Consider the following 121896-nt stretch of genomic DNA (forward strand, 5'->3'; position numbering starts at 1 on the left):
GCCAGGGTCCTCTCTGTGTGGAGTTTGCATGTTCTCCCCGTGTCTGCGTGGGTTTCCTCCGGGTTCTCCGGTTTCCTCCCACAGTCCAAAGACATGCAGTCAGGTTGATTGGACATGCTAAATTACCCCTGGGTGTGAGTGTGTGAGTGACTGTCTGTGTCTGTCTGTCTGTCTGCCCTGCGATGGACTGGCGACCTGTCCAGGGTGTATCCTGCCTTCCGCCCAAAGACTGCTGGGATAGGCTCCAGCATCCCCCCACGACTCTGACGGAGAAGTGGCTTAGAAAATGGATGGATGGATGGATGGATGGATGGATGGATGGATGGGTTCTACCACAGACATTAACAGCTAGGGGAACCGGCTGATTCACCTGTAACATCTAAGTAACTGGCATTATTGAACGTCTTGAGAATCAGACGCTAACAGTCATCATTAATGATGAAGATGCAAACTCTTTTAAAGGCACACGTCACTCTTATCATAGTGCACTCTATGACGAACACACCACATAGACCTATATCTTATGCTACCTCTAATTAATGTGCAATATCTGCTGCTGATTGGTACAAGTGCAATACATACACAAGTTCTGTGCAATATCTACAGTTTCTGTGCGATATCCAGTCATTACCTGCTCAGAAATGTGCAATATCCATACAGCTGCATGTGTAAACTGTAAATTTGTAGTTTCTTAATTCTATTTTTATTTTTTATATTTTTCTGCTAACAGATGCCTTGTTTATTTATTTCTATAGTATATCTTATATTTTGTATTTTGTATGATGCACATCTTTGTCTACTTACTGCTCTTTATCTGCTTACTGTGTATTCTGCTGTAACAATGGAAATTTCCCCCAGTGGGATAACAAAAGTCTTATCTTATTATAAGACTTTAGAAGTTTTAGAAGAAGAACTTATAAAACTGTGAGAGCAAAGCCAATTGCCACTTCTCTGGCAATAATCACATCTACATGAGCTGAACCAACAGCCACCATGGTCCTGCATAGGACATGCAGTCATAAAACCACAAAACCATTAAAGGCACCCCCAGGTTACACAGAACCCAGTGCAGAGACAAATGTCAGAGCAGATTTAAGTCCTTTAAATGCAGCCTTTTAAACTTTTATCCTTTTACCACAGCTAAAGTTCTATCTATCTATCTATCTATCTATCTATCTATCTATCTATCTATCTATCTATCTATCTATCTATCTATCTATCTATCTATCTATCTATCTATCTAAAGTTATCACTTGGCTGGTTTATACAGTCTATTGTCCTGCTCATGTGTAACTGGCTATACATATGTTCCCACAGCAGCTGTCGTTATTTTAATCGCACCACCTCTGTGGGAATGGCAGAAGACTGAGTCGCTTCCTGGATGAGCTTTAATAGTTTACCTGCCACCTTGGGGATGACAGCTCCACCCACTGACTTGGGCTGAGTTTTCTCTAAACTCACTTTACTCGTTGCCACCCATTTTACCACAGTAGAGGTCTGCATTCTCGCATGTTCCTTGGCTTTGCTTACTCCCTGTTTAATGGGATACATGCTGTAACACAGCAGTCATGTGCAGCTGAGACACTTCAGCTTGTGAAGTCTCACCATCAGCTCTTTGAGCAAGACTTTTACTGCTCATCACATCCTCAGTAGCTACACAATCAGAATAGTTGTCATTCAGTAAAACTTTTTTTTTTTAATTAAGTAAAAAGCTGCCAGGCAATCTGTGTGCTCTCAGCTCACAGTCTTATTCTTAGTGGTCACTGTTACTCCTCCATGTGTCTTTGAACTTTCTCCTTTGACCACTACTGGAGCTGTTTCTATAACAGTTGGATCAAGACCAGCTCGATCAGAACTGCCTTCACTGTCCCTTGAAAGAGACTGCTCCTCCTCAAGGAAGGGGTTCACTTGCTTTTCCTTTGTCTTAACATGGTTAAGAATCTCATCTCCCTCTTTTTCAAGCAATTCATCTTTTGCTTGTAGGACACTGCCAAAGTGTTGAAGTTTTTCTGTTCTTACAGAAGCATGCCACTGTCTACACATCTGAACACACCCCTCAAAGTCCCTTTTCTTTACACATTTGCCAGGAACCTTAAAATATTGTTTTCAACTCCATTCTGATTCTGCTGGAATCCCATCATTCTTACACAGTTTCTGCTTTTTCTTTGAACAAACTAAATTTGACTGAACATGCTCCGTGCCCTCGGGATTCGAAACCCTTTGAGTCGAGAAACACTCGACCGCATGGGCCAAAAAGCCTGTAGACACCAGGATGACGTCCCATCCCGCTTGGGTCGGAAAACACTGTCCGCCCGCATCCTAGACTAATATTCTAGGGAAATCTTAACGCAAACAAGAAACAAACAAACAAAAACGGCCTGTCTTATGTTTAGCATTTAAGTTCTTTTTTCTCAGGTCTTCCATTTGATGTAAATCTTTGATCTTGCCATAGACAGAGTCAGGAGACCAGGGTTTGCAGAAACATTGGTTTTATTTGAAGAGCTCTGTCCAGTCTGCCACCAACCCTGGTCTGAAAAACCAGGTTGGACCCAGGGCTTTTAACTCTGAATCTTCCCACCAGCAAGAGAGTCATACAGAGCAGAGTGGGAGATTTGAATCCTGCGGTGAATACCTTACTGTCGTAAAATGACCATAGTTGTCGTAAACCGAGCGTTCGTCATAAAATGCCGTTATTGTTCAAACCATGAGAACAGGGTATACATTCTGTTTAACAATGAGCAAGATAAAACTACAAAATAAATAAAAATAAAACAATTTCCAACATCACATACACCACTGTCTACAACACCGGCAGTTTCGCTTCTTAGCGTTCACCTCTTGTCTAATTTCTGTTCATTTTGGCATCCTAAATTGACCTCTTGGAGACGTAGATACCTCGGAAACTATATGAGCTTGACTGGAAATCATTTAACAGGCTCCTCTAAAGTGAAGCGATGGCTGTTGGTTATTACCTGCATCTCTCTCTGGTGTACTTTGGTATCGCAAAACGACAAGGAACTGACGATTCCTGACAGATTATGTGCACATTATATTTGTTTAGACAGAAGAATACATACTGGCCACTTCACTTTCAGGTCTGCCTGACAGCACAGTTCTCAAACCAGACAGTCAGGATTTTTCATTCTATGAAGTACTCAGGCCAAATTAAGCAGCCGACTCATCCGTGCATCGCCACTGAAAAGGTACTGCAGATAATCAGGTTAAAACACTGACCTAATAAAATTACAGTCAAAGCAGGCAACTACTGTTTTTTTTTTTTCTTTTTATTGATGCACTTTTTATCTAGGACGTACAGTTACAGAGAAACTCCAAACGAATGGAGGCTGTGTTCCAATTGCTGTATTGTACACTGATGCACTGGCTCGTTGAAAGAACAACAGCTTATGTAAACCTACTGGTCTGTCAGTAATCAGCACAATTAAAAACCACTGCAGTTGGAAAGTCATCGCTGTTTTCTCTTCACTTAACTAAACAAACAGGGTTAGTGAGTTAGCCAGCTTGTTGGCCATTAGCTAGCTGATGTAAACAAGATGTAAACTTTAGGACACTAAAAACTATTAACTTAACTTTTAAACTGTTAACAGACAGCCCAAATTTCTGAGTGGCAGTATGTGTTTATGTATTTAAAGCTAGCATTAGAGCAGTTTACTCAGTGTCTGTAGAACACCACAGCTTATGCCACATATGTGAAATGCAACGTTAGTGACTAAAACTAGCATTTAATACATTATTTGATATGTTTTATGATATCCTGGAGAGCAGCACTACATCCTTTAGGACATAATTCATATGTTTGTATCCTTTGTGTTTTTGTCTATCAGTGCTCTCCTTGCAATGCCCAACATTCTGCGAATACCTTATCCAACTATTGGGAACACCCTCAAACACTCTCAGAAAACCAGATGTTAAACTGTCACTGGGGCAGTACATGAACAATCATTTGTTCAGTTCTATTTTTAAGTGGGATCAACTCCACATGCCATCTGGACTCCAGCCTTTTTATTTGATGGTTCTGTTTTAGTGAGCTTGCGGAAATGTACAAATACCTTTTCCCTGGGAAAAAACTATTTAAGGTACACAACTGGACCTTAAAACCACTGTTGTACCTGTGAGGGAACATTTACATTGTTATATGTCAGTGTACTGATGAAGACATTTTGAGTGCTAGCGTAGCTGAAGCTGATAAATGCATTTGTGAAATTTGGCTTAGCAGTAACTTTGACTTTTGGCCTTCTTTTGCATTAGACAGCTAACCGGATGTATCACACTATTTATCCATCCTAAAGTGCTTTTCTTTTTTACCTATAACATACATAATAGATAGATAGATAGATAGATAGATAGATAGATAGATAGATAGATAGATAGATAGATAGATAGGTGGCTGGGTGGATGGATGGATCGGTGGATGGGTGGGTGGGATTCTGGGTGGATAGATGGGTGGGTGGGTGGGTGGCTGGGTGGATAGATAGATAGATAGATAGATAGATAGATAGATAGATAGATAGATAGATAGATAGATAGATAGATGGCTGGGTGGATGGATGGATGGGTGGGTCGGTGGATGGGTGGGTGGGATTCTGGGTGGATAGATGGGTGGGTGGGTGGCTGGGTGGATAGATAGATAGATAGATAGATAGATAGATAGATAGATAGATAGATAGATAGATAGATAGATAGATAGATAGATAGATAGATGGCTGGGTGGATAGATGGGTGGGTGGGTGGCTGGGTGGATAGATAGATAGATAGATAGATAGATAGATAGATAGATAGATAGATAGATAGATAGATAGATAGATAGGTGGCTGGGTGGATGGATGGATGGGTGGGTCGGTGGATGGGTGGGTGGGATTCTGGGTGTATAGATGGGTGGGTGGGTGGCTGGGTGGATAGATAGATAGATAGATAGATAGATAGATAGATAGATAGATAGATAGATAGATAGATAGATAGGTGGCTGGGTGAATGGATGGGTGGGTGGGTAGGTAGATAGATAGATAGATAGATAGATAGATAGATAGATAGATAGATAGATAGATAGATAGATAGATAGATAGATAGATAGGTGGCTGGGTAGATGGATGGGTGGGTGGGTGGGTGGCTGGGTGGATAGATAGATAGATAGATAGATAGATAGATAGATAGATAGATAGATAGATAGATAGATAGATAGATAGATAGATAGATAGATAGATAGATAGATAGGTGGCTGGGTGGATGGATGGGTGGGTGGCTGGATGGGTGGGTGGCTGGGTGGATAGATGGGTGGGTGGGTGGCTGGGTGGATAGATAGATAGATAGATAGATAGATAGATAGATAGATAGATAGATAGATAGATAGATAGATAGATAGATAGGTGGCTGGGTGGATGGATGGGTGGGTGGGTAGGTAGATAGATAGATAGATAGATAGATAGATAGATAGATAGATAGATAGATAGATAGATAGATAGATAGATAGATAGATAGATAGGTGGCTGGGTGGATGGATGGGTGGGTGGGTGGGTGGCTGGGTGGATAGATAGATAGATAGATAGATAGATAGATAGATAGATAGATAGATAGATAGATAGATAGATAGATAGGTGGCTGGGTGGATGGATGGGTGGGTGGGTAGGTAGATAGATAGATAGATAGATAGATAGATAGATAGATAGATAGATAGATAGATAGATAGATAGATAGATAGATAGGTGGCTGGGTGGATGGATGGGTGGGTGGGTGGGTGGCTGGGTGGATAGATAGATAGATAGATAGATAGATAGATAGATAGATAGATAGATAGATAGATAGATAGATAGATAGATAGATAGATAGATAGGTGGCTGGGTGGATGGATGGGTGGGTGGGTGGCTGGGTGGATAGATAGATAGATAGATAGATAGATAGATAGATAGATAGATAGATAGATAGATAGATAGATAGATAGATAGGTGGCTGGGTGGATGGATGGGTGGGTGGGTAGGTAGATAGATAGATAGATAGATAGATAGATAGATAGATAGATAGATAGATAGATAGATAGATAGATAGATAGATAGGTGGCTGGGTGGATGGATGGGTGGGTGGGTGGGTGGCTGGGTGGGTGGGTAGGTAGATAGATAGATAGATAGATAGATAGATAGATAGATAGATAGATAGATAGATAGATAGATAGATAGATAGATCGGTGGCTGGGTGGATGGATGGGTGGGTGGCTGGGTCGATAGATGGGTGGGTGGGTGGGTGGCTGGGTGGATAGATAGATAGATAGATAGATAGATAGATAGATAGATAGATAGATAGATAGATAGATAGATAGATAGATAGATAGATAGATAGATGGGTGGGTGGCTGGGTGGATAGATGGGTGGGTGGGTGGCTGGGTGGATAGATAGATAGATAGATAGATAGATAGATAGATAGATAGATAGATAGATAGATAGATAGATAGATAGATAGATAGGTGGCTGGGTGGATGGATGGGTGGGTGGCTGGGTGGATGGGTGGGTGGCTGGGTGGATAGATGGGTGGGTGGCTGGGTGGATAGATAGATAGATAGGTGGCTGGGTGGATGGATGGGTGGGTGGCTGGGTGGATAGATGGGTGGGTGGGTGGCTGGGTGGCTGGGTAGATAGATAGATAGATAGATAGATAGATAGATAGATAGATAGATAGATAGATAGATAGATAGATAGATAGGTGGCTGGGTGGATGGATGGGTGGGTGGCTGGATGGGTGGGTGGCTGGGTGGATAGATGGGTGGGTGGGTGGCTGGGTGGATAGATAGATAGATAGATAGATAGATAGATAGATAGATAGATAGATAGATAGATAGATAGATAGATAGATAGATAGATAGGTGGCTGGGTGGATGGATGGGTGGGTGGCTGGATGGGTGGGTGGCTGGGTGGATAGATGGGTGGGTGGGTGGCTGGGTGGATAGATAGATAGATAGATAGATAGATAGATAGATAGATAGATAGATAGATAGATAGATAGATAGATAGATAGATAGATAGATAGGTGGCTGGGTGGATGGATGGATGGGTGGGTGGGTAGGTAGATAGATAGATAGATAGATAGATAGATAGATAGATAGATAGATAGATAGATAGATAGATAGATAGATAGATAGATAGATAGGTGGCTGGGTGGATGGATGGGTGGGTGGGTGGGTGGCTGGGTGGATAGATAGATAGATAGATAGATAGATAGATAGATAGATAGATAGATAGATAGATAGATAGATAGATAGGTGGCTGGGTGGATGGATGGGTGGGTGGGTAGGTAGATAGATAGATAGATAGATAGATAGATAGATAGATAGATAGATAGATAGATAGATAGATAGATAGATAGGTGGCTGGGTGGATGGATGGGTGGGTGGGTGGGTGGCTGGGTGGATAGATAGATAGATAGATAGATAGATAGATAGATAGATAGATAGATAGATAGATAGATAGATAGATAGATAGATAGATAGATAGATAGGTGGCTGGGTGGATGGATGGGTGGGTGGCTGGGTGGATAGATGGGTGGGTGGGTGGCTGGGTGGATAGATAGATAGATAGATAGATAGATAGATAGATAGATAGATAGATAGATAGATAGATAGATAGATAGATAGATAGATAGATAGATAGGTGGCTGGGTGGATGGATGGGTGGGTGGGTAGGTAGATAGATAGATAGATAGATAGATAGATAGATAGATAGATAGATAGATAGATAGATAGATAGGTGGCTGGGTGGATGGATGGGTGGGTGGGTGGGTGGCTGGGTGGGTGGGTAGGTAGATAGATAGATAGATAGATAGATAGATAGATAGATAGATAGATAGATAGATAGATAGATAGATAGATAGATAGATAGGTGGCTGGGTGGATGGATGGGTGGGTGGGTGGGTGGCTGGGTGGATAGATAGATAGATAGATAGATAGATAGATAGATAGATAGATAGATAGATAGATAGATAGATAGATAGATAGATAGATAGGTGGCTGGGTGGATGGATGGGTGGGTGGCTGGATGGGTGGGTGGCTGGGTGGATAGATGGGTGGGTGGGTGGCTGGGTGGATAGATAGATAGATAGATAGATAGATAGATAGATAGATAGATAGATAGATAGATAGATAGATAGATAGATAGATAGATAGATAGATAGGTGGCTGGGTGGATGGATGGGTGGGTGGGTAGGTAGATAGATAGATAGATAGATAGATAGATAGATAGATAGATAGATAGATAGATAGATAGATAGATAGATAGGTGGCTGGGTGGATGGATGGGTGGGTGGGTGGCTGGGTGGATAGATAGATAGATAGATAGATAGATAGATAGATAGATAGATAGATAGATAGATAGATAGATAGATAGGTGGCTGGGTGGATGGATGGGTGGGTGGGTAGGTAGATAGATAGATAGATAGATAGATAGATAGATAGATAGATAGATAGATAGATAGATAGATAGATAGATAGATAGATAGATAGATAGATAGATAGATAGATAGGTGGCTGGGTGGATGGATGGGTGGGTGGGTGGGTGGCTGGGTGGGTGGGTAGGTAGATAGATAGATAGATAGATAGATAGATAGATAGATAGATAGATAGATAGATAGATAGATAGATAGATAGATAGATAGATAGATAGATAGATAGATAGATAGATAGATAGATAGATAGATCGGTGGCTGGGTGGATGGATGGGTGGGTGGCTGGGTGGATAGATGGGTGGGTGGGTGGCTGGGTGGATAGATAGATAGATAGATAGATAGATAGATAGATAGATAGATAGATAGATAGATAGATAGATAGATGGGTGGGTGGCTGGGTGGATAGATGGGTGGGTGGGTGGCTGGGTGGATAGATAGATAGATAGATAGATAGATAGATAGATAGATAGATAGATAGATAGATAGATAGATAGATAGATAGATAGATAGATAGATAGATAGATGGATGGATGGGTGGGTGGATGGATGAGTGGGTGGCTGGGTGGATAGATGGGTGGGTGGCTGGGTGGATAGATGGGTGGGTGGGTGGCTGGGTGGATAGATAGATAGATAGGTGGCTGGGTGGATGGATGGGTGGGTGGGTGGATGGATGGGTGGGTGGCTGGGTGGGTGGGTGGGTGGATGGATGGGTGCGTGGGTGGCTGGGTAGATAGATAGATATATAGATAGATAGATAGATAGATAGATAGATAGATAGATAGATAGATAGATAGATAGGTGGCTGGGTGGATGGGTGGGTGGGTGGCTGGGTGGATGGATGGGTGGGTGGATGGATGAGTGGGTGGCTGGGTGGATAGATGGGTGGGTGGCTGGGTGGATAGATGGGTGGGTGGGTGGCTGGGTGGATAGATAGATAGATAGGTGGCTGGGTGGATGGATGGGTGGATGGGTGGATGGATGGGTGGATGGGTGGGTGGATGGATGGGTGGGTGGCTGGGTGGATAGATGGGTGGGTGGGTGGCTGGTAGAGAATGCAGACCTCTACTGTGGTAAAATGGGTGGCAACGAGTAAAGTGAGTTTAGAGAAAACTCAGCCCAAGTCAGTGGGTGGAGCTGTCATCCCCAAGGTGGCAGGTAAACTATTAAAGCTCATCCAGGAAGCGACTCAGATAGATAGATAGATAGATAGATAGATAGATAGATAGATAGATAGATAGATAGATAGATAGATAGATAGATAGATAGATAGGTGGCTGGGTGGATGGATGGGTGGGTGGCTGGATGGGTGGGTGGCTGGGTGGATGGATGGGTGGGTTGCTGGGTGGATAGATAGATGGATGGATAGATAGATAAACTTTATTGATCCCAGAGTGAAAGTCGTCTATTACAGCAGCCCAAATTACATGAAAGAACAAAACAAGCGCAAGAGTGTTGCTACATGCTATTATACAGAAGTATAAACAGAAGAAATAAAGAGCTATAATGAAAGGATCATTCTACAGAAACGGCCACTTTTGTTTTATCTATCCATTGGAGTCACCGATTGTCATTGGTGTTACAGAATTAAAGTAATACCAGAAACATTTTAATAAAAAATGTATTTTGCAAAATGACTGCTACAGAGTATCAAACCACATGCTGTCAATCACAGAATATTCACCACATTTTTTTCATAATTTCCTAAGAATAAAGTTCTCCTAGCAGTGACTTCAACTAAAAGCTTCATATGAAATCACGAGCTAAATGAGAAAATACCTGATAGCTGAGTAGATACAGTAGATGTACCATGTGCTTTTTTTCACAGCGCTTCAGAAAATATTTATTTTAACATATAAGATCTTACACAGTAACACCAGTGACACGACTTCTGGGGACCACAGCTTTCATTATATATTATATATTACATATTCATTTGCCATTTGTTTTATTTAGGTCATTTAAATCTGATATTTTATTCTCTTGTTTAGATTATTGCAGTTAAAACTGCAGAAAACCATGTTTTTTACCTCAAAATATGACCGCCACCCTTTACACAACACTGTGGGGACGAGCACCTCTGTGGTGCTCGGAATTCTATGCAATTGACTTAAAAACAAAAATTGCTAAATTGATGGCTTGAAAAGGTGTAATTGTTAAAATAACTGTGTTTCACTTTAAAATAAAAATGTATTGTAACCCTAAAATGTTTTTCAAGTGTCATATATCTGTAACTGCTAGGGACACAAACTAGATGTTTCCATAGACTCAAAATATACTAAAGCAGTCATAAAATATAGTGTGAGAAGGTGGTTTTCCTGGTCTTCAAACCGGAAAGACTCGAGACACTACTGGATGTGTGTAGGCATGTTTAAAAACACGCCTAGCACTGGTTACATTTTTCATTTTGGCCAGACTGACCCTTAATGGGGAATTCCACAGTTTTTCAAACTTTCTTGCACAGTTCAATCACTGTGATGTAAACAAACTCAGATCCCTGCTGAAAAAACATGATATATCAGCACGAATTCCATGCTGATCTAAGATGGATTATGCTGGTCTAGTGCTGGTTTAGGTGTCCATCCTTCATGATCATACAAGGTGACCACCAGCCCAGGCTGGCTTTGCTGGTGACAGGCTGTGCTGACCTATGCTGGTTTTTCTATCACTTTTCTTTACAGTCATGCTGATTGAAAGCCAGGGTCACAATGCCTACAGCACAAACATAGACATTTTATATCCTATCCCAAACCATCAGTGAACCTACTGTAGTCTCAGTTTTTATGCAGTGATGATGATAGTAAAATAGTGATAAAAGCCATTTTACTTTTTACTCACAACACCCTGCATACACCCTTCAGCCATCAAGGTATTTTAAAAATACAGTGGGGTGCCAGCGGGTCCGGCGAGTCTGCGTGAAGCTGTGCACCACACTTTCAGATAAGAAGGATGCATTGTTGCTGTTATTAGTTAGTGTAGTTGTGTTGCTTACAGTAAACTGTGTCTGATGAGGGTGGGCTTTGTAGTTAACTAGAAGTTAGATATGTGTACACTACCCTACCCCGCCCCTCACACTTACCCTTCCCTGTGTTTTGTGCTGGAAAACGCTGGGTTGGGCATTTCTTGCCTTCTGTAAAAGTCCCTGTTGAAAATAAAAGAACATTCACCTATACGAGCTACGTTTTCAACAGATTTTAGTCCAAAGCCTTATATGTAGACTATTGCAAAGCAATGTTTGACAGGCTACAAATCTGCACCTCTTATAAGTGGACGTCTGGTTCCTATCACCACCACTGTTTACCATTCTAAAGCTTCTCTCAGAACAAAGCATTTCACACTAAACCACTCTGAGCTGCTTTGTTTACATCTTAATTTTTTAATTAGGCAGAAACTTCGATGGAATTAACGTTCACTGGAGGTTTGGATCACTGCAGCTAGGCTGAAGACTTTCTGATGCCCTAATTAAGGCACCTGAGTAGCGGATTGGAGCGCGTCCGGAGCGAGTCGTCTGGCTCGAGCGACTCTCTCCCGATGTCCTTTACCGTCGAAGCTTCAAAGCAGCGCAGTTCATTGTGAATTAAAGAGATGCTTCCTTTAGCTTTAATCTTCAGTCTGGACCGCTTCCGTTCAGAGATGCTACGCTAAACCGAAAAATACACAGCGAACGACACGGGAGCGAACTGTCTACCTTAAAGGGCAACTCCACTGATTTTCCAGAATTCTCCATAATTGAAAGGTTGAAACGTAAACAAGGTCACTCGGCGATTTGGCGTGAAGTGCTCTGTTCTACAGAAACCACAGGAACCAGACGTCTGAACAGCTTAATGCCTCTAAAAGCTCCTTTACATAAAGCGATTACATGAAATGGTTATGAATATGCTGCTTGATGTCTGACACATTTTAATAACATTTTTAAAGTTTTTATATCAATCTGTTCATGGCGGAGGCGTACATGAAGGGGACTGTAAGGCAAAATAGTCCCCATATATATTTTTTTTCCCAGATTTATCACCATTTTGCCATTTGTCACTCGACAAATTAAACCTCAGAAGATACATGCAGGTTCACTGGTGATTCTGATCGTCAATAAAATGGCTGTGTTGTTATCATTCAGCCAATTATTCAGATTTGTTGTACACATTGTGACCTCTGGTTCCTCTCACCACCAATGTAAAGAAATCTCTCTCCGAGTCTCTCCGATCGCTTCATACCGAGCCACTCCGGCTCTTTTCTCATCTCAGGGACTGCGTTATTCAGAATTTGAAATATTTGGTGGAGTTCCCCTTTAAGAGCACCCGGAAGCGGTAGCTGGATGCTAGTTTCTCTCTTGTTTGTGTTTTTGTGAGTTTGAGGCGAGACTTGGACAAAATGGGAACCGCACTCGCTCGCCGGAGGAGGACGACCAGCTCTCCCCTGTGAATGTGGCCTCGGGAGGAGAAAACATGCCCGTTTTTCTCGGTCACGGCGGACAGTCCGTCAGCAGTTTGCCGGAGGAGTCTGCTGGAGAAGAAGTTGGGACGCGGAGCAGAGATTTGGAGGAGACAAAAAGGAAAGCTGACGCTTCCGCGGAAACTTTGGACTCCCAAAGACACGAAAACGACAGGAGCGATGGAAAAGAAAGCGAGGAGAAAGGGATTATCCGGAAGACCTCAGTAGTGGATATTTTAAGGAGAAATGTAGGATCGTCCAAAGCGCCTTTCGCCAGTGACAACAACGCCGACTTGGAGTTGGAGTTTGAGAAAGTGGACTCGGCGTCTCCGGAGCCGGACCGCGGATCATCGGTCGGGAATGCAGGGGAGGAGAGTGACTCAAAGTCTTCTGATTTCTCCTCATCGCTGAAACTGGAAGACTTCGAGCTGTCCGACTCGGAGGGAGACGCTGAGAGTGACTCTAAGGCAGGAGGAGGAGGCTGGCAGTCTAAAGAGCACGTTTACTGCACTGTGTACTGCATTGCCAATGATGACTATAGGAAACCTCCTGGATCTCCAGGGGATCTGGGTGATGGAGCCCCGTCTGTTTTACCTGATTTACCTCCTACAGACTCACCTGACCCGGAGCCCTACACACTGTCTGACCTCGTAGACTCCACAGAGCTCAGCAGCCTTCACAGCACCGTGTCCGCGCTGCTGACCTGCCGCATCTGTCTGGATGATGGACGCATCAGGCCTCTGCACTGCTGCCAGATGGCCGTGTGTGAACAGTGTCTAAAAACCTACATCAGTTCACAGGTAACGCCAACTGTTCACTTTAATAACCGCTGTGATTATGATACTAATAATCAGAATAATATTAAATACACAAACATGAAATTAAACATCGCTGCTGATTGGAGCAACACCAGATTTCCCCTCTGCGCGCCCATATAGTGTATATTTGTTAAATGCCATTACCTGGTTTGAAGGGGAACCACACCTAATTTCTAAAATTTCAACATAATTACATGGTTATGATGTAAGCAAGTGATTCCAAGTGTTTTGGTGTGAAATGCTCCATTCTGCAAAAACTTAAATTGTTCTCCGTAGTGGTGATGTAAAGTTTAATGCCTCTAAAAGCTGCCTCCCAGCTGTGACATAAAATGGTTACAAATACACTGTTTGAAGTCTAGACATCTTTTCATGATAGCCTAAGTTCATTCATGGCAGGTCCAAGTCCTTATTTTTCCAGATTCCACACTATTTAAAATAAATATATGAATAATATACAGCCCACCCAGTGTCTCCAAGTTCTTCTGCAGTGCCTTACTTTAGCCCCTCTCTGAATGATGATCTCAGTCACTGAATTGTGCACATATTTAAAAAATTTGGTGGAACGCCCCTTTAATTTAATGATGGATTGATTAGCCGAACTAGGGTTTGGGTGGTAACCGCAAATATCACTGAGCTGCCTTGAGGAGAAGTTTGTAAGTGGTTAAACAAACATAGAATCACTAACCTGCTGAAGAAACCCACAACTGCTGCGTGCTCCTGCAGGCGGCTACTGGGAGTTTTGTAATGTGTTTTGGCTTTTTAATGGGTTGTCATCACAATGTAAAGGATCCTAATGGTTTAACAGGTGACCAGTGGCTGATTAGAAATTTGATGGTTTTCTAATGGGATCTAAAGGTGGTCACCGGGAAACTAGTGGTCTCTATTGGAAACCATGCCAATTCCTATTAGAAAGCAAAAAAAGTTAAATAGCATCTAATAATGATAAGAAAGATGATAAGGAAGACCCAGGACACGCTGGCGTGACTATATCGCCCAGCTGGCCTGGGAGCGCCTCGGAATCCCCCTTGGAGAGCTAGTGGAAGTGGCTGGGGAAAGGGAGGTCTGGGCCTCATTGCTTAGGATGCTGCCCCCCGCGACCCGAACCCCGGAGAAGCGGAAGATGATGGATGGGTGGATGGATGGGTGGATGGATGGGTGGATGGATGGGTGGATGGATGATAAGATGCTTTACTTTGAGGTTAAAACAAGTGAAATGCAAGGTTACAATAGGAAAAAGGAAGTGGCTAAATTTGGGTGTATTGAAGCGTACGGTCATACGGGTCTACCAGCAGTAGCAAAAATCCCTATGGGATCCAAAAATCTATGGGAAATTCTCATCAGAATTTGTCATCATATTCCCGAGGAACACAATATTCCTATCCCTCTATTCAGAAATGACAGTAAAATAGCTGACGAAGTGTAACTCCAGGAATTATATTAACACGATGATTATCAGTCGCTCTGGTAGGAAATTCCAGTGATTGGGACCAGAGTAACTGAAATCAATAACTCAGTGCTCATTTCATAACCCAAGTAATCCAGCAGGAACATGTCATCTAACGGTCATGATGCTAAGTACATTAAAAATATCATATATCAGCACCGGCCCGCTGTTCCCATATCAGCACGTCCCTAGAAACTAGTGACATGTTGACAAATTAGGAATTCATTTTGGGAGGTTTATCCTGTTACATTCATTCAGATGAATTAGTGATGGCATCTGTGCTGCTTTGTGATTGGTTACATCTGAGCTTTTTCAGTTTATTGTAGACCAAAAGAATCCCAGACAGAGAAGAATAGGGGCCTGACAATCTTCAGTTCCTCTTCTGATCAGTGCTGGATTTCACTGAACTTCTCAGTACCCAAGTTTTTTTTTTGACCCTCTGCTTTTGTATGTCTAATCAAGTTGTTTTTGAAAGAGATCTTTTATTTCTATTTGAGTCATTATTTCACTAAATTAACAGTAGTATTGTTTCTGAATGGGTTTAGGTTACTGTGTCCACCTCTGTGTAGAAGTTTCTTGCTGTCATTCTCACATGTTTTTTTTGAACATATATGAGAAGTGTCGGGAGGGGGGGTCTTTTGCATAGATCTGATGCTGTTGCTGAATGCCCCATTAGCCACATGCTCACCATGTGCTTTGATTCCTCCATGTTAAATCCATGAACAAGTCATTTTGCACATTTCTCATGTGGAAAGTGTGCGAGTTCCCTTTATGACAAATTTGCTTCAGAAGTATTACGAGCCAAGATAGTGACCTCAAGTCCTTTCTCTCTCTTGCATACTCACTCCCGCACAGTCTTATTGTGTTTTAAGGGAGCCCTGTCCTCCGTCGTTCACTGTTTAGGGAAGTAATGTGTTTCCTGGCTGCTGTACTGACTGGCCTGCTTTACCATCAAAGAGAGAGTTGTAGGTTTTGCCAGTTTGCATACTTCTGCAAGTGTTTGTGCAGTAAATATGAAGGTTAAAACCCTAGATTTGAATAGCTGATTATATATAAAGGTGAAGGTTACGTGACCTAACTAAATCAGACATGGCAATTATTGTAAACATTTCTGATGATAAAGTCCTCTGTGGGCCGTTGCCTAGTGTGTCTGGGCAGTGTTGGGGGAGGAGGCTGGAAGTTGTGTTGTACTGTAATTGATTGTTTAATCACTGTGCTCGGCCTCTCCAGGCCGTAATTACATTAGACTGCTGTTCAGTGGATGGCCTGCATGCGGTCTGCAGGCCACATACAAACCAATTGTCCTTCTAGAGGGATCTTGTCATCGTAATCGAGTAACGCTGGCTCGCCTGTTGCTGCTTGCCTCTCAAATGTGATTTTCACTCATATGTATGATCTTTCAGAGGTCAGGGAGAGGCCGATTAGATAATGATATTCTTGTCCTTTTTGATCCTGAAGTCTGTCTGTAGAGCTTATACCTGTGAGATTTGGTCAAAAATCGAAATGTGTTCCATGTTTTTTGTCTGGTTTTGCATCACAAGGTCATTTCTACGTGTCTAACCTGTTATAACAGGATGCATGTTATTATTCTTGTCATAGAGAATCTGCAGTGATCCTGGACTGCCTATTCATAATATGTATGAAAGTGATAATCTCCATCTTAACCCAAAAGTAGTCGATCTACCATGACGTGTTTGGTATCTGAAGTTTGCTTGCTTAATTTAATTACCGTCTTGCTAACAGCATGCCTAAATCATCACACTCATACTATCAAATAGACTGAAACTGATCAAAAGGTATTAGACACACCTACGTCATTGGTTCACTTTGATGTAAGGTTAAAGACAATAGCTCATCTGTTGCTCAACAGCAGCTTCTAGTCCTTCAGTTTCTGACCACAGAGCCGCTTCTTGGCTGAATATTTTTGGGTGGTGGGCTCAGCAGTGACTCTGAGTGGTTTGGCCAAAAAATTTTGCTTATTTGACAACAAGGTTAACCCTACGTTCACATCGGCAGTGACTTTCTGCCTATCGTAGCCCAAATCACTGATCGTTCATTGCCTGTGGGCGTTTCTGATCTTGAGCCGACAGTTGATTACCATGATTTAATGACGTCAAGCACAAATCAGATGCATTCCCACTAGAAATAAAAACCCTAGTGAGAAATCACTTGTGCGCTTATTTTTATTTAATCCCCAAAAAGTGCAGTGAGTCTGTGAGGAAAATGCCTTTTTGTCTTTGTGATTACTGTCTATTTGTGGTGAAAGCCCTGACACAATTATTCCACCTGTAGTAGCAAGAATTATCTAGGAACCTGTCTAGGAGATAAAGTGTGTACTACATTGCTCAATGCTCAATTCCTATTGGTATTTGTCACATTGCTTCCTCCTTGTTTGCATAAAGTTAAACTCTGCTCAACCCACTTTACACCATCAACGTTCAGGCCACCTACCATCCCCGGAAATCACCAGCTCTGTTTGAAAATCATTGACCTCCGGTTGCTTCATCGCATTGCGTCACTGCCGGTGTGAATGTAGGGCAATATTGCAAAGAATTGCTAAGTATAGAAACTAGAATTCAGTAGTCACCCCAATCTTTTCTATATATAAATCCCCAAAATTTATTTCAACCTGCTCAAACCACATCCAGTTCTTCATTATGGTTGCACAAACTTGTTGATGTAGTTTAGTACACAGAATTTTCAACCAGTAGCTGAATGCAGTAATTTTATATTTTGCTCTTATAGATTTCTGTTTACACATACAAAAAAAGTCTGTACTTGTATCACATACAGAGGCACACTTTATCAGACGTTTTTACATTGTATTGTATTGTACAGCTGTTTTAAACAACAACAATAAATCACAGAAGAATATGCACACCACAGATTATGTTTGTGGTTAATTTTGAATTTTTAAACCGAAGATATGCAGACATCGAAATACACTCACTGGCCACTTTATTAGGTACTCAATTCAATTGCTTGTTAACACAAATAGCTAATCAGCCAATCACATGGCCGCAACTCAATGCATTTAGGCATGTAGAGGTGGTCAAGGCAACTTGCTGAAGTGCAGATCGAGCATCAGAATGGGGAAGAAAGGGAATTTAAGTGACTTTGAACGTGGCGTGGTTGTTGGTGCCAGACGGGCTGGTCTGAGTATTTCAGAAACTGCTGACCTACTGGGATTTTCACGCACAGCCATCTCTAGGGTTTACAGAGAACGGTCTGAAAAAGAGAAAATTTCCAGTGAGTGGTCAGTTGTGTGGACAAAAATGCCTCGTTCATGTGAGAGGTCAGAGGAGAATGGACAGACTGGTTCCAGATGATAGAAAGGCAACAGTAACTCAAATAACCACTTGTTACAACCAAGGAATGTTTTCAGCACCTTGTTGAAAGTCTGCCACAAAGAATTAAGGCAGTTCTGAAGGCAAAAGGGGGTCCAACCTTTTACTAATACCTAATAAAGTGGCCAGTGTGACTGTGTCTGTGTGACTAGGTCAGTGTGACTAGGGCTGTCATGATTACTCATGAGTATTTGTTCTTGATGAATCAGCTTAGTGATTTGGCACAACACCTGCTGTCTAAAAGGATGGCCCACATCGTTTTGTTGATGTTTTAAAGTACACAGTCCTATAGTCCTACCACAACAAGCCTGTGTGACCTTAATGGACAGCTGAATGTATGTATGTATAGCCAAAAGTATTCACTCACCCATCCAAATCATTGAATTCTCGAGTTCCAATCACATCCATGGCCACAGGTGTATAAAACCAAGCACATAGGCCTGCAGACTGCTTCTACAAACATATATGAAATAATGGGTCGCTCTCAGGAGCTCAGTGAATTCCAGCGTAGTACGATCATAGGATGCCATCTGTGCAACAAGTCCAGTCGTGAAATTTCCTCGCTACAGTCAACTGTCAGTGGTATTACAACAAAGTGGAAGTGATTGGGAACGACAGCAACTCAGCCACAAAGTGTTAGGACACGTAAAATAGCGCGGGGTCAGCGGATGCTGAGGGGCATAGGGCGCAGAGGTCGCCAACTTTCTGTAGAGTCAGTTGCTACAGACCTACAAACTTCATGTGGCCTTCAGATTAGCTCAAGAACAGCGTAGAGAGCTTCATGGAATGGGTTTCCATGGCTGAGCAGCTGCATCCAAGCCTTACATCACCAAGTGCAATGCAAAGCTTTGAATGCAGTGGTGTAAATCGTGGTTGTTTTTCAGGAGTTGGGCTCGGCCCCTTAGTTCCAGTGAAAGGAACTCTTATTGCTTGAGCACCAAGAGATTTTGGACAATTTCATGCTCCCAACTTTGTGGGAACGGTTTGGGGACAGCCCCTTCCTTTTCCAACATGACTGCACACCATTGCACAAAGCAGGTCCATAAAGACATGGATGAGCGAGTTTGGTGTGGAAGAACTTGTCTACCCTGCACAGAGTCCTGATCTCAGCCTGGTAGAACACCTTTGAGATGAATTAGAGCGGAGACTGCGAGCCAGGTCTTCTCGTCCAACATCAGTGTCTGACCTCACAAAATCGCTTCTGGAAGAACGGTCCAAAATTCCCATAAACACACTCCTAAACCTTGTGGAAAGCCTTCCCAGAAGAGTTGAAGCTGTTATAGCTGCAAAGGGTGGGCCGACATCATATTAAACCCTGTGGATTAAGAATCGGATGTCATTCAAGTTCATATACGAGTGAAGGCAGAAGAGTGAATACTTTTTGCAATATAGTGTATATATAAAGTATGCAGAGAAACAGATGTACTACAGTCTGTAATTGTAGAACTACAAAGTGCTTCTATATGGTAAGTGGAGCTGGTAAAATGAACAATAAATGTAGATCCAAGCCAGATACCTAATAAAGTGGCTAGTGGGTGTATGTACAGTAACTGAAGGAGTCTTATGTAATAAGTACTTAGTGAATTGAGGGCTTCGTCTTTTATGTAAGCTAAAAGTGGTTTGATCAGTTAATTATATTTTTCTTACCCTTTTGAAGTCCTTTGGAAGGCCGTGGCTAGGACATGATGACTTTAATGTCTTTATTCCTTATTTCTCTGAAAGCTCCCTGCAATCTGACTGGTCTCAAAAACATCCATTGTACGAGTATGTAGAGTGGCGTCTGGCTTGATTGAAGAGAAAAGAGAGGAAGAAGTAATGCGATAACATTTGCTCTGGCTGAAGGAGGCGGGGAAGGGACATCTGCATCACAAAAGACCCAATTAAATACCTCATTTATAACTTAACCATACTCTGTTCTTTCTGCTCTGCATGGCAAATGGGCTGAACATTGTAAATGTCAGGCATTTAGAATGAGGACATTTTCATTCATTGCAAGGACAGAATCACATCTCTTCATTGTAGCTCCAGGCCTTTCAAAGAATATAACTAGGGTTTGTCACAAATGCTCAGTAAGAAGGTTTATCTTCTTAATGCAGTCACACTGATTGACTGAACATTTGCATGGTTTGCTATTGTTCGGTCTTGTTTTTCCATTTTTAAACTGTTATTACTGGATTAATCATCCGAAAGATCATCAGATTTCTGGACTAGTAATATAATCAGTACTAACAGCTCTAGATTATGCAAATTAAGACTAAATGCCTTTAATATAGTGGTAATATTGCTTTAGTCTGTCATGGTGTGGAATGAGTTTTGTTGACTTTCTGAAATTCTCTACAGAAAACACACCTAAATAGGCATTTTTCTGCAAATGTTAGTGCACAATTTCTTTTTTTTTTGTTTAACATATTGTTAAAAATAATAAAATTTAAAATGTGCCATAACTTTTCTATTACACTGGTTTTATTATTTTTTTTTACCAGTATGTTAAATTAAGCAAATTGCTGCTGTCGGAACAGAACCTCCAAAAACATACCTTTACAGAAGAAGCAAAAAACATTTATTTTTAATGTAAGCCAGTGGAACCAGAATTTTTCATTTTAGGCTGTTTCCTTTGGTCCATCCATTGCAGAATTTACATATAGTGTAAAGGGCAACAGGCATTTTCAAATTATGTAAAAAAAACATACATATTGTGGCTGTCATAATGATTTGTGGGCCTCCCTACGTTGGATCAAAATTCCATGACTTTACTTGGCACTCTTTACATTGACTTAAATTAAAACAAAAAATCTTATTTTTTTTACTTTTCCTGTACTAAATACCATTTTGGAGAGAAATACATCAACGACAATATAAAAAAAGTTAAGAAAGTTTCTTTTTTTTCTGTAAAGAAACTTATTTAGAGATCCATGTAGGGCTGGATATCACAATTCAGGATCTGCATTACTACAAAATATACATTTTAGTACTTTAGTACTAAAGTAGTTGGTCTTCAGCATTCATGAGCCAACAAGCATGCTTGTGCCAAAATCTAGACTGCTGATTGGCTGTCTGCATTACATTATGCATGCAGGTTATTACCGTCACCACTTCTTGATTAGTCTGCATTTTGCTGTAGTCTGTAAATATACCCTCTCCCAGCATCCCTGTCATTTCTGGTTTAAGCCACTCCCACTCTGAGTTTGGATTTAAGAAAAAGGGGTTGAAGAAAATTATAAAATTATTGTTGAAATTAATGATGTTGAAATTAAGTATCTGTATTGGTATAGAAAAAAAATTCTTATATATATTATATAAAAGATATTAAAAAAAAAAAATATATATGTATATATATATATATATATATATATATATATATATATATATATATGATTTGATTTGAGCTTGTGTTTATGAAAGACTGCCCTTTTTAACACTTTTTTAAATATTTTCTCATATTTTGGGCATGTTAAATTATTTGTGTGAAAGGCTGTTTCTTAAATCGTGTCCTTTGGGTGTTGGTACATTTGTTTTATTGCTAGTTTACCAAGACCTCATACTGGATCAAGTGTCTGTGGCCATCAGAACTGGTTCTTCTGGTTCCTTATGCAGCTACACAGTGTGTATGTGGGAGTGTGAGAGAGACAGAGAGAGTACTGGCTAGAAGTGGAGCTGGAAGTGTAGATGTTGGCAGTGTGCCGGGGGCCTGCCCGAGGATAGGAGTGCGCTGCTTGATAAAGTTAATCTGTACCCATAGTCATTAGCTGAACTGAGCTAATATTAGAATAAACATTATGGAACAGCTGTGAACTGTGAAATCACTGATTAATTTCTGGTCCTCTGCATTAACCGGTCCAGCATGTATGGGGTTATAATGAAATGGAAAAGGTAGTGCTGAAAGTCAATTAGACCTTTGACACACTTGATGCAGCAGAACAATAGATAACATAACTGTTACTGTCGTGTTGTGGCATCAGTACATGCTTAAGTACATACAGCTACATGTGTGCGGAAATGTATTTCACAGTATAATTGAAACTTCTGATTGTTTCCGTATGTATCCCTGTACATACTCTATATGGACAAAAGTGTTGGGACACTTACACATCATACCTACAGCAGCTTTTATGCCCTCCCATTCTAAATCCATAGACATTTATATGGAGTTGGCCCCCCGTTTACAGCTAAAACAGCTTCCACTCTTCTGGGACGCTGTCTACAAGAGTGTGTCTGTGGGAATTTTTGCCCTTTCATCCAGAAGAGCATTTGTGAGGTCAGACACTGATCTTGGACGAGAGGGCCTGGCTCATAATCGCCGTTCTAGTTCATCCCAAAGGTATTTGATGGGCCTGAGGTCAGGGTCCTGTGTGGTCGAAACTCACTATTCCTTTATAGACCTTGCTTTGTGCATTGGGTCAGTCACAGTCATACTGGAACAGAAAAGGACCTTCCCCAAACTATTCCCACAAAGCTGGAAGCATACAGTTTTCCAAAATGTCTTAGTGTGCTGAAGCACTAAGGTTTACCTTCACTGGAACTAAGGGGCCGAGGCCAACTCCTGGAAAACATCATAGCATTACCCCCTCCATCAAACCTTACAGTTGCAACAGTGCAGTCAGGCAGGTAATATTCTCCTGATATTCATTAAACTTAACCTCAACAGTGCCATGTTTAAGGTCACTGAGCTCATCACTGTGATCTATTGTACTGTCAGGGTTTGTCTGTTAAGACTGCAAGGCCATGTGCTTAAGTTGATCCACCTGTTAGCAATGGGTGTGGCTGAAACACCTGAAGTGAATAATTAGGAGGGGTGTCCCAATTCATTTGTCCATATAGTGTATATATTTTCTAATAAAACAATTTTAGATACTTAAGTAGACTTATTTTTGTAGGATAATAGTGTTGTATTATTCTGGGATGCCTCTTCACTTTTAATTAGAAGCAACCAAAGTGAATCTGAAATAAATATTTCAGATTTATTGTTATTTATTGGGCAAAATGGCAGAAAATAAAACTAAACAATACATAGATACATCTTTGTCAATATTGCTATCTAACACCAACCCTGCAGACCTGGTAAAACCGCTGCTACGTGCTGTTTTATGTCTTAATTTAGCTTCTTATCTGTCAGCTTAGTTCAAATTTTTTGTTCCACCTTAAATGTAGCAGCAGTTACATTCTGACACCTATACAGACGCTTCAGTGTAACTGTTGCACCATTTAAGGTGGAACATTCAAATAAGAAGCCAACTTTAGCTTTGGTGAATTTCAGCCTTGTCAAATGTGTTTGCCTTGTTTATCTCATGCATGCATGCCTCGAAACATCAAACACTGCTGGACATTTCTTTATGTTTGCTGCCTCAAAAACAAAGTGGAATACTTCAGTTCAGCAGAAAAGACAGTGGGAGGTGAGTGAGGGTCTGCTGCGTTTTCACAAAACTCATACTTGAGGAAGAATTTCAACCAGATGAGCTGGTATATCACCCTTTACTATGCCACAGTGTATTTTTCTGACTATATTTCTAGCTTCACCTATAAGCTCTGGTTCAGTATGCTTGGTACCCCAGAAATAAGGATAACCAAACACAGCACAGGCACTCGGGCACAGTTTGGGTCACTGCACTCATTGTCCAGTGGAGAGTTTTGAGATCTTTTGTGATCTAACCTAAGTCCTTAATCAGCTAACATCATTGTGTCTGAAAAGGGGGGTAAAAAACCAAAACTAAGCCATTCTTTCTTACTGATAGAAGGCTGTGAGGTCCAGCAGCCCTTTGGTCCCAGCAGTCTCATCTTTTCTTTAATAAAAACTTTGCTACAGCCAGTTGTTCTGCTTGGGCGCCTCATGAAGTTTAATCATTGTCTGTAAAAATGTTATGTGTAAGGCGGATTTGTTTAACTGATTGGAATTGTTCTCGTAATCATAAAACTGTTCTTTTTAATCAGTTAATCATTGTTTACTGTTCATGCGTCATCTTTCTGCTCTGCTGGCATTAATTAGACGGAGTGGTTGTGATTTCTGGCAGGGAAATGCTATTTGTTTTGCTTGATAAATCAGCTCCGTGCTCTAGTTTGGCATGAAAGAAATTCTTAAAAAAAAAAAAAAAAAAGTTTAAAAGCTGATGATGCTTGTTTGTCTCAGATTTATTGTTGTCTAGGCACACTCACAGTGGAAATAACAATATAAAAATGCATCAGTGCAGTGTTGAATCACAGACATTGATTTTGAAATGTCAAACCAGTTTTTGTGGTACACAAAAAGTTTTTAAACCGGTTTGTCCTGCGTACATTTTTTCACTGAATGTCACTGGATCCTCTGAATTAAGATATTATAAAGGGCCAAAATATGAGCAATGCAACATCCATGCCAACGAGCAGATAGTGAGCTACCACTCCTGCTTACTGAAATAATATTGAATGAAAACAAGTCTCCTCTTATCTGTTAAACACCTTACACCCAGCTACTCCTAACGTCCTCTAATACTGCCACGCTGGACAAGGCTTGCTGCTTTGTGTGTGGTATTTTGGGGGAGTTGCCAGTGTTATTGTGCCAATTCAGTGCACAGTATTTTGCAAGTAGCACTAGGAAGGTGAAGGCTAGCAGGGCTACTTCCAAGACCTGTGAAGTGAGCCACTGCATCTTTTCGAACTGCTGCTAACCCAACATCATTGGACAGCTGAACGTGCTCGGAGGAAAGCGCCAACCACCAGTTCTGTTATGTCAGTTAACAGACGCCTGCGCTGGCTAGCTTTGCGCTGGGGGGAGACAGGATGGCCATCCTACCCACCCAAAGAGAGCGAGGCCAATTGTCCACTCTTGGACTCCTGACCACGGATGGCTGTAGTGTCAACAAGGATTGACCTCACAGTGTCTTGATGATGGAGCCATTGATTAGATGGTTGTGCCACTGGGGAGCCCCTTTTATGAAGTATAATTCAGCTCCTTAATTACGTCATAATTCAGAGGATTCATGGACATTTGGTAAGAAAATGTTTGTTGGATAAAACATCAAGTTTAAAATCATTTTAACCACAGTGCGGCACTGTGGCATTTTTTAAAGTTTCTAATATGAATGTCAGCTACCGAATTATGACGATTTCTGTGGTCTATTCATGAATGGATATTCAACTGCAGGGAAGCACCAGAGAAGAGAAGATCTGGGAAGAGATAATGTAGGTCTGTTGTTTTACCTTTTTAGCTGATCGCACTGGTGTTGCACAAAAATACAGCCGCAAGCAGAAGAAGATATTTTATTATTCAACAGCTGAGGGAAATTGGAAGGGTTTTGTATGGATGAATAACAGAGGCTGCCTCTTCAGATGAGCTAATGAGCTAACAGACTTGCAGACACAGACACAAGGGTCATCTTCTACACAAGGTATTGTCTACTCAGTGGATGTTATTTGTCAGATAAATATATTTTTAATGTTTCAGGATGTAACATCAGCTACCTTATCTTCCCAGCCATGTCCTTAACAACGAACCCGTGTTCATGTACTCGTGTTCTGGAGTAGCAAAGTATAACATAACATACTTAAGTTAAGTTAAATGATACTTTTTTGATCCCACAACCGGGGAAATTCCACCTCCGCATTTAACCCGTCCGTGAAGTGAAACACCACATAAACACTAGTGAACACACACACTAGGGGGCAGTGAACACACACTTGCTCGGAGCGGTGGGCAGCCCAATCCACAGCGCCCAGGGAGTAGTTGGGGGTTAGGTGTCTTGCTCAAGGACACCTCAGTCATGGACTGTCAGCCCTGGGGATCGAACCGGCAACCTTCCGGTCACAGGGCCAGATCCCTAACCTCCAGCCCACGACTTGCCAGCAGAATGGCCATGTTGCAAGGAATTTTTAAGCCTGTTTATTTTCCTCTGTCTTCCAGTGATGAAATGTATTGGATGCACAGTGATTTGAGTGTTTGAATACTACTCTGAAAGAGTTAACTGGGTACTTGAGTACTTGACCCATGCACATCCCTAATTTTGTCCACTCAGAGGTTAGGCTGGTGGACCCAAATGTGGTCTCGTAATGAGTCTACATGTTTGGGAACAACTTGTTCAACTTAAGATGCTGGATTCAATAGTACATTCAATAACACAAGCAAAACAAGCAAGCTAGCAAAACGTCACTGTATTCTCCGCTCATGTGACATGTTTACTAACTCGTTGTCTGACAGTGTTGATGACTGCACCTCCGCCTCTTACTTTGAGCTCTGCCTCAAAAAATGTTATCCTCAGTTTATTACAGCTCTTCCATTCCCAACCACATTTAGCATATAAATCGGTGAAATCATGAATATATTAATGAAGAATCTTTCGTGCCTACTAGCTTTGCTTCTCAGAAAGGATTATTACCATTTGGCTAATTCTTTTCCAGCTCTTCTGTGGTCGTTCTCAGTGTCGGGGTAGCTCTGAGACTGTGACCTGTCTGTGACTCAAATGTTTAATGGCTGTTCTTGTTGTTCTCTTAACCCTAGATTGCTCTAGGAGGAGGGAGGTCTGTCCTTTCCAGCTGCTTCATATTACTCAGGTTAAAAATAAAATCCGAATGTGACGGTATCTGTAATGACTTAATGATGAAATGGCAACACTAGTCCAGAGCTGCCACTGAGACATAATGATGGTGTTTCACTCCTGCTCTCTCTGATTTACATTCAGATAGTTTAGCTGTAACGTGCCAGAATGATTCAGACGCTCGCAGATGAAAAAAGAGAAAAAGGCTTTACTTGCGAAATCCAGAATGGTAGTCAAAGAACCGGCATAGGTCAAAGTCAGAATAGACAGAAAGTGCAAATAAACATTACCAGGCAAACAGAGTCCAAAGGGCAGAGGCAAAGAGGGCAAAGTCCAAAACACAAAGTTAGTCCGAATCCAGAAATAGCAATACCCAAAGTGAACGCTCAGGAGCTTTCGAAAGATGCAATACCTCGCAATGACCTGAACTAAAAGCCCAGGCTTTTTACTCCACTCTAACTAGGTGAACAAAGACAAGAACAGGTGAAACAGTTTAGTATTCAGGGGAAGCTGAACGGTGATTGGTGCATGGAGTCCATGGCAGGGCTGGAGGGAGTCTTGACAGTAGCTATTTTATTCTGAATTGTAGTTAAAGCAATGAAAAGAACGCTTGATATTAAGGGTAGGGTGATGAGATTAAAAATGAATCTTTTTTTGACATTCATGAAATTACTTTAGTGATTTCTTCTTTTTTTTTTTTTTTTTTAAATCAGCCAGTTTGAGAGACCAAAAAATGGCTTTTTTTTAATAAAAGGCAGGACTTTCACTGTAAATGGGCACCTAGTTGAGCATTACAAGCTATCCTATTGATTTATCAGCCTGTGATCTGTCTCCTCTTTTATGCTGTAAGACATTTGGCAGAACCTAGTGAACCTGCAGGTTCGAAATGACTGACACTATTTATGAAATAGGTTTATTGAAACATGATATGTTTGACTAATTTGTTAGTCAGTCACCTGTGATTCCACTTGTTTCAAATAAATAAATAAATTAATCTGCCACAATTTTAGAGTTGTTGTGCCACCCATGGTTGTTGCAAAGTAGATCTTTTTTTTTTTTCTCTCTCTGAAAAATTCAGTGTTTCAACATTTGTAAAATCCAGTGAAAGAATGCACATTTGAAAGTTTACTATTCTCACAAACAGCAACTACCAAATGGGGCAGAAAAACAGACTTAACATGACATAAATGAAACAATAATAATGGGTTTTTTGGCTTTGAAATAACCTACATTTTTCTCATATTTTATTCCTTGACATGTGATCCAAAAACAGCCAGAGCTCTCTTACTGGACAGTTCTCAGCATCTTTTTACAATTAACAGGCTCTGATGTCTGATGCATGTAAATGAGTTCTGTTCTGATTGATTGCCCTGCATTGTGTCTTGCTCAAAAAGCTTTATGGGTTGAAACACTTTATAGGGCTAAACTGCTGTAGGCTGTCTACGTGGATATATGCATAGATTTTTGTGACATCACAAAAACTATTAATTCATGGCACAAAATGAATATGTACCCCTTAGCTTTAGTGGTGCCTTGACAGATGTGCAAGTTAACACACACACACCACTAACACCAACTCATACCAGTGGCAGTAACAACTGAGATCCTTTTTCTCTTTGGTGTGGAGAACATGGCATCCATTATTTCCATTAACAATCAGAGAGGTGGTCTTGTCAAACCACACTCTGTGCGTCTTAGATGAGCTTTAGCCCAGAGAAATAGGCAGCGTTTCTGGATGTTGTTATATGGCTTCCACTTTGTATTGTAGAGTCTTACCTTGCATTTGTAGATACATCAATGAACTGTGTTTAAAGGCAAGGGTTTTCTAAACAACTCCTGAGCTCAACTGATTATATTCTTTACAGAAAGGTGTCTGCCTTTAGTGCAGTGCCATCTGAGGGACCAGACGTCTTGGGCATTCAGTATTAGTTTTCAGCCTTGCCATTTACGCACAAAGATTTCTCTGGATTCTCTGACTTTGGATGATATTCTGCACTGTAGATGATGAAATACCTAAAATCGTTGCAGTTGCTTACTGAGGAATGCTGTTCATAAATTGTTGATGTCTTTTGGGTGAGTTGACCCATAAAGGACAGGGCCTTTCCTGGTTGCCCCTTTTATTCATAGAGTTGTTACATTATTAAAAACACCCCGCTGCTGTGATGGCAGGCAAGCTGTAACTGACTGTACTCTGTACTTTCGTAGGGCTCACCCTGTAACCATTGCTGCAGGTATAACCTTGCCGTTGGATAAAAACCATCTAAAATAGACCAGAATGACCACAAAATACATGAAAAGACGTGGACACTTTGGCTGCAGTCTCCAGGAAATGCTACGAGTAGAAGATTAGGTTGATTGGTGCACTGGATCCACATAGCTTGCATATCTCCAGATTTCAGAAAATTCCAATGCATGAGATTTTACAAACGTTAATGAAAGTAGCTACCAAAACTTCAAAAAATCATAAAAATATATATATATATATATATATATATATATATATATATATATATATTATATATATTATATATATTATATATATATATATATATATATATATATATATATATATATATATATATATATAAACTGAAGTTAACTTGATTTACGTCAGCTGTCTATTTGAATTTACTGGTGGTGCTGCAGTTACATTGAGGTGCTTTCGAACAAGAGGCTGGCGAATAAGAAGCCATAAATGCATTAATTTTACCTCAATAAAAGCATGTTTAATCAAGAAATACATTTGATTGGAAAAGCTTAATGAACAGCTAAGGAGCCAAACAGCATAGCTATAATCTGCAGCTGGAGCTGCTAAAATGTTGAACGCATCTCACTGAGACTACACTAGAGAGTGCACTTCTAGTGGTATATGTGCTAGTTTTTGCAGGCTTTTTAGTTTGCTAGTTTGTGGTTTGGGATGTGACAATAATGCAGTGAGAAATCTTAGCTGTTTATCAGCTTTCATTTGGTATCACTACAACGACAAATCAAATAAAGTATATCACTTAAACGTAAAACACTCAAATGTTTTTGTAACTATGATTTAAAAATTTGTTTTAAAATAAGTTTTAAAAAAAGTTTTACTACCTTTGCTTGGGTCAGTTATGGCTTTGAAGCTGCCTGAGAAAAAGGTGGCAGAGTGATTGCGTGACATCATATCATATCATATTTTACTGTGTAAAAAAGTCTTAAACAGATGTTGTTACCCTGCTTGCGTTTTCAATGTTCACATCTTAAATTGCTTCTGTCACAACTTTTTTGGAAGATGTTGTAGGCATCAGTTTCAGAATGAGCACATATTTCCAAAAAAACAGCAGCTCTGTCACAGCATTTTTCTCTCGCTCTCTCGCTCTCTTGCTCGCTCAATCTCGCTTTCTACCTCTGCTGTTGTGCTGGCTTGGCACATCAGTAGCAGGCTGACGAGTGCGAAGAGAAAGGGTGCATGACCCTGTCCAGTATCTCTGCCCTGCCACCAAACAGGCTCAAATGAGTGAGAGATCTCTTAACTGCACTGTCAGATCTCATCAGGGTTCCTCAGTACACGCCTTACACCTCATACAGACTTGCAGTCTTTGAGGATCACACTTTGCTCTCAGCTGTGTCAGGCACATTTGCTTGCACACACTTGTCTCTTGAGGGATTGTGGAGACAGTGCAGATTAGTTTAGTTGTGCTGGGCATCTAACAAAGAAGCCTTGAAATCGCAGCCTCTAGTGTTTATAAGGGACCGTTGAGCATGGGTAGCATGAGCCCTGCCCCCTCTGCAGGTGCCTAGTTTTGCTTGGTGATTGGGGTTTTCATTAAAGACCTTCTGGAAAGACAGAGGGGCGTATAAGAAGAACGTGTGTGTGTGTGTGTGTGTGTGTGTGTGTGTGTGTCTATATATATATATATATATATATATATATATATATATATATATATATATATATATATATATATATATATAACATAAACAGGAGTAGGAAAAAACATATTTTACTTTTAGTGTACTTTTAAGTCTTTTTCAAATTTTGTTAAAAACTGAAAACAGCCATCAGCATCAGTCCAAGAGAGCATAATTGGCCTCGCTCTCTGGGTGGGTAGGATGGGCCCGCCCAATTCCCCCCACCTCCCTCTCCCGCCCTCTCTGAGTGCAGTGCTGGTCAGCGCAGGCATCTGTTAGCTGACATAACAGATCTGGTGCTTGGCAGTTTCCTCAGAGCGTGTTCAGCTGTCCAGTGACGTTGCATGAGCGGCAGTTTGAAAAGATGTGGTGGCGCTTCACAGGTCTCAGTGGAAGCCTGTGATAGCGTTCACTGTCCTAGCACTGACGGTATTGTGTAATTGGAGGGTTACTAACTAGTGGTGGGTGGAATTGGACATGACTAAATTGGCTGGAGAGAATTGGGGAAAAATCACAAAAAAAACTTTGTTTCAAAGAAAACTTTGTTTCAACAGCAGCTGTGTGTGTGTGTGTGTGTGTGTGTGTGTGTGTGTATTCCACAAGATGTTTGAAACATTTTCTTTGAGATTCTGGTCTGGGTTTGGTGCCGATTTTTCAGGTGCACTTTCATGCTGCATATCTCCTGCTCTGCCACATCCCAAAGGTGTATTGGAAGTGGAACCCGTGGTCTTCTGCTGTAGTAGCACATCCACCTTAAGATTTGATGTGTATTCTGAGATGCTTTTCTGCTCACCCCAACTGTATTAGAGGGGTTATCTGTGCTACTGTTGTCTTTCTGTCAGCTTGAACCAGTCTGGCCATTCTCTGCTGACCTCTCTAATCAACATGGAGGTTCATTCCTCAGAAATGACACTAACTGGATGCTTTTTCTTTGTTGTACTATTCTGAGTAAACTCCAGAAACTGTTACATGTGAAAATCCCAGGAGATCAGCAGTTACAGAAATATTCAAATCAGCCTTTCTAGCACCAACAATTAGGCTACAGTCAAAATCACTGAGATCACGTTATGCCCCTGTTCTGACGGTTTATGTGAATGTTACCTGCAGCTGCCCATAGCTGTAATTCTGCACCACACTGCTGCCACAGGATTGGCTGATTAGCTAATGACATGATTGAGTAAGTATTCAGGTGTTCCTAATAAAGTGCTGAAGTGCTTTTTGAGTGTTTTGTGTATAAATAAAACATTCTGCGTCTGTCAACATGGGTGCTTTTGTGGGATCCTTTTGATCAAGTGCTAAAGCAACAATGGAACCAGGTAAAAGTAGATTGCTTTATTTGAAGTACTATCTTTTAAAAGCACTTGGAGAAGTACACAGTCATCAAGTAAATGGACCTGTGTCAAGGTTACTAGTTACTGCTACCTACCAGTACCTGTCAGTACAGTGGTCGTCACAGGACTTTCTGACTTTTATAGGAAGTGTGTTCTGCTGGAATGCGAGCAGTCGAGATGGAATGCATCCCTGGAGTATTGTACCGTAGGTTTGGAAAGGTCATTGTGCACTGAGCCGTGCATCTTCATCTTATACTTTATTCAGCTATAAAATTTAGTCAGAACAAGCCCACCGGGTGCGTTCCTGCATACCGTGCCCACTGCAGCCGAAGATTACGTCAGTCCCAGATGTGCTTTTAAAGGAAAACGTTGAGCCTTGACTTTGTGCTGCCTCAGGCTCTCTACTGTACAATGGGGTATTTGAACTGGTAATCTACACAAAGTGCTTTCTGCCTGTGCTTGCCCTTTAGTTTCTTTGATAATCATTGGTAAAGCCAATCTTGTCTAAGAACTGCCTAAAATAGAGTCTCTGGATAATCTAATGTTTGGATTTGTTTTCCCTCAATGAGGTTTTAAGATTGCCAAGATTAGATGCATTTAGCCATGGCATATTACCAGATGTTTGAAGACTTAGCAATGCTTTGGCATTACAGATGTTACAGATTTGAACTTAATTTAGTAGCTGGATCTTTCTCTCTTATGACTCAGCTATATGGCTGCACAAAGTATTGTTTGTTAATCATTATTATAATGCCGATTTTCAACTTTGATATAGAAAAAGGCTGTAATATTCAAATCTAAGCTGCTCCTGTCTTGTGAAACACTTTCAACTTGGGGTTCCTGACTAAGTTTCAGCTTCACAAAGTAAAGCATTTGTAACTCTTTGCTGTCTTCACTGCCGACGTGGTCTTGGAGTAATGAGTGCTTTCTATTCTTTACATCTATGTGGTAGGAATTATTTCATGTCATTGATGCCAAAGAAGAATAAGTTACCCGGAAAAGGACCACAGTTGTCCAACTATATCAGAAAGCTGTCCTTGATCCATAACTGGCTAAGCAAGAAACTGGCTAAGCTGTCTCCTGCTTTGTGAGACAGAATCAGAACTCATTCACATTTTGTCAAGAATGCTACACATATAAGAAATTTGTCTTGATGAATGCACCAATGTTATCAGACATGTACTCACATTCTAACAAATATTAAGAAGCAAATAAGACATTATATTAAAAATAATACAATAAAGAATAAGAGAGTTGGTTAAAAGATCCACAAGAGATGAATATGTGAATATGTACAGGGTCTGTGATTTAAACTATTTTTACATTAGTAAAATATTTTTACATTTTTGCATAGTGCGCAGAGGTCGCCAACTTTCTGTAGTCAATCGCTACAGACCTCTAAACTTCATTTGGCCTTCAGATTAGCTCAAGAACAGCGTAAAGAGCTTCATGGAATGGGTTTCCATGGCCAAGCAGCTGCATCCAAGACTTACATCACCAAGGACTAGAGCAGTGGAGACGTGTTCTCTGGAGTGATAAATCACGCTTCTCTGTCTGCCAATCTGATGGACAAGTCTGGGTTTGGCAGTTGCCAGGAGAACGGTACTTGTCTGACTGAATTGTGCCAAGTGTAAAGTTTGGTGGAGGGGGGATTATGGTGTGGGCTTGTTTGTCAAGAGTTGTGCTCGGTCCCTTAGTTCCAGTGAAAGGAACTCTTAATGCTTCAGCAGACCAGAAGATTTTGGACAATATCAACCTCAACCCAATAGAACACCTTTGGGATGCATTAGAGCAGAGACTGTGAGTCTGACCTCACAAATGTGCTTCTGGAAAAATGTTCAAAAATTTCCATAAACACACTCCTAAATTTTGTAGAAAGCCTTTTCAGAAGAGTTGAAGCTGTTATTGCTGCAAAGGATGGGCCAACATCATATTAATCCCTGTGAATTAAGAAAGGGATGTCACTCAAGTTCATTTGCATGTGAGGGCAGATGAGTGAATACTTTTTTTCCCCCCAGGCCAGTAGTGCTGGTGTTTTAGGTCAGTGGGCCTTGCACTACTCTTCTGCATCATCATCATCAGACCATTTACCACCTGTGTTGGTCACCACACACATGCTATCTATGCAGCTTATCCTCCTGGGTTGCTGGGAGCAAAGGAGCCCATTGTGGGAACAGTTTGGGGACGGCCCCTTAAAGCAAGGTCCTTAAAGACATGGATGAGCGAGTTTGGTGTGGAAGAACTTGACTGGCCTGCACAGAGTCCTGACCTCAACCCAACAGAACACCTTTAGGATGAATTAGAGTGGAGACTGTGAGCCAGGCCTTCTCGTCCAACATCAGTGTCTGACCTCACATATGCGCTTCTGGAAGAATGGTCAGAAATTCCCATAAACACACTCCTGATCCTTGTGGAAAGCCATTTTGGTCTAAAATAATGCCAGTTTCCTGTTACATCAAGGTGTTTTATACATAAATAGCAAGGTATATTACAATGACTATATGTAGCAGTATAATCACAATATAGTATTTTTTGTCTTAATGTCCATTTTGTCCATGGGGTCCATGTCCCGCTCAGCTGTTGCTTCATTGTACTTGACTGTGTCTGTCCAGGTTCTTATGGGCCGGACAGACGTTATCTGTCCCATCACTGAGTGCAGTGGTTTCCTGGAGGAGAGTGTGGTGGTGGCCCACCTGGCCACTGAGGAATTGGCCAAATATAAGTACTTCCTGGAGCTGAGCAGACTGGACTCCAGCACTAAGCCGTGTCCGCAGTGCAGCCTGTTCACTTCTCTGAAGGGACGTGGCCTGCAGGGACCTGGCAAGGCGGAGCACAAATATAAGGTAGACTGAAGCTTCTTATCCATCTGTTAAACTGTTATGATCCGTATGTGAACTATTTTAATGTATGGCTATTCGGCCATTCCTCCTGTCGTAAACTAATCTACCTGCTGTGATGATGAAAATCTGGAAAAATTTCAACAGTTGCAAATTATTTTGTTTGATTTTGAGTTTGTTAGTTGTCTGAAAAAATGACAACTTCACGGGGGAATTAAGCTATTGCAAGTATTGGTAGCAATTCACTTTAGTGACACATATAAGGCTTTAATTATTCAAAAAAGAGAGGGTAAGTCTCTGTGAACCCTCTGAACGTGCCCTTGGCAATTATGACACTTTTATATTAATATACACACACACATATATATGTATGTAAGGGCGGCACGGTGGCATGGTGGGTAGCGCTGTCGCCTCACAGTAAGGAGGGCCTGGGTTCGATTCCCCGGCCGGGCGGTCCTCTCTGTGTGGAGTTTGCATGTTCTCCCCGTGTCTGCGTGGGTTTCCTCCGGGTTCTCCGATTTCCTCCCGCAGTCCAAAGACATGTCCAAAGACATGCAGCCAATTGGACATGCTAAATTGCCCCTAGGTGTGAATGTGTGAGTGACTGTCTGTGTCTGTCTGTCTGCCCTGCGATGGACTGGCGACCTGTCCAGGGTGTATCCTGCCTTCCGCCCGAAGACTGCTGGGATAGGCTCCAGCACCCCCCCGCGACCCTGACGGAGAAGCGGCTTAGATAATGGATGGATGGATGGATGGATATGTATGTATGTATGTATGTATGTGTGTATATATATATATATATATATATATATATATATATACACACATATATATATATATATATATATATATATATATATATATATACACACATATATATATATACACACATATATATATATATATATATATATATATATATATATATATATATATACAGTGCATCCGGAAAGTATTCACAGCGCTTCACTTTTTCCACATTTTGTTTTGTTACAGCCTTATTCCAAATTGAATTAAATTAATCTTTTTCCTCTAAATTCTACACAAAATACCCCATTGTGACCATGTGAAAAACGTTTTCTCGAGAGTTTTGAAAATTTATTAAAATTAAAAAACAAAGAAATCATATTTACATAAGTATTCACAGCCTTTGCCATGAAGCTCAAAATTGAGCTCAGGTGCATCCTGTTTCCACTGATCATCCTTGAGATGTTTCTACAGCTTAAATGGAGTCCACCTGTGGTTGATTGGACATGATTTGGAAAGGCACACACCTGTCTATATAAGGTCCCACAGTTGACTGCATGTCAGAGCGCAAACACCAAGCATGAAGTCAAAGGAATTGTCTGTAGACCTCCGAGACAAAATTGTCTCGAGGCACAAATCTGGGGAAGGATACAGAAAAATTACTGCTGCGTTGAAGGTCCCAATGAGCACAGTGGCCTCCATCATTCGTAAATGGAAGAAGTTCGGAACCACCAGGACTCTTCCTAGAGCTGGCCGGCCGTCTAAATTGAGCGATCGGGGGAGAAGGGCCTTGGTCAGGGAGGTGACCAAGAACCCAATGATCACTCTGTCAGAGCTCCAGCGTTCCTCCGTGGAGAGAGGAGAACCTTGCAGAAGGACAACCATCTCTGCAGCAATCCACCAATCAGGCCTGTATGGCAGAGTGGCCAGGCGAAAGCAACTCCTTAGTAAAAGGCACAAGGCAGCCCGTCTGGAATTTGCAAAAAGGCACCTGAAGGACTCTCAGACCATGAGAAACAAAATTCTCTGGTCTGATGAGACAAAGATTGAACTCTTTGGTGTGAATGCCAGGCGTCATGTTTGGAGGAAACCAGGCACTGCTCATCACGAGGCCAATACCATCCCTACAGTCAAGCATGGTGGTGGCAGCATCATGCTATGGGGATGTTTCTCAGCAGCAGGAACTGGCAGACTAGTCAGGATAGAGGGAAAGATGAATGCCGCAATGTACAGAGACATCCTGGATAAAAACCTGCTCCAGAGCGCTCTTGACCTCAGACTGGGGCGACGGTTCATTTTTCAGCAGGACAACGATCCGAAGCACACAGCCAAGATCTCAAAGCAGTGGCTTCAGGACCACTCTGTGAATGTCCTGGAGTGGCCCAGCCAGAGCCCAGACTTGAATCCGATTGAACATCTCTGGAGAGATCTGAAAATGGCTGTGCACAGACGTCTCCCATCCAACCTGATGGAGCTTCAGAGGTACTGCAAAGAAGAATGGGCAAAACTGCCTAAAGATAGGTGTGCCAAGCTTGTGGCATCATATTCAAAAAGACTTGAGGCTGTAGTTGCTGCCAAAGGTGGTTCTACAAAGTATTAAGCAAAGGCTGTGAATACTTATGTAAATATGATTTCTTTGTTTTTTAATTTTAATAAATTTTCAAAACTCTCGAGAAAACGTTTTTCACATGGTCACAATGGGGTATTTTGTGTAGAATTTAGAGGAAAAAGATTAATTTAATTCAATTTGGAATAAGGCTGTAACAAAACAAAATGTGGAAAAAGTGAAGCGCTGTGAATACTTTCCGGATGCACTGTATATATATATATATACACACACATATATATATATATATATATATATATATATATATATATATATATATATATATACACACACACACACACACACACACACACACACACACACACACACACACACACACACACGTGTGTGTGTGTGTGTTGGTGTGTGGGTGTATATTAATATAAAAGTGTCATAATTCCAGGTTCAGGTAACTAACATAAGCAACATTAATGAGTAAATTTAGGGTGGACATTGTTATAAGTTCACTAATGTATGTTCTAATAAGTGTTTTCTCCACAGGTTCAGTGCTCTAAGTGCCAGTTCGTGTGGTGTTTTAAGTGTCATGCCCCATGGCATGAGGGCCTGAAGTGCCGGGAATACAGAAAAGGAGACAAACTGCTGCGTCACTGGGCCAGTGTCATTGAGCACGGCCAGAGGAATGCCCAGAAGTGTCCCCGCTGCAAGGTGAAGCATTGCATACCTACAGACACATACAAAAAAAAAGATTAATTAAGCCTATAATAAGGCCTCAAATATATGACGGTAAATAAATATGCTTTACAGTTCATTGCAGGAGTAATGAGAAGTACAAATGTTGTGTCACTGTTGATACTGGCACTTAACTGTAGTGACAGTGTTGGCAATGGGCACACTGATACCTGTGACTGATACTACGAAGCAGTTTCTGATATGCAAATGCGCTGCTGAGTGTCAGTAGACAGAACTTAGCAATACAATGGCAGCGTGACTTGTGGAATTCTTCCTTAGATATTAGTTACAATGATATGCTCCACATAAGCCAAGTTACCATGCAAAAACTGTGTCGAACATGAAAATGGAAGGCTCTTTAATGAATGCCTGAGCTGTGCTTATGTCAGTAATCACCCGTATGCCGTTGTGTACATTGTGTACGAGGGAGTGATCATTAAAGAGAGATATATGGAAGGAACCACCATTTCTCTTAGGCTAATGAGTCAAGCCATCAGCCTTGGTTTAACCTTTAGCATTGCAGCCTGCTGTTGAAAAAGTAGAATTGTATGTTAAGGCTGAATGATATAGGGAAAATATTTAATTACTTGGTTCAATATATAAAAAAATAAAATATATGGTTCAAGGTTCAGGCCTTTTTTGCCAAGAAGACCAGAATATTCACTTTTTCTGTCTTGAGGCTCGACCCTTGAATGCCATGTGCCAGACAGGCAGTAAGTTATGGTTGTGAGGTCACAACACATGAAGGTTCGGTTGCCTCTGATTGATCCATCTCTTCTACAGGCAGTTCACAACAAGCTGTGTTATTAGGTTAAATTTCCCCACTTAAAACAAAATAGCATTTTTGACAATGTAGCTTATACATTTTTTATTAGCTCTTGTTTGTTTATATTGTTGGGTTTGTGAAATGGATAAAATAGTTCAGTCTTATTGCTTGCAGATGTTTCCTTTTGTTGCAGTATAGTGTTGTTTTGCAGATGTACTGTCAAAATACTGCTATTTTAAGCTGTGCTCTTCAATTTTTATTAGGCTTATGTAGCTGAGCCAATGACCTATTGCACCATCATGCTTACAGTTCAAAAACAGAATGATAAACCTGCCACTTCAAGTAGGAGCTGTTGTTTATTGGAAAGGAAATAAAATAAATTCACTTTTTTTAACCAAGAGGTCGAATAACACCTCAGGAAGAAGATCATTAGGCTGCATGATGCCTTACCTATCAAGAGAAGTCTGAGTAGAAGGAGGATGTGATTGTTGTCTTTCTCTCTTCCTTCTTCCCTTTCTCGCTCTCTCTCTCCGTCTCTTAACAATCTTGTGGAAGCTTGGCATTCCAGGAAGTTGTCAGACTGAGTTCTAAACAGAAGGTCTTTGCTGAATTAAATTTACACAGAGCCGTCAGCGTTTTTGTTTCAAGCACTCATGCGTCATCCAGACTCCTGCTTTCTCCACTCGTAATGCTGCAGGATTTTGGTCATTTGAGAGGGATAATAAATCCTGCCTGCAGCTTTCAGGTGACTGCAGTGTGAGTCAGGGAATAAACAGGCCCTCACCTGCCTGACCCACAGCCAGGCCTGTACAAATATCTGCTGAACAGTTGTAGTTTCAAATGAATGTGCATGGTGCTTAAACGTTAAGCATTTGAGGCATTCATTAAGTGAGGGGAAAAAATGTTCTGCTCTTTTTTCTTTTCTTTAAATGTGCATTTTCTATGGTGGAGGTTCATGTAAGATCATTTCAAAACAAAGGCAGGAAAGGATGTGAAAGTAGGTCAAAAGCGAACCAGGCTCACTGATTGTCCTCCTGATATTCAAATTATTCAAATTAATATTCAGTATTTGTTTACTCCATCAAGTTTTCTGTGTAATAGAGTTGTCAAGGTGTAAAGAAAGGCATTCAGAGTGGTTTGATGTGAAATGGTTCACTGTGTAGAAATTTACCAACTCAGATTTCTTTTTTCCATCCCACAAATGGGGAAATTCCACCTCCGCATTTAACCCATCTGTGAAGTGAAACACCACATACACACTAATGAATACACACACGCACACTAGGGGGCAGTGAGCACTCTTGCCCGGAGCAGTGGGCAGCCCTAACCATGGCGCCCGGGGAGCAGGTGTCTTGCTCAAGGGCACCTCAGTCATGGACTGTCAGCACTGGGGATTGGACCGGCAACCTTCCGGTCAAAGGGCCAGATTCCTTAACCTCCAGCCCACGACTGGCTGGTGGTGGTGATAGGAGCCAAGAGACAAAACACAGATATAGCCATTTTATTTACCAATAATAAAATAAGTTTTGAGTATAGTTTTGACTTAAAAATCGTAAAACAGTCTCTTCGCCATCAGACAACGTATTCATGTAAAAGATTTCTGAAAGCTTTTAGAGGCATTAAACTCAACAGAAGCAACATGATGTTTAAAAAAGACAGTTGCAGCTACTTTAGCACTGTGGCAGAATATCCTCGTTGCAGTAAACTACATTTAGGATGGTTTAATTTCTGCTGTTTCCCTTTAACAACAGAATTGAAATGTCCGTCAACATTTGTTGAACATTTAGATCATTTATGTATTTGTCGGTTAAAAGTTAATCGATTAATCACTGAAATCCTGAGAATTAAACCTCTGTTAGTTTATTAAACCTACTGTTAGTTTAAAAATGTGGATATTCAACCAGTTAAACTGATGATATCTATCTTGTACAGATCCACATCCAGAGGACAGAGGGTTGTGATCACATGACCTGCACCCAGTGCAACACCAACTTCTGTTACCGCTGCGGGGAGAAATATCGCCACCTGCGATTCTTCGGGGACCACACCTCCAACCTGAGCGTGTTTGGCTGCAAGTACCGCTACCTACCTGATAAACCACACCTGCGCCGGCTGGTCCGGGGCTCAGTCTGTGGTCAGTCTGCTTCGCTACTCTCCTCTCAACATGGTTTTCCCTTTTCTTTACTCACTATCCAGTTTCCAATTATCATGGCATGATTTGTAATGCTATTTACATGCTATATTCACTGTTCACATCATTAGCATTGTGCAATTGAATTATTCCTTTAAAGCTAAGATAGGAATATGAATGATGAAAGTAGACCTTGTATCGCAGAGTTAGTTATTCATCAGTCTTAAGTGCAGCAACATGAGGCACAATTGCCCTTAAACATCAGACTGGAACATAAAACTGTAGATTGGTGGAGCTGAATGGTCCAGAAGTGGAATGTGGACTGAGCAGATGACAATACTGATGCTTATTTTACAGGAGCTAAAAATGTAACAGATAATGTTGGCTGATGTTATTTTAGATACTTAGATTCAGTTCTAAATTAACACGTTTTAAACACACAGTCTAAAGTCATATAAATACTGAAACACCGTTGTGGAGAAACTGTGTGTGGTTTTTGTGTTTGTTGATTGCCATTTTTTATTTTTCTTGTTCTTTTTATTAGATGCCTGCGTTTATTAGTTGTCTTCTTGAAGTTTTTTGTGTGTAATAGTATTGTTATTCTTATGCTAAAAGTTAGATGTGGATGCAATTTGCATGTTTTTGTAATACTAAGCATGATGGTGTTTATCAGTTTAGCCTGTTATGCATCAACACCTATTTGTAAGTAGTAGTTGATGCAGATTATAATACCGTACTGAATGACTTACTTAGAGTAGTTATTAATGTAGTTAAGTAGTTGTTAATGTAAGTGAGTGCAATGTACCCTAACAGACAAATGGTTAAATCTATCAGATTTTAAGTGACATGCGTTAGCTAGCTATGCTACATTAGTTATCTTGGATCGAGTAGGGTTGCAGTGGAGAAGAGTGGGTTTTGTTCCATGTCAGACGCTTTTGTACAGCTGTAAGTAAAATACATTTCATAGTTTTGATCCTCATCTGACTCTTTCAGCAGCATTCGGTGTAGCACAGTGACAACACGATTCACATCCGAGCCTAAAGCAGCGGAGAAGCTCACTAATGGAGTTTTTGTCTTTTTGGACTCCTCTGGTTGGCTGGTTGAGCCAGGCATACACTATGTGAATTTAGAAATATTGGTTGCCTCCTTGTTGTTAGCCTCTGTGGATTGGGCAGAACACCTACCCATCCACCCGTTTTGGGCAAGTGGTTGTGATTGTGTTTTGAAAACGAGCTGAAATCACATAGTGATGTATGTCTGGCAGGAATTTGCCAAGGTAGAAAGTGACCTTTGTGTCCAACTGCCATGGCGTCAGCACTTGTCTATGTGAGGAGACCTTCGTTCACTGCCAGCTTGAGTCATTTGTTCTTTAGCATGGCAGCATACACTATCAGCTTATATCACATGGTATTAGCTGGAATCAGATGTTAGTATTGCTGCATTTTTATGAGGTTGAGTGCAAGTAAATGAGCACAGTATCTGGTTGAAGCCTGATACCAGTTTTAACATTGATGCATGCTTACTTTTATAGTGTTTCACAGTGGAAAAGCCTTAGAAGGTTTCGTTTCTTGAGAGTTAGGAATCTGGGCTGTTCTGCTGAAAATGTATGGTGAATATTGGAAACATTGTTGCCAATACTGATAAGAAAAACTGTGGGTCATGATTATCAGTCAATGTTATTAACTTAATGATATTTTGTGTTCCGACTCATCAATCTTATAGTTACTCTAGGATTACCTCATATTGGGTTCCCAAGTGGCCATCTAAGATTCGAATCCTAGCATTACTGTGGGGGGCAAATAGTTAGTACTTGTCAGGGGCATATTATCAGTGCTCATTACTTTGCTTTGCTAGAACTGTGAGTCATCAATGTTATCAGACAACAGATATGTCAGGCCCTAATGACAGTGTATTGTAGCAGAATATTATGAAACAACTACATATAAAAGGTTTTTATATATATATATATATATACATATATATATATATATATATATATATATATATATATATATATATATATATATATATGTATATATATATATATATATATATATATGTGTGTGTGTGTGTGTGTGTGTGTGTGTGTCTGTGTGTGTGTGTGTGTGTGACATTTGAACATCAATAAAGCATCAAACATCTATTTTCTGTGTAAAGACATAGTGGTGTGATTGCACTCTGAGGAGAGAATGAAGTCCCACTGCCTGTGGGTGCTGTAATGTGAGCTTCTCTGTTTTTTGTTTTCATAGCAGGTCCAGCTGCACGTGTATGTTAGTCCTGCCCTGAGAAAACATCAGCCCTCTCCACGCTTTGTTTTGCCCTCCCCAGACAGTGAATGCCCACGCAGCATGCGCATGCAATTTAACGCAGAAAGGGAAAATTTGAACCAGAGCGCAGTCTTAATTACTGCAACTTTTAAGGTGGAACAGGAAACTGGCAATAAAGACGCTGACTTCAGTTTCATTGATGGTGGACAAGGCATGGAAAGGGATAACATTAATTCGTTTTTGCTGTTTCACAGAATCAGTAGGTCAGTATTGTTTTGCCCGGTTTGGGAATATTTGTGATAGCAACTAGTTAGCTTCACCGCAACTGGAGCGACAGTTTTGGTAACCCACTATCTAGCTAACGTCAGCGTTCCTGTGTCATATTTGTCTGTACAACATTTGCAAAGCGTTTTATGGCCATGCGTCCATTAATTTGGGAAGCGGAGCTTCTCAAGGAAGCACTCAAGGAAGAGGTGTGTTTATTTAGTTGAGTTCAAATATCAATAATGGTTCTTCAGAATCGTATAGTGCTCCTTAAAAAAAGAAGTGGTTCAGAAATGCACAACTGAATGATTGTAACTGTGTATTTTTAGCATTATATTTTCTTTTTACACCATTTAAACACAGTCCTGTGCAAAAGTTTGAACAATCCTGGTCAAATGATGTGTTGATTTTTTAAGAGATAATAAGTCAACACATCCTTTACGGAAGAAAAATGACATTTTTCTGCTAATTATAATACAGTTTCTCTGTATTTAACATATAGGGAAAATAAAACAAAATATAAAGTGCACAGGCCACACTTTTGTCCAAACTTTTGCATATGACTGGATGCCAGCTGCTCTTTACTGTACGTGAACGATTCATGATGAATGGACCAATCTAATTATTCCAAGATTACTGGGAATAAAATCTTGTCACGATGAAATGCGTTAAAGAAGAGCTAGTTTTTCCTTCTCCTGTAGACATACCATTTCAGAGATATGTGTTTTTGTAATGACATGTGTTTAGTTTTTCTGGGTGATTGCTGGGTGATTCCATGTTTGGAAAAAGTTCTGTTTGAAAACCTTGAAGGCTTCTTTTGCGTGTGTAAACCTGTCCTGTTTAGTGTCAGTTATGGGGAGTCTCCCTTGTGGTAAATTGCTCAGCCCTCGGCATGAGTCACTGGAGCGGACAGCAGTAGGCCTGTTGCTGTACATGTGATCCAATTCGATTTGATTTAAAAATGCTGAACCTGTCTTTTGGGTTTTGTTTTTGTGCATTCGCACTTATGTGAACTCTGATCAAAACAAAAGAACACTGTTGCTCAGCTAAGGCAGCTGAGAGAGCTATGCAGATGAAGCTGGTCAGTGCTAGTAGTTATCTCTCTGATAAGCCTTTTAGGAAAAACCTTCTGATGCAGCATTGGCTGCAGTACAAAGGAGGGATGAACTCCCAGCCTTGTGATGATGGTTTGCATGCAGTATCTCTGCTCTGTGGAGAAGCCTGATGTGTCTTACATGGCTGACTTTCTGTATGTACTTGTGTTTGCATGATATCTGTGATGTGAAACGTGAACCTTCTCACACAGCAGAATCTACACTCATTGCCAATTTATCAGCTGCACTTACCATATAGGAGTACTTTGAAGTTCTTGCAATTACAAAGGTTAGTCTATCGGTTTCTTTGCATAATTTGTTATCCCACTTTTACACCTTTCATCAATAGTCAGAACCCCCACAGGTCCACAGAGCATATATTATTTCGATGGTGGATCATCATTGGGGCAGTCGTGGGCTGGAGGTTAGGGATCTGGCCCTGTGACCAGAAGGTTGCCGGTTCGATCCCCAGGGCCGACAGTCCATGACTGAGGTGTCCTTGAGGAAGCCTAACCCCCTAAATGCGGAGGTGGAATTTCCCCAGTTGTGGGATCAAAAAAGTATCACTTATCACTTATTCTCAGCACTATAGAGACACTGTCATGGTGATGGTGTGTTGCACTGGTACGAGTGGATCAGACATAGCAATGCTGCTGGAGTTCAGTGTCATTGCTGGACTGAGAACAGTCCACCAACCAAAAAATATCTGGTCAACAGTGTCTACTACTATTATTATTGTTGTTTACAGGCTCTCTTTTTCTAATTATAGTTCTAGTCTTATTATAAATAGATTACCATAAAAACAATTTAAATCTTTAGTAAATCAGTAAAACTTTAAACAACATTTCATGTAAAAAAGACAATCAGAGAAAACACAGTGGAGTTTTTATTTTGTACATTTTATTTACTGAAGGGGAACAAAAGTCCAACACTGGCCAACTGTTTGAAAAGTAACTGCTCCCTTTGTACTCAGTCAACCAAGTAACCAAATTTAGTGATTAAACTAGACACACACAGGCTTTATTCCAGCTAGTTCTATTGAGAAACATCACTTAAATCAAATCTTTGGGGTACGTGTTAGGATCCAGTCCTCACAGGCCAAAACACTGTTAGATTAAACACTGTCAGATTAAACACATCTGACTCAGCTCATCAACTAAATAGCAAGGCCTTCAGGAGCTGAATTCAGAGCGTTAGATGAGGGTAAACGCTAATCTACGCAGCACTTTGGCCTGGAAGGTCCTCGGTTTGACACCCACTTTAAGGCAATGTGAAGTTGGCTAACACGTGTCAACAAGCAGTGATCGAAAAAAATTCCTAAAGAGATGTGAAAGTTATGAAACATAGCAGTCTGAAAAGTTTTACAAGGCCTTTTCTAAGACTCTAGGACTCCAGCGAGACACAGCTGTATGACCAAATGTAGAAAACCTGGAACAGTGATCAATGTTCCCAGAAGTGGCCGGCCTACCAAAATTCTTCCAACAGCAAAGTGCCGACTCATCCAGGAAGTCGTAAAACAACCCAGATAAACATGTAAGGATTTGCAGGCCTTGCTGTCCTCAGATAAGGTGAAGAGGAAAACGCTGCTAACCAAAGGGAATATAAATGTCTGTCTCACATTTGGCAAAAACACCTTGATGACCCCCAAGCCTTTTGGAATAATGCTTTGTGGACTAATGAGTCCAAAGTGGAAGTTTTTGGAAGATACCGGTGCCATAAAGCTAACACAGCATTCCACAATAAGGACCTCATAACCCAATAATAAAACATGGATGGTATTGTGGTGGTGTGGGGGTTCTTTTGCCGCTTCAGGGAATGGACGACTTACCATAATTAATGCAACCATGAATCCTTCTCTCTATCAGAAAATCCTGAAGGAGAACATCCAGTCATCAGTCTGTGATCTGAAGCTCAAATGCAAATGTAAACATTTAGTCCAGGAAAGAACTAGGAATCCCAGAAGTGGCATTTAGAGTGTTGTGGAATAAAGCTCTTCAACTATAATTATTCCATTTTTTGGATGATGCTTGTGTTTTTTATTGTTCTGCAACATTTACAAAAACATTAGGGCTGAAACATTATTCAGCATTATTTATAATGTTAACAGTAAAAAAACTCAACAAATATTTCTGCTGTTGCTTTTCATTTGGCAAACAGGAAACCAACTTCACAGTAAACAGAACCTTTTCCTCCATGCCAGTTTTTTGACAAGCCAAATTCCCCCTAACTGTTATCATGCAACGCACACATTCACACCTAGGCGCAGTGTAGCATCTCCCATGGGCCTGTCTGCATGTCTCTGGACTGTGGAATGACCCCACATAGACACAGGGATGCAACATGGAAACACCGCACAGAAAGGGCCCTGGTCGCCCGGCCAGGGAATCGAACCCAGACCCTTCTAGTGGTATTTAGCCTGTCACATCTTTACATGCATTAGCTTGCTAACTGCATACAACTGTAATTAAAATGCTGCTACCTTTGTAAACATTGCTTTCATGTGAAAAGTGCTCATCCTGGAATCTTACACACAGCTCATCTAGGGAACCAGCATGGTGAACAGCCTTAATGTACATGGCACTAAACAAAGTGCCATGTCTTTTTTACTATCCTGGACAGGACATCATCATACTGTCCTACCTTAATGTCTGTATAAGGCTGTTTAAAATCTGGAACACTGCTGGATTAATGTTTCTAGTGATTGTGATAATGATAATGAATCCCCCCGTCATATTTGCAGCTTATTTCTAGTACACTGCCAGTGTGTTTGTACCTATCAGGAAAATCTCGGAAAGACAGGATGTGATGTTACGCACACTGCAGAACATGCTTTGTTTAGAACAGTAATGGGTCAACAGCTCACTTTGAGTGTTGTTATTAATTTACAGCATGTTTTGCAGACAGATGATGTTCTTACAAAGAATATTGGGCTCAGGAAACGTGTGTGGTATGATTTATAAAAAAGGTTATAATAAGCATTCCTGTAAAACTTTTACTTATTTGGTTTAAATCTCCTGTGATGAAGCAGGTTGCAGGACAAATATGTCATTACAACATCAGCCCCTTACTGACGATGTTCTGGCTTTACTGCATGCTTGAGTCTACCAGGAACATTGCCAGGAATTTTACAAAGTCAACTTTTCCCAGCATTTCGGCCCTGACTCACACTCCCACATAATAACCCCTTCACAGGAAACTGCCTATAGGAGTTATAGACACCTAACTCATCTACAATCGTTCTATCTAAGAGCTACATAATATGGCCAAAACGCAAATATTGTGATTATATTGCTGAATATTTTGGTTGTGATACACTAACAACATACTCAAAATATGCTGGCCAAACAATAATGTAACACAGTTGACGATTAGCTGAACTTACTTTTGCTGGATTTTGTGCTGGAAGAAAAGAAAAGAAAAGAATCTATGATTGGTTGTTGGGTTAATTTGCATGTTGAGACCTTCTGTGATGTCAGTATTGTATAATTGTGACAATGTTACTGTTTATTTACTGAATTTAACATATTGTGGAGAAAAACATAACATGTGGCCTGTGCTAACGTTATTGCACATTTGACTTTGTTTGTTGGTGTATACTTTATGCTGAACTCAGCAAATGAATAGACATGGTTCACTAGATTTGGCAGAAAATGTCAGTTTGTTCTCTGTAGAGAGTAAACTTATTTTCCCTTAGAAAACCAACAAAACCTAAGTTGACCAAGGTTCGTACTTTTGCATGTGACTGTGTATACAGTGCTATGCAGGTCTTGAGTGCTTAAGCAAATTACTTAAACCCATTCACCCCAGTAGGAAGTGAGTCTGCTTGTGAAAACACTGTATAATGTTAGATTACATGCAAACTGCAGTTATATTGAATAAACATTGATGCAGTTAAAAAACTGCACTTACATATTTAAGGATTGATTAAACTAAAGGTTAGAATATCAGCTATAATCTATGTTTTTGGATGAGGATGGGTTTGGAAATGAAAACTTGTAAAATAATTGGTTATTAATGTTATTTGTATTTCTTCTAGTATTAATGTAATATTTGAGCAAATAAACATTTACTGCCTAGTTAAATAATAAATTAGTGATTTAAATATGATTTTCACCTATTAATATCATTTTCTCATCTTTTCTCATTTCTTTAAACCGTACTCTGTATCTAAATGATGTGCAGCCATCTTCCTCCTCTGTAATATATCTGAACTAAGCCAGGCTGTGAGCCTTTTGTGCAACCCTGATTTCACACTGATCTGTATGTGTCTCTGTGTTGCTTCTGCAGTGAGTAAAGTGCTGGTGGCTCCAGTGGTCATCGTCCTGGTTGTGATAGTTGGTGCCTTGGCTCTCGTCATAGGTAAGAGCTCTCTGATCCATCTTTCAGCAGATTTATAGGTCATTCTGCTGACCACCTCTCAAATTAGATCAAAGTCAGAGTTGAAAATACATGTTGGACTTTTAACTGCCTTGGGTTGTAAACTAAAATCCTTTTGCTTTGACTTAAGTTTATTTGATCAGAAATGAATGATTGAATATTCCATTTTGTCACTAACCAAACAATCATAACACTATCAGAACTTGGATGTTTTGGTAGTGACGGTTTTAGCTTGTTTTGAGCATACTTCAAAAATGCCAGCCAGTACGTTACTCGCACACACTGCTTTGAACCGTTATACTCACATAAAATTCTAATGTTTTTTCATTAAAACATTAAAAAAAGTTTACTTAACTACAGAAAAGCAGTGTTTCAGTAGTGACCATTCTTAATGCTACACACTGATTTTTTTACACTTTGCATAACGCTTACTTCAAAACAAAGGCTCCATCTATGGACTCTAAAACTCTTTGTGCTTCGCTAGTGACATGAAATCATGGGATCAAGTCCAAATCTTTCAGCTTCACTTCAAGATTTTTTTTAAATAGAAATTTTTATTGAAAAAATAGTGCAAGTAGTATTTTACACTTACATTTACATTTACAGCATTTAGCAGACGCTCTTATCCAGAGCGACTTACAAGAAGTGCTTTGTCTATCTACAGAAAGTGTCTTAGATACCAGTAGGTTAGAGAAAAAGACAGTCCTGAGCTCAGATACTGCTAGAAACAAGTCACTGTAGATACAGAGAGAAAAAGGAACAGAGCTGAACACAGAACTCTGTGCCGTTCAGTGCAACACAATACAATAAGCTACAATACACAGTGCAATATCCGCCCGATGACCGCTGGGATAGGCTCCAGCACCCCCCTGCGACCCTGATGGAGAAGCGGCTTAGAAAATGGATGGATGGATGGATGGATGGATGGATGGACACAGTGCAATACAATAAAATATATAGGTGCAGCTTATAATTCAATGCTCATTTAAGTGCTGTGTGAAGAGATGAGTCTTCAGTCTGTGTTGGAAGACAGCAAGAGACTCTGCTGTACGGACGGCCAGTGGGAGTTCCTTCCACCACTTGGGTGCCAGTACAGAGAACATTCTCGACGCTTTTCAGTTTAAGTTGAATTTTAGGGGTTTGATATAGAAAATATGCTATAAATGATCATTTTGTATGTATAGAAAAATAGTATGTTTTTCTTTACTGCATTTGGTTTAGTAGACTCCTATTAAATAGAGCATTATATCAAATAAATCAAGTATTTATTTATTTACTGTGGGCCTCAGTTTACACAAATTTGTGTTTCATCAGAATTTTGTTTACATTATTGTTATACATGGCTGTTCTTTTAAGAGAATTTGGAGTATGCTGAGGCTAAGCATAGGGCCTGCCGTTTAGATTCAGTCTGCGATACTAATAACCATGTTATTGTACAACTTACTAACAAAACTTTTAGTTCAAACAATGCATTCAGTGGCATAATAGCATGTCTATTTTCCGTGATGCACGATGTCGCTGTTGGCCACAGCACTTTGTATTACATCTGTTTGCTGGTGTTGACTTGTGGTTAAATTATTATCAAACAAAGTTTCACAAATCTGAATAACCACATACATACAATACAACACTATATTTATCTGTCCTTCACTGTTGGTGGTTTCTGCAGGTCTGTTTGCTTTCCCCATCTACTACATCTGTAAGAAGCGCAGAAAACACTCCAACGGGTCTGGACGCTGGTTGTGCTGAGGCTGAACCTCATCTTGCTTCCTTTCTCACTCATGCAAACATATACAGAGAGCGCTCCGTGTGCCAGGACACCAGCCACAGTGGGAGGAATAATCACAGTGTGAGCTTACTGAACTGCAGCCCGTGCAAAACAAAGTCTACATGGATGCTCTCCATCTGTTCCCTTCCCCCTTGCACACTCGGCCTTGTGCTCCAGCCGTGGTGCCATGCCATGATGTCTTGGCAGCGCAGGAGAGGGAGAGCAGCCACAAACGTTACTCTGCTGAGGACCTTTCCGAACAGATTTTCAAAATCAGCCAGTTTACAAATATAGAAATGGTTACCATGGAAGGGACACTATATTAAGTGTAGAATGATGTTCATGCACACTAATATAAGTCATTTTAGTCTTTTTAGCCTGGTCTATTTATGAAAATGCTTTTAAAGGAATGCACCAATGTTTTCAAGCCTAACCTTTATCTACTGCATCTGTAGCATACAGTCGTCTACAACAAACAATTCCAAAATTTCCCCATCTGTCTGACAGTCTGTCTGTAAGTCTGTCCAGCAATCAATAATAGGCCTGTTACAAAAATGAGTTTTAGCGGAAGATTAATTGGCATATAAATAATTTGATTATCAGTATAACTTTTTTTTCCTTGTATCCATCTGTTAAATGACAAGCCTGATTGGTTGATTAGCTATCTCGCTTTCTAGCTGTGAGTACTTAGTAGCTCCCAACTCAAGACAGACACAGCTTGAGAGCAAATAAACAAACGTTACTCACAGCCGCCCTCTAAAGATGTTATTAACAAACATCAAATAAACCAACATTACTCACTGCCACACTCTAAAGAACTTGTTGAGGTCCGTTTAGACAAAGTTTGAGCTCTGTCTTCTTTCGCACAGGGATCTTTATCTTTCACTTACATGTTAGCATGAGTAGATGCTTTGTCAGATTAATCATCACAGGGTTCACAGGGCTTTCTGTGGTCAGGCTGTGCTGGTCAAATTCACTGTCAAAATTGGACTGTCAGCTGACGCAGGTAGCAAGTGCAGAGACAAAAAAAAAAATCTATGTAGAAGAAGTTTATATGCGTAGCACAAAACGTTGTTCTTTTAGAAACATGAGTAGCACAAAAAACAAAATTCTTATTAAGTCATGTAAGGTACATTCCTTACAGGAAAACGTAATTACATTACTGTAATGGATTCCTTTGCACTGTATTACCCCAACATTCAGGTTAATCGATGGTATGATTCAGCTGCAGCAGGTGGAGATTATGGTAACAAATACCAGAGTCCTTCTTTAAGTGGATGTGTATGGATTTGTGAGTATGAATTCAGGGATTTGATAGGGGTAAGTATGAATTCAGTCCTGTCCCTCCCTTCTCCCCGCTCCCAGACACCCCCCCCAAACTAGCACACTGTGCCAACATCCACTGGAATTTGCATCATCAACAAAAGCTTGAGTGTGTCCTCACTAAGGAGAGCAGCTGCAGCGTTGCAGGGGTAGCTGTAGATCCATGCCAATTTAAGATGTGATGCACCATCACTGCTGACTTTCTGTCTTGCAGATTATTGCCATGCCATCTGTTTGTCAGAACTGATATGCATCTACCTTGCCAACCTGCACGCACCTGAAGGAGCTACTGCGTACATATATACATAAGAATATTGTATTTTTATAGATATAATACAAATGCAAATGAAGACAATCATGCATATAGACACGTTCAGGCAGAAAGTGTTCGTCACTGTTTTTCTCAGGGAGTGTTTGGACTTTCACACACTGCTCTCTCACTCCTGTTCAGTAGGATTGTGGTCATAAGGTTTTTTAATTACTTTTAGTTTTTTGTTTTTGTTTTTTTTTTTTTTTTTTCTTCCAAAAATCATTGGGCCTCATTCACCATTCTTAAGAAAAAAAGTCCCACTTCACAAAGATTCTGACATTCACCAGTGTTTTCTTATTCAGGGTTTGTTCTTGGGTACAGAACAGAATCTACACACACTCAAGAGCACAAAGGTGTGAACAATTTTGCAGTTAAAGAACACGTCATGAACCTGATGTAGACTTTTTCTTAGGACATTTCTCAAGAACACATTTAAGAAAAAGCTTAAAGATATAGGTGAATGAGGTTCATTGATCTCAAGCAGGGGTGGACAAAGTGCAGTACTCTGTACTTTAATGTAGTGGATGTACTTTTTGTAACGTACTAAATAAGTACAAGCATTCTTGAATATATTTAAGTATTAAAAGCTATAATACTTTGAGGAACAGATTCTATTAAGGAAACATGTCACTGCAGACATGAAAAATGAGATTTTTGAATTTGTCTTTTTATTAGAACAACACAATATTTGAGATCTACACTAACTCGGAATACGTTTGTTTGAAACATGGGTGGAATTCCCCTGTAAACATCAAAGTGTCTGCATAATTTAATCATTTAATCAATAGTTTTGTTGAGGTTTTGGCCTAAAACCCATTCTTTAAAGATCTGTTTGTGGTGAAGGGGTACATGCAAGCCTTGTAGTCCCACATTTCACATCAAACTACTTTGAATGACCGTTTACATCACAGTGATTGAACTATGCAGGAACTTCGGAAAAGTGGTGGAATTACCCCTTGAAGAGCATTAATAGTCGCACTTTTTCCAAGCAATGTTTTACAAAGTGTGCATGTACTTCTACTCAAACTCAAAAGTACTGTGCTTCCTCCCTCCCCTAAGCTGAGAAAAGGTGCTTTGCACCAGAAATAGCAACTAGCCTGGGCAGGTAAACATAACATGAATACAAATTCAGGGGTGGAAAGTACTTGAGTAATTATATTTTGTTACAGTACTTAAAGCTTATTTTGGAAGACTTGTGCTCCCAATTATTATTAAAGTTGACTTGAGGGCTGATTTACATGCATTTTGCAACCTCAATTTTGGCCGTTGCAATTTACTAAACAGGCGCTGTGGTGCTTTAGTGCCCAAACACCAAAGAGGCGGTCGCTGCTCTTTTGCCCTTTTACCTGATTGCATATGCATGTATTTATAGAAGTTTCCCTCTCAAAGTGCCGGGAGGAGATTATTATAATGAAGCACCTACTTCCATTTACAAAGACTGACGGTAACATTGACTGTGTGCTGTTTAGTTTTTGCACAGACATGCACGCCATCGTTTGTCCTCCGTTGAGTTTTTACACATTTAAGCAAAACACTTGTAAACGCCTGCCATATAATCCTTAATTTGATGAAGGAAATAAGTCTTAAAACCAAACAGTTTTCGAAAAATGTTTTAAACTGCTTTATCCTACTGTTTTTTTTATGTCAAAGCCAAAACACTTTACAGAACCAAAGAGAAATACTTAAAGGGTTATTTGTTTTTTGTTTTTGTTTTTGTTTTTTTCCCCCAGCAGGGCTTTATCTCTACACTCCTTGCTTTACTAAAACTACTTACTTTGTTACACCAGGTTTTTGTGGTTTAGTGCGCAGAAATGTCAGCCATTGGTTAATGAACCACACATAGCAAGGGGGTTATGCTCAAACATCATACAATTCATAAACCACCTAAGTGTGCAGTGAAATGAAACGGGAATTTCACAGTTTCCGAAAAAATCTGATTTACTTTTATCTGCTTCAATATGTTTGAATGTCTTTCACTTGTATGCTTTTGGCTCCATATTTCCCCTTTTACTAAGAAAGATTTGAGAGTACTCGATGCTTTTATTGAAGTACAGTTTTCCTGTACTTTTTCCACCCCGTGCAAAATACACAATCAGTACAGTACACGCTATACCTACCTACACGATTAGAAATGGAAAAAGGTCACAGTAGCCCATGAACATCCTGCTCTTTCAGTCTGCTGTCGGTGTGAGCCAAAGGCCCTGACTGTGCCATTAGAGTGGTTTTGCTGATGTGTTTCTCTATTTATCCTTTCATCTTATTTTCCTTCCTCTGGTGCCTTTCAACATGTGGGTTTGGAGTTTAATAGAGGAACCGTTTTTTTTAAATGTATGGTTGGAGTTTCCTTTTCTCTCCGTCACTTTCCAAAGACCTGCTGTACATGCTGATTCAGATGACACTGTGGTTCGTGTATGAGACCACCTCACAATGCTTGTATTTTTATGAATGTGTTTCAGGAAAAAAAAAAAAAACACGTTTGTACATCCCTGCACCCTACGATGCTTAATTCTGGACGCTGCTGCACTTTATCCTTAGACTTGGTCATGTTAATCCACTTTCGCAGACAGCAAATGTAATGTCTGTCTTTACTGTGTTGAATTGTGGATTAAATGAACTTGGTTGAAATGCTAGTGTTCATTTCATTGCTAGCACGTGTCTAATAAGCACTCAATATGTCTGCTACTGGCCTTCAGTGCCAATAATAAAAGGTCATCGTACAAAGAAACAATGCTGTGCAAACACAGTAACCTCCCTTGTTTTGTATGTTTGCTGTAGTCACTGCCTGCCTGGCTGGTTGAAATGGTATTGCTTCATATTTGCACATGAGCCAGGCTGGTGTAAATCTCTTGGGTGATGACCAAGCTGGAGTGGAATGGCTCTTCTGTGTTGCTGGCCTGTGGGAGCGGGATTTGGCCCTCGGCTTGTCTGGACCAACAGCTGGGCTATACACTGATAAAGTGATGCCATGTCTCCCAGCTGGGGCATGTTCTGTCCAGGAGTGTTTACATTATATTTTAAATCCTTTAATTTGAACCGATGTGTGTTAAAATGTTTGCATAAAGCTAAAGAATCTCTATAGAAAAGCATTGGCGGTGAAAAAGGACGCTCTAGGGCAATCACACGTGCACCGTCACAGTCAGTATGCCCAGTGCCAAGTGTACTTCATAGCAGTGTTGAGCAGTTTTCTAAAGTTATAGGTCTCCACTGGACACCTTTAGCATAAATTGGAGTGATAAAGCTTCATTAAACACCTTAGAGATGGACCTTTGTTACTCCAGCTCTGCCCAAAGGTGTTCAAGTGATGAAACTCTGTTGAACCCCTTTGGCATAAGTATGAGTAATGAACTCCCATATCACTGGGACAAACTGGAGTGATTAATCTGCATTGAGCTCTTGTGGACTAAGTAGAAATTATGAACCTTCATTTAACATCTTATGGGTCAGAATGACGAAGCTCTGTTGGACATCTTGGGGATGAGTTGATATGACGAAGCTCTGTTGGAATGATAAAGTGCCACTGAACAAGTTTGGGATGGGCTGAAGTGACAAAATGTCATCAATCACTAATGGGATGAAACGGAATTGTGAAAATCTATTGAGCACTTTTTGGAGTTGACCTGAACATCTTAAGGATGAGTTAAAGTGATGAGACATCACCAAACACCTTTGGGATGAGTTGGAATGATGAAACTCCATTCAAAATCTTTTAGATCAAACTTTATCACTCCAAATCCTAAAAGTCATAAAGCCTGCTGAACCCCTTTGGGATAAGTATAAATAATGAACCTTCATTAAACACCTTAGGGATGAGTGGAATGATGAAAATCTTTTAACACTTTTTGTAGTTTAGCGAATGAAGCTATTAATCTATATTGTGTTCTTATGAGATACGTAGAAATATTGAGCCTTCATTAAAACCCTTCATGTTGAGTCAGAATGATGAAGCGCTGTTATACATCTTTAAGATAAGTAGGAGCGTTGAAGCTCTGTTGAATACCTTTGGGAAGAGTTGAAATGACAAAGTTCTGCTGAACCACCTTGGGATGAGTTAAAGTGATGAGACATCACCAAACACCTTTGGGATGAGCTAGAATGATGAAGCGCTACTGAACAAGTTTGGGATGTGTTGAAGTGATACAGCTTCATCCATCGCTATTGGGATGAGTTGGAATGATGGACATCTATTGAGCACTTTTTGGAGTTGATCTGATGAAGCTCCACTGAACACCTTTAGGATGAGTTATGGAGAAAAGACTGAATATCTATGGAATGAGTTGGAATGATGAAGCTCCATTCAACAATGTTGGGATGAGTTAAAATGATGAAGTTCCATTGAACACCTTTTAGATTAAACCTCATTACTCCAATTCCTGAAGGTGTTCAGGTGATGAAGCTATGCTGAACCCATTTGGGATGAGGTGGAATGATGAACCTCCATTAAATACCTTCCCATTAATGCATTTGAACTTAGAAGAAAATGCTGGATAAGCAGGTATCTGAGTACTTTTGGTCATACAGTGCACCCTCAGGGTTTTTCCTTTAATGGAAACTTAATGTGATATTGGTGATCGATTCTTATTATTCACGTGTTTGATTGGACAGCGCAAAAGTAAAGGCTTTCGTCTTAGCACAACCCTCTTATTCACACCCCCCCCTCCCTTCCCCTGAAAACAAGTCTCAGACAATAAAGTTTCTGGTGCGGTCAGTTTCCTGCCTGCCTAAGCACTTTATCAGATGGACTCTCTGGCTAAAGAGCAGCTTCCTGAGATGAGGTGTGGGCAGTGGGCCACAGCTTTCCCCTCAGCTGACTGACATGGACATCCTGTTGACACAAGCAGCTCAGCAATGCTACTTGTTCAGAGTGGCACTAAACTGAGCAGCACATTACTGGCTGGAGAGGGCAGTTCACTGTTTATCTCTGAGCTGCGTATGCAAATTTTTCTCAGGGCTTTTTGGCTGCTGAAGACTTTGCTCACACATACGCACATCAGACATCCGTGTTCAGGTAGGATGTGCTTCAGAAGTGTCCTCAGGCCCTGCAGCAGAAACCAAAACTGAAAGTCCCATAGGTGGTTAAGCGCCATACAGAGCAGCTCGCTCACAGCTCTTTGAATTGTACATCACCTCAGGTCCTGTAAGGCCACCACACAGAAATAATACTTTAAAAAGCCCTAAATTCATACCGTCTTACTCATTCTATAGTGTTTATGATCACGTTTTTGTAATGTAGTATTGTGAACACTAGATATTTACAACACTGCCCCCTACTGGATAACCCTGTTATTGTTATGGGAGAATACAGAACTGACCTTCCAGCGCACCTTCCAGTTCCAGTCTTTTGTAAAAGTTTGAGTTAGTTTAATTGTTTTTTTAAAAGCAATATCATATTTGAGCGTGTTCTCTGTAGAAAATGTGCTAACATGTGTTTATAGATATTTACATTTCAACAAACATCATTTGACTGGTGGATTAAATGTTTTTGCCACAACAACTGTAATAATAATTGATTTTATGACAGTTTTATCTTCAGCAGCTAAACTTCTAATTAAGTAAATGTCAATCACTTAAACAAATTACCCCTTAAAAACTAGGAATACCATGTACTTACAATAATATTAGGACCTCCAATGTACACAAATATCTTAGCTGATACTGAATATTTCATTCGGTTACTCTCGGAAGAGAACCTTCTTCACCAGATTGAAAATTTGGGGAAAAATTAATGTTATAACCAACAAAGGTTCATTCTAAATATATTTAACGGTATTGGTGTATTTAGCCACTGTACATGTTATTGTAATCACAGGAATGGAATGTCATAACAGGCTGCCTTGAGTAAAGATTTTGTTCCAGAGTTTGAGCACCAGTCTGTGAGACTTTATCCTGCACGTGTTCAACCATTTCTTCTTCCAACAGCAGGTGGTGCTGTTTTACTTCATCGTACTTCATCGTTTACAATCCCAGGCTTATGTTATATTAAGGAATATTATTTGGTAACTACTGCTGTTTTTTTAGGTATGAGTGTATAATAAAACTTTGGGCCCACCGGTGGGCCCTGACCATGTAAGGGGTTAAACTAATTTCTAAAATCATCTTGTGGATGAACTCTGAGGCTACAGGTACTGTTTACTGTTTTCCTCAAATGATCACTGAATCATGTTATATGTGTATACTTTGTATACAGCTATAGTTAGATATTAGAGTACGTTAATATCTTGAGTTAGATATTAGAGTAAGTTAATATCTTGAGTTAAATATTAGAGTACGTTAATATCTTGACGTAGATATTAGAGTAAGTTACTATCTTGAGTTAGATATTAGAGTAAGTTAATATTTTGAGGTAGATATTAGAGTAAGTTAATATTTTGAGGTAGATATTAGAGGAAGTTAATATTTTGAGGTAGATATTAGAGGAAGCTCATATCTTGAGGCAGATATTAGACAAAGTTCATATCCTGAGGTAGATATTAGAGGAAGCTCATATCTTGATTTAGATATTAGACGAAGTTAATATCTTGAGTTAGATATTAGAGGAAGTTAATATTTTGAGGTAGATATTAGACGAAGCTTATATCTTGAGTTAGATATTAGAGGAAGCTCATATCTTGAGTTAGATATTAGACGAAGTTAATATCTTGAGGTAGATATTAGAGGAAGTTAATATCTTGAGGTAGATATTAGAGGAAGTTAATATCTTGAGGTAGATATTAGAAGAAGTTAATATCTTGAGGTAGATATTAGCCAAAGCTCATATCTTGAGGTAGATATTAGCCAAAGCTCATATCTTGAGGTAGATATTAGAGGAAGCTCATATCTTGAGGTAGATATTAGAGGAATGATTCACATTTATACATCAGCCTGTTGGCTATAACATGTTTGCTTCTATTATTTTGCACTAGAGCTGCAGTTGTCAAGTTACATGTTTTGTTGATCTGATACAGAGAACAAATTATGATGCACAATTTAATGAATTTAGGGGAAAAAGTCATAGAATGTGCTACAACTTTTGCAAAGGCCATATTTTGTATTTTTCTCCTAATATTATAATAATATGAAATTCAGCAAATAAGCAGTAACTGTGCATTAAACTGTGCAGAAGTGTTCACTTTTCACTTTCTTTCACTTCACATCTGACTGGGGTGCTCAAACTGTATGAGTGTAATATAGTAGTCTGTGTTTGCAGTAAGGCGGAAATTGTGTACATGTGATTTTTCAGGGAACTATTCCTTTAGGGCTGGATCCGTCTAAAATGGCCAATAGACTGTCCTTTGACTTTTGAGAATAAATTAAAATCTCCTCGAGGCCAGAAACTGGGCCAAATTACCAGATGAGGAGAGGCCTGCAGCCTACATCATATTATTAATATTCAGCTTTCATTTGTGTATAGATTAATGTATAATACAGCACTACTCAACGTGACCATACTACCTATTTAATCAAATTATTGTTTTCATCTTGGCATTTATATTATTACTTGAGTGGCAGGGTGTCGTGCAGTGTGGGTGTTGATGCCACATCACGAAGCTCTAAGAAAGTCAATGAAAGGGGCCATATCATGGAAACTTATTTTAAGTTTTATCACACAATTATATAACCTAAGAATAGGTCAATTAGTTCACACTGAAGTCCCTGTTGTTACAGAATAATAAGCCTCAGTATGTAATAAGCCTGGCATTTTAAGTGGTTAATTCCTGGGGATTGAAGAAAATGATCATGTAGAAGTAAGTTATGACCATTTATGGTGCATAAAACTGGACCTCATGGGAAATGATGAAATACAATAAAGACATGGGCTGTTTAAGGTAAATTGTAGTGCTAATTGTCTTATTGTGTTAATGCATTTCTTCCTTTATCAACAATACTAGGATTAGTAACCTTGAGACACAGAATTGCAGCTGCAATAGCAAGGTTTGACCAGAGGGAGGCAGCACAGACTACTGCACTGAGTCAGTACTGGAGAAAGGTGTACTTGGTTGCAATTGGTCCATGTCTGAAGCCCCGCCCATTTTGGTAGGAGGTGCTTTAGCAGGGAAAACAGCTAGAATGCAATGGGGAAATGAAAGGACTTGAAAGTGGAGCTACTACAGAAGACACAGCTCTGCTGGATCTACAGGACTTGACTGAAAACAGTCACTGACTGCAGTGATGGAGCAAAGACAGCAAGGTCAGCTTTCTTTTAATGCTGTTCACATGATTTGTGCTGTATTCCAGTAACTGTGGGTTTTCCTAAATCCAATCAATTCATACGAAAGGGCACAGCTATAGCAGTAAAGATTTGGGCATTTCTCATTTAAGGAGCTGATTTGGCAGTTTTTGCTGTACTTTTGTAATATTTTGTGTGATGTTGCCACGTTTGCCAGCCAATGTGGACTTGTTTATACCCCAAAGCACATGTGCTTAACCAAAGGGCACAGGGCTGAGTTTTGTGTGGCCAGACCATGTAAACAGATTAGTGAGTACAGCTGTCTGCAGCCAGTGGTCATGCTAGGTAGTTTGAGGTAGCTTTATCTGGGAAACCATATGACTGACCTAAGGCCACCCATTTTCACGGCCTACGTGACCACCCAAGCCAAAGTAATTCAAGTCCTGTGACTTAGTTATTCCAAGTAAATTGCTGTGGAAGAGTTATGAGCCTGGCTACATTTGAAATGTCTTAAATTCCAGTCCATGAGGAAGAGCCTGTCTGTAAGTTTATGTTTGTGTGCATAACCTGCTTTTTTTTATTTCTTGTCCCATTTGGAAATGAAACTTCCCAGAGCTGTATTCTAGTATTCTGACTCCAGAAGCCGGGGACTGGGGTAAGACCATGCTGTGTGGTGAATGGGTTAGAGAAATAAAGCTCTCGCTGCATCCTGAGACTGAATATGATGCACCTGATGTGTAGACAAGTGCAGATCTGCCACACTCTTAAAAATAAAGTGGCCTTTGGAGCAATTTTGGTTCGCTTGGATGGTTAACTAATGCTTTTTCTAAAGCAGCTGCATGAGCATGAAGAACTTTTTTAATGTTCTAAGAATCCGCACGTAATGAAGGTTCTATACATATTAATGATTCTTCCTAGAATTGTACGTCTAAGATTCATTTAAAGGGCCCATATCATGGAAAATTTAATTTGTGTAGCCTTTTAAAATAAGTTTGATGGGGTATAGAACAGCTAAAATTTTAAAACCATTCACTCCCTCGTTCATATATGAAAACTAAGCTCCAAAAACAGCATGTTTTGAATGTTTTTTGTTACATCACAGAAGTGCCTTCAAATATACCCGCCTATTGTACCTACAGCGGTTTAGCTCCACCCACTCACACATAAAGTTTTCATTTTAGCCTGGACATGCTTTTTGTATGAACACAGGCCTGTCAATCAGAACAAAGCTCATTCACATACTCTATATAGACAAAGGTATTGGGACACCCCTCCTAATTACTGAGTTCAGGTGATTCAGCCACACCCATTGCTAATAGGTGGAGAAAATTAAGCACATAGCCTTGCAGTCAAATGCATTCGGTGGAGTGATGAATCATCTCTTCTTGGTCTGGCAGTCTGATGGATGACTCTGGGTTTGGCGAGTGATAGAAGAACGTTACCTACCTGACTACACTGTGCCAACTGTAAAGTTTGGTTGAGGAGGGATAATGCTATGGGGTTGTTTTTCAGGAGTTGGCCTAAAGCCCTTAGTCCCAGTGAGGGGAAATCTTAATGCTTCAGCAAACCAAGACATTTTGAACAATTGTACGCTTCGAACCTCGTGGGAACAGTTTGGGGAAGGCCCTTTTTTGTTCCAGCATGACTGTGACCCACTGCACAAAGCAAGATCTATAAATGCATGGCTAGGTGAGTTTGTTGTGGAAGAACTTGACTGTCCTGCACAGAGTCCTGACCTCAGTGCCATCAAGCAGCTTTGAGTTGAACTAGAACAGAGATTGCAAGCCAGGACTTCTCGTCCAACATCAGTGCTTGACCTCACAAATGTTCTTCTGAATCAATGGGCAAAAATATTCACAAACAAACTCCAAAATCTTGTAGACAGCTTCTCAGAAGAGTGGATGTTGTTATAGTTGCAAAGGGGGACCAACTTCATATTAATGCCTGAAGATTCTGAATGGGATGCCACAACAACTCTTATATTGTGTGGGTGTCCCAATACTTTTGTCCATATAGTGTATGTCAGTCTTAAAGGTGAAAATAAAAAATGGTTTTAAAAAAAAAAATAATTACAGCTGCTTTTAGTAAATTATCCCAAACAAATGTGATAATTGGACCACAATTTAAAAAATAGTCAAATGGGCCCTTTAAGAACCTTTATTTTTAAGAGTACATTCACACCCATCAGCTGTTTGATAGCTGCTTTACGGGATTGTTCAGTAGAATATCAGATGGATGGATGCCGTTGGACATTCATCTCACAACACCGCATGACCTGCTTTTCTGAATTGATAAAAATCTTGTGTAAACTGATTGGCAACTGGCCTAAACATGCTCCGCCTACAAACACATTCATTACAACTCTTCTGAGGTTCTACAGAATATTAGCATTCTTTCAGTTTAATGAATGGACTGAAGTTTAGATTTACTACCAGGCATGGCAGGATAATGCTTTATTCTTTTACAATACTGATATTAAAACATTGAGAAAAATACAGTACAGATCTTCATTAAAGGCTACTAAGCTTTTTCCATTGAACCACTTTATTAAAGATGATCATCTACAAAAGTCTCATCAAATTGAAATTGCCGTCACTCTTCTACAACCCCATTACCAAAAAACTTGCGACGCTGTGCAGAATGTAAATAAAAATAGAAAACAATGATATGCAAATCACATAAACCATGTTTTTAAAGAAAAGTACTACAAAAACAGCATATCAAATGTTGAAACTGAGAAATTTCATTGTTTTTTGAAAAACTTGATGACAACAACATGTTCTAAGTAAGTTGGAAGGGGGCATGTTTTCTGCAGTGATTCATCACCTCTTCTTTTAACAGCACTCTGTAAGCATTTGGGAACTGAGGAGACCAATTACTGTCGTTTTGAAAGAGGAATGTTTCCCATTCTTGCTTAATATAGGATTTCAGCCGCTCAACAGTTCAGGGTCTCCTTTGTTACATTTTTCATTTTGTAATGTGCCAAATGTTGTCAGTGGTGACAGGTCTGGACTGCAGCAAGGTCAGTTAGCACTGGGTCTCTTTAATACGCAGCCATGCTGTTCTAAAACATGAAGAATGTGGTTTGGCATTGTCTTGCTAAAATAAGCAAGGCCTTCCCTGAAAAAGACGTGGTCTGGATGGCAGCATATGTTGCCAAAACGTGCATACATCGTTCAGCATTAATGGTGCCTTCACAGATGTGCACCTCACACCTTCCATGTGCACTAATGCATCCCTATACCATCATGAACACTGGCTTTTGAACTGTGCACTGATAACAAGCTGAGTGGTCTTTAGCCTGGAGGGCACAGTGTCCATGATTTCCCAAAATAAATTCAAATGTTGATTTCATGGACCACAGGGCACTTTTCCACTTCCCCTCAGTGCATTTTAAATGAGCTTGTGCCCAGAGAAGGTGGCAGCATTCTTCGATCTTGTTTATGTTCAGTTTCTCCTCTACATTTAAGAGTTTTAATTAGCATTTGTGGATGCAGAGACAAACAGTTTTCATAGACAGTGTTTTTCAGAAGTGATCCTGAGCCCATGCAGTGATTTCCACTGCAGAATCATATCTGTTTTTAATGCAATGCCGTCTGAGGGCTCAAAGATCATGGCCAGCAAATACTGTTTTTTGGCCTTGTCCCTTGCATGCAGAGATTTCTCCAGATTCTCTGAATCTTTTAATGATATTATGTACTGTACATGATGAAAAGCTAAAGTTGTTTGCTATTAAATGTTGAGAAACGTTATTCTTGAATTGTTGCATTGTTTGCTCACGCTGTCTTTCACAGAGTGATGAACCCCTCCTAATCTTTACTTCTAAAAGACTCTGCTTTTCTGGAATGTTTTTTATACACAGTCAAGGTACTGACCTGTTGTCAGTCAACCACCAGGTGTTTTTTTTTTTAACATTAAACAACTATACCAGTCTTTTGTTGCCCCTGTCCCAACTTTCTCAAATTTCTCAGTTTCAACATTTGATGTGTTGTCTTTATACTATTTTCAATTGAATATAGAGTTTAAATGATTTGCACATCATTGCTTTTGTTTTTATTTACATTTTGCACAGCGTCCCAACTTGTTTGGAAATTGGTTTGTACCTCACAGGAAGACATACCATGAGTAAGCACTGTTTCAGGTCAGATTTCTTACAGTATTGGATCAGATTACGGTTACGGTTTTCTGCATAATTAAATGGTTAAGATGTACATAGAGTCAGTCAGAGTGAGAGAAAATCACTGAGTCAAAATTGTTCACAGTGGTCATATTTTTCATTTTGTAATGTGCCAAATGTTATGAGTGGGTCACGGGTCTGGACCGCAGGTCAGTTAGCACTGGGACTCTTATAATATTTAGTCATGCTGTTCAAATACATGCAGAATGTGGTTTGGCATCGTCTTGCTCAAATAAGCTAGGTCTTCCCTGAAAAATTACAGCATATATGTACTTTTGAAAATGTATTTTATTCATATTTACCACTATTCATGGTCAATACTACATATAATACTACATATAAAGTCACCACCACTGTAGAGAAAGCTTGGTACATATCTCCATGATGAACCATTTCATGTCAAATGACTCTGAATGAATCAGTCCTAACAGTGTGATCTTTCACACATATACACGATAAATATCATTTGAATGAATAACACACTTTCACGTTAAATATTTTCTCAAAACTGAGATGCTATATAGTTTCTCATGAGGGTTTTTAATGTTAATGCTCTATAAACTTTGTCCAAACTAGCAACAGCAGCTGTAAACATGTTTGTGGGCGGATCATGAATGTTGGTTATTGACTGCTGCACAACAATGAGTGAAGAGTTTTACATGCTTATAGTTGCTGTTGTGCAAAGGCTGCACGAGGAATGAAACCCTAATGTGTTTGCGGTCTCAAATAAACAGATGTAAAGTTTGAATGCAGTAGTGACTGTAGTGTTTCTCGGTCTGTTTCTGCAGATTTGCATGATGTGTAGAATCAGGCATGAGTGTAGATTATATTTGTGCATGTGAAAAGTTCTATGGCGCTTGTCCTACAAATATCCTAAAGTTCATTTTGTGTTTTTTGCTTTTTTGCTATTCAAATGAAGACGAAGGACATCTCAGAGCAGGTAGGTGTTAGGGGCGGGTGCTATGAACTGAAATATATGCCATGATATTTGCTACTGTTTAGATTATGATGAAAGTAGTGATAATAATAATAATAATAATAATAGCATTTATTCCAGCACATGCATGGCTTTGTAGTTTTCAGGTAGTGAAAATGCTGCTGGTGCTTCCACTTTATCTGCCATGAGAAACAACATAACGGTAAAGGTGAAGTTCAATTTAACCACTGTAGCTAGCAACTCTTTATGTTGACTCTCAGTGCTGCTTTCCATGATGAAAAACTAGCCAAAGAAATTTGATCAACAAAATAAATACTTTCACAGTTGCACAAAGTAAGTGAACAGCTGGGCTTCAGCCTGATTATTAATATACGGTTGCAAACTACACAATATATTTTGAACTGCAGTAACAAACATGTTTAAACATCTTATGAAATATTATTGTTTTTTTAATATTATTGTATTTTTGTGATTTTGTCAAAGAATTTCATAGAGTGTTTGAGTACTTGACTGGAAGTAGCAATTGGCATTTGGCATGTATCAAAATCTAACCTTTAACATGAGAATAATTAACAGCATGAGATAATTAACAGAAACTGAAACCACAAAGATTTATAAGCACCACCCTGTTCTATGATATTTGATATTTATGACTGTGAGTTTTAAAAACAAAACATATCTGTCAGTAAAGCACTGCTTAACTTAAATTTAAAGCCCTCCTAAAATGGGTATCGGCCACACAATGTCCTTATTGCTCACCTATCCCATATCAGTAGTATACTCTAATATGATTGATACTCACACTGTTGTAATAACATCAGGAGCTGGCCATAGATCACTCGTGGCTCTATGCAGTAGCCCAGTGGTGGCGAGGCATCAAGCCGAGTTAAATCCAGTCCGATAAGCTTTACTGAAATCCCCCCCTGATTACTCCAGCCTAGGCCGAGATTATGCAATGCTCTGGCGAAACTCTGCTCTGGAACCTCCAGTTCCTCATAGCACACTCTCAACAACCTCATTGTGTTGGCTTTATTGAAACAGTGTTTGAGAGGCTTATTGGTTGTGTAAAGTTTTTCTATATTAGATAAGGATCTAAATATGATAATGGCTTCTCTTCATTCTGTGGCTGAAGCATGCACATGACTTCTCTACTGCACTTCTCGGTTGGTAAGAAGCAGAAGTTTATTTGTCATTTATTTTACATCAACAGGGTTTTTTCTGAGTGTTTGGTTAACATGGCACATACAACGTTTTTTCCGTGCATGTATTACACCTTCAATAACAATACAATACATACAGTTTAATCTTATGCATGCACGTCAGTAATGATAATAAAGAGTAGTAGCTTTATGAGATGCACATCCAATGTACTTACAGTGTAATATATATATATATATATATATATATATATATATATATATACAAAACAGTGCTTATTACAAGCATCAGAATGGAAATTGATGATGACATTGGTTTGATTGCGACACAAATAAATTAAGTCATTCAGAGTGGTTCATTGTGAAAGGCTTACTTCTAGAAACATTTAGCATAATTAGAATTGTTCACAGTGGTGGTGATAGGAGCCACACTTCTAAAGTGTTTAATGGCTCTAAAAGCTGCCTCGCAGGAAAATAGCACATGAAACGGGTAGAAATTTGCTGCCTGACATCTGAGATATTGATTTACTTAGGCTTGGGAAGGTTTTAGCCTACATGCAGGCTGTTGTAAGGCTTTTTTTTTTCTTTTCAATTTTACCACAATTTCACTGTTACTAACATTACATATAGAAACTCAAAAGACACAGCTATTTTATAGTAGATAATAAATTAGATAGTAGATAAAATGGCTGTATTTGTGTTGTAAACACCACATCTCCTGGTTCCCATCACTTCCATTGTAAAGAACTCTGAGTCAGTATGTTTCTCTACTATTAACCAGTTCACAACAGACTTTAGTTACATCTCAATAATTTAATTGTGTAGAAACTTTCATTTTAGTTCCAGATGATATATTTTTTGTAGGAGCTTTGGTTGTTGAATGAAGATATGTCATCGAAGTGAATTACTGTGGCCAAAATCATTTGTCATCTGTAGGCCTGCGTGATATCTAAAAATAATTATTATGATACTCTCTAGTTAAAAAATCATGATAATCGATTTTATGGCCTGCGATTTTGTTTAAAATGAGCAGCTGGCACCTTATTTTTTTCTTTAGAAGTTGGCTGGTCAGTGAGCTAACAGCCTAAACAACTCCATCATTAATATGACAGGCTAGAATTAAAGTACTTATGATATGATTCACTGTAAAAGGGCAGTATAAAACACTAAAGGGTGTCACTTGAATGACTTACACGCTTTAAATGTCCGTGGTTCAGTCAGAAGTCAAACCCAGGCTGAATCCCAAATGCCTCCTTACTCCCTAGATAGTGTGCTAACTATGAACATTTAAAAATTCGAGCCTCTCCTACCAAATAGTGCATCATTTATGGAATATATGGATCCCAAAATCACGTTTTATTAGCTCTATTATTCACTGTTGGGGAGCAGGAACCGATTATTATTAATAATAAATGATATTCTGAAAAATTGTGTATTTTATCAGTTTATAGTCAGCTGTCGTCATGACTGGGACCCCTCACTTGAACGCATCTCACATCTTTTGAAAAGTACTTCACTTTTCATTTTAATAAAGGTTACTGGAAATGTGCATAGCACCTTCTGGTGCAGATTCATGGTGACGTGCCTCATTCCCTGCTAGATCAGCTTTATAGTGAAAGTAATTTCCAAAGCCATGCCCATGCCTGATTAAAAAAGAGTTTTGTAATTGTAAGAGAAACTCTGGATTTCAGCTATAAAGACACGTAGTCATTTATTTTCATAAACTAACCACTGCGACATTTAAGCTGTACAGAAGATGCTCTAAATGTTTCAGAGACATTATGTCACACTATTTGAAACCCACAGCATAGACAGTAGGGGAGTTATTGTTTCCTAAAAGCCTATAAACCCCATGTTTTAACAGTAAAAGTGAATAAAACATGGTATGTTTACATATTATTTAATATAATTTAGCAGGCTGTTTATAGGTAATTTAGTGCTGTCTAGCTCTCTAGCAGCAATTGTTACCTTTTAAGTATCGTCATTGGACTTGTCAGGTAAATGTAATCAGAAGTCACTGATGACTATCAGCCAAGCCTATTCATGTCGCATACTTTTTAAATGCATTTTGCAATTAAATATATATAAATATATTGCATTCACTATAGACTGCAGAATTAGTACTATTTGTACTAATTGGTATTTTAGTTTGAACGCGTGAGTGTTCATTATGTTTGATGAGCTTACAGGGCTCCTCCTCCACACAGCACCGCAGACAATGCAGTTATTGTTTTGGATGGTCTTTTGTGTTTCTTATGTGGACAGCAGCCACTCTCCGGGTCAGCTCACAGCAAGAAACACAAAGTACCGCACTACATCATGATAGAGATGCGTTGAATGCTCAGAGACGGCTTTGCCTCACTGACCCAGACTGCAAAATGTGACAAAATGCATTCTGATGGAGATGACACAAATAGAAATACAGAACAGAAAAAGACTGAAGTGGGAAAGTAGGTTTCTTTCTCTGGGTCTCAAATTGAGTACTTCTGCAGTGTACTAATATACTTTCAGTGTATATAATGTACTGTAAGCACTACTATTCCTAGAACTGCTGAAAAATGAAGTCCTGTAGTAACTCGGATCTGTGGGTCTAAGCTGTTTTTCTCTATGAGTGATGAACAATAAGGTTTTTTTGTCATGTCATATGAATATTTTTCCTTCAAATGTTGCTGATTTTTCTGAATTACACATATTGCTACAAGCTTGCTACTCTGTTACGCATTGAATTGACATCATAAACTGTGGCATCCTGACAAAAATACCCCACACAAACCAGCAGGCTTTGTCAGAAGTGGTAGTTAAGTTGCTTTGGCAGTAGCTGATGTTATATAACGGCATTTAAGTTTAATAGTAGACTGACTTTCCTGCAACGTCATCTCAGCGCACTGGAGTGTTAGTTTGGTAGCAGTGCGTACACAGCAGTTGTAGTATTGTTTGGAGTATTTATGAACTTTGTAATCCTGGCCCTCCAGTGGGGAGACAGTAGGGTAATCTACACAGGACAAAACACACCGATGATTTTTTTTAAAATGCCAGTCATATGCTTCAACCTGGAGTTCTTTATATTTGGGCAACATGCTGAATACAGAATAACGCATGACTTCAGAGGTGTATGTACTGTACAGCAGAATGGGCGGAGCCATCAGAGGACGTTTGAAGTTTTTCTTTGTCCTTAACTGACTGTATTTGTAACAGAGGTGAATCATGAGCCTTTAGGCCTTCAGAGAAGATGTGATTATTTTTGTGAACTAAAACATACATTTCTGTAAATCTTATCTCATTTTTAATTAATATATTCATAATTCTTATTGTATCTAAACTGTCCAAGTATTGTAGTATTACTCTTGTTTCATTGGTAGGTTTTTGTTGGAAACAAAAGTGTTAAAATTGTAAAATGTCCAATGAGAAATTGTCCAATCATGGCTTTTTTCCCTGTGATATCTACGTAGTTACAGCCAAGCGAGCTCTCTTTGGTTAGAACTTCAGGAGCTCCGCCAGCATAATTAGCAACTCTCAGAGGAATAAACCAATCACATTTTGATTTCTAATGGGTGGGACCAATTTTGTGAGAAGAACATCACTCTGGGCCTTCTGAAAGGTTAGAAGTTGAGAAGTTGAGACAGAAGTGCTTCTGATTTGTCATTAACACAATTTGGAGCTTTCATGTTTTAATGGGTGGGACATTCAGGACATAATTCTGAAAAGGTGCAGATACATCACGTTGAACACCAGCAGTAGCCTAACTATTCAAACTTTTTTTGGTTAGTTTTTGTCAGCTGTATAAGTAACAAAGCAAATAAATTGCCACAAATAATACAGATCAAATACAGGTAATGCGCAACACCGTTAGTGCTAGGACAATATAAAAATCCCACATGGGGTGCTAGCGGAGGCCTAGCTCTGATAGTCTTGGATTGTCACTAATTTCTACACAATATTATTTGCCTTAGGCTATTCACAGTATGTGGCTAATGGTTTGGAAATGGTATATTTGTAAATAGGCATTTTTTGTTTAACATCCTAGCATTATCTAACTCCTAACCTAGGTGTGAGATCCAGTGTACTAGTATCAGTGTAGAAGTTTGTCATTTCCATTTAGTGTTAAATTTACAGTACGACCCCACAAAAATCCAAATATGAAATAGTAAAATGCATAGTGTGTAGTGTAAGAATATAGTACATAGTTCCTGGAGTTGGGACACAGGGTATTTGCGTTAGCTGGTTGGTTTTTGGAATTTTTAAATTTTTTTTAAATTACATGGCAGAACAGAGCTGGATAGAGCGACAGTGGCCAGTAGGGAAGTGTTTTTGGTGGCAAGTGAAAAGGGTTTTGTTTGAGACGTTGGAGATGTATATGATCTATTCTTTGTCCCTCAAGGCTTGACTTTTGCCTGGGAGCCTTAAATAGACTAGAGAAACTGAATTCATGAGGTCTCCTAATTGGACAGATTGTGTCTGGGAAAACGAAGTTGCTTAGCAACGTACTTTTACTATTGACAATGAAAGAGTAAACACGGTTACAAAGCAGTTTAAACTTCTATTGTCTAAAACAGTCTGAGCATTGATTCGTCATAGCCAAATGGATGACACCACAGACCGGGAGTGAACTTTATTGGATATTTCCTCTCAGACCAAATCACATTAGAGCTGTAAGATGGCATTTCATATCATTAGCTCAGGTATTATCACAGGAATCTGGGATCTAAAAATACATGTCTGTATTACTGTATATACTCCTTTGTCATTGTGATGTACAGAATGGAAACAAAACCCTTGAAATTCAGAGTAGACAATTCTTTTTCCTATGTGGTATCTAGGTAGATAAAGCTAAGCGAGCTCTCACTTTGGTTAAGACTTCAAGAGCAGAAGTTCTAACACCATTACATACAAACTCCACAGAAATAAGTCTTTATAAAAGCAAGCCTAGATGTTCAGTGCCCTTCAACTTAAGATGTATTTAAGTGGTATTCTCTGCACTAGAGCTTGAAAATTAGCCACTGAGTTGGATCAGGTGTGGTGTTGATCTGAAAGAATGTTGTTGTCCAGAAGCAAAGAGGAAACCAGAGTCACGTCTCTGACTTCTAGTCACTCATTATGTTAGCTGAACTGATTAGAGTGAGGCACGAGGCTTGTGATGTGCTTTTACTGCCTAACATAATCAGTGAGTAAAGCGATGGTGAAGGAATTCAGAGCAACTGAGTAAAGTCTGCATCTCATGTGGAAAGTCTGTCTGACAGAGACACCTAAATAAAGAGGAACTAAGACCAGTTTATTGCTTTATTTGTACATAAGTCTTAAATTGCTTATTATTCAGTAATTGCTTTGTAACTTATATGTAAGTTATGCAATTAAGGGAGTGAGGAAGTGTTAACCCACATATGGGCCCTTAGGGACAGTTTCTCAGACCCAGATTAAGCCTAATCCTAGACTAAAAAATAATTCTTATTAGGATTTAAAACTGGCACTGCAATTTAGTCTGGGACTAGCCTTAGTCCACATATGGGAAAGCAGCCATTCGAGTTATAAAGTCATTAGAAAATGTACCAAAGTCATCTAATTCAATCAAACTGAGGTCATACTCGAGATTTCATCGTGCACTGAATCAGTGGATAAGCCTACTGTCTGAACAGACAGTACAGCATGTACAGAACAGACAGTACAGACATACAGCATGTGCTACAGTTCGAACAGAAAGCATCATAGTTGTATTGAAGCTGCGATATATGTTCAAAAGTATCCAGACAGCATTTTTAATTAGAGAGTTCAGCTACTTTAAGGTGCTAACAATTGCACACATGCAGTTTGTATAGTCAAGCTTTTTAAAGCATTCCCAATGGGGGGAATGGGATAGAATGGGATGCTCTGAAGCAGCTTCTAAGGGTACCATGCCCAACCCTAAGTGTCGGCTGGAGGGATATAAAGCCCCCAGCGCTGGGTTGTGGAGGAGTGCAACTGCATTCTCTAGTGTGATTGTGCTCTATCCAGTACCTACATCACAATTTTAATCAGTATTACAATTTAAATGATCAATTTTCAAATATTGAATTAACCTCTAGGCTTCTGCCAAGAAAAACGCCATATCCAGTTTTCCTGGCATGAGGCTTGAACACTGAACCTAGTGCCTCAAGCTATCAGTTGTGGTTATGGTGTCATGTGCACTGCACATAGATGATTGTTTGCTTGTGATTGGACTCGTACACATGCAGTTTATGAACTGTGTTCTTAGTAGGAAGGTGGACCAGTAAAGGAACAACATGAAAACCACCCAAAAAAGGGTACTTCAGTCAAAACCAATGTACGGCTAAAGCTTGAGGATTCCTCTTTTAGGTGGTATCACTGATGTTAAGAGACTAGCGCAACAATGAAGCATCAGGCAAATGAATACGTTTGATTACATTATTATTATTATTGTTTATTATTATTGCAAGAAAGGCCAGAGAAATCTGTCGTTTTTGTATGGGATTAAACAGAAGCTGACTCTTTAGATGAGTCAAAAGTGCAGTTAACTGGTGCAGCACTGGGTGCTGATGGAGACTCATTTCTATAAGAGGTAGCGGAGCGCGGGGAACAACCTAACGAGGGGCACAATTAGACACAGAGTTTTTATGTTATACAAGGTCAGGCACCGTGAGCTTCCGGCCATGTTTTCCTAGCCACGGTCTCCTGTGAAAGTTCAGAGCGATTCGTCCTTTCATTTTTGGTGAAATTGTACATGAACAGTAGGTGGTAGAAACAAAGTTCAAGTGTTCATTTGTAGCAGAGATGTACATACTGTTTGAATAAAACCATCATTATTCCAACTTAAATATTTTTAACATTATTTTACAAAATGTGTTCGGTTGTGCCATATTTTCTCCTCAGTCAAAATATGCTGTAGTTCTTATGAGAACTACTGTACATTTCCACTCTTACTGGATGTAGCTGAAATTGTTTAGAGTATTTAGCCTAGTTGACAATAGAGCTATGCTACATCTCCTCAGTCACATCCTTAACAACGTGTCCTTGGCAATGGACTCGCATATGGCTGCTTGTGTTTCAGAGCAGCCCCGTGTATATACAGACTCACAAATGCAAGCAAAATACAAAAATTTTAAAGTCCAGTTAATCAGCGCTTTGCTGAATTGTTAGTCTGTACGTTTAATCTTCGTCTTCTTGTGATGAAACGCGACAAAAACCTAAATAATGATTTTAGTATTTGAATACTGACATCTCACACAGTAGGAGGAGTACTCACGCCCCGTTCACTTATTCCTTATTAGACTACATTTCCCACACTTAACTTTGAAAGACGTTAAAATAATTCAAAACTGCAGCTCTTATGATTTGAAAATTGAACACATTCAAATTGTGATTTAGATATAAACACGATTAATCGTTCAGTCCTTGTCGGATTGGAAACTAATCATCTAACACCAGGACCTGACCTCACTAATATTCTGTGGCTGAATGCAATCAAATCTTCAGAGCAGTGTTGCAACATCTAGTGTAAGGCTTTCCCAGAAGAGTGAAGGCTGTTACTGCAGCAAAGTGGGACAAACTCCCTTGATTTCAGACGAAATGTTGGATCTACAAACTTTTTAACATATGGTGTAGATTCTTGATTCATCTTTCTTTTCATTAAAGTCTTCCATTTAAATGGAATAGCTTTGGTTATCTTCCCCTTTTTACTCACTCTGCAGTGCCTCAGATTCAAATCACAGGCAAGCTGGCGTGAACTCAATTAGCTGTTGTTGTGTTCCTAGTAGAACAGACTCCCTTCAGATGCCTCTGGCTTGCAGGGCTCTCAGTAAATCAGATTTTTATCTGATAAGCGCTCTGATAGAATTACAGTAACTCTCTGGATCAGTGGCAGAAGATGATGCATTTATCTTCCTATTCTAAGACTTCCCGTATACTCAATAGTTTTAGCATAATGAACTCTTTTCCTCTAAATGCTCAAGCTACCTGCAGTAGGTGCTACAAATGTCTGTGCAAACCCTGTTATTACATGTATAAAAATAAAGCCTTAAATCATGAGTGTGAGGAGATAATTACATCCAAAAGGTGGTGGTTAGAAGTGTTGCTGTCTCAGTGATTGATTGTTATGACCTACATGCTTGTCTGAAGTTACTGCTACCATGGAGACACAATGTGAGTGGTTTTTTTTTTTTAGTTTGAGAATTCGTTTTGCAAAAAGGTTGATTTTAACCCATTTTACACTTCACTGGCAACTTTTTCAGAAATGCTTACATTGTAGCTCCCCTTGCTGGAGATTGTAACCTAGCTCTTGAGGCTCAATTTGTTTAATTCATCCTCTAGACCTTCGTCAGTGGTCAGTTTATGATCAAAAAGCCATTCTTGGATAGGTATTTTTGGATGGTGAACCATGCTCAACCTAGCAGGGACACTGGCCCCAGCAACACCACTGTGACTGATACACTCCTACCAGCACCACATACATGCCACACCACTGCCATGTCAGAGTCACCATTGTGCTGAGAATTGACCCCGGTAATATCTGGTCAACAGTGACTCTGTGGTCAGAAACTGACCAGTGATGAGAGGGCCTGATAAATTGAAGCATCAGATAGGCTTCGGTCTGTAATTGTACACCTATATAGTGGATCTATAAGGTGGGTGGACGTCATACAGTGAACAGTGGAAAGTGAGTATGTGGAGTAACAAACATCATTGCTAAGTACTAAAGGGGGCACCAAATCCGATACCAGGTGCCGTTGTCAGGTATCAGCAGAAAGTTCCATCAAAGTGGCTTAGACTCCTGGCAACTATATGGATTGTGTTTCTCCAGAATATTCTGTCTTCTGGTTGAGTCTTCAGGCTTTTTCCTGATTCCTCTAGACATCACCTTCTATCTTGTTGCTGGCCATCCTAATAGTGTTTTCCAGTGAATTAGTTCTTTTCATAATATGTGCAAAATAAAAACCTCGGGTTGGCTGTCTGGGCTTCAAGTTAGAGATGAAGCTTGATCAGATCATGTGAGTGAAGTTGAGCAGCAAATGTTTCCGCTGCTCGCTCAAAGCTTTTCTTTAATCACTCTGCTTCGGCTCTGCTCTGGGTTTTCTATCTCCCACTCCTCACTCATGTCAGAGAAACCCCGTTCCATCTCCACTCCTCATGATTTATTCTTATGATATTAATGTTTTGAACGTATAGACAAGACACTATGCACTTTATTTAATGAATTATATAATTTATGGTCATTATTAAATGCTCCAAGCGAACTTTTCAAAGGCATTGATATTTTTCCTGTCCTGTTTTTTTGATTGTCCAGCCTTCACATCCATAAAGAACAGCAGAAAGTAGTTGGCGTAGTGGTTGGTGTAGTGTAGTGGGTAACACCTCTGCCTTCTACACTGTAGACTGGGGTTCAATCCCCATCTGGGTAAACACCCAATACCAATAAGCACCCTTGGGCAAGACTCCTAACACTACCTTCGCCTTCCTGTGTAAAAATGATCAAATTGTAAGTCACTCTGGATAAGAGTGTCTGCCAAAATGACATACTTGTAAAGAAAAGACCACAGTCTGGACAGTTCTAATCTTTATATACATATCTGTGTTTCTGTCCATTCAGTCAAACAAAGGTCAGGGCTCTGTGCAGGCTACTGGACTTCCTCCACACTACACTCGTCAAACCATGTCCCTGGACATCACTTTATGTGCAATGGAACAGGAAAGTGCCTTCCTCAAACTTTCGCCGTGGAAGCCTATTCATTGTCTCCCCTCCTCCAGACTTGCATTCCTTTAGGTAGTGTTCTCCTGGCATCCGCCAAACTCAGATACATCCATTAGACTGTCAGATAGTGGTGTGATTCACTACTCCAGAGAACACTTTTCCACTGAGTCCAGTGGCCGCGTGCTGTATAGCACTCCAGCCAACGCTTGGCTGCTCAGCCAGGGAGACCTATATTGTAAAGCTTCTGACGTACAGTTCTTATGCTGATGTTGCTTCCAGAGTTTGTTTGGTGCTTTTGTCACTCTTAGATTTCACAGTAACAGCTGTTACAGTTGACTGGGGTAGATCTACCAGGGCAGAAATTAATGAACTAACTTGTGGCAGAAGTGACATCCTATGACTGAGGCATGTTTAAAGACAATGAACCATTTACTGGCAGTGTTTGTCTATGGAGATGACGTGCTTGATTTGGGAGGAATGTATGTATGCATGTGTATGTATGTATATATATATATATATATATATATATAAATAAAACACCATGCACAGAATGCTTTTCAGCCAATCAGACTGCTCCTGTAAAAACGGTTAAATTAATTGTTTTTATTGGCAGGTCTCCTGGAGAAGGAGCCACTGCAGGAAGTGGACGAGGACATGGTGTCAGAGGTGGACTTGAACAACACTATAACACAGGAAGAGAAAGAGGAAATGTACAATGAGCTGACTAAGGTACTTTCTACTATGCTTCTCAAGAAATTTGAGACCTACTATGACCACTTCACTGATGTCTTGGCTGAAAATTTCCAGACTGTAATGGATCTGAGGCCAAGAGAGAAACTGTAAGCACTGTGGAGCTTTGCTGTGGAGCAGGAAGAAAGTTTGGTGGGCTATGTAAATCCCGACAGCTGTACAGATGGAGCTCTTTTATATGTCATGACTCAGCTCTGATGTGTTTCCTGCTCTTGTTCAGTCCCTCTCTTGCTTGTGATCTAGTAAGTGCTGGACACAGTGCACTTTTTGCTCAAAATCTCATTTGAGTTCATGTGACCACGAGACTGGGTCTTTTATTTTCTGCCCTGCAGCTACAACAGCCCATTGCATTCACTTGGGTCACATAAGGCCAGCATGACAGCCGTAGGGGCAGTGTGTATGTTCTAAATAGAAAAAACACCAATCTTCACTCTATTCATTGGTCACAACTGCAAAAACAGCACAAGCACTCACCATTTATTAATGATTTATTATTTATTTATTCATTTATTCATTTTTATTATTTATTCATTGATTCATTTATTATTATTTATTCATGCGATCCACCTATATTACTGTGCAAAAATCAGAGACCACCCTTAATTCATAGAAGTCCATTTAAGTTGTTCATTTTCAGCATCAGCAAAAAGCAGAAAACATCAATCTAATTGGAAATTATATAAAAGCCTTAACAACTAATATAATAGGAACATTTTCAGTATGTAGTGCGTCCACTCTTCTGTTATTTTTAGTTTTTCATAGAAATCTGCAGGAATATTATTCTTAAAAGTTCAGTCTTAGAAGTTGGTTGCATTTTCTGCTTCACGCCGTGTAAGTAATTCCAATCACAGTAATGCTGAGGTCTGGACTCTGTAGTGGTCAGTCCATTGTTCTGAGAACACCAGCAGCTTCTTCGTTTGATGTGTGCAGCTTCGTTATTTTCTCAGGTTCTTCTTGACAGCTACAGAACCTTTCAGACCCATAGTGCTGATTTATCTTCTCACTATGGAAGGATGGACAGACACACCTGTGGATGTTTTCAGATCTGAAGCAGCTTGATTTTCTTCTCAAAGATGAAAGCTTTAAGTGCTGTTGAGTTGATGGGGACAGTGTTGAAGGTCTACTAGGTCTTCAATGGTTGTTAGGATTTTCTCTGTAGGTTTTAATACACCACATTGCCAAAAGTATTTTCTCGTCTGCCTTCACACGCATATGAACTTTAGTGACATCCCATTCTTAATCCATAGGGTTTAAGATGATGTTGGCCCATCCGTTGCAGATATAACAGCTTCAACCCTTCTGTGAAGGCTTTCCACAAGGGTTAGCAGTGTGTTTATGGGAATTTCTGACCATTCTTCCAGAAGTGTTTTTGTGAGGTCAGACACTGATGTTGGACAAGAAGGCCTGGCTCACAGTCGCCAATCTAATTCATCCCAAAGGCTGTGATCAGGACTCTGTGTAGGCCAGTCAAGTTCTTCCACTCCAAACTCACTCATCCGTGTCTTTATGGACCTGGCTTTGTGCACTGGTGCGCAGTCATGTTGGAACAGGAAGGGGCCGTCCCCAAACCGTTCCCACAAAGTTGGGAGCATGAAATTGTCCAAAATCTCTTGGTGCTGAAGCATTAAGAGTTCCTTCCACTGGAACTAAGGGGCCGAGCACAACTGCTGAAAAACAACCCTACACCATAATCCCCCCTCCACCAAACTTTACACCCTGCGCTGTCATTTTACGTGGCCTACCACTTTGTGGCTGAGTTACTGTCGTTCCCAATCACTTCCGCTTTGTTGTAATGCCAATGGCAGTTGACTGTGGAATATTTAATGGCAAGGAAATTTCACGACCGGACTTGTTGCACAGGTGGCATCCTATCACGGTACCATGCTAGGATTCACTGAACTCCTGAGAGCGACCCGTTCTTTCACAAATGTTTGTAGAAGCAGTCTGCAGGCCTATATGCTTGGTTTTATATACCTGTGGCATTGGAAGTGATTGGAACAATTGAATTCATTGATTTGGATGGGTGAGAAAATACTTTTGGCAATATAGTGTATTTTTTTGGATTCCAGTTGATTTTTTTCACTTATTTGCCTTTTCCATTTGCCTTCCTTCATATACAAGTGGATAGTTATATTAATTATATGCAAACTCCTGAAATATTTCCTGAAAAATCTATAACTTGTTCTATTTGACTGGAAATGAAAAAATTAAGGGTGGTCTCTGGCTCTTTTTATTTTTATTTATTAGCTGCTCTCTATCCCATTCAACTTTGGACAATTTCTGATCACACAACTGCTTTTGACCAGATATTATTCCATTGTCAGATATTGGTCCATTGTCCACCAACCAAACAGTGTACAGCCAGAAGACATGACAGCGAACACAAAAAAACAGCAAGATGGAGCTACAGCATAGGGGTTTCTAATAAAGTGGCCCATTAGTGATATGCAGATAAACTGACGTGTTCCTTTTGTCAGTTAGAGGAAGAAATCACCACCCTGAAACAAGTGCTGGCCTCCAAAGAGAAGCGACACGCAGACCTGAAGCAGAGGCTGGGGATCACACCACTGAGTGAGTGGAGACAGAACCTGAGCAAGGGCTGGAATGACGTGCAGACAAGTACAGCGTAAGTAGACACCTGAACACAGGAAACCCCATCAGCTTAGAGTCCTGTTGAAGACTTGTGAGCTTACAGCTAGTGCTCGGTCCATGTTGTACAATTATACATTTATGAAACATATAATAGTCACACATTCAGAAATGTCTTGTCACTTCAGTCTGTGGGGTCACTAGGCCTACATAGAAGACATAGTGATTTCTGGGAATTAAAAAAAATATGTTTGTAGTTTTCAGTGACTTTTTATTTCATAGAATCATCATACTTGCTGTATTTAAGTTGTCCAAGTATTGTAGTAATACTTTTATTTGATGGTTAAGTTTTGGTTGGGGGGTGGGGGGGGTGGGGGTGGACTTGTCCACAGAAAGATTGTCCAGTAAGACTTTATTTTGACTGTGGTGTCTAGATATATACAGTTGAGCAGGCTCTCCTATTGGTTAGGCATTCAGAAACTGGACTGAAGGCCTGACATGTCTGATTATCTACCAGTACAATGAGGAACTGACAGTGGAAAAAACTAGCCGCATTTTGATTTTTGATGAGTGGGATTCATTTTGTGAGAATAGGATATGACTCATGGCCATCTGGAAGTTCTAGATATGCCACTGGCTGTGAATATGAGCTGTGGGCAATCCGCTTTTTAGTCAAGTGAATGGGAAATAAAAATGCAAACAGCTGTGGCACCTCAGTGGGCTTTTTATTGAAAATCAAGGTTACTGTTTTTATAGGGAAATGTGTAAAGTTGTTTTTATCTGTTCTGAGCCTACTAGCCAATGTTGCAGCAGGGTCTGTCAACCCAGTTTCCATAGTAATGACTGTCAGTACCCTGGTTAAGTTATACTTTTTTAAGTCCCACAAACACCTCCACATTAAACCCATCCGTGAAGTGAAACACCACATACACACTAGTGAATACACACACACTAGGGGGCAGTGAGCACACTTGCCTGGAGTGGTGGGCAGCGCTATCCACAGCGCCCAAGGAGCAATTGGGGGTTAGGTGTCTTTCTCAAGGACACTTTAGTCATGGACTTCCGGTCACAGGGCCAGTTCCCTAACCTCCAGCCCACGACTGCCCAAGAAGGCAGCCAAAAAACTCCACAAACTGAAATAAAAGTGCTGATTCACTTTGTAATTTTGTTCAAATGTCCTGTACTCAATGTCATTAATATTACTGGATGATTTCTGTGATTATTGACTGACCGTTTTGGTAAGTGTGCTCAGTTTAAAATGTCCACTACAGTTTAGCATGTTAGTTAAGATGACTTGGATATAAGATATCCTAATGACTGAATTAGCCTGCTAATGTCAGTCGTCTCTAAAACTGCTAAATATAAGGTAAAATTTGGACAAATTCAAATAAAAAAAATAGAATGTGTTTTACAAGCTTCAAATGTTTCATCTAGAAGATCCCAAAAAATGTCATGTGCTCAGATGATTTTTAAAATATTTTAGCATTACTATAGAGGTTTTATTTTTCATGGTTTTTGACAGAGATTTGACATTTATTACATTTATGGCCATGACTGGAGAGTTATACAAATTTTACACTTATTAACTCTAGTTCAAGATCTTTGCAATATCAAGTATATCAGTAAAACCAAAAAGACATTGAGTTTATCGAGTTAGTCAAGCAACATTAATACTCTGATGAACCTGAGGCACTATCATGTCTATAGAAACAACCTTAAACAACTTAAAAACATACTGCTAATATGTAGCCTAGTAAAACTTTAACTCCATACAGAAAACAGAATTCATGAGGGCTTGTTTTTGTTTATTGATGGATTTATTAAGAAAAGAAACAGCCATTCTTTTGCAAAGAGAAACAGCACTTTTCATGCAGCTTCCCTGATCCTAGAGGTGCTTCCTTGCTGTCAGTGAAGATTTGCTTTATAGCTTTGATCTGCCATAATGGCTGCAGCACAGACTCATTCAGGCAAACGCGGACGCTCAGTCACAATAGCTGCCCATTTCCATTAGGACACTGACATCATCGGTGCTGCTGGACCTTCAGCAGCACCATAAAAACACTGCTGGGGAGCACAAGGCAACCTTACACAGGGCAAAAATTTTTTCAGACAGTTTTATGCGATTATTCAAATTCAAGCACAACATATTTTGGTCGTCTTGTATTTTCATTGCAATGTGAAACCAGCACTCACAGCAGTTGGACAGATATTTCTCATGCCCGTTAACTGTTTTTAATTACTGAGTTGAATGTATAAACTGCAGTTTAAACAACTAATTCACACCAGTGTTATTGTAGTTTGAGAATTTTAATTAGTTATTATTTAATTTAGTTTTGTCATTTTTTTACTGACATTTTTAAAGTTTGTGTGTTTGGAGATGGGTAAAGATTAAACCCTCCAAACTCTGCCATGGCATCATTTACAGCTCAGCAGGCATGTCTCTTGACCAAAATATATCCAGGAAAATAGGGCGGGTTTTGAGATGTTTGAGATGGTTTTCATTGGCTCAGACCCGGACATTGGCCATCTAGTTGTGCCCCTCCTGCCTCTTCATGGTCATGTACTGGACACTCTACTAGATGCTACTTTAAAAAGTAACATGCAGCATACAGCATATCACTGCTGTCGGAACAAAACTTTGTGTCTCCATTTTTGTCGTTTTTCAGTTCTTGACATAATTTGAAAATGTCTGATGCCCTTTACATTATCTGTAAATTTCATGATGAATGGACCAAAAGGAATGGCCCAAAATGACTGGAAAATGCCTGGTTCCACTGACTTATATTAAAAGTTAAGTATCTTTTTTCCTTCTCCTTTACAGTTATCATTTTGGAGATACAAGGTTGTGTTCTGACAGCAGTGATATGCTAATGTAGCATGCAGTATGAAGCATAACAGTGTGCCATTTTGAATACTGGCATTGTGTATATTAAACTCATCCAGACTAGTCCATAAGCCAAATATATTCAGTGGTCCTTTTAGTCAGAAACTGACCGCTGATGAAGGGGACAGCAGACCTGTCAATACTTGTTATATTTAAATGTGTACATTGTTATGCAATTGAAATGGTATCAGTCTGAATTGAGTATTGAATAACATTTAAAATGATTTTAACTGACTTTGTTTATTTATAATGAGTAATAGCAAATGGCCATAAAGCACATAATATATGATCCTGTGTCTTCACACAATTGGCTAAGTGTTGTAGCTGATTCTGTGGACACTACAGTGCTATTCACGGGTGACTGAAGGATGTTATCAGTCTCATTTAGGCAAATGAATGCTGGTCTGCACGGTGCACAGTTCATTCCAGTGCACTGGATTTGAGATAAAACACAGCCAAAGCACAAGCAAAACTGTGTCAGTGCTCACTTACTTACAGACTGCACTGTGTGCCTCCTGCACAACCCTGACTGTGGTTATTAAGTTACTACATGGCGACGCGTTAACTCACATCTCAAATGAAAAGCCCCATCTCTGGTCGCAGTTGCCATGGTGAGGTGACCGCAGAAGGCTAACCTGATCAAATACCGCAGTGGGATCTTCTGACTGATGTGGATGTCTACCAGCCCTCATCAGCACAGTTACCCCCACGCACACAGGTTTTTTTTTTTTTAAACAATGTCAGGATGTGGGCTCATACATAGCTTCCATATGTATGTATATACAGTACTGTGCAATAGTCTTGGGCACATAATTTAAAGCCTTTTATCTTGGCAATAAATGTGTTTTTTTGCTGCATCAATAAAATAAATTTAAAGTAACAAATACAGTGAAGTAACAAGAATTTTTTTTTTTGCTCAAAAAATGTAGTTGATGTCTTGTGAGCTAGTTTAAGGAACAATGTTTTGTTTCAGATGTCCCCAACCATCAGATGGATTTCTTAAATTTCCTCAGAAATTAATATAATGTAATGAAGTGTTGATTTAAACAAACACATTGACATATGTGTAAAACCACCACTTGTTGTATTAACATTGTTTACTACTCTCTTTCTGAGCAAGTATGCTTACTACCTAACTTTTTTTATCAAATTTTCTCACTTGCTACTGAATATCCATCAATCTTTGTACTCCGGAGTGAGAGCTGTGTTCATCTACTCGGCATTAAGTCAGACTCTTTCAGTGTTAGCATTGGACTCCACCAGGGTTGTGCCATGTCTCCACTCCTGTTTGTGATTATTCATGGACAGTGTCAGGGCGTAGCCGGGGTCAGTAGGGCATTATGTGTGGAGGCTGGAGGGTGGCGTCTCTGCTAATTGCAGATGATGTTGTTCTGTTGGCTGAATCACATGGATGCCTCCAACGCTTGCTGGAGTGGCTTGCAGCTGAGTGTGAAGTGGTTGGTATGCGGGTCAGCACCTACAAGTCTGAGTCCATGCTCTTAGCCTGGAAAAGGATGGCATGCCCACTCCAGGTGAGGGGAAAGGACCTGCCCTAGGTGGAGAAGTTTAAATATCTTGGGGTCTTGTTCACGAGTGATGGGAAGAGGGATCGTGAAATCGGCCACAGGCTGGGACAGGCGACAGCAGTAATGCGGTCACTGTACCGGACTGTAGTCGTGAAGAGGGAGCTGAGCCATAAGGTGAAGCTCTCTGTTTACCGATCAGTCTACATCCCGACCCTCACCTATGGTCATGAGCTGTGGGTAATGACCGAAAGAACGAGATCGCGAATACAAGTGGTGAAAATGAGCTTTCTTCGCAGGGTGGCGGGCTGTAATCTGTTTGATACAGTGAGGAGCTCAGTCATCCGGGAGGAGCTCAGAGTAGAGCCACTACTCCTCCGCATTGAGAGGAGGTAGTTCGGGCAGCTGATCCGGATGCCCCCTGGACGCCTCCCAGTGGGGGTGCTCCAGGCACGGCCTACCAGGACAAGACCCCGGAGTTGTCCTAAGACCCGCTGGAGGGATTATATCTCCAAGTTGGCCTGGGAGCAGCTTGGGGTCCACGGGAATGAGGTGGAGGAAGTTGCAGGGGACAGGGTCGTCTGAGATTCTCTGCACTCTCAACTGCTACCGTGACCCTATCTGGACTAGTGGTTAATGATGATGATGATGATGATTATAAATATTCATGACCTTTGATCTCCTATATTGCATCACACTAAAAAATAGCATGCTTCTGTTATGGAATACTTTGACAAACCATTGTCAAGAAACACTGTTCATCACTGCATTCACAGCTACAAGAACAATAAAGTCTAGAACTGTTGCTGACTTCTCTGGGCTACAGCTCAACTGAAATAGACAGATGTATAGTCGAAATGTGTACTATGGCCTGATGAGTAAACCTTTCAGATTGTTTTTGGAAACAATGAGCACTATGTTCTTTAGGCCAAAGAAAAAAAAGGACCATCCAGATTGCTACCAGCAAAAAGTTCAAAAGCCAGGGTCTGCCATGGTATGTGAGTGTATTAGTGAGTAACTTGCACATCTGTGAAAGCACCATTAACACTGAAAGATATATACACATTTTGGACCAACACATGCTGCCTTCTAGATGACGTCTTTTTCAAGGACATCCATGCTTATTTCAACATGACAACTTCAAGCCACTTTCTGCTTGTGTTACAACAGCATGGCTGCACAATCATGGCCTACCTACCACAGATCATTTGTAAGTTTCTATATGTAATACAAGTGTTATTAATGAGAACCTACATGCAAAATTATATGTTCCATATGTATTATGTATGAATGTCGATATGTAATATTAATATGCCCCATAGTTAATATATGTATTTAAGTATCTATGTGTAATAATGGTATATCCCATGTGTATGTAAGTTTAGAGCCATTTTAGAACTAGTTACCAATTCAGGTCTCTATTGGTGTTATTGGATGCACTAGGGCATCATCTAATGTCCGATTCACTCCAGGTCGTTTCTTAAGTGCACTGAGATCTATGCTTTTAGAAATGTGTGAGCTGTATTCTTCAGGAGGTGAAGGCGATGAATTTGTTGGCCCGACTGCTGGTATCAGAGCAGAGGTGGCTGGTGTAGTGTTACAGGATACTGATAGAGTTACAGGACTGCAGAGCTGCTCACAAGACCAAACAAAACAAAGAAAGGCAAATGAGAAAACAAAGGAAAATGCTTCTCTCTCTTAAAGCTGTTGACCACATGCATTAGAACCAGGCCCAACCTGTTTATCTCCCATGGGCCAAAGGATTTTTTTTAGTATACCACTATATAAAATCCAGAATTTAATGAAAATAAATTCTTGGTATGAATTTTTATTAGTTCACTTTCAAGCAAGGAACTATCATAAGATCGCTTAATCGGTCATATTCAGCAATGTCAAACTATCATTAGCTAAAATTTGTTCAAGTTTGGCCTTAGATTTGGGCCATAAATGTCAAAATATGTGAAAATCACTTCTATGATAAATTGAGTGTAAATGTTACTAGTAATAGTAGCCTATAGTGGCTTTCTGACTGGTATGTTCTTCGTTCATCTCATGAGCCCATGTGTGGAATCTACAGTGCTGTGTTAAAGTTGTTATTTCTCAGTAACCTTAGCTGCTTATGTTATCCTTTCTAAAGCCTTATTCAGATTGGATTAGTTTATCAGCAGGATGTCTACATTTTTTTTTTACATCTCCTCAGTGATACAACTCTGGCATCTGGACAGCAGTTAAATTACAACAGGATTAGCACATTTGTAGCAGGTTGTATTTTATTTTGTCAGAATGTAACAGAATCTTTTACGGAACTAATAGTTATACAACTAGTAATTTAGTCAGTCTAGAGAAACATCTAAAAGAACTTACAAAAAAGAAGTTGATGCTTATGTGCATATGTGAATATAAAGTAATGCTTTATACCTGTACCTGCCATTATAATCGCCCTTTTAATTAGCCTGCTGGATCTGGCTATTCTTACTGATTTAATTTTCCTTTCTCCTCATGATAAGTCATTTTGTCATCTCCAGTGTGTATCACCAGGGGCTCAGTTCCACCACTGAGTGTTATAGCCAATGCTGCAAATATGAGTGAGCTTATAAAAGAGCCTTATCTGTTTTCCAAAAATGTTTACTGGTCCTGTCTGTTTCTTTGGTTGTCACAGTATATTTTGCCTTGAATGTTGCAGTTGTACAGTAATGCTTTACGTAAACAGCTTTGGCAAAGAGCTGCCTTTGTGTTCAATTTCTAGCAACTGACTGAAACCTGGTCAGACTATGGCTTGTATTCAGTGAGTGACATGTCGAACTTCCAGAAGACCCAGAGTGATTAAGAGTTTATTTTGTCTTTCAAAATTAGTCCCACCCACTGGAAATCAAAATGTGATATGTCAATTCTGTTGTCGGTTCCTAATTCAGTTAGTTGTTATTCTATTGTGTAAGGCCTTCTGTTTAGCTCCTGAAGGCCTAACTGTAACAATACTCGCAGAGTTTAAATACAACAGGCCTGATGATTCTATTAAACAGTTATAGCACCTCTTGTGGGGCCCAAAATCATTAGACGCTCTCTGAAGGCCTAGAAAGCCCGTGAAAGTTTCCCACTGAGCTGTGCTAACTACTGTTTTGCATCCTTTTTTGATGGTATTAGTACTTAGGTTACTGTGTATTGTTTGATATCAATGGTGTTTTTTAAAGTACTGTTAACATTATATCTTGTGTGCTATGCTAGGCGAAGACTGGCCTTCACAGAAACAATTTATCTTGCTGGTTAACACAGTGTTCTTCTTGATGTCAGCTAATCTTTCTTTGCGTGCTTCACAGATACAAAAAAACCTCAGAGACACTCAGCACTGCTGGCCAGAAAACATCTGCAGCCTTCAGCAACCTGGGCACCGCCATTAGCAGGAAGTTTGGAGATATGAGGTATGGTCTTAGGTCTTTTGGCAGCATTTAAAAGAAACATTTTAAAAAGTTGCTAACAAACAATGACAAATAGCATTAGGCAACTGCTAACTGACACCTGCTGCCTTCAATTCACTGTTAGCCATGTTAGCATGTTTGTTCCAGATAGTTCTTTAACCTGCTGCTTCATGCATCTGGCTCTGTCTGTTGGGTCTGGCTTGCACCACACTGTACTGCTGAAATCACATGGTAGCCACCACAGCTTTCTTCAATTAACCTCATAATACACACACTGTCTGCTGCCGCCTTGTGCTGAGAACATGCAGACGGCTCTGTGATGCCTGATTGTTGAGAAGGGTTTAGCCCAGACAGTCTGTTTTGAGAAGGCATGTTTATGTTACATAAGCGTGGATTTAAGCAGCTTTCGCTGGGCACAGGACTGGGCAGCTTGGGGATCAGGGCTTCTCGTGGCAGTGTTGGAAGGAAGCAACACAAAATGACAACTCCAACGCCATATTGTAGAACAGAATCATGGAGGAGTTGCCAAAGATGAGCAGCACTAGAAGTAGTTAAAGATCCTATGTTCTACATTTTTCCTTATTTTTTTTCACTTGAATTATAACTACTTATAACGTGTGTTTTATTTGCCAAAACAATAGTAATATATTTTACAGGATTTTGCAAACCGTTTGTCCCTTTAAATCGAACAAGCTGTTTTGTTACTGTGCTTTTAAGACTGATACAATTGAATGTAAATGTTTGAACATCCCCTGTCAAGTGATGTTTTGTTAATTTTCTATGTGAAAATAAGTTAACACTTCCTCTACAGACCACCAAGTTAAATATGGCATTTTCTGCAAATTTTAGTTTTTAGTTATTTATATTAGTTTAACATATTGGAAAAAATACATTTTATTATTTTTCCACTGTGTTAACTTCAGCAAATAAACAGTAATTGTGCAATAAGTGTATAATGTGATCAACTTTAGTGGATGGAAATGTGCCGAAACTTTTGCACAGACCATGTTTTATTATTCTTTCCAGTATGCTCAGCAAATAAACAGTAATTGTACATTAATGTGTTCTACTTTAGAGAATGTGTACTTATTTTCCTTGAGACATTCAACAAAACATATATTTTGACCATGTGTGTCCAAACGTATGACTGTATTTATATATTGACCCACATTCATAAAACAGTCTGGGCTGCTTTAGTTCTTCAGCCACTAATTTTAGATGTATAGATGTGTAGTTAATTGTGATATGAGTGTTATGGGCCTTTTAAGCATTGTTGGTTCTAGTTGTACAGTTGAGCACATCCTGGTCCTGAGGGTGACGCTTTGCAGATGGTAAACATGCAGTGCCGTCTGCCATCTTTTTCCGCCAGTGCCTTGTGCCCAGAACACTGTAGTAACTGTCTGTCATTTCTTTAGTCAGACACAGTGTTTCATTTATCATTATACTGTATCATTCTCTGTGACTGAGGCCTTTGTGTTCTCCCTCTGTGATTTGCTTCACACATTCAAGCCCGTCCTCCATCATTACTGCATTACTGTAAAATAACAGTTGTTTTTCTGTTATATTGTACTATATTGTAAATCCAACCCCTCGTTCTCCTCATTTCACTCCAGCATATTTGAGTTACTGTATTCCAGGAGGTATGTGCATGTGTCTGTTTTGGAGTTTTCCTCTTTTGGTGCATGTGTGTGGTTTCATCCTTTCACCTTTGCAGTATAAACAGATGTCTAATGTTTCACGAATTATGAACACTATGACTGCACATAGTCTTTGTTAATTGTTACTGCGATATTAGCCTTTGCAAAATTGACATTGCAAAAGGAAGGCTACAACATGCGTTTAGACCGGCAACTTAAATGTTTTATTGTGTGCTGTGAGTTAAGAGTGGATGATATGGCAAAAACTTAACTTTTCTGAAATGGTGATAGGTTGGAACAGACAAGAAGGAACCAATTAAACAGAGCTAAATATTCTCTCTTTGTAATGAAATGTGCAGTTTGTCAGTTTTCTTTAAGTGCTAAAGGTATCCAAGGTAACCATACTTAGAAAACATTTACGTGATATGATAATGATAAATATGGCCTAAGGTATATGGACACCTGACCACATACTTTTTGTTTGTGTGGTCTGCCGATTCATGACTGAGCTGTTGTTGCTCCTAGATGTTTCCATTTCACAGTAATAGCACTTACAGTTGTCTAGGGCAGAGCTAGCAAGGCAGGGGTGTCCTGTGATAGTGCCATGTTTAAAGTCACTAAGCTTTTCAGTATGACCCATTCTACTGCCAGTGCTTGTCTATGGAGAATGCATGGCTATGTACTTGATTTTGTACACATCTTAGCAATGAGTGTGGCTGAAACACCTGAACTCAGTACTTGGGAGATGTGTCCACATAGTTTTGGCCATATAGTGTATTTTCATACTGCCCACTCACACTGTGAATTACTATGTACCTGTGGGTGCTTTGATAAATGTAGGCACTCATATGATCTAACAAATGTGAATAATTTTGGTCAAGAATAATACAAGTTAATCTGAAACCACAATGATACGCTGATGTGTTTATAATACAGTACTGTGAAAAGCTATTTAAAAGCTATTTAATTGGGCAGTAAGTGTTTTTTTATGCAGAAAAACATTGATATTAGAACGACAAGCAAACACAGCTTTGATCAGTTACACATACATAAATTCATAATATTTCTGTTAAACCATACAGTCTCACTTTCTGCTTGAACATGCAGGGGTGTGGCTAAAAAGGCTCCACCTACGGACTAAAACTTTGGTTATGCCTGGGTAGTGACATAAAAAAATGGGACAGCATTTTTTAAATTAAGTTTTTAATATAATAAAATAACTCATAAATCCAAATCATTCAACTTTCAACTTTTTAAACATTAAATGTAAGTATTATTTTCCAAGGGGTAAATTTAGGGATTAGGGTTTCGGACAGCCAGTGGAAAATCATGATGATTTTGTATAGATTTGATTTGGTAGAGAGGTTAGTGTAGTCTGTTTAAAAGCAAAAACACGTTTACTGCCCAGATAAATGTTTTTAACAGCTTGCTTGGGTGCCTGACTTCTGCACAGTACTGTTAAATTGCAAACAGAATAGCAATAAAATTGAAGTTGCCATATATATTGCCATATCTTGCAGCCCTGGAACACATTCTGTGGTTTTAATTAATCTCCGTCACTAAAACAAATCTTTAGCATTAGAAGATATGCTGCACCGTGCTTATATCAATCTGCACTCGTCTTCAGTAACGCGTGCACTTCTTGCACAGACACTGATGCAGCCTTTTATAGATGATGAACTGGCCCTGTTTGCATAATTGCCTGTTTCTGTGCTTCAAGTCTTTTGCGTTTGCTTCAATTTGGCAACAAAAAGGTTCATCAGCAAGTCAAATAGCCTAATAACCTTCTACTTCTACTTCATCAGTGCCTCATCAATATTTATACCTGATTTGTTTTTTTGTTTTTTCTTACTCTGAGGGTCAGCTGTGTGTGTGTGTGTGTGTGTGTGTGTGTGTGTGTGTGTGTGTGTGTGTGTGAGGGTAGTTTGCTGTGACACACCTCTCAGTAAAAGTGTTTCTTTCTTCTCCTGTTGCACATCAAAAGATCACATTCAATAGGGTAAGATACTGGGCGCTTGCACGAGTCCGTGTGTATGGTCTGAAGTGTTTTTCAGTCTCTGCATGATATTTGAGAACATCTTCTGAAACAGAACCAACCTGACCTGAAAGCGAGACGCACATATTCTCATGTAATCTCCCTCACGACACCAGAGAGCAGCTGAATAACATTAGCTGAAGAGGCTACTGTAGGCTAATCTGTTACTCTCTAGCCATGCCAATCCAATGAGAGCTAATTGCTAAAGCATGCGGTGTACACAAAGCTTATTATTCATGGTCAGTATTATATTATATTGAGTTAAACAATAACATATTATAGTTATATATGCTATAAAAGTGAATTCTGCATACACACATTTAATTCTGTCTCTTTTGCCCCTCAGTTCACAGTCAAGGTAATGCTAGGAGTGCTAGGCTAGGGAATGCTGCTGTCTTACAGATGATTCTCTAAGGGTTTTTAGTGAAGGTAGTGGTTCTATTTAGAACATTTCAAGTGGTTCTTTGATGGAAAATGTGTTATTCTTTTTGTTAAATGGTTCTGTTTAGCACCAAAAATGGTTTTCTATTGTATATAAGCTTGCCATTTGGTGCTATGTAGAACAATTTTCAAAACAGGTTCTCTATTGATATGGAGAGCCATTTCATGGTTCATGGTTCATGGTTCAATATAGAACCACTGACTTTACTAAAGAACCCTTGAAGAACCATCTTTTTTTAAGAGTGTAGCATTTAGCTGTTAGTTTAGGTTTGTCTGCTTCTCTAGTCATGTGTGTCTTACAGTAGGCCTGTGGTGGAAACTGCAAGTAGGAACTGATACAGCACTTTAAACATACGGTTAAACCAAACTGCGAAAAAGAAATCTTGGCAAAATTATCTTAAATCTACGTAATGTTTCTAACATTGTTCATTTTGAGATTTCACTTATTTCTAGACCTTTACTTGTTTTAAGTGACTTTACTGAAATAACTCTCACTGTATTGGCAGATCATTTTACTTGTGCATGTATTATCTGCTTATATAGTGAAATAATCATATAGTAAGCTTACAACAATTTCAAAATGAGAAATATTACATATATTGAGTAGATTTAAAATAATTTCACCTGCTAAGGTAACATTTTTAGCAGTGCTTCTGCATGTAGTGTATTTGTACTCACCATTAGGGATGCACAATGATATTGGAATCAGATTAGTACTGGCAGATATTTGCTTTAAATTAATTATCAGCTTCAGACAGATGTCTAGATTTGAGTGATATTTAAAATTGATATTTGATTGTATTTGTTGGGCTGTGCTTTAATGTCTGCATTCTATTAATTTGACTACATTTGTACCCTAAATTTCTCTGTGATGCTAATCCAGGTAGTCCACATTTGTATTTCATAAATATTTATGTATGGATATGTACAGGAAAAATATCAGACATTGGCTTCGGCTTCAGCCCACAGTTCCCATATCAGTGCATCTCCACTCACCAGACATGCATGTTGCACAGCTTAATCTGTGCAAAATGTTTACTGTTTAGATTCCTTACACTTACAGTGCCCTTCAAAATTATTGGCACCTACAACCATCAATTAGATTTTGTTCACAAGAATTTTGAGGGGTGAGACTTATCCATGAAATCCTATTCAGCATAAGGAGAAACTGCACACTCAGTTTTTGTCAAAAGGCCTAAATTTAGAGCATTTACATTTCCTGTTTTTTTTTTTTTTTTTTTTTTTTTTAATATGCGTAAGAAGTCATGTTGTTATCGGGTGTAATAAGTTCGGCATAGTGGCAAATTTTATTTGTTTTCCATTACACCTTAGTCTAGCATAGCTTAGCATTTAAACCGGAAACTCAATGGGCCTCATTAACCAATGTCTATCTATCTATCTATCTATCTATCTATCTATCTATCTATCTATCTATCTATCTATCTATCTATCTATCTATCTATCTATCTATCTATCTATCTATCTATCTATCTTTTTTTCTTTCTTTCTTTCTTTTTCTCTTTTTTCTTTCTTTCTTTTCTTATATTTGCTCTTCAGAAAGGTTCTAAAAAGTCTGTAAGATTCGTGATGTGCTCTTAAACTATGGAAAACTTTGGTGAATGGATAGATAGATAGATAGATAGATAGATAGATAGATAGATAGATAGATAGATAGATAGATAGATAGATAGAGAGATAGATAGAGAGATAGAGAGATAGATACTTTATTTATCCCGAAGGAAATTCAGGGTCAGAATCTTTGTAAAAAATGTATAAGTGGGTTTTAAAGACAAACTTCTTAATGGTTGGTGAGCGAGGCCGACTGTTATATAGCTCTTCTAAAGCAATTCTAATGTGAATAATTTAGGTATTCTGACAAAAACAGAAAAGCACTGAGGTAAGCACGTTTCTTGTTAGACTGAATAGATTATTTATTTATTTATTTGTTTTTGCCAGAGTTCTGTGAAGCATGTTTAAGCTATTAGCAGTAGTTTCAAAAGAACACATTTGGGGCAGAGCACAGATAATCTGTTTATAGGTTTTTAAAAGTTTTTTTTTTTTAATTGAAATAATTTCATGTCACGGAAAGGTTAGATTTTTCATGCCTTCAGCATACGATCAAGCTAATAAATAAATACCAGTGGTGCCAGTAATTTTGGAGAACATATGACTAACTGTTACTGAAAAACAGGAAGTTTTCGGTTACAGTAGTACTGTACCTTACTGTGGTGTGCTGGCTAATCCTTTCCTGGTGTGCTGTTTGTGCTGTGTCTTGTGTTTATTCATGCTAACGGTCTCTCTCTTGCCTGACCATGCTTTCTTGGGACAGCCACTCTATACGCCACTCTATGAGCATGCCCGCTATGAGGTAAATATGGCTGAGTATGTTTCATGTAATCATCATATTAGTGCTCAGTGATACTATTAAAATTCAATATCACAGTTTTCTCTGAATATTTCAGTTACCGTGGCGTTAATGAAGCCATTCTTGCTGAGTGTTTGTACTCTAAGCTGAAAGAGGTGGTGATGGGAACCAGACATCTGAAGTGTTTAATGACCTCCCTCGGGTTTTGAGTGTGCTGCCTGACATTGTTTTACAGTAATTTCACAGGGTGTAGTAAGGCAAAATACTACTCAAAGAAAACTTATGTTTTTAGATTTTCTACTAGTTTACCATTATTAACATCATATATAAATTTCAGAAGACATGTGCTGGTTCACTGGTCATTTCCCATAGACATCATCTCTAAATAAAGACGTCACAACCCCTAGTTTCACCACTGTAAAGAAATCTGATTTAAAAAGCTTCTCCACAGCGCATCATTTCTCATCTAACCACTTTGAAGGATTTTGTTTATGTCTCCAAGACTGAATCAGCAAACCTTGGTCGAACTCCCCTTTAACTTTTGGTTACCAAAAACTGAAAAATCTACTTAGTAATAAGGACATCCATATTTAAGGGGCTTTATATCCTTGATATAATGCTCATTATCATTCAAATACTATATCGTTAAACATATCACTAAAACTGAATAGCAATATCCATCCATCCATCCATCCATTTTCCAAGCCGCTTCTCAGTCAGTGTCGCGGGAATAGCAATATCATGGTATGTTAATATCATGGTGCACCAGTATAGACAACATACACTGGATTTCCAGAAGTATTCGCTCGTCTGCCTTCACACGCATATGAACTTGAGTGCATATGAACATCCCATTCTTAATCCATAGGGTTTAATATGATGTCGGCCCACCCTTTGCAGCTATAACAGCTTCAGCTCTTCTGGGAAGGCTTTCTACAAGGTTTAGTGTGTTCATGGGAATTTCTGAGCATTCTTCCAGAAGCACATTTGTGAGGTCAGACACTGCTGTTGGACGAGAAGGCCTGACTCACAGTCTGTTCTAATTCATCCCAAAGGTGTTCTGTCAGGTTGAGGTCAGGACTGAGAGCAGGGCAGTCAAGTTCTTCCACACCAAACTCACTCATCCATGTCTTTATGGATCTTGCTTTGTGCACTGGTGCGCAGTCATGTTGGAACAGGAAGGGGCCGTCCCTGTTCCCACAAAGTTGGCAGCATGAAATTGTCCAAAATCTCCTGGTGATGAAGCATGAAGATTTCCTTTCACTGGAACTAAGGGGCCGAGCCCAACTCTTGAAAAACAACCCAACACCATAATCCCCCCTCCACCAAACTTTATACTTGGCACAATGCAGTCAGACAAGTATCGTTCTCCTGACAACTGCCAAACCCAGACTCGTCCATCGGATTGGCAGACAGAGAAGCGTGATTCATCACTCCAGAGAACACGTCTCCACTGCTCTAGAGTCCAGTGGCGGCGCTTTACACCACTGAATTTGACGCTTTGCATTGCACTTGGTGATGTAAGGCTTGGGTGCAGCTGCTTGGCCATAGAAATCCATTCCATGATATTCTCTACATACTGTTCTTGAACTAATCTGAATGCCACATGAAGTTTGTAGGTCTGTGATTGACTCTGTGCACTATGCGCTTCAGCATCCGCTGACCCCGCTCTGTCATTTTACGTGGCCTACCACTTTGTGGATGAGTTACTGTCATTCCCAATCGCTTCCACTTTGTTATAATACCACTGATAGTTGACTGTGGAATATTTAGTAGCGAGGAAATTTCACGACTGGACTTGTTACACATGGGGCATCTTAACATGGTACCACGCTGGAATTTACTGAGCTCCTGAGAGCAACCCGTTCTTTCACTAATGTCTGTAGAAACAGTCTAGGTGCTTGGTTTTATACACCTGTGACCATGGAAGTGATTGGAACACCTGAATTCAATGATTTTGATGGGTGAGTGAATACTTTTGGAAATATAGTGTATATTGCCCAGCACAAAGCCTGCTGTTATAAAATTAAAAACGTTTTTGTGGTTTAGAAAGTGAAAACTGGAGTCTGCAGTCTCAGAATTGAAAGTGCACATATCCTTTTAGTAAACTGAAACCAGGATGTTAGAGCCTAATTGTAGCTGTGTGACTGAAGTACTGCAATACAAACAAGTTTTCCAGTGACAGCATGCCCATAATAACAGCTGAGATAGTAAACATAAAGGTCTTATCACTGAGAACCATTCAACGTACCATATAAACATGGCTTTTCTCTGTTTTTCAACAGGAACTCGCCTAGTTTTAAGTCCTTTGAGGAGAAGGTTGAAAGCACTGTATCCAACATCAAGGTATGTCTAACCGGCCAGGGCGTGCACGCTTACTGTGGGTCAATATTGATCAGGGGTTTCAGACAAACCTAAAGTGTTGGTGTTGTCACCGGCTCAGGAGTATCCGTTAGTCCACTGCTGTTAATCATTTATCTCCTTTGTCATTCATGGCAGCCTGCCAACAGACATAGCTCCTAGCTGTTTGAGTAAAGGCCAGTGTCAGGAGTCCTGCCAGCAAGCACTCTGATCTAAGGCAGATCCAATAGGACCTTGCTTTACCTTCAGAGCTACATTTAGAGCAGACCTACACTAAAAGGGTAATATAGACAGTGAGAGGCTTTTTCAGTTTTAAAAAGGTTCAGAAATTCTATGAATAAACATTTATAATGAGACTCACGCTGACTGGACTCACAAGATGCTCGGTGTAACAGTAATGTCTACACTAAGTGGTTCTCTATGCATGCGCATAATTTTGGATTAGATTACTGATAGTGTACACATAAAGAGATTTTCTTTATCAGGCTGATGAGTAGAGAGCATATAAACACCTCAGGCTTTATCTGTAATTGGAATATATTCATACAAACTGGCAAAAATCTTTGCATGTAAACAGCCATTGAGAGCTAGTCAGTCAAGTACAGCCTCCACATGGCAAGGATATTTTTAACAGTGTTACAACTAGGCCTCCTACAGTAAACAACGGAATAAATCCATATCCCTCTTATTCATTCAAAACAGTTCCTTTTTTGGAAGCATTTACTCACAGAACAATGAAAAATGAACTAACAAAGTCATTTAAACAAACGAAACTTCCGTTGTGTCAAAAATAACTTGTTGGACACTGACTTGTTTCACTAATCACATTTATTTTTATAAACTTTCATATATTTGGGTTGCAAAGCTTGCCTGGTTCAAACAACCTATAACTGTACTAACTGTGAGTGCATTGATTTACCAGACGTTTCTAGTGACTGTTACAGACATTCTCTTAGTCTGATACAGTAAACCCTGCCTGTAAATGCTCCCTGCACAGCAAAGTTTTTCACTTGTAGATGTCTAGGTAGCATGTGTAATAATGTAAATATTATTAGGCTAATCTTGCTCAAATATTTAAAAAATAGTTTTGCAAAAAACAGAATGTGTGCCCTGCTTTCTCCTACACACTAATACTCTACAGGCCCCTGTATGCTTTTACAGGGCTGTAAAATGTGGTGTGTTTACATAACTGAGTAGGCAGAGATAGTAGAACTTTATCGCTCTAGTCCAGAAGAAGGGAAAATATATTTCTCTGACAAAATAACATGTTAACATCATCCATTGAGAAGTAAAGACCTCGTGGAGAAGATGACCAGTCCTCATCAGCATCCAGTGTTGTGCTGGCTCTGTTAGCTCATTAGCTTTTCTGAGGAGGTCCCTCTTACTCATCCACAATGACAACTACCAGTTTCCCTTTGTGACTGTTGAAAAATAAATGTTTTCAAATGTGTATTTCTACACAATTTCTCTGCAGTATATTCACTTACAAAGGTAGGCCTCCAGCCTTACATGAGTGGCAGCTGCAGTGTTTAGTTTTGTGTTATTTTCCTTCCCTGCGGTTAACTGATTACCTATTTGTTAAACTTTTACAGACCCTTGAATATCAAAATTAGTCAGAATGCACATCAGTGATCAAGTGGAGCCTGTGAAAACTCCACGTGCAACACTATGCAGGTTATTGCCACAAATTCTAAAACTAGTTCTATCTCTTAGAAGTCAAATTCTACACACAGCTTAATTTATTAATGTCACTTCATTAGTAGAACACTTCATTAAGGTGTTCTACAGAAATGCATGTTTTGTTCATTGTAGAATTCAGCTGCCCATCAGGTTTTATGATAAGCGAGCTCAACAGGGGCGAGATTCATAAACATAAAACAAAACTTCCAAAGGATCTTGTGACAAAATGCTAAGACGTTCATAAGAGTGGGCCTCGTTCACCAACTGTTCTTAAGCAGAAATTGCTTCTTAAATCCCTCTTAGGCAGTTTTCATAAAGATTCTGACATTCACCACTGTTTTCATAGGGATTTGTTCCTGGGTAAGAACAGAATCTACACATACTCAAGAGCACAAAGGTGCAAACAATGTTGCGGCTTAAGAACACGTCATGATTCTGATGTGTTGAATGTGTTTTCTTAGCATCTTTCTCAAGGACAAATTTAAGAAAAAAATTATGATATTGGTGAATGAGGCACAATGTTTTAAGAAGCAGTTAAAGTAAAAACAAAATTAAAAACAAAACAAAAAAACCCTCAAATTTCCCATAAGGAAATTTTGATTATTTTTTTATTATTTTTTTCATGTAAAGGCTACAGGTCATGTTATATTTTACCTACTACCAGAAATGATACCATATTTCTATTAAACTGTTATCCAGTTTAATCACATCAGTGGCTGACGACAGCAAATTAAAGGTAGGCGTAGTGCTGGTGGAGGAACGAACCAATAGGAAAAAAAATGTTCTTTGGTTTATTTTACCAATTATATGTTGTAAAACTCGGGGAAAGTGACAGCTTAAGAGACTTATCCTGTCTTACAGTCTAAGACATTTGTGGCCATCATAAGATTAAGAAAATATAACAATGTTTTCTAAGATTACCACTTGTTCTGACAAAAAACTCTCAAGTATGTAGTTAAGAAAAAAATGTAAGAATTAATTTGTGAATTTGTCCCCAGATCCAGCAGGTAAAGATCAGGCTGAAAAATGCTGGAGTGCTTCTGTTATTGAATATGTGAGTTTGCTGTACTGAACGTGGACCTCCTGTTGTTTTTGTCAGTCGAAGGTAGGCACCAGTGGCAGTGGAGGAAGTTTTGAGGAGGTTCTCTCCTCAGCAGCTCAGGCCAGCGCTCAAGACACCCCCACTAACACATTGACAGACAACAGCGAGCACAACTGCTAACCAGCCTGACATAAGCCTGGAGATGGAACTGTGCTGCCCCTCTGTGGCCAGGAGGCTGCATCACGCCCTCAGGAAAGAGTTCCTGAAGCCAAGAGTCAAGTTAACCAGCCATGACCAAACATTTTACCTACTTCTTTCACCAAAATGTACCAGAGGTTGTGTGTCTTGGCAGGGGTTCTATCCAAATATGTAATCAGTTTCATTCTTTTGTACTGAAAAAGAAATTCAGCGTATTCATAAACTAAACGTGTGGTGTGCTACCTTCCTGGTAGCTGTTTCTGTGTTTATATGTTACAACTTAAAAATGGCACAAAGATGGTTCTTCAGGGTTTAGTAAAGAAAATGGTTCTGTATAGAACCAGGAACACTTAGAGAACACTTGGCATGATTAATGGAGAACTGATGAACGTGCTGTAGATGGGTCTATATAGAACCTTTTTGAAACCGGGTCTATAGAGCACCAAAAAAGGTTTGTCTATTGTTATGATGTCAGGCTTTTTACAGTAGAAGAACCCTTTTTGGTGCTGTATAGAACCCCCTACAGCACATTCTCCATCTGTCTGAAGAACCAAAGGGCTGTTTGAGTGTTCATGGTTCTATATAGAACCATTTTCTTTACTAAAGAACCCTTAAAGAACCTTTGTTTTTAAGAGTGTAGAATATGTGAAAATGTTTTAAATTACTAATCATGAATAAATTTATTGGCCCAAATTCAAAAATCATAAGAAATGCTTCCAATACTTCCAAGATCCAATGCTTTATTAAGACATTTTGTCTTATAGCGCACAAGCAAATGAATAGCCCAGCTATCCTTATTATGCATGCATTCCGCAAAACAAAATGCATGCAAGCGTGTTCTAGTTACTGAGCTACCTGGAATCAACATGCAGAGTATTTTTAAAAGGTGATGTTTATACAGTAGTAATAATTTATAGCAAAATTGGGTTTATGATTTTTTTCCATATAACTTGTGTTGTGGACTTCTACATTTAACATGCTAAAGCCAACTCTACGTAAACTACGTTTTATAATGTTATCAACTTCCCCTCTTGTATACCAAGTTTTGAAGTTTCTGTATAACTTTAAATATTAAAAGATTTCTTAAAAAGTCAGCCAATCAGCTTATCAGTAGTCAAATGAACATCACTGAACAACATTTCTAGATTTTAAAGGGGCATTATGGCCTTACATTTGCATTGAATGTTATTTGAAGTGTAACATCATATTTTCTAAAGCAGCAATGCATCCCTGAATCTCGCTGGTTTGACAGAATTTCTCCAATTTTGTGTCCACCCTCAAGCATCCACTTTGTAGTTTTTCAAAAGTTCCGCCCACTTTCAGGATGGGACTGCTGGGGCATCGCTAGAGGAGGCGAGTAGGCATTTTTACAACAGATAATGTGTTAAAGGTTACATGTTTTATGCTGGTTGAAGTGCCCCTTTAAGTCCTAGATCATAATAAACACTAGTGGTCAAAGACATCAGGACTAAACTCACAACTTTTCATGTTTTTATTGCCATATTTTTAGGCAAAACAAACAGTAAGATAAACCAAAAAAACTTCAGATTGATGCTTGCACATCTGAAATGCTATAAACTGTATAGTCAGTTCACTGTTCTATAACCATCTAGTCAACAAAGGTAAAAACTAAACAAATCTAGCTCAAAAACAGAGAGTGGGTGGATAATGAGCATGTGCAACTATTCATCCTCAAAAAATGCCAAGATAAGGTCTAAATCTGTTGAGACAATAATTAAACAGGAATATCACTATCAGCCATGGCAGTAAGTGCAAGTTGAGTCATATCCACTTTGACAAACCACAGGACCTCTGTTTAAGCACACCATCAAGAAAAGAAGATCAAATACAGTTGTGTTTATGTACATTTTTTTAGAGTCTGTGTATGAGGTAGATATTGCAATTTCCCCTCCATACAATGCTCAGTTAGGGGGAAAAGTATGATATACTGTACTGAAGTACTTGGAAAAGTATTGGATGGATAGAAAGACTGATATCAACTAACTGCACAGAGAAATAACTTTACATATTTTCTCCAATAGCCTAAGACTTTTTCACAGTACTGTAGTTTCATTAACAGTTTCAAACACAAACATAGTTTCAGGATCACAGTTCAGTAGAACTGATTAGAATATTTGGAGGTAGAATTTAAGCCAAATATAAAAACATTTTTGGTAAAACAAATTAAGGAGAAAGAGGATAGCAGGGATGCAACATGAAATTCCTGAATGTTTAACCAGAGACTAATGCCAATCATACTTTATAGTACCAGAGACAAACTTGACTCAGGTTTTTTTTTTTGTCATTGGTGGTAATTAAATATAAATTGTAAAAAGGCAGTGGTACAGTACATCATGAAATTGAACACACTGATTAGCTATAGTGTCACTCTTCCACTGGGGTCATGATGGGTTTGGTTTTGTGTGGCAGTTCAGCTCTGTTTTCTTCTCTGAACTGGACTCTCCTGCTCCGGCCATGTTGCGAGCTCGCTCCTCGTTCAAACTCTTTACAAGTGCCAGCACTTCTGGGTGACAAAACCGGCCTGTGACAAACAGAAAGCAGCTCTTTTAATACATGTGCATACCTTCACAAGCCTTCTGACCACTGATGGGTCTATATTAAGGGTGTAAGAGTGCATCTGAAGGTGATGAAGATTAGAAGATTTTGAAATGTTAGAATACATAATCAATGATTGCCGATAGTAGCCAGTAAAGTATGTCCTAAATTAAATTGCTGAGCTAAAACATTTAATCCAAAAAAGTTTGTATGTATTAACAGTATAAAAGTTGGTATATTTTCAAAGAATCGTTCTAAACTGTACCAGTATAATCAGATCAACGCATGGTAAATTTTCAGATTTCTTTATGAACCATTTCCCAAAGAATCCCAACTGCAATGAGTTAACAACAAAATGCTTACAAGAGACTTGAACAACACCATTGATTTACAAATGTGTTCTTGAATTAGGGTGTGATATGGCGTGAAATGTCCAATCGCACCCTTTTGACATCGCTGACTTGGTGATACTATTGAGGGGTGGAGGTGTCGGCAGGTCACTTTCAAGAGCAAATTTAAGGAAGACTAACTTTTCTGCACCACAAACACATCATCTGAGCGCACAGAAAAACGGGGCTGTAAAGTACAGTCTGCATGCTGCTTCTTATGCCGACAGACTGGGGATCCTCTTAGAACACTTTACTCCAGTAACCCGTTTTAACACAGCTGGTTACGAGTAACACCACCCTACCTGCCACTCCTGCTTAAACCAGAGATAATGAACATGCTTTCTGGAGAGAAACATTGGGCCTCGTTCACCAACTGTTCTTGAGAAGTTAAGAAGAAATTTCTTATTAAAAGTCACATGGCTAGGCGTACCCTACACACCTTTTAACATTTTTTCACATTTCTAAAACAGAGAGCATAACAAACTTAACGTCAGTTTGTCCCACAATTCCATGTCTTTTTGTCGTGAGGCCGCTCAACACTAGACAATGAGTATATATCATAACAGACATAATGATATTCGGCTACAAATAAGAACTCAACTTCCCAGATCTTCTCAAACATCACATGACACAAACAAAGCTAAACTTAATGGACCTCTTTGTGCTTTTCTGCAAAGTGAAAGCGCGAACTGGGGATTAATATGGGGCTGAAAAACGCTGATGTCACAGTGAGAGCTGGAGAAATGTTTCACTGCTCGCTGGCAGCTGAGCTGAACTCGTAAAGAGAGCGACTTGACGTCAGGATCCACACATTATAAACATAGCAGATCTCATCTACCTGTGTTTTACATGCAGTTTCTCTGTCCAGGCAGTGTACATGCTCAACTCTACCTATTTCTCTGCTCTTCTAGCTCAATGACTGGCTGTTGTGGGTCATATTGGGTTTGATAATATCTGAGGGCCTCGAAAAAACGCTGCAGACATACACCCATGTTTTCTTATTTGGGACTTGCTCTTAGGTAAGAACACAATCTACACACTCTCAAGAGCACAAAGGTGTGAACAGTTCCACATTTTAAGAACACATCATGAATCTGACGTAGACTTTTTCTTAGGACCTTTCTTAAGAACAAATATTAGGGAAAAAACTTAATATTGGTCAATGAAGCCCTTTGTTCTTTGTAGTTTGATAGTTTTTGCCACAGGTTTAAAAAACAATGTTTACAGCCTATATTCTTGCCAATTAAAAAAAAACAACTTAAGCTTAACCACGGCAGTAGTTGTTGCATCTATGCCTTGGCTTTTTGTTTTTAATAACTGATGTAATCATAGCAGAAAAATCTTTTAAGCCCCTTCATGTTTTGTGTGGGACTCTATTTCATGCATGGAAAGCTGTGGCACAGTTTAAGTTATTAGTTTAAGTGCGACAACAGGTAAGAAAATAAAGATCTACCTTACGTTGCTACAGAATGTTCAAAGCCAGATAATTTATCAGGGATGATTCAGGACATCGACTAATGTTAAACATTCAAAGAAAACTGATTCAGAGACAAATGCCTTTTGTGCACTGTAGAGTTGTGGATGGCATGTTTTTGCACATTTACACTGTCCAAATTGACTGACAATTAAGATGGATTGAAATTATTGGCTACTGATACCGTACCAATTTGTCAATTAGCTCAAACCTACTGTAACTTGAATGTGAGGTTTGCATTCATCACTGAAATGTGAAGGACTGGGATAAACCTTCAGTGGAGGTGAAGAATTCCTGCAGTCTGCCTGGCTTTCCCTCCAGCTCCTCATATTCATGGGCCTGTAGAATCATCTCAAGCTGGTCTAACTCCTTCACCAGCCTGGCCTCAGAACTGGACTGGCTCTCATACTCCTTCAAGGTGACAAAAAGCTGCTGTCATCACATTACACTGCACAACACTGCCTCATTATCCACTACATGATAAAGGGTGAGCATGTTACTAAACTTGATCTAGTCAATAATATTTTTTTTAAAATGCAATTGTGCTATTACACACATGTACACAGAGTTGTCAATCAAATGCTCCCACCACAAAGGTGAACTATGTGATTTTGCAGTTACAGACTGTAGCCCATCCATTGCTGCACAATTTAAACACTGTGTATACTGAAGTGTGTAAAAACTCCATCTACACCAGCACCACATACACTACCAGTTAGTGTCACTTCTGTGCTGTGAATGGACTATCACCCAAACAATGTCTGGTCAGTGGTGGTCTTGTGGTGGTCACTATTCCCATTAATGGGGTAGAGGGGGGCTAGTAAATTGATGAAGGGCTAGAGAAGAGCTAAGACATAATTCAGCTGCGGTCTCTGAAAGAAGTAGGTCTGAGCAATTTGGGGAAAATCCAAGGTCTCTGACCTTGAGACCACAATTTAATATTGAATATATTGAGACCACAATTTAAATTGCAATTATTTTCTACACATTAGGGTCTAGGCGTATCTTCTTTACCAAGATGTCCAGCATATCAGCTTTTTCTGGCTTTCGCTAAATGCAGCGTGCCAGACTGCTAGCTACTTATGGTTGTGCTTTCATACTTGGTTGCTTTTCATTCGTCTAATTCATCTACATTTGGTTCACGAGCTCTGCGCCATCAGGTTAACTCTCCCCACTTAAAACTTGGAAAGACAGCATTGTTGATAATGTTAGGTTACAATTAAAACTGCAGCTTATGTAGTTGGACAACTGCAACTCTTTCAAATTGCGATTTCAACACAAGAGATGGTTGATTTTTAAGAGTTGTTTAGTAAAGAAAATGATCCTATATAGAATCATGAACTCTCAAAGGATCCTTTGCATGATTAAAGGATTCTTTGCATTCTTCAGATTGATGAAGAACACGCTGTAGATGGTTCTATATAGAATCTTTATTGGAAGGGTTCTTTGTAACACCAAAAGGGTTCTTCTATTGTTAGCTTTGAAAAGATCTAGGTCTGGTATGGAGGCCGGTAGAGTTAAAATACTAGAACCCTTTCCAAAAAGATTCTGTATTGAACCATCGACAGCACATTCTTCATCTATTGGAAGAACAATTTCATGACGCAAAGCACTCTTTAATCATGCAAAGGCTCTTTTGAGAGTTCATGGTTCTCTATAGAATCATTTTCATTCCTAAAAAACCCTTGAAGAACTGCCTCTTTTAAGAGCTAAGGAGCTACAACATAGGGGTTTCTAATAAAGTGGCCAGTGAGTGTAGGTAGATGTACCTAACAAACTGGCAGCTCCATGTATGCATTGTTTCAGATGAGACAGACAGACAGAGGCAGATATGTAATGAGAGAATTGCTATGATAATTGGCATAACGTGGAGACAGGACAGAGTAAATCAATGTTTCTCGACTCACCTCCCACAGCTGGTAAAACTCTTTACGCAGATCTTCACTCAACAGACCAGTAATGCGAACCATTGCCTCCTGAAAGAGGATTAAAAAAAAAAAACAATAAGAGGAAAACAGACTCTGCTCAGCTGTTAACCTATGGAGTGTCACCCTTCTATATATGTACTTAAATTATATCAAAAGAAACACAAATTGCTTTAAAATAAAAGAAAAATGAAAAGAAAAAAAGCCATAAAAAAACAAACCTTTTCTCTTCTGTGTTTCTCTGCTTTGCTGACATTATCGGCTGGAGCAATGTCCCCCACAATACACTCAGCTAAGTCGTGGACTAAGGCAAGCTTCATGCACCTGAAATGGGAAGAAAGAGGGGGTGGTATGTCGTAGGTAACACAGTGTCATTGTAGGGTGCTTGTTCTACAACAGAGCCCCTCCAACCCTCCTTATAGGAATCCATCTGATGTTAGATTTCATCTCTAACTCATAAGCCTTACATACCTGATCCAGCTAATCACTTTTATTCACCCTTAAGATTCATTCTGGATGGCACCTGGATATTCTATTCACATGCTATTTCACACAAATTGATCTTTATGGTACTGTTACAGCATACTATGGGGTACACATGACAGTGGATTCACTGCTTATAATGATAACCGGCTCAGTGCAAAGGAACATTCAGCCTATTAAACTGTAGACACCAGAGTTCACCATCTGTGTGATCTCTCACAGAAATTCCAGGAAATTCCACTAATGTTTACAAATTTCTGCATAATTAAATGGTTAGAATGCAAAAAAAAAAAGTCACTTAGAGTTGATGTGACTTTCTCTGTTTTAGAGAAACTTACAGAGGCAGAATTGCTCACAGTGGTGGTGATACGAACCAGACGTCTAAAAAGTTTAATGCCTCTAACAGATCCCTCACAGAAAGTTATTACATTAATGGTTATGAATATGCTGCTTGGTGACATCTGATCATTTTAAGAAGGTTTTAGTCTAAAATGTGTTTTTAAAACACATGCGAGGCAGTTCCCAAAGAACAATTATCTTTTCCGATTTTACCATTATCAAAATGAAAGACCTGTAGATTATTTTCTATTGTAAATAAAATAGTTATATTTGCAGTGCAGGCATAGTGACACCTGGTTCCCATCACCACCTCTGTAAAGAAAATTTTCTCTACACTTCAAAACATGAATGATTTTACAAAATTCTAAATCACACAGAAATTTTGGAAAAGCAGTGGAATTCCCCTTCAACCCAAACAAGGGAAACACTAACTTACCTCTCTCTGTTTACACTGGTGTCCTGCACAGTTAATGCCATCACTGCCATCCTGTACATGTGGTCTGAAACGCTCTCAGGACGCTCTACGTTCCTGTACACCCAGCCGGTGCGTGGCACGCGCTAAAGCAAACAAACAAACAAACTGAGTTTTTGCATGGCTGACACCATTTAAAGGTTCCTGGTGTCCAATAATTAGTAATGCTATTTGTGTTTTGGGCTGATATCACAGTATAACAGGTGTTCTGGGACTCCTGATGCACCTTATAGTTTTCAAATGGGGTCTAAAGGTGTCCTACGGGAAACTAGTGGTTTTCATTAAGGTAATCACTAAGCTTATTCCAATTACAAAGCAAACACATTAGGTTTTAATCCTAATGGTTCCAATGATCTCTTTTCAGCACGGTTCGATGTTCCCTTGATGGCAGTTCTCAGCTTTTTTTTTTTGATGGTAGTTTCAAAAGTGAGACATTTCAAAGCAGTAGACCTGCCTGATTGGGACAAGAAACTACAATTCCCATGATTCATTGGGGGCAAGCTAGCTGGCGAGAACCACAGAACTACCACTAAGTTGGCTAGCTCTTATACGAACGCTGAACTCTCCTAAACCACGTTGCACATAATATTCAGCTAATAAAGTGAAGTTTTATCAGTTTATTAGTTGTTCAGAATCACGTTGTGTCTCGAGTGAAACTTCGGAAACATTAATGGTTACTTTAAAAAGCCTCTCGATCAATGAAGAGAGTAATATATATATATATATATATATATATATATATATATACATAAACAAAAAAAACCTGAAGCAAAATGAAATGAAAACCGAAAATAGTAACCAAAAGGAAACAACGAAGCTGAAGCTAGCTTTTTATTCCAATTTCCCGTTCCACCTTAAATAGCGCAGCACATACATAATCTACAGAATGTACGCATCATTTAAGGTGGGACGTAAAACTAGAAGAATAAGAAATTTATCTCAGCCTCATAAACGAAAACCAGATCCAAGCTCAGGGGAAGAAGACTAAACGTCTGTTATCGACTAGCCATTCGTTTAAGGTTCTGCTTAATGTTTACCTTCAGCTGCCCTACGAGCTTCATGAACTGCAGCATGTTGTCCATTTTGCTCCTCGGGTTACATTAACCCACAGTAAACTGTAGCGCCCTCTATGGGTAGGAATACAAACTGAACGCTCGGCTCCGGCGTGGGCTTACATGCATCACTAGAGGGCAACATGTTCATACTCCAAAACGACCCGTGTGTATTTTGGGCCCTTTCTGCTAAGGACTGGTTACTGAAACCAACCGAGCTCTGTGCATATCGTTGCTGTCGGAAGAAAACCTTGTATCTCCATTTTTCAGTTTTTTACATAATTTGAAAGTATCTGTTACTCTTTACATTGTTTGTAAATTTTATGATGAATGGCCTAAAAGAAATGACCCAAAATAACATGGGAAAAATTCTGGTTCCACTGACTTACATTGAAAGTGAAGCATGTTTTTTCCTTCTCCTGTAAAGTCACTATTTTGGAGATGCAAGGTTTTCTTCCGACAACAGCGATGTCCTGCTAAAGTCACTGAATGGATGACTGGTTTTTGCAGGTTTTATGTTTTATTTAACAAATAGCTCCTAAAAATAACGCACCACCAGTTTAAATAAGTAAAAATTTGAAAAAAGGGACAGGCCTAACTGAATATCACCCATAGCCTTGTATTTAAACAAATAACATAAAATAGTGGAGATAATTGCAAAAGTGGAAAAAATATAGTAAAAAAATGTAGCACTCTTGGTTTCACCTCAGCTCTCCCAGCCAGCACATAGATTTATTACAGATTTTATTACAGATGCTTGATTTAAGATAACGAAGCCAAACAAGGTAATGGACGATAACCGCAAGTAAGACTGGGCTTCCTCAAATAGAGCTTGATGAAAGACTAAACAAACATACTGACGGACATAAAATCAGCATTAATATGATTTGTATTTAATGTAATATTAGTGTTTTTCCAAGCAAATAAATGAACTTTCTAAGGTGCCTTTTGCACGCACTAAAAATGGTATTTTAACTTATCAAATAGTAACAGGGCCGCCTTAATTTTTTTTTTTTTTTACCACAAACTACTACAAACTATGACGAGTGAATTAACCGAATGGAAGAAAGGCTTTTATTTGTAACATTTTGTTAACTCTGTTAACTTTAACCCTTAACACTTATTTTTAACTCATTATTTGTGTTGGGAGTAAATGCATTGACAGGGACGATGGCCTTCGCTTTGGCCTCCTCTCATCCTATGACCTCATCATCAGTTGAAAGTGTAGCAGTCTTGTGCTTTGTGAATGTCTGTGGGAATCTGATGTTATCTTAAAAATGGAAACACTCCCTGATACGGTGCGTCACATGGTGGCCAAAACTCATACGCTGCTCTTAAAGCGCTTACAAAGTTGGGCTGTTTTTACCCTCCTGTCTTTAGTGGATGTTGTCGACTGTTGCAACTCCCTTGTCCTTGGAATAAATGCGGTGTACAATGTTACCTTAGCGTTTGTGAGCTTGTTCAGAGGCATTTTTGTACAAATTCAAAGGAAAACGCCAGTATTTTTCAGCCTAGTCTCTATCAGATACATCTGTATTGTCCAATCATTGTGACATGTTTTTCTGTATTCAGTAAAAGAACAAAGCACGAACAAACTAAGCACGCTTACAATAGAAGCCAACATCTGCCCATTGACTTCTGTGATGTGTTTTGTGTTAGTGGCTTTTCTTTCTTTTACTTTCCACAGGAAAACACATCAAAATTGTTGTCTGTGGTGAATGACCGCTCAACACAGATGCGGCAGGCTGTAAACACTGTATTCCTTTAAGATCCTCAACTCATCTTTAATAAAACCATTAAGAACTGCATTTTAGGCCTACGGTGTAACCTAAAGAGGAATTTCACTATTTTCTAAAAGATCCTACAGAATTCAGTGGTTGAGAGGTGAACAGTCACCCAGAGTGGCTTGATTTGAACTAGCTTCACTGTAGAGGAACTTACTGACTCTGATTTCTTTACAGTGGTGGTTATAGGAACCAGGGTTCATGATGTCTACAACACAAATATAGACACTTTGTTTACTATCCAAAACCACCTAAGTGAATTTTGATGTGTAATGTTTATGATGGCAAAACAGTGGTAAATCTGAAAAAACTAATTGGGGGAGGGGCTATCATGTCTTACGCTGCCCCCTCCCCCCATGAGTGTATTTAAAAAATATGTTTCATGCCAAAACTTTATTTTAAACAATCACAAAAACATTCACACGATTTCACATAATCATAGAATTTCAGTAAAGTAGCTTTTAGAGGCATGAAACTCTTCACACGTCTGGAACACGTCTGGTTCCCGTCACCACCACTGTGACCAATTCAGACTCTAGACTGGAGCACCTCACATCACACCGAATGACTGTTTACAGCTTGAAAACTGAATTTTGCTGAAAATTTTGGTGGCTTTCCCTTTTGGCTGTGCTTTGGATTTAGCTGGTTCCTTCATTCATTTACACGGGTGAGTCAGACTCTCACAGCACCTTCACAGAAAGCTATTTTTTGTGAACATTTGTCTGTCCAGGAAGGACAGTCCATCTCTAATTGTGGTGCAGGGGGGATATGAGCGTCTTCCTCCCTGAAGAGCCTCACTGCTAAATATACATGCAGTATGTTTGAACGCTGATCACACTTTTAGCCCTCATCACTGAGGTCACGCTCGTCCACCTGTGTCCGAACACTTCCTCACCATGCTTTTTCCTGGAGTGGCCAGCACACTGTTTGGATGGTGTAGACAATGCATACTCTTCCAGGGAACTGCATCAGCCCTGATTGAGCACCAAACAGGAAGGATGTGTCATTGATGCGGTGCACGTGTGCTCACTGATGGGTGATTAGCGCTGTCATGAGAAAAGGCTGGGGATAGTTTTAAACACAGCACGAATTCCACTTTTATTAAAAAGGAAAGCTTTTCAAACCTTTTGAATGTAATAATTAATGTGTTCATTTTTATCATAACGTGTTAATAACATGCAAAAAGTTCATATAATTAACCTGTTGAGCTGGATTATTATTCTGTTATTAATAACTGCCTATCTAGGAACAAACAGTAAAAGTTAATATGTGGCTACATATTTTACAGTACAGAGTCTCGTGTGATGGTTTGATCAATGCATGTGACCTGTGACTTCTCGCTGCACTCAAGGATCGATTAAATTCCATCAGCAGTGCTGATTTCACCTCTTAACATTCCAGGCTTTTTCACACTAAGGCTTATTATTCAGTAACTACAGGGACTACGATTTACAAGACAGTAGTGCGTCCTGCTATGATGGATGGTTTGGAGACTGTGGCTCTGTCTAAAAGACAGGAGGCTGAGCTGGAGGTGGCAGAGACGAAGATGCTGAGTTTTTCGTTGGGAGTGACAAGGATGGACAAGATTAGAAATGATCAGATCAGAGGGACAGTGAAGGTGGAGCAGTTTGGAGATAAAGCCAGAGAGGCCAGGTTGAGATGGTTTGGACATGGGATGAGGAGGAATAGTGGATATATTGGGCAAAGAATGTTGGAGATGGAGCTGCCGGGTAGAGGGAGAAGAGGTAGACCTCAGAGAAGGTTTAAGGATGTAGTGAAGGTGGACATGGAGAGGGTTGGTGTAAAAGTAGAGGAGGCAGTAGATAGGGCAAGATGGAGGCAGATGATCCGCTGTGGTGACTCCTAAGAGAGCAGCCAAAAGAAGAAGAACTACAGGGACTACGATGCAAACTAATAGAGCTTTTCTTAGGTTATAGAAGTGTGTAACAGAACGTTGGGTCGGCCAGGAGACCCATGACTTGGGAAGAGGTTAATTTAATGCAGGATTGATTAGATAAATCAGGTAATTGTGCATTAAATGGGCTTTCTTCTCTGTAGAGGATCTGTTAACTTTTTTTCCTAATAAAATTGACAAAGTGTGTCATTTGACCAAACTTTTGCATATGACTGTATGAAAGTCATCTAATTATGAGAGTAAAGAATTGAGTTCACATACGGAGGCTTAGGGATCAATAAAAGCAAAGTGGGCCCAATCCCATTTCACCACTTGCCCCCTATCACTTAACTCTGTTTTGCTTGATCACATCTGATTTTTGTTGAGATAGAGGGATTGGGTGACGTGTTAGGGATACATGGCCCTCCAAACAGCGTTATGAGAAAAAAAGAAAAATCTGCAAGACGGTTGCGCAAACAACCAAAGAAAAGGGCAAATGTGAGAATTTTGTCCATTAACAAATTATAAAAACTTGTCTTAGTTTAATGCCGTGTATTATGGTGCTTTTCTTCATAAAATGCATTAAAAATGACTTGTAGTTCGCTGATGTCTCAGTAGCTAACATCTAAATTTCTATCTAAGTTTGGATGCCAGAGGTGCCAGAATGTACCTGCTGCAGCATATAATGTGGAACGGGAAAATCTGAACAAGAAGCTGGGAAATAGCTTAATTCAGCTTCATATCACCAAAGAATTAAGGCTGGTAGATAGTAAATAATTGTCGGGTCACTTACAGAGCACCACTAGTAGCCTGTTAATGAAGTAATGACCTTTTTTTTGAGGGTTGTTCCATTTCATAGAGGACGATTTCACCCACTATCCTTATAACTCAGTTCCAAGGGGCAAGTTGACACGTGAAAACAAGGGGTTGGGGTAAAAATAAGAAATGGGGTTGAGCCTTAGGCTCTATATTCAACAGATAAACTCAAACAGATTCCTTAGGCGAGGTTCATCTCATTCAGCAGACATTCTGTTTCCCTGTTCAATACAGTGAGTTTGCACTGTAGTTATTATATGTCTCTTATCAAAGTCAGCTGAAAGTGAGATATTACCCAATCATATGGAGATGAGTGGTTGGTTAGTGTAGTGGGTAACACCTCTGCCTTCTACGCTGTATACTGGGGTTCAATCCCCACCTGGGTAAGCACCCTACACTATACCAATAAGAGTCCTTGGGCAAGACTCCTAACACCACCTTTGCCTATCTGTGTAAAATGATCAAACTGTAAGTCGCTCTGGATAAGAGCGTCTGCCAAATGCCGTAAATGTAGATGAACACATTTCAGAGATAAAAAAGTATAAATGCAGAAAATGATTGGGCCTGTTTCACAAATACCAGGATGTGCTTGAAAAAGGCTTTTCCCATCACATTGTAAACAAAATAATAGAAGTACAGCAGCATTTTGTGGCCTAATCTCTACCTGCCACATTTGGAACTTACCATGGACAATAATTTGAATGTGTTTCCATGTACTGGGTCCAGATCCACTGGGTTCTATTATTAAGTGAAGGTCAGGTTAGCACATTTCAGTTTTTTCTAAAGTGTTTAAAAACGACTGTCCATGCTAATCGAACATGTAAGACAGACGCAGAAGACAGGGATCAGGTTTAACACTGGAGCGTTCCTTTCTTATGGTATATGTGTTGTTTTTCAAATATAACTTAATTATTCCTGCATATATTTCAAGCATGAGGCTCTTTATTTGCCCAGAAATCCACTTGACATTGAGATTCTCATTTCAACTTGTGAATGAGGACCGATTCCTGTCGACCCCTGCAGGGTTTGCCTCTTTTCACAGGTAGATGTGAGGAGTGTCAGAGAAAGAAAAACATCCACACGGCTTCCGTTGTCAAAACAATGATAGCTGCGCACCTCCTTTTATTTACAGGAAATACATCATTCCTCCCCCATCCTCTTCTGGCAGAATAAAACAAACAAACGGCCAGCCCTGCGGAGGAACACGAGCCTGCTGACCACTCATCTCTCTCAGCATTGTCCCATCCTGCTATTTTTAACCGGGTGGCTGTATTGCATTTGAAATGTTAACCCGACCTCTGACCTCAGTTAACCAGAGGGGCTCTAAAATGAGCAGAGCGGCCTAAAAATGCTCTGGGAACTCTTCGGGGGGATTTTTCGCCGCTCTGTGGAAGCTGTGAGTCGTCCCGGAGAGGGCCGTGACGTTGGGGGCAGTTTCTCGTGAGAATGGTGCAGTGCTGAGGGATGTTTACAGAGGGTGTTCACACAGAGGCCTGCTGAAGCCCACGGCCCGCCTGCACTCAGCACTCTGCTGTTTTTGCAGCCGGCTGACCGGCCCTCACTGCGCTGCTATCTGCAGTGGTGATTAGATTCACCCAGCCTGCTGTAGAGTGATGAAGTAAAGGACCCTCACTGGTTAAATCACGCAGGAGAAAAAACTATCAGAGCATTATTTAGTAGCATGCTATAAGTTTCTCTGTATCTCTCTATGCCTCTTTATAATAAAATTAGAAAAACGTTCTCAAATTTAATGGACATTAACACAATCATAAAGTTAAGTCATTTCAGAGCATTTCTATTTGACTATTCATCAAAATAGTGTTCATACAATGTTCATACAATGAAAAGGGCAGCTTTACAAACAAAATAAACTAAAACCAACACGGAATTTTAAAGGTTTTATTTGATACCAAAATGCTGCCACTTTCTTTAAAAATAAACTTGTTAAATAATGAAACAAACAAACAAACAAACAAAAACAACATCAAAATATCAAATGAAATCATCACTGTCCAAAAAAACCTTCAAAACAATAATCCTGCAGGAGAAGGCAAAAATGCTTTTAACAGAAGTTAAAGTTTTTTTTTTTTCATTTTCAAAATGATTTTGGAGCATTTCTGTTGGTCATTCATCTGGGAATATTGGAATATCCACAGAATGTAAAGGGCAGTCAGCATTTTAAAACCGTGTAAGATAAATCGAAACCAAACACAAACAACAAAAAATGAAATCGCAAAGTTTTGATATCACACAAAAATGTTGCCACCATCCAAAAAAAAAACCCCAAACAAACATGTGCCTATAAAAATGATAACTATACAGAAGAATGTTTTTCATCATTTGTCAATCATTTTGGAGTATTTGTATTGGTCCATTTGTGATGAAATATCCACAGATACTGGAGGACAGTAATGATACATTTATGCAAATGACTAAAGTTTTGCACATTGTTATTGCCATTTTTTTCACTCTGATTGTCCTGCATCTTCTTTACATTTGACAAAGTTAAAAAGCTTTAAACGCATGATTTACATGTTGCGTTTAATTTCAACTTGAATGAGAAAGATTTCTGAGGAAAACATGGTATCAGGGAGGGTCTCTGAGCTAGCGCAGCGTTTTCATTTGATGGTGTGAAGGTGGTGGGAAGGGAAGGTCAAAGATAATGATATCAGTTAATATTATTTTTCCTGCACAATGGTGCTCAGTGACATAACCAACAGTCAAACGACATTTTAGAAGGAAACAAAAGTCATTACATTTTGGCGAAGGATTAGGCTAAAACAAGATTTTTGTTGTCCAGCCTTTTTGCAGGATCCCTAGAGCAGTGGTTCTCAAGCTGTTCCTCAGGGACCCCAGATGATCCACATTTTAGCTCTGTCTTTAGAAGATATTTGGGCCATGTGGTGGTCCATAAGAACTAGTTTGAGAACCACTGCCTTCATAGGCAAATGATTTTTCTCTGTAACTCTCTTATCAGATTAATTAGGGCACTGCTGTCTCTCTGTGTGACAAGTTGTGTTGAGCTGCTAGTGAGCAATGGGGGGTGAAAGGGGAGCAGTGATAACCCCCTGCTGTGAAAACAACTCTCTTCACACCTCTCCACAAAGCCAACTGCACAACCGCAGCTTTTGGGTATTGCCACACTTTAAAAAGCCATTTAAACACTTTTATAAATGTTGACTTGCAAGGAAGATGAATATTCAGCTCATGTCTGGTTAGTAACACTGCATTTCCATCTAAATACATTGTATCAGTGTTATTAAAGAAAAAAGTGCAAAGTCTGTCAAGACGTCTTTTAGTTGATTTTTAGTCACAAAATGCAGTCCAAATGTATTTTTATTTGTTTATCCATTTTAATTTTTTCTTCCTCTTTGTGTTTGTATAGATGTTCCAGTTAAAGACGTGTTTCATTCATTTAATAACCACTTTCTGAGATCACTTTAACTCATTAGAACATCAGGCTTTTTATTCAAAAATGATTAATTTGTTAAAAACTGCCTGCACAAAGTTAAAATGATGAACTCTTTGAATCCTGGACTTCTTTAATCTTAATAATCAGTCTTAAGACTTACTACTAAGCTGAATGTTAGGCCAACTCAAGAGAGAGATTATTATTATTATTATTATTATAATGCACTGATTTAATATAGATTAACTGCAGCATTGTTATGGCCTGTTCTTTTCTTAGTTTGAAGTAAATTTCTTTGAATAACTGTTTTAGACATAAAGCAAGACTTCCAGGCAGCAGGGTTTCCTACAAAACATGTTTTAGGGGGTATTACCATGGCAACAGGTAGCAGATCTGCAGGGCTGGAATCCTCCCAGCTACCCTGATCTGGGTGTCAGAAGGCTTTTAAGGCCTGGCTTTGTGTGAGCGGACAGTGCCGTGGCAGCGGCGGCTAACAAATAGCGTTTGGCGGTGCTGGCTTGTGGGCACTTTGTGTGCTGGCGCAGGAGGACAGAGGAGGACAGAGGAGGGCCTTGTCGCTGCAGGCCGTGTGAATGGGGAGAGGTTAGAAACAGGGCAGGAGAAACACGAGCACCCCCCCTCAGCTCCGCCGACGCTCTAAAGAGAGATACCTTGAAGTGAGTGACCTCAGCCAGGCCGTAAACACAGTTTGGGGGGGTGTCAAGCTACGGCTTCTGAGAGCATCAGGGGGGTTCCACTGCTTTCTTCTTCAGGGGGCAGAGAGGAGGGAAGAAAAGGACATTGTCATTCATGGCTCCTGAGCTTTGATTTAGAGCTTTAAGAGGCCGTGGATGTGACGCCCAGCGAGGGGCCCGCTGCTGTGAGAACGGAGGTGAAGCTGGCAGTGGCCATAAAATTGATTATTAATGCACTTTAAATGCAATAGGAGCGCACTCTCTTGGCAGGAAAGACTTTGAAAGCACTTTGACATTCCGACAGTGCTAAAACTGAAGTCGTTGTATGGGTAAAGTCTGCATTTTGAGTGCTCTGTAATCCTATCAAACCTAACGTCTCATCACCAATATGTTGTGTCTTTGTACCCTTTAACTGACCAAAATCTGCCCCAGAGTAGTTGGTGAGTGTGCATGTGCACTGGAGATAGTAAAATGTATCAGAATGTGGACGTGGGGCTTTCTGTGTGCCAGTGTTTCCTGTCACTGTATGAAAGAAGATTCATGCTGCCTTTATTGTTGGATGCACTGTGATAGTGATATTCAGAGCAGAATTCATAAGTGGATAAGCACTTATTGATTTTGATTCATTTATCGAACTGATTTAATCAGAGTAAGAATAAAAGTTCATATATGAAGTACATTCCTATTCTTTTGATTCTTTGCTAGTTTTGTGAAGTAAATATTTACATATATGTGAATGTATGCAAATATACAGGACTGTGAAGGAACAAGAAAATGGGTTACTTTTCTGTTAAAATAATAAAGAACCATTAAAGGGGAATTCCTATGATTTTTCTAAACTTCTCAATTCAATCATTGAGATAACAAACTCATTTAAAGTAGTTTGATGTGAAATGGTTTACCGTAGAGAAGCTTAAAGACTTAGATTTCTTTACAGGGGTCATGATGCCTACAACACACATAGAGCTATTTTATTTACTATCCAAAACTGCCAGTAAACATAAATGTGTGTTCTGAGTTTGTATATGTAATGTTGATGATGTTAAAATACTGATAAATCCAAAAAAAGAGTGCCCTACATGTATTACTGTAACATAAATGGATTGCAAATAAAATAAGTTTTAGGTCAATATCTTAACTCAAAATTGTCTCTTGCATCTGGCAGTGCATTGATTTTATGTAAGAACTTTAAACTTTTAGAGACATTAAATGGACGTCTGGCTCCTATCACCACCATTGTGAACTTTTTGGTCGTCAGTTGTTTATTGATTTTTGGTGAAATATTAAATATGACATCCCTCTTTGAGAAAAAGTAATTAAATGCAGTTTTAACACAGTTTAAAGCACAAATACAGCTACTGAGAAAAACAAGACTCGACGATAAAGTACAGGGTGGATGCAGGGTGGGTTATTCAGTGCACTTGTTTTAATAGGATAATATTAAACCCACTGTGGAGGACTTTGACTGTCCACATTGAATTATATAGATTTTTTTTTAAATGGGTGGAATTCCCCTTTGAACCCTCTGTTGTTCTGTATCCCCTTAAAAATCTCTTCCCACACAAACATCCAGAGATTTGTGGCAAGTCTGTCTGTTTCCTGGACAATAAATCTACCACACATGAGGATCTCTCCCACTCAAATAGAAATGAATCGGATTAGAATTTTACTGTATTATAGGCCAGTGGCTCAAACCCTGGACCCATGTTTTTCTCTGCTTTTTACTTATACATATGTTTGCACAGATCTTATGCAGCACCTAGAGGAGTTTTCTTTCTTCCTCCCCATCACATCTGATCCAAATAATTAGCCAAGGTACAGAAATTTCCAGAGGAGAGGTGACAAAGCAGAAAAAAACACTAAAATGACCAGGACAGGAGCTAAAAACCACTGTTATAGGGAAGCGAGAGGACATCAAATGAACTATGGACCCTTTATTTAACCCTATAAGCCACAGGCTACTGAACAGAAGCTGCTATTGTACAGGATTTGTTTGCTTTCATTCATATTGCACATTGTGTAACATAAGTATCCTGTATTAATGTCTGTTCATCTGTCAGCATGCACAGAGACTGTACAGCACACACTTAAAAAGAAGAGTTCTGTAGTAACTATATATATACACTGCTCAAAAAAATAAAGGGAACACTTAAACAACACCATATAATGCCAAGTAGATCAAACTTCTGTGAAATCAAACTGTCCACTTAGGAAGCAACACTGATTGACAATCAATTTCACAGCTGTTGTGCAAATGGAATGGAAATTATTGGCGATTAGCAAGACACTCTCAATAAAGGAGTGGTTCTGCAGGTGGGGACCACAGACCACTTCTCGGTACCTTTTTGCTTTCTGGCTGATGTTTTGGTCATTTTTGAATGTTGGTGGTGCTTTCACACTCGTGGTAGCATGAGACGGACTCTACAACCCACACAAGTGGCTCAGGTAGTGCAGCTCATCCAGGATGGCACATCAATGTTAGCTGTGGCAAGAAGGTTTGCTGTGTCTGTCAGCGTAGTGTCCAGAGGCTGGAGGCGCTACCAGGAGACAGGCCAGTACACCAGGAGACGTGGAGGAGGCCGTAGGAGGGCAACAACCCAGCAGCAGGAAGGCTACCTCTGCCTTTGTGCAAGGAGGAACAGGAGGAGCACTGCCAGAGCCCTTCAAAATCACCTCCAGCAGGCCACAAATGTGCATGTGTCTGCACAAACGGTTAGAAACCAACTCCATGAGGATGGTATGAGGGTCCGACGTCCACAGATGGGGGTTGTGCTCACAGCCCAACACCATGCAGGACGCTTGGCATTCGCCAGAGAACATCAGGATTGGCAAATTCACTACTGGTGCCCTGTGCTCTTCACAGATGAAAGCAGGTCCACACTGAGCACATGTGACAGACGTGACAGAGTCTGGAGACGCCGTGGAGAGCGATCTGCTGCTTGCAACATCCTTCAGCATGACCGGTTTGGCAGTGGGTCAGTAATGGTGTGGGGTGGCATTTCTTTGGAGGGCCGCACAGCCCTCCATGTGCTCTCCAGAGGTAGCCTGACTGCCATTAGGTACCGAGATGAGATCCTCAGACCCCTTGTGAGACCATATGCTGGTGCGGTTGGCCCTGGGTTCCTCCTAATGCAGGACAATGCTAGACCTCATGTGGCTGGAGTGTGTCAGTAGTTCCTGCAAGATGAAGGCATTGAAGCTATGGACTGGCCCTCCCGTTCCCCAGACCTGAATCTGATTGAGCACATCTGGGACATCATGTCTCGCTCTATCCACCAACGCCACGTTGCACCACAGACTGTCCAGGAGTTGGCGGATGCTTTAGTCCAGGTCTGGGAGGAGATCCCTCAGAAGACCATCCGCCACCTCATCAGGAGCATACCTAGACGTTGTAGGGAGGTCATACAGGCACGTGGAGGCCACACACAATACTGAGCCTCATTTTGACTTGCATCACATCAAAGTTGGATCAGCCTGTCGTGTGTTTTTCCACTTTAATTTTGTGTGTGACTCCAAATCCAGGCCTCCATTGGTTAATAAATTTGATTTCCATTGATGATTTTTGTGTGATTTTGTTGTCAGCACATTCAACTTTGTACAGAACAAAGTATTCAATGAGAATATTTCATTCATTCAGATCTAGGATGTGTTATTTGAGTGTTCCCTTTATTTTTTTGAGCAGTATATATATATGTGTGTGTGTGTGTGTGTGTGTGTATGGGACAGGGGAAACAAAAGGCGCGTAAAGTTGTGTAATGCTTAAAAAACACCTGGGGGTTAATTGCCAACAGGTCAGTAACATGATTGGTTATCAAGGGAGCATCCCAGTGAGGATCCCTGTGTCCTCTGGGCTAAAGACCACTGAGCTTGTTATCAGCCCACAGTTCAAAAGCCAGTATTCGTGATGGAATAGGGCTGCATTAGCGCACATGGCATGGGTGATGTGCACATCTGTGAAAGCACCATTAATGCTGAATGATATGTGCATGTTTTGGCAACATATGTTGCCATCTAGACAACATCCTTTCAGAGAAGGCCTTCTTTATTTCAGGACAAAGACAAACCACATTCTGCACATATTACAACAGCAAGGTCTTGTATTAAAAGAGTCCGGGTGATAAACTGGCCTGCCTGCAGTCCAGACCTGTCACCATTACAAAATGAAAAATATGACAAAGGAGATGATGAACTGTTGACTAGTTGATATTCTGTATCAAACAAGAATGGGAAAACATTTCACTTTCAAAACTACAGTAATTTCTCTCCTCAGTTCCCAAACGCTTACAGAGTGTTCTTAAAAGAAGAGGTGATGAAACACAGTGGTAAACATACCCCCGTCCCAACTTTTTTGGAACGCGTTGTTGGCATCAAATTCAAAATGGGCATATATTAAAAAAGAGCAATAAAAATATGTTTACGTGATTGATATCATTACACCCTATTTTTATTTTACGTTCTGCACAGTGTCCAGAATGTATAATGTAATATAATGTAATATAATACAATGTAGAAAAGGTTTTTATTACTGCAAAACTATATTTTATGCACAGCACTCACTTTTCAACAAATCCGATCAGATAAATGTCTCAATTTCTGCTCACAAATACAAAATTTAGCTGCTGTGAATCTGGGTTTTGGTGGAATTTTGCCACTCATATGGCATAACCCTTTTTGGCACCTTAGTTAATAATTTGTAGGAAATTACATATTGCTGTTTGATGTGACTTCTGTGGGTTAAAGTAGAAACCCACTAATTTTTCATTCTCCATGCATTAAATTAAAACTTTAAAACGTAAACAAAGTCATTCAGAATGGGTTAATGTGAAATGCTCCATTTTAGAGAAATGTGCCAAGCCAGAAATGTTCCCAAAGAAAAGGAACCAGATGTCTGAAGAGTTTAATGCTTACTAGTTTGAAATATGATTTTGGCCTAAGTCAGATTGTTTAAAATGTATTCATGGTAAATAAGTACATGATGGGTCCTGCAAAGCAAAATAGTACCTAAAGAAACTCAGATTTTACTTTCATCAACATTAATATAAAAACTTGGAAGACTCATGTAGGTCCACTGGTGGTTTTAAATGGAAAATAAAATGGCTATATTTGTGTTGCAGACAATGTGCCCCTGGTTCCTGTCACCACCACTGTAAAGAAACCTGAATCAAAAAGTTTCCCTACAATGAACGATTTCATACCAAACGGCTCTGAATGACTTTTACACCTCAACCAT

The 121896-nt window shown here is 39.6% G+C and overlaps 3 protein-coding genes and 1 long non-coding RNA gene across 10 annotated transcripts in view; 2 read left to right on the top strand and 2 right to left on the bottom strand.

Annotated features, from left to right (window-relative positions):
• The window catches only part of LOC119263293, an 18366-nt gene extending 5686 nt beyond the window's left edge, over positions 1 to 12680 (bottom strand). The window contains exons 1-2 of the long non-coding RNA XR_005130228.1: positions 11908 to 12680; positions 11516 to 11578 (exon numbers count right to left, since the gene is read on the bottom strand). This is a non-coding gene — a long non-coding RNA (uncharacterized LOC119263293). The remainder of the gene's footprint in view (positions 1 to 11515; positions 11579 to 11907) is intronic.
• Positions 12681 to 12750: 70 nt separating this feature from the next.
• Positions 12751 to 54995, top strand: rnf217 (ring finger protein 217). Of its 2 annotated transcripts, XM_017695751.2 has the most exons (6): positions 12751 to 13664; positions 34803 to 35033; positions 37882 to 38046; positions 40769 to 40970; positions 48880 to 48951; positions 50639 to 54995. In XM_017695751.2, exons 1-6 carry the CDS (start codon positions 12879 to 12881, stop codon positions 50716 to 50718), a joined length of 1536 nt encoding a protein of 511 aa, XP_017551240.1. In that variant the 5' UTR covers positions 12751 to 12878; the 3' UTR covers positions 50719 to 54995. The 2 variants fall into 2 exon arrangements, with proteins under 2 accessions (XP_017551240.1, XP_037394081.1); XM_037538184.1 differs by lacking the exon at positions 34803 to 35033.
• Positions 54996 to 60421: 5426 nt separating this feature from the next.
• Positions 60422 to 99893, top strand: tpd52l1 (tpd52 like 1). 6 transcript variants are annotated; one of them, XM_037537973.1, is made up of 11 exons: positions 60422 to 60534; positions 61127 to 61168; positions 65610 to 65630; positions 77074 to 77189; positions 79688 to 79836; positions 87521 to 87622; positions 89233 to 89259; positions 91241 to 91255; positions 94062 to 94100; positions 96383 to 96443; positions 99238 to 99893. In XM_037537973.1, exons 1-11 carry the CDS (start codon positions 60516 to 60518, stop codon positions 99358 to 99360), a joined length of 714 nt encoding a protein of 237 aa, XP_037393870.1. In that variant the 5' UTR covers positions 60422 to 60515; the 3' UTR covers positions 99361 to 99893. The 6 variants fall into 6 exon arrangements, with proteins under 6 accessions (XP_037393870.1, XP_017551234.1, XP_017551235.1 ...); XM_017695745.2 differs by lacking the exon at positions 89233 to 89259; XM_017695746.2 differs by lacking the exons at positions 89233 to 89259; positions 91241 to 91255 and adding an exon at positions 91638 to 91649.
• A 947-nt stretch (positions 99894 to 100840) lies between these two features.
• Positions 100841 to 108125, bottom strand: hddc2 (HD domain containing 2). Its single transcript, XM_017695744.1, has 6 exons — positions 108054 to 108125; positions 106981 to 107102; positions 105944 to 106046; positions 105705 to 105773; positions 104070 to 104208; positions 100841 to 101920 (listed from the first exon to the last, which is right to left on the bottom strand). Exons 1-6 carry the CDS (start codon positions 108096 to 108098, stop codon positions 101781 to 101783), a joined length of 618 nt encoding a protein of 205 aa, XP_017551233.1. The 5' UTR covers positions 108099 to 108125; the 3' UTR covers positions 100841 to 101780.
• Between the last annotated feature and the right edge of the window lie 13771 nt (positions 108126 to 121896).

This window comes from Pygocentrus nattereri, chromosome 4 (assembly GCF_015220715.1).
Source record: "Pygocentrus nattereri isolate fPygNat1 chromosome 4, fPygNat1.pri, whole genome shotgun sequence".
NCBI classification, from domain to species: Eukaryota; Metazoa; Chordata; class Actinopteri; order Characiformes; family Serrasalmidae; genus Pygocentrus; species Pygocentrus nattereri.

What these genes read in the sequence shown, in the direction of transcription:
- rnf217 (XM_017695751.2), top strand. Translation starts at nt 12,879, where the DNA reads ATGCCCGTTTTTCTCGGTCACGGCGGACAGTCCGTCAGCAGTTTGCCG. An exon ending in AGAAGTGTCCCCGCTGCAAG is followed by an intron (nt 38,047 to 40,768) that starts GTGAAGCATTGC and finishes TATCTTGTACAG; the next exon opens with ATCCACATCCAGAGGACAGA. An exon ending in GGTCCGGGGCTCAGTCTGTG is followed by an intron (nt 40,971 to 48,879) that starts GTCAGTCTGCTT and finishes TTGCTTCTGCAG; the next exon opens with TGAGTAAAGTGCTGGTGGCT.
- tpd52l1 (XM_037537973.1), top strand. An exon ending in TCCAGAAGCCGGGGACTGGG is followed by an intron (nt 61,169 to 65,609) that starts GTAAGACCATGC and finishes ATTCAAATGAAG; the next exon opens with ACGAAGGACATCTCAGAGCA. An exon ending in GCACTGTATCCAACATCAAG is followed by an intron (nt 96,444 to 99,237) that starts GTATGTCTAACC and finishes TGTTTTTGTCAG; the next exon opens with TCGAAGGTAGGCACCAGTGG.
- hddc2 (XM_017695744.1), bottom strand. Translation starts at nt 108,098, where the DNA reads ATGGACAACATGCTGCAGTTCATGAAGCTCGTAGGGCAGCTGAAG. An exon ending in AGCTCGTAGGGCAGCTGAAG is followed by an intron (nt 107,103 to 108,053) that starts GTAAACATTAAG and finishes TGTTTGCTTTAG; the next exon opens with CGCGTGCCACGCACCGGCTG. An exon ending in ATTCTTCACCTCCACTGAAG is followed by an intron (nt 101,921 to 104,069) that starts GTTTATCCCAGT and finishes TGTTTGTCACAG; the next exon opens with GCCGGTTTTGTCACCCAGAA.